Raw genomic sequence first — 114,026 nt, 5'->3', positions numbered from 1 at the left:
AAAAACTCCCAATAAACAAAAGACCAAATGGCTTCACAAGTGAATTCTACCAAAAGTTTAGAGAAGAGTTAACACCTACCCTTCTAACACTATTCTAAAAAATTGCAGAGGAACGAACACTTTTGAATTCATTCTATGAGAACACCATCTCCCTGATACCAAAGCCAGACAAAGATATCACAAAAAAGAAGATTACAGGCCAATATTACTGATGAACATAGAGGCAAATATCCTCACAATATCACTAGCAAACCAAATTCAACAATACATTAAAAGGATCATACACCATGATCAAGTGGGATTTATCCCAGGAATGCAAGGATTTTTCAGTATCCATAGATCAGTCAATGTGATATACCACATTAACAAATTGAAGAATAAAAGCCATGTGATCGTCTCATATGGAGATGATCATAGATGCAGAAAAAGCTTTGGATAAAATTCAACATCCATTTATGATAAAAACTCTCCAGAAAGTGGGCATACGGGGAACATACCTTGACATGATAAAGGCCATATATGACACACCCAGAGCTAACATCATATTCAGTGGTGAAAATCTGAAAGCATTTCCTCTAAGATCAGAACAAGACAAGAATGCCCAGTTTCACCACTTTTGTACTAGCCACAGCAATCAGAGAATAAAAAGAAATAAAAGGAACCCAAATTGGAAAAGAAGAAGTAAAACTGTCACTGTTTGCAGATGACATGATACTATACATAGAAAATCCTAAAGACGCTACCAGAAAACTACTAGAACGCATATCAATGAAATCAGTAGAGTTGAAGGATACAAAATTAATATACAGAAATCTGTTAATTTCTACACACTAACAACAAAATATCAGAGAGAGAAATTAAAGAAACAATCCCATTTACCACTGCATCAAAAAGAATAAAATACCTAGAAATAAACCTATCTACAGAGATACAAGAGTCATACTTGGAAAATTATAAGACACTGATGAGGGACTTCCCTGGTGGTCCAGTGGTTAAGACTCTGTGCTCCCAATGCAGGGGGCCTGGATTCGATCCCTGGTCAGGGAACTAGATCCCACATGCATGCTGTAACTAAGAGACTGCATGCTGCAACTAAAGAGTCCACATGCCGCAACAAAAATCCCACATGCTGCAACTAAGACCTGGTGCAGCCAAAAAAAAAAAAAAAGACACTGATGAAAGAAATTGAAGATGACACAAACAGATGGAAAGATATAGCATGTTCTTGGACTGGAAGATTCAACATTGTGAAAATGACTATACTACCCAAAGCAATCTACAGATTCAGTGCAATCCCTATCAAAATACTAATGGCATTTTTCACAGAACTAGAACAAATAATTTTAAAATTTGTATGGAAACACAGAAGACCCCCAATAGCCAAAACAATCTTGAGAAAGAAGAATGGAGCTGGAGGAACCACACTCCCTGACTTCAGACTATACTATAAATTACTGTAAAGCTATAGTAATCAAAACAGTATGGTACACAGGGAGATCAGCTCGGTGCTTTGTGACCACCAAGAGGGGTGGGATAGGGAGGGTGGGAGGGAGACACAAGAGGGAGGAGATATGGGGATGTATGTATATGTATAGCTGATTCACTTTGTTATACAGCAGAAACTAACACAGCATTGTAAAGCAATTATACTCCAATAAAGATGTTTAAAAAAAAAAAAACAGTATGGTATTGGCACAAAAACAGACACATAGATCAGTGGAACAGGATAGAGAGCCCAGAAATAAACCACGCACTTATGGTCAATTAATCTATGACAAAAGAGGCAAGAATATACAATGAAGAAAAGACAGTCTTTTCAATAATTTGTGCTGGGAAAACTGGACAGCTACATGTAAAAGAATGAAATTAGAACATTCTCTAACACCGTATACAAAAATTAACTCAAAATGGATTAAAGACCTAAATGTAAGACAGGATACTATAAAGCTCCTAGAGGAAAACATAGGCAGAACACGCTTTGAGATAAATTGCAGCAATATTTTTTTTGGATCTGTCTCCTAGATTAATGGAAACAAAAACAAAAATAAACAAGTGGGACCTAATTAAACTTAAAAGCTTTTGCATAGCAAAGGAAACCATACACAAAACAGAAAGACAACCTACAGAATGGGAGAAAATATTTGCAAATGATGTGACCAAAAAGGGGTTAATTTCCAAAATATATAAACAACTCATACAGCTTAATATCAAAAACAAAAAACAAAAAAACCAACCCAATCAAAAAAATGGGCAGAAGACCTAAATAGGCATTTCTCCAAAGAAGACATACAGATGGCCAACAGGCACGTGTAAAGATACTCAGTATCACTAATTATTAGAGAAATGCAAATCAAAACTGTAGTGAGGTACCGCCTCACACCAGTCAGAATGGCCATCATCAAAAAGTCTACAAACATTAAAAAAAAAAAAAAAAAAGTCTACAAACAACAAATGCTGGAGAGGGTGTGGAGAAAAGGGAACCCTCTTGTACTGTTGGTGGGAATGTAAGTTGATACAGGCACGGTGGAGAACAGGCACTTTTCAAACTGCTGCTTTTACACTGGTCCCCAGGGCAAGTGAGTCTGCACGTGAGCCCTTTAAGAGAAATGTCTCAGTTCCGTACAGCCCTTTCGGTCCCCTGGACGTGAGCCCTGTTGGTTTCCTAAGCCAGACCTTTTGGGGGCTCATCTCTCCACTGCAGGTCCCAAGGGTTGGGGCACCCAGTGTGGGGCACAAACCCCTCACTCCTCAGGGAGAAGCTCTGCATTTTTGACATCCCTCCTGACTGTGGGTTGCTGCACTGAGGAAGGGGTTTTAGTGAGATCACTTCTCTGCCTCTGCCGCCTGCCTCAATGTGGCCCTTTTATCATTTGTCGTGAAGGAGCTGGTCAACTAGTTTTCAGGTCTTTTCCAGAGGGAAATATTCCATATGTAGTTGTAGATTTGGTGTACCTGTGGGAGGAGGTGAGTTCAGGATCTTCGTACGCCACCATCCTGGACCACCTGTGGCCTGTAGTTTTCTTTTTTGTAGTGTCCGTATCTGTCTTTGGTATCAGGGTAATGCTGGGCTCATAAAATGAGCTTGGGAGTGTTCCCTCCTCTTCAGTTTTTTTGAAGAGTTTGAAAAGGATTGGCGTTAATTCTTTAAATGTTTGATGGAACTCACCAGCAAAACCATCTGGTCCTGGGCTTTTCTTTGTTGAGAGGTTTTTGTTTACTGATTCAGTTTCCTTATTTGTTATTGGTCTGTTCAGATTTTCTCTTTCTTCATGATTCAGTGTTGTTAGGGACATTGTATTCTGCCCTGATGCTGACATCACTCTCCCCTCATACGTTCTTATCTAGATAATGCAGTTGTCTTCGGACTTTCTTTCTGCCTCTGGTACCGCCCCTTTGATTCCTTGTTCAAGATACTGCTGGAGTGATCTTTATAAAATGCAAATATGGTTGTGCTACTCCCTGCCAAAGATTTTTCAATATTTCCCCATACCTCATTATTCCTCCTCCTTTTCTTTCTTTCCCTTTCATCCTAGTTACAACCCTCATCCTCTGAGTATGTCTACGTAGATGTTGTGAGATTTAATTAAGCAAATTGACTTTAAGGGAAAATAGCACTTAGTTATCTCAAAAATAAACTCCAATACGAATTTCAGCATTGTGGGAAAAGAACTTTGGGGCATGAAGACTTTGCCTCTTATGTCATCGGCTTAGCCTAGTTTTATCTCTACAGGTTTGGCAAAGCTATGAACTGAGGGCCATGGGGCATGGGCCACAGTAGTATCAGGTTGATTCCAAGTGATGAGACCGGCTTCAGTTGTGGATGAAGTTCTTTAGTCACAGATCATGCAGAGTACCTACTGTAAAATGAAACTCACAGACTAGCTATACCACTGTGATGGCATATTTGCTTGTTTTTTTAAGATTTTATTTGTTTTTGGTTGCGTTGGGTCTTAGTTGCAGCTTGCGGGATCTTCATTGAGGCATGCTGGATCTTTTGTTATAGTGTGCGGGCTCTTCCTTGCAGCACGCGGGCTTCTCTCTAGTTGTGGCGTGTGGGTTTTCTCTTTTCTAGCTGTGGCGTGCAGGTTCCAGAGCACGTGGGCTCTGTAGTTTGCGGCATGCAGGCTCTCTAGTTTAGGTACGTGGGCTCAGTAGTTGTGGCCCACGGGCTTAGTTGCCCCGCGGCATGTGGGATCTTAGTTCCCAGACCAGGGATCAAACCCATGTCCCCTACATTGTAAGGCGGATTCTTTACCAGTGGACCACCAGGGAAGTCCTGCATATTTGAATGCTATATACATAGTTTGCTACATAATAATTAGGCTTTAGCGGTAAGCATTTCACATTAGTGCATAAAATTAGACATTAATTTTCTCTTCATAGGTTAGTTCTCTAGCATCTATAATCAGCATCTCCATTTCCCCCTTATCTCATATATCTCAGAAGACAAAAGTCCTGGATCCAGTTTCCTAAAGCTGAGATTTCACTCTGATTTTCTACTTCATTTTTTGTTTTATAAGCCTGGACCCAGGTCAGAGGTCAAAAAGTAGCTAGTCACAGGCCAGATCAAGCATATGAGTTTTGTTTAGCCTACTGTTCCTTATAAAATTTAAAATTAGTTTCCAATGTGTAAACATCAAGAAATTGCATGTAAAATACAGATCTCTCCAGCTTCTTTTGAAAATTTAGAGGCTTTGGAAACACTGGACTTTTTTTTTTTCCTTCCAACATGGCAATCGTGGACCCCCTTGGACATGAATTTGGCATGAACTCTCAGGTCAGCCAAAAGCTCTGCTAAGGACACTTCTAGGCCCACAGGCATTTGAGTCTGTAAATTTTGGGTCACTCATTCATTCATAAAATACATATTGTGCATCCACTGTGCCTGGTACTGTTCTTAGCGATTTACATAGGTTCTCTTACTTCTCACAAAGCTGTTGGTTTCATTTTACAGATGCAGAAATGGAGGTTCAGAAAGTCAAACAGGGGTTACACGACTGGCAAGTGGCAGAGCCAGATTGGACCCAGGTGATGTCTCAGGCTCTGTGGTCACGAAGTGCATCATCATCACCTACTTTAAAAGACCCATCCTTTCCTCCCTTATGTCAATTCAACATGCGATTTTTGCTTATAGCAAAAATTTTAAAAATGACAAACCTAAAAATTGTCATGACATGGAAATATGGCAGTTTGCATACATTTGTCACTGTGTTCTCCAATGACTGCAGTATTTCATGCATTTTGTTTTATAACAAGTGAATTACTGTATCAGTTCACAAATGCATTCATTGGCATTTCCATGTGGGCATGATACCCCAACATTTTTCTAGATTCCATCTAACCTGCAGATTTGGTCATTTTGTAAAACTGTTAATATCACTGAAGTAAAATCAAGGAACAGTAGAATTTATTAATTCCTCTGAAACAGAAAGCTTTTCTCAAAGTTAATATTTTCCTGAAATGACTAAAGTGTGCCCTTTAGGGAAAATATCCAGAGCCTATTTAAAAGGTGTACATTTTAAATCACATTATACAGAAAGTTTAAAACAAATGTAGAGACACAAGATAGCTTCTGAACTCAGAGTTTTCAGTGACATTACCTATCTTGCAGGGTGATCATGTGAGAAACAACTACTGAGCAGAAATACGAAGGATGAAAGTAGAAAACAGTAACACACAACCACAAGGTACAATCTAAGACTAAAACTCTGGGGTAGGCCAAGTGAGTTCCCTAGTACAGCCTGAATTGCAGAATGATTGAAATTGCCTTATTTCCTCATTTGTGAAATGGAATATAATCACTGTGTTGTAAAGTATGCCTGACAAATAGTAGCTGTTGAATAAATCTTTATTCCTATTCCCAACAGTTTAACATAAGAGAATGGTTTTTATGCTTTTTTATGTCTGATATAAAAAGAGTTGTATGAACAGGATCAATTAAGTTTAATCTGTGCCGTCTGGGAACAGTAGTAGTATTTATGTGCAAGTATATAACATGTCAAACCACATAAGATTTTTTTTAAAAAGGTATAATTTTCAGTTAATTTTTTTTTTAAAAGAACAATTTTAAAAGAAAGCTTTCCTTTATTTTGTCAGAAAGCCCTTCAGTGTTGATAGTGGGGTAGGCCATGCAGTATGGGCGTCCAGGAGTTACGGGGGAAGTCCCTGAATCTTCTGCTCCATTTTCTTGTGAACCTAAAACTGCCCTAAAAAATAAAGTATACATACGTGTATGTATGGCTTTAGGTAAGCTGGAACAAGGGCAGTCCAGCAGGGGTTGGGGCCCTTGCAGAGAAGGCAGCCGACTGAGGTGGCAGCCTAACGGGGATCAGGAGATGGGTTACATGGGTGGGTGGAGAGCTTGAGCAAGTAAGTCAATATGTTGAGGCAAATGGGAGCCAGGTTTCTTACTGTCCAGAAAAGGAGTTACAAATATGGAAAGAGGGAAAGCTTGAATGAACCTGGGTGGTGGTAGATTGACATGGAAAGGTTGGTGTGAACTCATGGTTTATATGTGTGTATGGGTAGGTATATGTATATGTATTTTGCATATGTATGCAAAAAAACATATATTCTAGCTTTGTCTACCAAGAGGGCCTGGGAGCAGTGACACCCAGTAGTAATGAGTGTATCTAGCACCCAGTTTTTTTGTTTTTTTAAAATAAATTTCCATCTAGTATTTTATTTATTTATTTATTTTTGGCTGTGTTGGGTCTTCGTTTCTGTGAGAGGGCTTTCTTTAGTTGGGGCAAGCGGGGGCCACTCTTCATCGCGGTGCGCGGGCCTCTCACTATCGCGGCCTCTCTTGTTGCGGAGCACAGGCTCCAGACGCGCAGGCTCAGTAGTTGCGGCTCACGGGCCTAGTCGCTCCGCGGCATGTGGGATCTTCCCAGACCAGGGCTCGAACCCGTGTCCCCTGCATTAGCAGGCGGACTCTCAACCACTGCGCCACCAGGGAAGCCCCAGCACCCAGTTTTTAAATACCAGTCAGGGCTCTTTGGGAAAATGGCTGATCCCAGGGATGAACCAAACTCAGGAGATGGGTCTGAAAGTATAGAAGTGTTCAAAGAATAATGGTGGCTTGTCAGTCCATAGAGAAGCTAGCTCTGAGAGGCTCCCAATGGCTAAGTGTGACAATCTGAGCAAATATGTGATGACAGTAATGGATTTTATCTCACTGAGTAGGAATCCACAAACCCATTTTGATATATATAAATAATAAAGAAGGGAAAGCTTTTCCTTATAGCAAAATGCCCATTAACAGAATACAGGAGTGCAGGAATCAGAAAACCAGTATCTGGCAACCATCAGAGTAATAATTCAGGCAAGAAAGCTAAGAGCAGAGAGCTAAAGTTGGATGAATAACAAGCTATTTATGTAGCCTCGAAGTATCACCTCCACAAAATATTTAATATAAAGGTAGATATTAATTATAAAGGGAAAGAGTAACTTTACAGTGGCAAAGCCTTCTCAGATGATCACAGTTTATCACCAGCAGTGGGACAAACTGACCTTGTATACCTCCTGATAGGAGACACTGAAAAGAACACTGCCTGCACCATCATCTCTGAGATATTCCTGTCACAAATGCATACTCTGAATTGAATCATGAGCAATCACCAAATGCAAATTGAGGGACTTCTATAAAACAGTAAATTAAGGTCGTGAAGGTCAAGGAAGGAGTAAGGAATGGTTCTGGATTGAATGGGACTCAAGAAACATAGCCAAGAGCAAAGCTGATCTTGGTTTGGATCCTTTTGCTATAAAGGATGTAACTGGGCTGCTGGCAAAATCTGAATGGGGCTTTTGGGTGAATGGTATATATGGGAGCACTTTGTGGTGTTCTTAGGACTTTTCTGTCAGTATGAAATTATTTCAAAATAAATAAAAGTAACAACCTTTGTTCAAAAACTTTTATTTACTATAAAGACAAAACACCAAAATAGGTACAAATACTATAAAAGTGGTTCAATGGGGTAAAAATTTTAATTAAAATATCTTGATATATTTAAAATAACAAAGGATACATTTAAGCCAAATTATCTTAACCCAGAGATTTTTTTTTTGTAACATTTGCTTACACAGTAAGGTGCTAATAGAAGTTAGCCCTTAAGCCCTGGAAGTCTTAGGAATCATAGTCATACAGCAAATATAATTTCATTGTGAAAGTGAACTTTGGTAGAAGAAAAATCTATAGGACACCTGAGGTAGTAGAAACTGGAATAAACAGCAGTAGACGTTATTTACAACTTGAGTACCAAATAACATTAAGAACACAAAAATAATTACACATTACAATTTTCAGTCCAGCTTTGATCCAAAGAAAATAAGAATATTACATCACATTTGCATTGAAAACAAAACAAAAAACAAAACACCACAATTACCAGCAAGCTGAGGGAACTGCAAACAAACTCAAACAATGGATTTTTGACATCTAGAGGCAGTCTGAGTTTGAAATGTGGTGGGCATGGTGATCTACAAAGTAATACTGATTAGCTGAGGTTCCTCAGTTTATACAGTTTACATCTCTGTCAGACACAGTATTAATCTGACCAATGATCTTCCAGTACATAAAATGGCAAGAGTGCATCCTTTAAAGCTTGCACATGAGAGACTTGGAAACAATCATTAGAACTGTGAAAATTCTAAGTAGTCAAAAAAAAAAAAAAAGAAAGAAAATACAACACATTTAGAGCTACCAAACTTCACATTTCTGTACTATGTTTAACTCTTCAAATATTGCCAATCTTCCAACCAAAAGGAATGTAAAATTTCACTAAGAAACACATTCATATAAAAAAAACTGCCTTTTAAAAATTATATGCAATATATCCCTGTAAACTTATCTTGTAACTTATTTTACTTCCAATTTGTGTTGTACATTTAAAATGTACTCTATATAGCTTATTTAGCTTATCCTGAGTCTTTGAGAATAACCAATTTTATTTAACTCTGCAACAATTCAACTGGCTTCTGAAGAGTTAAAACTTAACATCTCAAAAAGCTGTATTAAATACTTAATCAGTACTTAATTTAAAAGACTCACAGAAAAAAGGGTAAAAGAGCTGCCATTTTCCTTCAGGATTTCCATGCATCTGAATTTAGTTTAGATAAAAACCATTAGATAACTGTGCAAAATCCAAGGAATTAGTGTGTAAATGAAATTCAATTTCACTTTTCTTTCTGAACACATTTTCCAAGTTCAGAGCAAATTTATTGTTTAGAAACACTCGTTCGTAGTTGAGTAAGTTAATTTTTCTTTATCTATCTATCTATCTATCAGCCAGGCCTACTGTAAAGAGATAATGCATGGTAGAAGGAAAATAGCAGTTAATGTTGTTATCAGTGGTGATGATGCATGATGGGTAATTACATACAGAGTAAGACTTAAATGGTGTGAAGTTTCCTACAAAAGAAACCGATACATTAAAAAAATTCAAATACATTTCAAGGTCATCTTGATCTTGGTTGTGAGCTGCATCACAGAGAACAGTTGATTTTCACTTAATTTATATTTAACCTGCATGAGAAGAGCAGTGACTGACTCAATGAAGGTAGTACTTTATCATATTCCAATTTTAAAAACAAACAAAATTAAATCTGTATTTTAAAAAACTCTTGCAGTAGCAAGATATTTAATAAACTCTGGTTCACATCTAGTTCTTTTTTTTTTTTCTTGTTTGAAAAGATCACCTTTCCCTGAATATTAAACATAAATGAAGGTGAAATGAAAATATAGAACCATAATTTCCAAAAACGAAATGAATGGGCCAACAGTAAAATGCACAATGAACCACAATTGCCCAGGCATTTAAAAAGATAAAGGTCAACTGTGGGTCATAAAGAAGTTATCAACTTTAAAAAATATATTTATTTACTGCTACTTATAGCATATTCTGACCTAAAAGAGGCAGATACTGATTTTTATAGCCAGTGACCAAAAAAAAAAAAAAAAAAAGGAACTGCAGAACCCCCTGCTTGTGATCACAATATGAAATGGAAGAATAACTGAAACATTAAAACAGATCCTGAGCCCCTCAGCTGCTAATATTGCTGAAAAAGTGCTCCAAAAAATTATGCTTCTGTTAATTAATCATGCAAACTTCATTGCTTTCCTGTTTACCTAGGGCCAGTTCTTTGAAAGGCACAGTTTACAGTTTCTGCACAAATTGTGGACTTTTGCATACTAAGCTTAGGTACAAATCATGATTTGTCAATCACATACTTAGGTAAGGGTTCCCCACTGATCTTGTTCATAGCTGTTCAGTGGCATGAAGGCCAGCAGATTATCAATGTGGTTCCCCACAAAAGTTTTTTCTCTTGTTGAGCATCCTGTCTCCATTACAGTTTATTTGTATAATTGGCTACCATGTAGTACGGAAGACTGGATGCTTCAGTAGCTCTCTTGATGGAGGTCTGTCCTGAGGTTGAAGTTCTAAACAGCGAAGAGCCACATCTCGTAAACCAGGAGACAAATGTGAAGGGATTGATGGAGCAGTAGTTGCACTGGCAATCTGTAAGAGAAAACACTAGGGTTAAAGTTCTCCACAACTGGAGCTTCTGATACACAAGTACATGGGCGTATATTTCATAACCTCTATATATGCATCCTATACATAGAGGAATTAAAAGTGAGTGGACTTTTTGCTAACAAGGTGTCTATGGAAAAACTCATGAATTTGACCAAATACATGCTGATCAGATGGAGCTAACAGTTCTCTTTACTGTCTCAAATGAACAAGGCTAAGTGCATCACAATGATTAGGCAGGTGAAATATTCACTCAAATCAATTCTGCTTTCCTCATACTCACTCTCCAAAATGGTTTGTCCTCTTTGCTTCATTGCACATTTTCTGTTTTTTTCAGCACAGAGAGCTATTCAGAGTAAGTAAGACTAAACCTGGCCAGTCAATTTAGTACATCAGAAACACAACTGCACTGATTTTTTATTTTCAGGTGACTGAGGAAGTTATATAAGCATGGGGAGACCTGGAGGAGATTATGGCAGGGGAGAGGTGCTGGGGATCAGCTCGGAGGACTAATACTACCCACTCTGCACAGAGGTGACTGTGTGTTTTAAGTGCTTTACTCAGGCCCAGAGGTAATTCTGTTTATCCTCATAATATATAATATAAATAATTCATCAAGGAGGTACTATTATTACACCCATATAACAAGAAAACAGAGGGTAGACAGAATAAGTAATTCTCTTAGTCACATGGCTGTTAAAGGATGGAACCAGGGTTTGGGACCAGGTCTGTATGACCACAAAGCCCAAGCTTTTAAATGAGCACATGTGCAACTCAAACGCTAAAAATCTCAAACATTACGTTATTCTCTGGTGGAAATGGAGAGAATGGATTTGAGAGTTGTCAGAAGGGTAGAACAGCCTTGGCCTCTGACTTAGGTGTGAATTTTTTAAATATAGGAAATAACAAATTAAAAAATTTGTGACAGTACAATACATAAAGAGCTTCAAGTATTTTAATTTAAAAGTTTGGTGTTCGGGTGTGTGTGTGTATATATATATATATATGTACATATTTCACCCAGGAGCAATGATTCAGTATTTGCTAATTCAGTGTTCGCAGTGACTTGATAGAGCATGACTACCGTGAATAACGAGAACTGACTGTTAATGCTGCCCACATTCCCCACACCGTATCAATTCCTGGAGATACATACACATGCATTTATTTCAAGGAAGATATGCCTTCACGTTAGATTGACAGTGAAGGAGAACCCATGAAAATTTGCCTTCTGCCAATTTTAGCAGAAAGAAGTAATTTTTATCTCATGATTACCTTAAATATCAAAGCAAGATGATTGGAGTGTTTTTCTGCATTCCAAGGTGGTTTAGCACAAGCCATTTCTATAATAGCACAGCCAACACTCCATACATCACAGCTCCTACCATACTGCTGACCTCTTAGGACCTAAAATAAAGCAGAGAGTTAATTTGGAAATATGACTCATTAGAAAAAGAGAAAGCTATTCTGTAGTTATGGATTCTGGTTTTTTTACTTCAGAGCAAAACAATGTACAAAGAACAGTTCCACAGACTACCTGATGTCTCATTTATTTCATCAACACGCTCAATCTCCTATGTGGGACAAAAATACTTTGGAGAATTGTGAGGTTCTGAAGGAGAGTCATATCATAGAATTTCAAAGCCGCCTCAGTACGCGTAGTAAACTACAGAGCAAGAGGACAACCAATTATCACTACGTATGAACGTGAAGAGTTCTGAACATAACAGAAGAGGCCAAGTTCAGAACAGCAATTATATGCACCTTGGGTTTACTAGAAAACAACTACTATAAATTACCGAATAATTCTTTGTTAGAAATAGGTTTTAATAGATTTGCTTAAAGGCTATGGAAACGCAGGGATTAAGGGTCTGAAATCAAGGATATCATTAAGACCTTAGTTTTAGGGCCGTGGACTTCTAATTAGTAAGCACATAGTGGATAACACTGCAAAATTATTTGGTGTAATGCTGTCACACAGAACTCTAAAATATTTTCTTTCATCACACTCAAAGCTGCTTCTCACCTCAGGTGCCATAAATGCAATTGTCCCCAATAATTGTCCCTGAAACTCTCCTGCACCAGTTCCTTTTGATGCCAACCTGGCTGCAGCTCCAAAATCAGCAATTCTCAGTCTCTGACCTGTGCTGTCAATTAGCAAATTGGCACCTGTCAACAAAAACAGCAAATGACCTTATTAAAAACAAAAGAACAGATTAAAAACTCAGTAAAATACTACTAATGAAATAGGACAATGACAAACGAAAGAAAGTAGACTGTGTGTCAGAGAAATCAACTCTTCCTCTCAATTCACTTCATTAGTAAAGGCACATAGGTCTCTGCAGTGTAAAAAAAATCCAAAGCCTCAGAGGGAAAATCAGACAAAGCATCAAGGCATAAGGAACAAAAGCAGAGATTTCATAAAACTTTAAATAGTTAAGTGTTAAACCTTTAATATAATGACCCTTAGCAAAATCTTTCCTCAAAGTTCCAATTTTAGTGTAGTTTACACTTTGAGACAAAGTTCTGTTGAAACATACTGACCTAGACCAATTCAGACTTTATACTATAATTTCATAATTATAGCTTAATAAAAAATTAATGTTATAAAATTACTTGAATGTGTTATATCAAATCCTAAAGGCATTCATGTCAGAAAACCAAAGTTGCTCTCTTTTTTTTTTGGCCGCACAGCTTGCAGGATCTTAGTTCCCTGACCAGGGATCGAACCTGCACCCCGGCAGTGAAAGCATGGAGTCCTAACCACTGGACCACCAGGGAATTCCCCGAAGTTGCTCTTAATAAACCAAACTGCCAAAGATTTGAGAGGATTTTTCTTAAAAGGAGTTTACAATATCCCAGTTATTTTAAATAAAGCCAGGAACAGGAACCTTTGGGGAGGCAGTTAAGTACATCATGAGACCAAGACAGGGGAATCAGAGACCTGGATTCGGTACTTGGTTTGCCATCAATTAGCAGTAAGACTGTGGAAAAGTCTCAGCCTAAGGAAGGCAGAATATATTACCCTGAAAGTTCCTTTCACTCCTTTCACTTCTGATAATTCTAGTGATCTTAGTTACTCAGGAGAAACAATCCCATAGTTGATTTCAAGTTAGAAACTATCAACAAAGGTCTAAGTTTTAAAATTACATTTGTTTTCTGCTTATTGATAATAAGAAGATAAGTAAAAGAATTCCTACCTTTGACATCTCTGTGAATGATCTGGTTTTCATGGAGATATGAAAGGCCACGAAGTAATTGTTCAGTATAGTTAATAACTACTGATTCCTTGAAGGCTCCATATTTACTGAGCAAATGAGCCACAGATCCCCCTAAACATGTAATAATAATAATTTGTCATAAACTTAAGCCAAAATTAAAGTTGTTTATTACACTTTGGTTACATAAGCTTGCACTGCATGAGCTCACATTTACATTTGAAATATTAAATTTATCATCTGCTTCAGAAGTGAAACTGGTTTAAAAACTAACACATTCCAGTAATCTTAAGACCTATCAATTAGGAGACATTTTCATGGAACCCTCAGGAACTGGTTTTCTGGAAAGTCAAGATTTCAGAAAGCTTTAAAAGTTAACAATTTTGGATGGAACTATTTCTCATATGTACAATTCACCTCTCTGTCTTTTTGACCAAGATATGCAAAATCTCTTTCTTAATGACGTAAGTGAACAGTGGTAACATGTTATTTAACAGAAGGTAAAAAGAATGGGAGGAGCCAGAAGACCCAGAGTTAGGCTTCATATCCTACTATTTACCAGCTCTGACCTAGGACAAGTCACAAACTCAGTAAGCCTCATCTAAAATTGTTTATAATAGTCAACCTATATACAACCATCAACCCAGGTAACAACCAACATCAGAGAATGTACTAAAGAACTGATTTGTAAATAGAAATACACTCTTCAAACACAAAAAAATCTAAGAAGTTAAACCAAGCGCTTATGTATTCATTACGTCCCAAGTCATTTATTTTACTGTATATACGGTATAATACAAAATAAAACTCAGTCTCTATTTGTTCAAGTAGATGACAAGGTTCAACTTTACGCTTCAGTGCTAGTTTACCTGTTAGTTTCTAAAGCTATATCTTAATTAATTTTATTTTTATAGTGTTATGTTAAAATATTTCCTAAATCTGTCCTATTAATGATGGCCAACTGGACAAATATGGATCTTACCACGGCAGGTTTAAAAAAATTATTCCTATAAAACAATGATACACAATCATTTTAAAAGACACACTGAAAAAGTTTAAAAGGTAGAGGTAATGAATATTTTATTTATATTTAAATGAAAAGAAACTATTTACAGTTCATACTACTATGTTGAGGCAATTTACTTTTAGGAATCTAAGCTATTTAATAAAAATAAGTGTTCATTAAACGGTTTCTCCTAAATTTAATATCAAGCAAAAGTTAAATCTATGTATTACTATTTGTAATTTAAAACATGAACATACCTGCCATCCATTCAATGAAGAGATTATAATTGCTCTTCTCACATGTGGCTCCCAACATCCTAATGATGTTTGGATGATTCAGATGGCTCATCATTCTTATCTCCTCCCTTAATGCTTCTACTACTTCTTCTTGCTCAGAAGATGTATTTCTGACATACGTCACCTATTTCAGTAAACATGTTTACAAAGTTTTGAATTCTGATGCGTTTCTATTTATAATTTTCACTAACAATCTAATCTAAAATGGACAAACCCAAATTAACTTATGTATCAATAGAAGGCATTTATGCTCATGAATGCAATGTAGATACTTTATTAAAAAACCAAGTCAAACTCTTTCAAATAATAAGAATCTAACAAGCAGCAGTAAAATATCAGGAGATGAAAAGAGACTGGGACATAACCAATCTTTCAAAACTGTCTGAAGACAGACTAAAAAATTGAGAAAAGCCCAATCATAAGAACCAACATGACTTAAACATGAAAACTTTACTATGGCCTCGCCATGAGGCTTGTGGGATCTTAGTTCCCCAACCAGGGATTGAACCCGGGCCCCAGCAGTGAGAGCGCCGGGTCCTAACCACTGGACCACCAGGGAGTTCCCAACTATTGTCATATCTTGATAAGCATGCTCATTATAAAAAGTAAACCAGGGGCTTCCCTGGTGGCGCAGTGGTTGAGAATCTGCCTGCCAATACAGGGGACATGGGTTCGAGCCCTGGTCTGGGAAGATCCCACATGCCGCGGAGCAGCTGGGCCCGTGAGCCACAATTACTGAGCCTGCGCGTCTGGAGCCTGTGCTCCGCAACAAGAGAGGCCACGATGGTGAGAGGCCCGTGCACCACGATGAAGAGTGGCCCCCGCTTGCCGCAACTATAGAGGGCCCTCGCACAGAAACAAGGACCCAACACAGCCAAAAAAATAAATAAATTAATTAATTAATTAATTAATTAAAAAAAAAAAAGTAAACCACAGAAATCCCAAGATGACACTGCACCAGTAACTTTGCTGAAGGGAGTATAAAACCATACCTCTAATAAATATAAAAAAGTGCAAACAAAAGCTGCAACCTTTATAGGGCCTATCCTGATGTTTCATCTTGATGAACCATGACAATAATCATGCTTCAACTTTCAAATAGAACTTATGATACTTCTGGTGCTGTGGCAACATCTACGTTAAAATTTAGGTTTCTCAGGACTTCCCTGGTGGTCCCAGTCGTAAGGAATCCGCCTTCCAATGCAGGGAACGTGGGTTTGATCTGTGGTCGGGGAACTAAAATCCCACATGCCACAGGGCAACTAAGCCCTTGCGCCACAACTACTGAGCCTGCACGCCTCAACAAGAGAGGCTGCATGCCGCAACTAGAGAGAGAAAACCTGCAAGCCACAACTAGAGAGAGGCCCACATGCTGCAATGAAGATCCTGCATGCCGCAACTAGGACCCAACGCAGCAAAAGAATAAATAAATAAATAGAATAAATAAATAAATATTTAAAAAAAAGAAATTTGGGTTTCTGAAAACTTTAAAAACTAAAATATATACATACGGGGATATATCCTTTATTTGCTCATTTTTCACTTTTATAATTTTAATCATTTATATGCTCACTAGATATTTACCTGTTTAACAGCCATTAAAGTTCCAGTTCCCACATCTTGAGCCTGATAACAAGAAGAAAACGCTCCAAGGCCTATCTGCTGACCTTTCAGCCATTCAGTGTCTTCTCTATAAGGTTGTTTTGCTTTGGTATGTCCTGGTAGAGTCTCTGGTGTCTGCATATTAAATGAGAGCAATCCTTTTACTGTTAAGTTAAAAGAGTAAGAGTTTGTGAAATCAGCCTGGCAAAATATTACTCTTGTTCAGTCTGGCTTCCCAAATCACCTATAAACTTGACCTCTGAAGGGACAGTGTTGGTGACCAATGTCAAATGCATAAGTGATCACCATTGTAGAATCAACCAAAAGCACCTCTGAAATAGGCAATGAGTATTTCTGTTCAAATAATGATACAAAAACTGTTGTATAATTAATTCTATGTGAAAAATCTGCTTCTAACAGTTAACGCATGTTAAAAGCTGTATTTCTGAATTAGTTTTATTTTAGCATGGCCCGAGGAAATTCTCTAACCTCTTAAAGACTATACTTACATCTTGTTGAATAATGATGATGTCTTCTCCATTTTCAATCTGTAGTTGAGGAACTATGGGGAGGGCATCCTGAGATGCTGACATTGCCATGGCAATCGCTAAAGCTTCTTCTTCTTCAGCTTCCATTTTTTCTTTGCACTTTTGATTATGATTCATATCATCTTTGTAGGTATCATCATTTTCATCCTTTTCAGGAGAGAGCACAGCAACTTCTGACTTAAAAGTTACTGTTGTGTCACTTGAAGGCATAGACGCTTCAAGAAGGTCCTCAATACTGGAGTTGAGCTCTGTATTGACATCTAATCTGCATTTCTCCTCTACTGGGGTGAACACTGTCTCATCACTAGGTATAACAGCATTACTGGTATTGCTGCTGCCGCCAAAGCCATCATCACATTTGGAACTACCGTTCAAATCAAGTGTCATGCTATTTTTTGAGACGTCTCCCTGTTTACTTGTATTACTTGGGGTAGGTCGAGATGGCTTTGGCCTGTGTATATTACTGGAGGGCAGGGGTCTTGACTGAGTAAAGATTGGGGAAAGTTTATCTGAGTCTTTGTTTTCAGAACAGTTTCTCTGGAACTGTAGAGAAAACTTGCGCTGTGTTTGAGGAGATGCAGAAGGTATTTTGCAGGGAACAAACCCCTGAGGTCTATGCTTAGAGACATCTGTTATGGTGCCAGGTGGTACAGATGGGGCAGATGAAGAAGGGCTTGACAAGGCTGGGAACATTAGTTGGGAATGATGAGATAAAGGAGAGGAGTTCAAACACTGACTGTGGGGTCTGCCTTTTGTTTGAACCATTGGCTTTGGCTGCTCCATTGTTGTTGAACTAGGAAGTCCTACTGAAATGCTGGCCAGTCGGTCAGAAATGTCCTCTGAACTGGCACTCAATTTTGTAGCACACAATCCTTTTCCAGTTTTCTCTAAATGGTCTGTGCGCTCAAAGGAACTGTTCTCTGTGGCTTCTGGACAGCTGTTAGGGACTGATGCCTTCAAAAAGCTGTCATGTCGACCATCCAAAGTGTCTTCCATGCCCAGCTGGATGGCCTCAGCAATTTCCACCTCATCTGCAATAGCCATCAAACGACGACGCATCCTGGTAAAATGAGTAGAACTGGAAACATTCAGCATTTCTAACAGTTTTGAAAATACATGGGGTACTGCAGTAACCATTCTTGCAGAACTCAAATATATCCTTCGGGAGAGTTTACCAACCATTGAGTGGGAATTATCAATGGACTGCAAAGCAAAGGTTAAGAGGGACAGCAGCTTCTTATACCTGAAAGAAAAAACACATTCAATTATGAAACAAGTTAAAATTACTGCAAAATATATACAAATAAAGAAAATGGTACTAATTCACAGCTTTTACATAAAAAAATCAGTAAAAAGGATGTATAAATTTTTAATTAAATAGCCTAGACTTCAGGTGTTTGCCAATCAAATATTAAGGTATCAGTAACCTACATGTGCGCTGTAATTTGAGTCTTTCATTCATCTAAAATGTGTCCTTCTTGGATGGGTGTGGCAGGGGGTGGTGGGATGGGGTAGGTAAGAGGAGGAAAAGAAATGTATTTTCAGAAGAAAAATTACCTGACTTCAACAGGCTCAGCTTGTGAAACATCAGTACTGACAGTATGAGGGTAAAATTCAGCAGGAAATTCCAACAGCAGTCTATCTATGAGACAAAGGCGGCCCAGGAGTTCTTGCCAGTTGTTTGATTCAGTTTGGTTTCCAAGAATACAATTTAAGACATAATCAACACCACCAATACCAATGGATCCTACAGAAAGGAAAGTAAAAATAACTGAAAAACAGTGATATTAAAATCTAAAACAAAACATGATCAAATGGTTTAAGGTTAACAAAAATACTTGAATTATATTAATTTCAAGAATCTCCCTTTTAGATTAATTCCATTTCTAATGTTAGCTGAGTCAATTTACAAAATTATTTCAAAATCCTGTAACTGCCCTATTAGAGATTATGAGATTAGACCGTCTAAGGAAAATGATAAAACATGCTATATTAATTTTAAGTAAAAAGTTATTACCAGCTTTAAGTATTTCTCTGCCAACGGCCAACTCTCCTGCTTGGCCTTTGCACAATTCCAATAGCGTTGATATAGACAGCTGACTTGTGCGACTAAAAATGAAAGGAAGCAACATCAGACTTGAATCTTGGATAAAATACATATTAAAAGGAGAGGAGTAATGTAATGCCTTGTGAAAAGGTGGGAAAAAATGTTTTTAGGAGTGTTTGCTTCTCAACCACTAAAACTGAATTAATGATGTCACTATAAGTAATAATATTTATTATTAGGTCTAATTTCATAAATTTTACCTTATCTTCTATGTTAAGCACAGAATCTTCACTACTGGCTCTTAAACAGCAAGTATTAATTTAAAAATGAAACCAGATAAAAGGCTTATTTTCATTATATCTTGTTAAAATAAGAAAGAAAAGACTCAGACATTTTGATTTCTGAATTTTCACTAAGTTCTCTTGAATTAAAAACAAAATCTTCCCATCCAAAACCTTTATATTCTCTTTATATAGCCAGAATGACTTCTAAATATCATAAAATCTCTTTACCATATTTCTTATGATGTTCATTCAAGTGACCAGGTAAACAACCTAACTTCAGAATTTCAGAAAGCGGACAACAAAACAAATGCCATAAAAGCATTGAAATTCTTAGGGAAAAAAACCCTATTATAATATTAAGAAATGAAATGATTTTTCTATGCATTTTGCAAATTACTTGTTAATTTTTTTCAGATATTTATAGTATTCTCTCTAAGCAACAAGAAAACCTCTAATACTTACAATCTGTAGGCTTGTGTAGAGAAACAATGGAGACAAAAGACAGACTTTATGAGATGAGAAACAAGTCAAAGTTAAGTGCTTAATTTCTGAGATCCTCTACAGACTACATCATGTGACTTAGGGAGGAAGACAAAGTTGGACTAGAAGAGCTCCAAAGGGAGGTAATGGCAGAGGCAAACCAAGGGAGAGTCAGTGCTTCTTATCACCTGAGATCTGCTGGGACACGAAGAGATGAGAACTGCCAAAAATGTGTTTACTGTAGCTATGCTCATTATATGAAAAGTGGTCTCCCACTTTATGGGAAGGGAAAAAATAAAAGAGAGAGAGAACCAGCGGTCTAATAAAAGCATAGCTTGTGCTCATTTTCCCTATCACCATACCCTCATTTCTCTACCTCCAGTTAGGGCTGTTCCTGTTCCTTGCTGATTTTTAAGGATATTGCAGGGATATATGGAATTGTTGTTGTTGTTATTTGACAAAACTATCACAGTTAGAGTAAAATTCCATCACAAAGAAAATAATGGAATGGGGTTTTTGGTTTTGGTTTTTTGGCCCTGATAATGCAAAGCATGTATAATGATTTTATTGGTTCCTATCCTGTGTAACTCATTCTCTAAAATGAGATAATATCTCACATATCAGCTGCTGTTCTTATCAACTGGACTTCAGTTTTAAGAATATTACTTTAAAATAAAAGAGAATCAATCACAATACAATAATGTGGAGGTCCATGCAGTTTGTTAGCCTGGTTTTTACTTGCCATTAGTTCTTCTTCCTAGTCCTTAAGAGCTTTAAATGTTGCATGTTAATTTCAAATCTCACATTAGAAAACAATATTCAAAGCCTCATTTAGTAAGTATGTATCAAATACTCACTAGGTGTGAGGCTCTGTGCTAGGCTTTCAGGACAAGACGGTTTGAAGCAGTTCATTTGTAGGGCCTTACCTATTGACGTCTGCACACTTGACTAGGATGGTGTCTACAACTGGCCGGAGAAGTCTCTGCAGTTTGATTCTTTCTGCCAAACTATGGCAAGGAGTATATACTAGCATGGCTCTCAACGTTTTCTGGGGGAAAAAAACTGAAGGTCAGTTTAACTACATTTAAAAAGCATCAGAGACAATGGCCTAATCTGAGACAATTTGAGAAATAAAATGATAGGAATAGATTATAACCCATAAATAAGAATCCATGAGTTGATACTGATACAAATAAAAAATTGGATAAATAAATAGATAAGGTAGAAAGGAACTCTCAACTATTTCTGTAATTTTTAAAAGTCTGAATTAATTTCAGAATAAAAAGTTATTTTAAAAAGAAAATGAGGAAAGGCGCCAACTTGAAAGAGCTCCCAATGGCTAAAGATGGAATAACTTGGGCAACAAAGTAAATGACAGTACTGAATTATAACCCATAGAATAAAATAAATAGCCATGAGTCTATGGTGATAGAAATAAAAAACTGAATAAATACATAAATGGGAGAGAAGAGACGGCTCTTCGTTATAGACAAATTCCAATTAACTAATAAAGGAGGAATATGGGAAATAGAAGATCACCATTAGAACACCACAGTAGTCATTGCTGTAGGCTAGATCCACTGACAAATGCTAAAATCTGTGAATAGAAACAGGATATTTGCATAGTCTCAAAGTATCTCCCCCAAGACATTTATTAATAGTAATTTTACAGTACCCAGTAGACAGCACCTTAAGCAAGTGACGAAGGATGGCATCACCAATAATAAGACACTCTGACATGATATACCCCCTAATAACAATGCACTGAGAAGGGCACATCACCTCTGGTGTTCTTGCGAAAAATGCACAATGTAATCCTGAGAAAATACCAGATAAACCCAAATTGAGGAACATTCTTCAAAATAACTGGCCAATACACTTCAAAAGTGTCAAGGTCTACAAAAGACAAGTAAAGACTGAGGGATTGTCACAGATGGGAAGATGAGTGGGGCATGATAACTAAATGCAATGTGAGATTCTGGATTGGATCCTAAAAGAGAAAAAAGACATTAATGGAAAAATGGGTGAAATATGAATAAAGTCTGTAGTTTAGCTGAAAAGGACACTGTTGGGACAATTTGGGGATATATGAATATGGACTTTATAGTCCATAATAATATTGTTATTAATGCTAAATTTTCAGAGTTTGCTGATTGCATGGTGATTATACAGAAGAATGTTATTTGTTCTTAAGAGATACATGCTAAAGTATTTGAAGTGAAATGTCATGATGCCTGCACATAACTTTCAAATGGTTCAGCAAAAAATTATATATGGGGAGGGAGGGGAAGGGAAAACAAAGAAGGGCAAGAGGGAGGGGAGAAAGGGAAGGGAGAGCTCTAAGGGCAGGAACCATGTCTGCCCTCACTGTGCCTGGCACACTAAATAACTGCAGAGGAATCAGAATACAGTATCATTCAGAGTCCCTGCACTCTAGGAGCTCATGAACGCATTGGGAAACCATGTGAAGTGATAATAAACAACCAGATAGTAAGGCATTATATTGAACAGTCAAATATGTCTGAAGGTTTGTGTTGGAAAGTAGTAAGAAGAAAGAGGTAAAAAGTTGAGCCAAGAACACTGGTCTTTATTCTACAGTATGCTGGTCTTTATTCTATAGTATTCTGTAGTATGTTGGTCCCTCAAGATGCTATATGAAAAAACAGACCACGGTTAAGATAAATTTGGGAAATAATGCATCATGCCATGATTAGATTCCCAATGTATGTTAACTTATGAAGGCTCCTAGAAGCCTTTCAGTGAACAGACCCATTTAACCTCATGTAATTTAGTATTCACCAATTTTAACTGAACACAGAGCTCTTTCTTCAGGGAAGAAAGGGAAGGAACTTTTCATAATCCAGCCAAACTTCCACAGAATATGCCTCAGGAAATACTGTTGAAGAAACAGAAACCTCTACAGGTTTCTGAGCTGGGGAATAAAGTGGCATGTAAGGAATAATGATGACTATTATATTCAGTGTTCTCACAATGTACTAGACATTACAGTTAGAGGTATCTACACAATCTCATTTCAAAACCAAGAGGTACATATTTTCATTATTTTATAGGTGAAAAGCTGAAGTTTAAGAGTCCTAAAAAGTTACACTGCTAGCAAACTGGAGAACCAGAATTCCAATCAAAGTCTCTCTGATTTTGACCATATATCCAGATTGCCTAGGCTAGTCCCAGTTTAGCAGATTATTCAAGTATCCCAGTTGGGATGATAAATTATGAGGTCACTCAATTTTGACTCCAAACTAATGTTCATAAACACTATACTATACTACATTTCAAAAAGAAGATTTGCTAGGCATAGTTGTTATAGGATGGATTATAAAAAGATTAAGAGTGGAGGCAGAGAAATGAAATGAGTTTTAAAAACAGACCAGGGACTTCCCTGGTGGCACAGTGGTTAAGAATCCTCCTGCCAACACAGGGGACACAGGTTTGATTCCTGGTCTGGGAAGATCCCACATGCCGTGGAGCAACTAATCCCGTGTGCCACAAGTACTGACTCTGCGCTCTAGAGCCCGCAAACCACAAATACTGAGCCTGCGTGCTGCAACTACTGAAGCCTGCACGCCTAGAGCCCGTGCTCTGCAACAAGAGAAGCCCGCACACTGCAACTAGAGAAAGGCTGTGCGTAGCAACGAAGACCCAACGCAGCCAAAAACAAATAAATTAATAAATTAATTAATTAAAAAAATGAAGTGGAAGAATTAAAAAAAAAAAAACCAGACCAGATAAGAATTATTCTAAAGCAGTGGTCCTAAGAAGAACTACAGTCCTGCAGCCTGTGGAACAAAAACCACATTCACAGAAAGATAGACAAGATGAAAAGGCAGAGGGCTATGTACCAGATGAAGGAACAAGATAAAACCCCAGAAAAACAACTACATGAAGTGGAGATAGGCAACCTTCCAAAAAAAGAATTCAGAATAATGATAGTGAAGATGATCCAGAACCTCAGCAAAAGAATGGAGGCAAAGATCAAGAAGATGCAAGAAATGTTTAACAAAGACCTAGAAGAATTAAAGAACAAACAGAGATGAACAATACAATAACTGAAATGAAAAATACAGTAGAAGGAATCAGTAGCAGGATAACTTAGGCAGAAGAACGGATAAGTGATCTGGAAGACAGAGTGATGGAATTCACTGCTGCAGAACAGAATAAAGAAAAAAGAATGAAAAGAAATGAAGACAGCCTAAGAGACCTCTGGGACAACATTAAACGTAATAACATTCACATTATAGGGGTCCCAGAAGGAGAAGAGAGAGATAAAGGACCCGAGAAAATATTTGAAGAGATTATAGTCGAAAACTCCCCTAACATGGGAAAGGAAATAGCCACCCAAGTCCAGGAAGCGCAGAGAGTCCCATACAGAATAAACCCAAGGAGAAACACGCCGAGACACATAGTAATCAAATTGGGAAAAATTAAAGACAAAGAAAAATTATTGAAAGCAGCAAGGGAAAAATGACAAATAACATACAAGGGAACTCCCATAAGGTTAACAGCTGATTTCTCAGCAGAAACTCTACAAGCCAGAAGGGAGTGGCATGACATATTTAAAGTGATGAAAGGGAAGAACCTACAACCAAGATTACTCTACCCGACAATATTCCATGGAGAAATCAAAAGCTTTACAGACAAGCAAAAGCTAAGAGAATTCAGCACCACCAAACCAGCTTTACAACAAATGCTAAAGGAACTTCTCTAAGTGGGAGACACAAGAGAAGAAAAGGACTTAAAAAACAAGCCCAAAACGATTAAGAAAATGGTAACAGGAACATACATATCAATAATTACCTTAAATGTGAATGAATTAAATGCTCCAACCAAAAGACACAGGCTCACTGAATGGATACAAAAACAAGACCCATATATATGCTGTCTACAAGAGACCCACTTCAGACCTAGGGACACATACAGACTCAAAGTGAGGGTATGGAAAAAGATATTCCATGCAAATGGAAATCAAAAGAAAGCTGGAGTAGCAATACTCGTATCAGATAAAATAGACTTTAAAGAATGTTACAAGAGACAAGGAAGGACATTACATAATGATCAAGGGATCAATCCAAGAAGAAGATATAACAATTATAAATATATATGCTCCCAACGTAGGAGCACCTCAATACATAAGGCAACTGCTAACAGCTATAGAAGAGGAAATCTATAGTAACACAATTATAGTGGGGGACTTTAACACCTCACTTACACCAATGGACAGATCATCCAAACAGAAAATTACTAAGGAAACACAAGCTTTAAATGACACAACAGACCAGATAGATTTAATTGATATTTATAGGACATTCCATCCAAACACAGCAGATTACACTTTCTTCTCAAGTGCACACAGAACATTCTCCAGGATAGATCACATCTTGCGTCACAAATCAGCCTCAGTAAATTTAAGAAAACTGAAATCATATCAAGCATCTTTTCTGACCACAACACTATGAGATTAGAAATCAATTACAGGGAAAAAAAACGTAAAAAAACACAAACACATGGAGGCTAAACAATACGTTCCTAAATAACCAAAAGATCACTGAAGAAATCAAAGTGGAAATCAAAAAATACCTAGAGACAAATGACAATGAAAACATGACGATCCAAAACCTATGGGATGCGGCAAAAGCTGTTCTAAGAGGGAAGTTTATAGCAATACAAGCCTACCTCAAGAAACAAGAAAAATCTCAAATAAACAATCTAACCTTAACACCTAAAGGAACTAGAGAAAGAAGAACAAACAAAACCCAAAGTGAGTAGAAGGAAAGAAATCATAAAGATCAGAGAAGAAATAAATGAAAAAGAAACAAAGAAAATAATAGCAAAGATCAATAAAATTAAAAGCTGGTTCTTTGAGAAGACAAACAAAATTGATAAACCATTAGCCAGACTCATTAAGAAAAAGAGGAAGAGGACTCAAATTAATAAAATTAGAAATGAAAAAGGAGAAGTACAACAGACGCTGCAGAAATACAAAGCATCCTAAGAGACTACTACAAGCAACTCCATGCCAATAAAATGGACAACCTGGAAGAAATGGACAAATTCTTAGAAAGGTATAACCTTCCAAGTACTGAACCAGGAAGAAATAGAAAATATGAACAGACCAATCACAAGTAATGAAATTGAAACTGTGATTAAAAATCTTCCAACAAACAAAAGTCCAGGACCAGATGGCTTCACAGGTGAGTTCTACCAAACATTTAGAGAAGAGCTAACACCCATCCTTCTCAAACTCTTCCAAAAAATTGCGGGGGAAGGAACACTCCCAAACTCATTCTATGAGACCACCATCACCCTGATACCAAAACCAGACAAAGATACTACAAAAAAAGAAAATTACAGACCAATATCACTGATGAATATAGATTCAAAAATCCTCAACAAAATACTAGCAAACAGAATCCAACAACACATTTAAAGGATCATACACCACGATCAAGTGGGATTTATCCCAGGGATGCAAGGATTCTTCAATATACACAAATCAATCAATGTGGTACACCATTAACAAATTGAAGAATAAAAACCATATGATCATCTCAATAGATGCAGAAAAAGCTTTTGACAAAGTTCAACGCCAATATATGATAAAAAAACTCTCCAGAAAGTGGGCATAGAGGAAACCTACCTCAATATAATAAAGGCCATATATGACAAACCCACAGCAAACATCATTCTCAATCGTGAAAAACTGAAAGCATTTCCCCTAAGATCAGGAACAAGACAAGAATGTCCACTCTCACCACTATTATTCAACATAGTTTTGAAAGTCCTAGTTGTGGCAATCAGAGAAGAAAAAGAAATAAAAGGAATACAAATTGGAAAAGAAGTAAAGCTGTCACTGTTTGCAGATGACATGATGCTATACATAGAGAATCCTAAAGATGCCACCAGAAAACTACTAGAGCTAATCAATGAATTTGGTGAAGTTGCAGGATACAAAATTAATGCACAGAAATCTCTTGCATTCCTATACACTAATGAGGAAAAATCTGAAACAGAAATTAAGGAAATACTCCCATCTACCACTGCAACAAAAAGAATAAAATACCTAGGAATAAACCTACCTAGGGAGACAAAAGGCCTGTATGCAGAAAACTGTAAGACACTGTTGAAAGAAATTAAAGATGATACAAACACATGGAGAGATATACCATGTTCTTCAATTGGAAGAATCAATATTGTGAGAAAGACTATACTACCCAAAGCAATCTACAGATTCAATGCAATCCCTATCAAATCACCAATGGCATTTTTTACAGAACTAGAACAAAAAATCTTAAAATTTGTATGGAGACACAAAAGACCCCGAATAGCCAAAGCAGTCTTGAGGGGAAAAAAAATGGAGCTGGAGGAATCAGATTCCCTGACTTCAGACTATACTACAAAGCTACAGTAATCAAGAAAATATGGTACTGGCACAAAAACAGAAACATAGATCAATGGAACAGGATAGAAAGCCCAGAGATAAACCCACACACCTGTGGTCAACTAATCTATGAGAAAGGAGGCAAGGATATACAATGGAGAAAAGACAGTCTCTTCAATAAGTGGTGCTGGGAAAACTGGACAGCTACATGTAAAAGAATGAAATTAGAACACTCCTTAACACCGTACACAAAAATAAACTCAAAATGGATTAGACACGTAAATGTAAGACTGGACACTATAAAACTCTTAGAGGAAAACATAGGAAGAACACTCTTTGACATAAATCACAGCAAGATCTTTTTTGATCCACCTCCTAGAGTAATGGAAATAAAAACAAAAATAAACAAATGGGACCTACTGAAACTTAAAAGCTTTTGCAAAGCAAAGGAAACTACAAACAAGACGAAAAGACGACCCTGAGAATGGGAGAAAATATTTGCAAACGAATCAACGGACAAAGGATTAATCTCCAAAATACATAAACAGCTCACGCAGCTCAATATTAAAAAAACAAACAACCCAATCCAAAAATGGGCAGAAGACCTAAATAGACATTTCTCCAAAGAAGACATACAGATGGCCAAGAGGCACATGAAAAGCTGCTCAACATCACTAATTATTAGAGAAATGCATATCAAAACTACAATGAGGTATCACCTCACACCAGTTAGAATGGGCATCATCAGAAAATCTACAAACAACAAATGCTGGAGAGGGTGTGGAGAAAAGGGAACCCTCTTGCACTGTTGGTGGGAATGTAAATTGATACAGCCACTATGGAGAACAGTATGGAGGTTCCTTAAAAAACTAAAAATAGAATTACCATATGATCCAGCAATCCCACTACTGGGCATATACCCAGAGAAAACCATTAATTCAAAAAGACACATGCACCCCAATGTCCATTGCAGCACTAGTTACAATAGCCAGGTCATGGAAGCAACGTAAATGCCCATCAACAGACGAATGGATAAAGAAGATGTGGTACATGTATACAATGGAATATTACTCAGCCATAAAAAGGAACAAAATTGGGTTATTTGCAGAGACGTGGATGAATCTAGAGACTGTCATACAGAGTGAAGTAAGTCAGAAAGAGAAAAACAAATATCATATATTATCGTATATATGTGGAACCTAGAAAAATGGTACAGATGAACCAGTTTGCAGGGCAGAAATTGAGACACAGATGTAGAGAACAAATGTATGGACACCAAGGGGGGAAAGTGGTGGGGGGGGCGGGGTTGTGGTGGTGGTGGGATGAATTGGGAGATTGGGATTGACATGAGTACACTAATATGTATAAAATAGATAATAAGAACATGCTGTATAAAAAAATAAAATAATAAATAAATAAAGCAGTGGTCCTCAACTGGGGGCAGTTTCGACCCTCAGGGGACACTCAGCAATGCCTGGAGACACTGTTGGTTGTCATGACTTAGGGGAGGACAGGGTGGCCATTGGTATCTAGTGGGTGTAGACCAGGGATGCTACTAAACATCCTATAGTGCATAAGACAGCACCCCTGCCCCCAACAAATAATTATGTCTCAATGTCAGTAAGTGCTGAGGTTGAGAAACCCTGTTCTAAAGATATATATACTCATAATGGAGAAAGTCAAATTTTATCCTACAAAATTACAAACAGAACAGCCTCCTTGTCATTCCATCTCACTCACGAAAGACAACTTCTAACAGTTTAAACTAGAAAAACTACTCAGTAATCTATGTCATGGAATCCTCTTTTGTGAAAAGGTTTCTGAATTTCCATACAACGTTCATTAAAAATCAGTTCTTTTTTTTTTATATTTATTTATTTTATTTATATTTTTGGCTGTGTCAGGTCTTAGTTGCGGCACGCGGGATCTTTCATTGAGGCACGTGGGATCTTTCGTTGCAGCGCTTGGGCTTCTCTCTAGTTGTGGCGTGTGGGTTTTCTCTCTCTAGCTGTGGTTCACGGGCTCCAGAGTGTGTCAGCTCTGTAGTTTGCAGCACATGGGCTCTCTTGTTGAGGCGTGTGAGCTCAGTAGTTGTGGCATGCAGGCTTAGTTGTCCCACAGCACATGGGATCGTAGTTCCCTGACCAGGGATCAAACCTGCGTCCCCTGCACTGCAAGGCGGATTCTTTACCACTGGACCACCAGGGAAGTCCCCAAAATCAGTTCTTCTTAATGTCTACTAATATCAAATTAAAAAAAAAAAAATCAAAGTAACTCTGGTTACTTTGCTATCCCATAAAGAATCTTTAATTTGGTCATGTATAATGTAAGGCAAACGTGAAGGTATGACTAGCAAGCTATTGCTTTTTTTTTGGCTGCGTTGGGTCTTCATTGCTGCGCGTGGGCTTTCTCTAGTTGCGGCGAGCAGGGGCTTCGTTGCAGTGGCTTCTCTTGTTGCAGAGCATGGGCTCTAGACACTCAGGCTCAGTAGTTGTGGCATGTAGGCTCAGCAGTTGTGGCTTGCGGGCTTAGCTGTTCTGCGGCATGTGGGATCTTCCCAGACCAGGGATCGAACCCGTGTCCCCTGCATTGGTAGGCGATTCTTAACCACTGCGCCATGAGGGAAGTCCTGCTATTGCTACTTTAGAGTAGAGAAAAGTAAACAGCATACAAGAAAAGTTGACCGGATTAAAACGAGTAAAATCCAAGTGAAGAGATTAAATGGAAGATTGCAATTTCCTGGGATTATGGAATAAAAAAAATTTTTGGATTTTCCAAAATTAAATTAGGTAAAGTAGTTTTACTGAATCTTAAAAATGATATCTGCAAACTGTCAAAAAAAAAAAAACCCAAGAAACCCATAACGCTATAGTTATAGAATAAAGCTACTTACTAAAGCAGCAACGTACACTTTGTAGACAGGGTCAGCACAGACCATTGACAAAACGTTGCAGCATGCCTCCACCACATCTCCTGAGACACTGGTCTGGGAAGACCCACTGGCAGCTCCAGCACTCGGGCTGCTCCCGCCGTTGCTCCCGGAATTTCCAGTGCTCTCCCCATTTGCCAACAGCAGAGCCCCGCTAACATCGTGGGAAAGACGTCTGAGAGCCATCTCTCTTACGTTCCAGTTTCTAGAAAATAAGCAGCCAACGAGTTCCATTCCAAATACCTATAATCAAACAAACAAAATGAATTCAACGTGAAGAAAAACTGAAGTGTTTTGAATTAAGTATGATTTTTGGTTACTAAAGGAAAACTGGACATTTCTTGACATACTCAAGTTTAACTGGTAATTAGCAAAAGTCCTTAACATTTATTAGCTCAAGTAAAACTAAGAGTGAACACCATTAAGTAATTAGATGGATATATATGCATTTCTGTACTCCGGCGCTTACCACAAAACAAAATAAACATATCTGTGAAGAACCTCAAATTTGTATTTGTGTTAAGGTAGTTTACAGAGAAAAAACTGAAGATTAAAAAAAGCCAGATCAAGAAAGGCACTGGGGCAGGTGTTCAAGAGATAAGAATATTTCTCCTACCAATGATAGTAGTTAAGTCAAAGGCTCTTATTCGGTTAACTAGAAAAAATATAATGAATGGAGTGGAAAAATCAAGACTAAACAAAAACACTGTGTTCAGATCAGCAAAGGCTAATGAAAGACTTATAGTTAAAGTGCATGTCATTATGGTCATCATTATCACATCTGCAAAGCCAGAGAATCCCTAAAGAAAAGAAAGGGTGCATGGTCTTGACATTATGGACCAGTTAGCTAAAAGTAAACTTAATATCTAAGATAATGTTTCATTTGAAAAAGTTCTAAATATTAGGGATGAATAAACACATTTTTGGGGAAAATAAATCATGACTTTTTTATGTGTTCTGTTTTAAAGTGATAGTAAAGGAGAATAAATCAATTAGAGTATAGTGAATTTGTTGTATGCCTGGCACTGTTAAACAGCATACCAATAAGTCTTAATTATGTCTTATATGATATTCCTAATTTAAAAAACTAGGAATATATAGCCTAGGCCAACCTAAAGCTTAAGCAAAACAAACCTGAACCACTGCCTTGAAAAAATGGCATCCAATAGCTCAGTATCAAATTGAGAGTTTTCTTGAGGACTCATGAAGGGGCAGGTGAGGGCCTATGTTAAATACCGTTAATGAACTAGATAAAATAAATAATACATTTATTAAGTTTGTAACTTTTATTAGATTCCTATTAGGCTGTTAACATGCTAAGAAAAGAGAATTCAAAAGCTGCAGGACTATAATGGTCACAAAAGAAAAAGGAGATAAATCCTTCTGATGTAATAAGCTTAATGAGTTACTGTGTCTGTTAACGAATTTAATAGAATTTACCAGATTATCAAAAACATTTTACTTCACTATAATCTACTGGAGATGTTGTCTGGTTTTGGATTCTACATTTTAAAAAATAATGGACTAAGCAGATAACAACAAAGAAAATCATTAGAATCCAACCAACCAACCGAAATTCCGATTTACTAAGGATGAAAAAGTATTTAAGCAGAAGAGAAAGTAAAGGAATGGAAACTGTCCTTACAAATAAAAATGACTAATACAAGGTAAATACCACATTCTTTTCTTATTCATCCCCTCAGCAATTATTGAGTACCTAACATATGCCATGAGAATATGAATAGGAGAAACTGAGTTTAAATGGCAACAAATAAGAAAAATGACAAATTCTTGGCAGGATTAAACACTGGAGAAACTTAGCATTAAATGGTTCTAGTGTCTATCCTTGAATAACCTTTTATGTCTGTTAGTTTAGAAAGATGTTTCTAGAGATGGGAGGTGAGATTACAAAGAAATTTTGAAGTTTAAGCTCTATAATAAGTGGCAGAGTATTAACATCAAAGGTAAAATTAAAATTTTCAATGGAATACGAGTCATGATGGAGGCAAGCAAAAGTACTTTCTTAAATTATAAACAACTGGGGAGACAACTACATTAATTAGTCTATAAATGTTCCTTTGAGAAATGAAGAACAAGAACTACTTACCTGAATCCATGGCTCAGCTAAATCTTTATAAGCAGGAGGGATCTGCTGAGTTCCATAATGAGTAAGATTATAATTGCTCTCTTGGTTCCTTCGTTGTGATCCAGCCAAGGGATGCTGCTGCGTGGTCTGCTGCTGGGCAGCTCGCGGGGAAGGAGGGGAATCCACAGGGCTTGGCAACTCGTGGCTAAATGAAAAAGTGACGAAGCTTGCTAAAGTAATTAACAGATTTAAACAACACTTCGGGAGCATTTTTATTCTTTATTAAACATACCCAAATCATTAGGTCATAATTGTTACCTGTAGAAATCATGGGATCTCCACTTAGACCTACAAAGGGGACATATTAAAGGTTCTCTATTTCTTCTACATTCTTCTGCCCCTGAAAAATTATGGAAAAAATACTTAGAAAAGTATAAATGTTTAACATTAAGCATTTATGTAATAATTGTTCATAATAGCTAGTATGGGATTTATATGGAAGGAACCTCAAAACATTATATGTTTACCTAAACGCAGGCAAACACGGAAGGTTAAATTATTCTGATGCTTGTAATTGTTGCAAATGCTATTTAATTAAACATGCTATATATATAACATGTACTTTGTTTACTGTTTTTCAAAACATTCTGCCCACTTGATAACCTGGTAATGTTATTCCAAAACTTGCTTTGGTGTTACCCTCTCTGGAAGGCCTGACCAGACCTTCTTCCACCTCCTTCCCTCCATGTGCACCTTCCAGATCAGAACTGTTTCTAATTCTGTGCACGCCTTCCATTACCACGTGTCACACTTTATAACATTTCTTTGCTCATCCCTAAGAGATCCTAAACTCCTACTTGTTGAAAACTTCTTACAGGGCCTAGGTATACTTCTTTTCTTCTCTCACCAGTCTCGCTGAAGGCCACGTTAAAATCCTAAATGATATAGTTAGCTGATAAGAGTAATAACCACGTTGAGTAAACACAGAGAGAAAAAGAGCCACATACAAATTGACATGCAATGGTGGTGCAGCTTGTTCCTGCAGCCATCTTCACACACTGTAAGACTTTCTTCATCAAGCATGCCCAACAAGCAAATAGGACACATCTGTTCCTCTTCATCTTTTATACTATAAAGAAGGGGAAACAAAAGCATTAACCACAAAAGAATGTAACAGAATTAAAGCCATATGCTAAAAACAATTGTGGCTTCTTTAGACTATGAAAAAATTAATTAGAAATTCTTGTTTAGGAGCGTGTTGTATATGAACTATTTGAGAAATATTTCTCTTATTAATATACAGTAATTTTGAATCAGACTCATACCACCATGTTATTTATAGGTTGTGGATATGGTTTAACCTTTCCTTGCTATGAATATAATTCAACCTATGAACTGCAATCTTAAAGAGATATGTATCCCCAAAATTCTGTTATTGTACCTTTTGAATAAACAAACTGCTATAAGATTTGACTATGTACAAACATACTACATGCCAACAGTTTCAAGATTTCAAGTATTAGAAGGACTGTAGAGCTCATCTATTCCACATCCTTAAGTATGAAGACACATCTCAGACAATTTTGGTGCGTGTGTAGTCCAACTTTCCTAGAAACGAGTATGTCACATTTTTAATGCACACAACCTTTCAACTAGACTTCTAGGAAATAAAGAGACAAATAATAAAGATGTATGTGTGAGAATGTTCACTGCAGAACTATTTAGCATAAGGAAAAAAATCAACCAAAGGAACATCAAAAGAAGGTTAAAAAAATGGTACACCCAGACACTATGAAGCCTTTGAAAAGGATCAGAGATCTATAAATGATGACAAAGAAAAATATCCATAATATACCATATGGTGAAAAAAAGCAGATAACATGACAGAATTCAAACTTGTATAGAATGGTTCCATTTATGGCAAAATTGTAACTTTATTATGTGTATCTGAATTATATTGTATATATTTGACTATTCCTATTATATACAAAGTGAATATAAAATCAGTAAGAAAAATATTAACAACTCAACAGTGAAACGAGCAAAGAAGATAAAAAGGCAGTTGAAATAAAAAAGACCAATAGCCAATAAATGTGAAAAGAGAAGTACAAAATACATGTTAAATTAATAAAGCTCTATCTTATTTTATTTGTCTTTGTGGGGGGAATGGGATAATCTGATTGACAAAAATTAAGTAGGTTGATAATGGCATAGGAAGACAGGCTCTCATATACACTACTGGTGGGAGTAATAAAACCCTGAAATTTTTAGAAAGGAATTTGCTAGTATTTCTTAAAATACTAAATGTATATATCCATGACCTAAAAAAACCTATTTTCTAGAATTCTATCCTTCAGAAATATTTTATGTAAACAAAAAAATATAAAATTTATTGCATTTAATAGGCCAACAAAAAATTAGAGGCGTACTAAATGTCCATTAATTATGGCAAGGGCAAAATATATTGTGTCATATCCATACAATCTTATATAGCTGAAGTAGTGTGTATTTTTTGTATTGAGGAAAATGTTCTTGATATATAAAGTAAAAATTGTTTTTAAATTTAAAAAGCAAGTTGCAGATCAAAATATATGTCATGACTATATTGCTTAACAGTAGGAAAGATGAGAGAAGTATTGGGGTGTGTGTGTGTCTGCATACCCATAGAATGCAGAGAAGAGTTTTATATTCCTTGCTTTATATAATTTTAAAAGATGTATTAAAAACTGTTAACAGTAGTCATTTTGTGTGCAGCCCAGACTGGAGGCGGTTGGGGGGGGGGGGGGGTTTTGTTTCTATTTTACAAATTTTTGTTTGAACCTTCATGATGTGATGAATAGCTTTTAAAATCAGTAACAATATTTCCATTACAACATAAAGACAAGATTCTGGGGTATTCTGGGGTATTATAAGTAAGCTGCCCAAGATCACAGAACAGTTCGTGGCAAATCTATCATTTGGCTTTAATTTGAGGAGAATATCCCATAACCTACTTATCCCTACAAATTCGTGTTTCTACAAAGCTCAGGCTTTCCCCTGGGCTCAATATTACACTTCTACTATCTTAAGCTATAATTCCTGAAAAACAGGTCTGAGTGACTGACAGCAAATAACAGTTCCCCAAAAACTTCCCTGAAAGCCGAACAAATATGTCATCAATGTCACAATGTGTGATTCCTGAGCTGAAGCACACTTACTAGTCTCTCTCCCTCCCAGTTATCTATCCTGTCTCTCTCTGTCTTTTCATAATTATGGAGCTATGAGGAGGGGGGGAAAGCTATTAAAATATGCATGTATTAATGACAAAAATTAACGAAAACACTGCAGAAATTATTTACACAACAATCTATAATAAAAATACTAATGGCAAAGATGACACAAGATCAAATAATTTTTCAAATAATTACACCAAAATTAGCTTATTCAAAAGACTTAAATACAGGAAAAATAAAGTTCCACAATTTAGTCAAATTGCAAGTGCAACTTATTTCTTAAAATGCTTTTCTGACTTAAAAATATTCCATTCTGGGGTATTTTCTGCCTTTTTTCCTTCCAAGTACATATTTTGTAAACATTATTCAGATCATTTATCTATATACATATACAATTTCATATTCTTAAGAGATTTATCGTAAAAATTCTTCTTCTTAAACTCTTCAAGTGGTGGCATAATTTTTCATTGATTAGACAGATCCTAACTTCTTAAGCACCCACTTATTGCTGGACATTTGAGTTGTTTCCACATTTTAAGAAACCGTCAGAAACATCTTTGTGCCCTCTTTTTTGACATTTCAGATTTTCTTTCTAGCAGTTTCTTCAGAAGTAAAATCACTTGAGTAGAGAGCAGGGATTAGCGAACTAAAGGGGGATCAAATTAGTCAAGCTTCTGTAAATAAAGTTTTATTGGAACACAGCCACACCAATTCATTCACATATTGTCTACGGCTACTTCAGCTACAAGGGCAGAGCTGAATAGTTGTGACAGAGACCCAATGACCCTCAAAGCCCAAAGTATTTAAAGTATAAAAATGTCACCTGTCATAACACCACCCATTAATAACCATTAAATTTTTTATTCATTTCAGTATTTATGCACCTACAATACCTTTTATATATAAAAAATGGGTTCATGCATGACAGTATTATAATCTGGATTTTATTTCATGCCACTCAGTATTCTTCAAAAGCATAATTCTAATGGCTGCATGAAATATTCATATTATGGGTATATTTTAACCATTTATTTGCTGGATATTTAAGTTGTTCCCAATTTTTCACCATAGTACTGTGAGAAACAGCCATATATGTTAAGTCTTGTACATTTCTCAAATTAAAATTTTTTTCTTAAAAAAAAAAATACATTTACTGGATCAATGACTATAAACATTTTAAAAAGTCACATTATTTTTTTCCAGAAAGGCTATACCACTTTACATACAGTAAAGCATCTTATAAGAACTGAATTGTCACATTACAAAGGATCTACTAATTCTGTAAATAAATCTGATATATATATATATGTATTTTTTTAAAATGAGCATTTCCTTAGTTATTAGGTTGCCTGAACAGTTTTCATATGTTTGTCAGCACCTTGAAATTCTTCTTTTGTGAAAATTCTCTTCATGTCCTTTGCCCATTTATGTACTGGACCACAGGTTTCTGTTGGCAGCTTTTATTTTGTTGGTAAGGTTTTGTTAATTATTTTTTATATGCATATTCAATCTGTCCCAATTCTGTTTTTCATTGTTTCTTATATACCATTTAAAATTAATATACTGCAATAAGCTCTCCAGATAAATTTTCTTTTTATTAATTTTAGTCTTAAAATATTTATTTTAGACATAAAAATTTGTGATTACATGAAACAACCTACTTACTACACAGTATAATCTTAGGAAGATTACAACTTCTTTGGTTTCCCCCCTTGGATACAAAAAATTCAAATGAATCAATAAAACCCCCAAATTATGGCCAGCCCATATTTAAAGGGTACTTTTTTTCATCTTAGAGAGAGACACTGTCTATTTTAACTTCGGCCACCTGGTTTTAAGCAGTTATTATTTTTATCCAAAATAAAAAGCTACAGGAATATCAATCAAAAGGAGAAAGGCTCTAGAAGTTTGGTTAAGGAAGCTTGAGAAGTAAAGCTAATTTTTTCATTTATTTAGAAGAGATAACAGGTAAGAGAAAGAGCCCTGAACTAGAAATCAGGATACTCAGGTTCCAGTTCTGCCTTTGTTCAAATGACCTCTTCTGGCTTTATTTATCACTGAATCATGTAAACTGGAAAATCTCTAATGTCCAAAAAAACTCATAAAACTCTCATTCTAAAATCAATTCATTTAATAAAAAATAATAAAATTCAAACATTTACTTTTTCCAAAGATGAAAAAACTTCTCTCTCAATTCTTTACCTCATCATGCCCTTGTCCTGATATCATCACTTTCTATTCCTCATGAATTCTGAAGTAGTTACAATACTTAAAAGATTGATGGGATGAGAATGAGACATAAAAGCACTCAGACCAGTGCTTCTCAGACTGAGGTTCCTGGGAACACATAGGGGGTGCCCTCCTAAGAGAAGCAGCACTCCTTTCTGGAGTAATTCTTAAGAACCTCATTTTTTCATTAAAGCAATAAAGAAATCTTGGAAAAGAAAGAAAACTGACATGACTTTTTATGATAATACTCTTAATTTTTTCACACCTGTCATATTGGGCTACATCTCAGATCCTTCAGGGTTATGAGTTTATTCTTATCAGCAACTAGGCAATGGAGAAGTTTGAGAAGCACTGCAGATTTTAATTAACAACTATGATTAACAGCTACTGTATCTCTTAATTGCAACTGATTAGTCTCTTTGTTCAGAAGAGCCTGCTTATGTTCTCACATGTAAAACAGGCTGTAATGAGGATTCCCTGAGAGTATCTGTGAGAGAAGTAGTGATGTCATGAAATTTAAACATCCTATATTTCAAAGTGATTCTGGATAACCACTTTGCCTTGTACATAATTTATTTATATCAAAAAATTATAGACATATTCTTTATATAATGCCTCAGGTTCATTATCTGCAGAAGTGATAAAACCTACCTAATGAGACCAACATATTAGGTGCTTGGCACAAAGTAATGATTGATAAACAGTAGCCACTTATTTTATACCTGCCACCTGATTTTTCTTGTGAAATGGACATTACATTCTGATATTTAAGGTGCCATTTTCAACACTGTAGTTTTCAGGACAAAATATCCAAATATATATACTTAGATGACCTTTATTATTTTTTACCCTTGATTTTACCTTGAAAGCCAAGATTCAATAATTAAATCATTTTAGAGCAACTTAACAAGTATATATATAAAAATTATCCCTAAAATTAAAAAGTAACACTGGATTAATGCTTTTAATTCCTTAAAAAGTACTAACCTGTTTTCTGAACTAGATGTAGAAGTGCTAGATGATGACAATGTATGAGAATTTGACATGCGTGAAACAAACTTCTGGATGGTGTTACGAGATGGAGCTTTGATCCTTGAGCTACGCCTACTGTGATATTTCTGGAACAAACTCTCAACCTAACATTGAAAAAAGACAGTAACAATGACATTTGTGCCATAATATACATATGAAGTGTTCTAGAGATTGAATTATTTGCCTTTTATTTTGTAAGTTTTTCACAAAGCCAATTTAAGGGCTTCAAAAATAAGAATACATATAGCTTACTAAGGATAGTATTTTTACAGCAGGTCAGTGTTGACTTTTTTTTAGTCTAGAAGAAAAAACTATTTTGTCAATAGATTATAAGAGAACTATTTACAAACATCAAGTAATCCTTACATACCTTCACACCTTTAAAATGACCACTATTTAAAGCTCATGGAAAAATGTCAGGAATATCATAAAAATCTGTTGACAATTTTACTGTAAAGCATTTATTAAAAAATTACCTCAAAATTCTTTAAAGTTTTTCTCCATAACATTGGGTCTGAAGGTTCTAGCTGAAACACTCGGAGCATAACAAATAGTAGATGAATACAAAATGTTCCACGCCCACAGCTGCAGTTCTAAAGAGTTTAAAAAAAACACAAACCTATAGTTTAATAAATCTGTGTTCTATTAAACTCCTAAGTTGATCACTTTTAAATATTTCCAAGCTTATTATACTAAACTTTCTATAATTTGCTTCATTATCCTTATATAATAAGATATATAAGGATATGCAAGAAAAGCCTACAGCTATCTCCATGAATTAATCTCTTATTTTTGGTTTATTAAAAAGACCAAATTTGTATTCTGAAGTATGTTAAATCATAGTAAAACCCTTCCTAAACACGTTAAATAAAAGTGTTTATTAGTTCCCAAAATATAATTTGAATTCTCTTTAGTTTACTAAAGAGAATTACACAACTGATCTAAATTTAAGAATGTTACAGTGCACAGAGTTAGTACCAGATCCTAATAAAATGTAAAATGGTGACAATTCCTACCTGAGGCCCAATAAACACCCGGTATTTATTGTCTGGGCTGTCTCCTCCAATCAGGAAGGAGTTGGGCCCTATTTGTTGCAGTAAGTACAGCCTGGCCCGCATCACTTTGTTTACACGGCGGTTTGTTTCCTCAGGGCTGTATGGTGAGAAGCCATCTGGTGAAGGGGCTCTTCGAGGTGGTGTGATTCTCCCGCTCTGAAACTTCACAACATTTAAAAATTAGGGGACTTCCCTGGTGGCACAGTGGTTAAGAATCCACCTGCCAATGCAGGGGACACGGGTTCGAGCTCTGGTCCGGGAAGATCCCCCATGCCGCAGAGCAACTAAGCCCGTGCACCACAACTACTGAGCCTGAGCTCTAGAGCTCGCGAGCCACAACTACTGAGCCCACGTGCCACAACTACTGAAGCCCGTGTGCCTAGAGCCTGTGCTTCGCAACAAGAGAAGCCACCGCAATGAGAGGCCTGCGCACCGCAAACAAGAGTAGCCCCCGCTGGCCGCAACTAGAGAAAACCCACACACAGCAACAAAGACCCAATGCAGCCAAAAATAAAATAAAATAAATAAATTTTTTTAAAAATTAAGAAATGCTTTAAAAAAATAAAAATTAGGTAAATTGCTCACTTCTCCATTAGAAAAAAGTTACCTAAAAAAGGTCATAACAGACACCATTTTCATATGCTGAAAAAATGCCTCAATATATAATATGATGGGACAAAATGTATTTTGCAAATGCATTTGTCTGACATACTCGTTATGAGTAAACTTCTAAAATCTGTCACCCCTATAACTAATAATAAATCTTTGGCCGAGAGAGACAACCATGTGGTAATTTTACAAATTACTGTCTAAGTATTTGACTTCTTTGAAAAGTATTATGTAAATCAAAATAAAAAGCACAGAAAATTTGTCTTATAAGCAGGTAAAATGATTTGTTTCTAGTGATAAAAATTAAGCATCCAATTTCCTGGCTTCCACTTAAGGGATTACTAAATGCTCTTTTGTGACTGGTAATTTACAAACAGCTCCATGGAATTCCCCCGATGGTACACTCTGTAGAGAACTAGTGGCAAGTGACTCTTCCCAGATTAAGACATCTCACTGGAGGCTGATAAAAACTCTCCTGTGGTGAGGGTGATATATGTTGCTCTCACTCCACTTCACTGATTCCCCTAGAACTTGGTCTTTCCATCAGTGCCCAGTGGAAATTCTAGTTCTTTTTGATGCCTAACTAAATAGTTAAAAGGTAATAGAAGTTGGCAAGAAAATGAAGCAATTAGAAGCCTCATACAGTGCTGGTGGGAATGTAAAATGGTGTAGCTGCTTTGTGAAACATATGATCCAGCAATCCCACTCCTAGGTATATACGCAAGAAAAATGAAAAGATATGTCCACACAAAAATGTGTACTGAAATGTTCACAGTAGCATTATTCATAACAGCCAGAAGTGGAAACAAAATGCCCATCAACTGGTAAGTGAATAAACAAAATATGTATATCCATATAATAGAATATTATTCTACAATTAAAAATGAATGGAGTTATACCATAAATGAACCTTGAAAACATGATGCTAAGTGCAAAAAACCAGTCACAAAAGACCATACATATTATATGATTCCATTTATATAAAATGTCCAGAATAGGCAAATTATATATAGTCAGAAAGTAGATTAGTGGTTGCCTAGGGCTGGGGAGAGACTGCTAATTAGCCTGGGGTTTCTTGTTGGGGTGGTGCAAGTGTTTTAAAATTTATTGTGGTGATGGCTACAACTATGTGAATATACCAAAACTCAATGAACGGTACAATTTAAACAGGTGAATTGTGCATTATATGAATTATATCTTAATAAAACCATAATTTTTTAATAGACAATTACTAAAAAGTAAAACAAAACCAAAAACAAGTACACATGCATCTGCTATTAGACTTGCTAAGTATTCAGACTATGGATATGCTCAAAGATGTGCAAAATGATGTATGCCTAAAAAATATTTTTGCAGCATTGTTTTTAGTAATGGAAGTTAAGAAGGAATATAAATGTCCATTAGTATGTAGTTCACCAAATAAGCCATGATTTATCCAGATAATGAAATGTTAGGTAGCTGTTATAAAGAATGAGGAAGTAACTTTGTCTAGCACATCCCAAAATAGGTGTAGGGGGAGGGGAGACACAATTCTGTATTTACTTGTGGTAGACTTTTTACTTTGATGGCCCCCATGAACCACACCTCCCAGTATTTACACCCTTCTGTAGTCCTCTACCACGTTGATTCTGGATTTGGGCATGTAACTGGCTTTGGGCAATAAGGCATTAGTAAACATGATGCAAGTGGTGGCTTGATAAGATTTGCCCTCTTGAATCACTTTTTTTTTTTTTTTGGACTTAGAAATTTATTGTCTCATAGTTCCAGAGGCTTGAAGTCCAAGATCAAGGTGCTGGCAGGGTTGGTTCCTTCTGAGGGCTGTGAGAGAGAATCTGTTCCAAGTGCTTTCCTAGCTTGAAACACTTGTTGCAACCCAATTTCCATACTGTAAGAAAGAGATGCCAACAGCCCCCAACTGTTCGAGGTGAAGCACCAGATATGTGAGTGAAGAAGCAGTCTTGGATATTCCAGCTTCTGCAGATGCCATGGGGAGCAGACATAAGTCACTCCTGCTGAGCCCTGCCCAATTTGTAGATTCATGAGCTAATAAATGATCCTGTTTTGAGCAGCTAATTTAAAGGTGTGTCCACATAAAGCCAATAAATACTATTGAGAATTTTGGGCTTTACTGTAAAAATTTTTACTTAAAATTTACTTTTTGAAGTATTTATATGCTTTAACAACCTCCGATGTGAGGAAAACCAAATCTCCCCTTGTGGTCACTATATCTCAGTCATTTTGCCATTCACTCATTTGTTCTTCAAGGTTAGAAAGTTTAACTTGCTTTCTGCCAGTGGAAGTCTGTCTGTCTCTCTCAGAGGGTTAGCACCTATCTTTTTATAAGTCCCTTTGATGTCTGGCTCAATACAGAAGACACCTACATTCTCATCTATGCTTCTGCATTCAATCTGCTGTGATACGGTGTTTTTGGTTAAAGTACATGAAGAAAATCTGGCCTCACACAGATACGTATTTGGAAAATCCTTTTCAAATAATGATGAATATTCTTCTTTGATACTACATCAAAGGAGTGGTTTCCTTAAAGGAGGCTGTAATGTGGAATCTGAAACCACATAAACAAATTTTTCCTACTGTTACATTAAAATCTAGATGGTTTATTTTATATACTTGGAATGGATCATTTACTAAAGAATGATTTCGTTTCATCATTCACTGGTCATATGGAAAATTCTGGTTCACTAAGTTATGCAGATCTTCTAAAAGTTCATACATTTCATTGTGCAATATACAAAAAAAAAAATCACATTTGATAATATCACTGGTCTATAGAAAAGTCTAAGTGTAGGAAGCTTTCAAGCTTACAGTGGTGGATATGAGTTTTCCAAAACTCTTAATTTTTGCTTGAAATCTCAAATTTTACCACTAGTGAAGAAACATATCAGTTGTTTTCCTTGAAGTGAGTCTTACTTAATTCTTCTTAAGGAAAATGTCTGCCATATACCCAAGTGAAGAATACAGTTTCTACAGTCATAGCTTTAATTCAGGCAAATTCACCAGCAGGTTTACCCACCACTGTAAATGTCAATGCAGTGAAAGAGGCAAATAACATCTCAGTTTTATTACAAAATTAGTTTTGACCTAATGGATCCACAGGAATCATCTCAGGGCAGGTTCCCCCAAGCAAGGGTCTGTGGGCCATACTTTGGGAATTGTTGCTCTAATAGACGGCTAGCCAATCTTTTCTGTGTTATAAATAAGTTTAAAGATTGTAGAAACTTAAAAGCATTAACTTACAGGCACTGGGGAAACTTTTTTTCTCCTTACTCCTGGAGATTCAGATTTCACTGTGCGGCCTGATGGGGAGCTGCCAGGGGAAGGACTGCGTCGGCCTTTGGGAGCTGAGGAAGCAGCGCTTGCCTGGCCCTCTCCTTGAGACTCAGCTGCCAAGGTATTAATTTCAGATCCATCTCCTTTAATAGGGATTGGTTTTACCACCTAAATTAAAATGCCAATATTTTTATTACTTAAAACATAAAAAAAATAAGTAAATTTGAACATCAGACTAAGGCATGAGCTCAGTGAGTTTTTTACTATGCAGTATTATACAAATACAACAGACAATATATCAACTTCTCTTTATTATTACCTTAAGCCATAAATGAAGACTATTTTTTACCCACACAGATTTTAGTCATTTAGGCTTTATCAACTAAATGTTGATAATACATAACACATTTTAAAATGTTGTCATACATGATTTTAGAAGATTTGGAATTAAGATCCTTAGATCCTACCTTAGAGATAAAACATCAAAATAAAATTGGAAAAATTGCTTTTCTTTTTTAAGTACAATGTAAATCTCTAATTAAAGGATTTTAGATACTGACATTAGAGGGCAGTGTTGCTTTAAGCATTACCTCTCCCACTCAATCAAAGGGATTAGTTCTTAGAACAGTTTAAGTTGCTTAATGAGAATAGTTTTAGCTGTTTTGTTCAAGTGTCTAGAAAATATCAAGGCAAATAAAACCACTGCATTTAAAAAATGAAGAAGGAAAAAAAAGCTTACAAGAGGATCTATTTATGCGTAATTTTTCATTTCCTCCTATGCTTTCTTCCTTATTAGCAGGTAACCCACAGTCACTCACCACAGGGCCTCTCCTGTTTCTCCTTTCCAGCCATTCGTGCTTCCAGGCTGGCATACAGGTTGCCTTCAGTTTCTCCCTAATCATTCGTTCTTCTGGGCGATCGTCCATCTTGTGCAACCCCTTGAGAGTTTCTTTATTCTCCATCTCACGCCTAAAATGGAAGGAGAATGAGATTTATATATGAAAAAAAATTTCGAAGAACAAACAGAACAATACAGTTCTACTTCATACTTTCAATGGACATGTAACTAAAAAGATAACTGCTAAAACCCCCAAATGATTTAAGCAAGATATGAAAATATCATTGTGAATCACACTCTATTGTTGAAATTATAACATGGATAGTGTTGAATGTTGCCTGATAACATGAGTTTAATAATATTAGCCTTTAACAAGAAAGGTTCTGGGCTTCCCTGGTGGCGCAGTGGTTAAGAATCCACCTGCCAAAGCAGGGGACACGGGTTCGAGCCCTGGTCCGGGAAGATCCCACATGCCGCAGAGCAACTAATCCCGTGCGCCACAACTACTGAGCCTGCACTCTAGAGCCCACGAGCCACAACTACTGAGCCTGCATGCTACAACTACTGAAGCCCGTGTGCCTAGAGCCTGTGCTCTGCAACAAGCACCACAATGAGAAGCCCACGCACCACAACGAAGAGTAGCCCCCGCTCACCACAACTAGAGAAAGCCTGCGTACAGCAACGAAGACCCAACACAGCCGTAAATAAATAAATAAATTTATAAAAAAAAAAAAAGAAAGGTTCTATTTAGAAGGTGCAGGCTTACTAGTAATATTAATGCAGACCTTTGTTTCTAGGTAGTTAATAAAAAGCATCCTAAGACATTAAGCACTGCATTAACAAATACATTCATGAAAACTGCACTGTTTCTAATTACAGCATTCTAACATACTCAAGTATATAACAGACAAATATTTAGAAGAGTATTTTACTACTATTTATCCCAGGAATTCCAACAATTTAAGTCAATATAGATAAAATCTGGTGGATATGCTCATTTGCTGAAATCAGCTAAATATTTAATAAGCTAAGTGAAACCTAACCACATCTTCTGTGATCCCACAATATTTTTTCAACACCTCAATGATTAGATTTGTTTTCTCAGAACATGATATAGTACTTGGGGTACTCCATATATAAATAGTAAAAATTATCTGGTACAAACATTTTGACCTTTACCCCATAATATATTGTGGGGTTACCATAATAAAATAACCTGCAAGCTGGTAACTTTTGAGAACTATTTCTACAAAGCCTAATAGGTAAAACATCCACTAACTTCAAAATACACTCATATCCATACATGGATATATGCAACACACAATATATACAGGCATGGGTTTTAAAACTGGTTCATAAGGAAAGAGTTAAAGCAACTGCATTCTGGGAGAAGTAACCATTTTAAAAATACTAAGCTAACTTCAGTAACTATTTTGGAAATTCTGTAAAGCTACAGAATAGTTATTTTTTTACACTGATAGGAAAAGGAAATACTCAAGGAAATACCAGAGATGATAACTGCAAGCTTACCAAAAAGTCCAATTGAAACTCCTCTAGGAATTTTCCAGCTAATCATAACTATAAAGGAGCAGTATTTGCAAAGAACCAGCCAAAAAAAAAAAACCAAAACAAAAAACCCCCCAAAAAACAAGACGAAAAAAACCTACTTAAAACTAAATATGCACTAGAAAGGAAATAACAGTTAACTGGTTTTACTTAAGCATCAACACTGTGAGGGGAGTGAAAACCAGTATGTTAAACACCTCTGTGCCAGAGACTGGCCTAGATATCTTTAGTAATGCAAAGAACACTAACATTTGAAACTTGCAAAAAGGGGCATTAAGACCGTATAGTAAAATATTTCCACCACGCAGGTACAAAAACTGTCACAAAGAAAGAGGCAATATGGGAGGGAGGGAGGGAGGGAAGAAGGAAGGGAGGGAACGAGGGAAGAAGTTGATTTTATCATTTACTTATAAGTATTTGGCTGTTTTTCCTTCCCTGAATATATCATGAAGTGTAAATGTTAGGGGTGGGTCAGAGGAAAAGGGAGGGATGAGAGGCTAAGGAAGGAAGGGAGGGAGGAAAGGGAAGGGAAAAAGTAAGGGAGAGGGAAAGAAGGCGGGGAAGGTAGAGAGAGAGAAATACTTTCTCAAAAATTCATCCTGCTCAGTCAATACTTACCCAGGGAAGCTCAGATTTATAGGCAATCAAATTCATGGGCTGATTGCATACTAAAAATTCACTTACAACTCTGGTTTGAAAAGCACTTTCCCCCCTGTAACAATGTTGCAAGGCATGGCTTAGGTTCCCAGGCTAGTAAGTCCCACTGTAGAACTGCAGTGCATTTTTACACCAGATGGTGCAGCACTCCCTGACAAAGATGCTTATCTTTCCCCTGGTCCTAGATGTCTCTCCTCCCCCAAATTTGTTTTATGAGCATCTCTTCTCAATTCTGTATTTTCAGTGTCTTTTCCCTAGTACCCGCTCAAACACACAGAGAACTCTCCTTATCTAAACAAATCTTCCTGGATGATGTGGCTTCCTTAAAGTCAGTACGATTTTCCTCTTTCCTTTCCACTTGTTTTCAAAATACTGTAATCTTTCAAACCAATTTCTTATTATAAATAATAGAGGATAAACATACTAGTAGCTCAACTTCTGCACACATCTAAGATTATTTCTTTAGAATAAATGCCCTGAAATGGAATTGCTGGGTCCAAATGTACACAAATTAAGACTTCAGATAATACTGACAAATTATTTTCAAGAAAACAGATCTTCCATTCAAAACGCCCAGGTCAAGTTGCCAACTTAGTTGGTCTGAACTAGCAACAGCTTCTTCACTTTGAATCTTACTCCAATCCAGGCTTCACAGAGCAGCCAAGGTCACCTCCCCCATTAAAACCCTCTGGTGGCTTCCCCCTGGGCTTAGACTAAAAACCAAAATGTTATGGCCTGTGAGGCCCCGCATCATCCAGTCTTACCTCAACTGAAGTCACCCAGACCGCCCACCCCCTTCTGTTGTTTCTTTCTCTGCCTGGCTCCAACATCTTTCCTGCTCGGGTTTTTTGCACAGGCCGTTTCTTACTTGTCTACTTCTTACCTTGTTCATTTCTACCCACTCTTTGGCTTTTCTTCAACTCAAATTAGGAATCTCGAGTTCCACTCTTTCACAGCTCCGTACTTTTGCTTTAAAGTACTCATTGCAATTTGCAAACCTGTAAACCACCGCACCCGCCCCCCCCAAAATGTAAGCTCCACAAAGGTAGGGAACAGTGAGTCTTCCATCCGCGGCTATACAACCAACATCTAACAATGTCTGGCTTACAATAGGTATTAAAACAAATATTAAATGAATGATCATTTACTAACATCTTTGGCAGCTCTAAGGATCTTCCTAGTTTTAAAATTTAATGATTACTCATGTTATTTAATCTTTTTACAGTTCTGTAATTAAGACTCAGTTTATAATTTAGATCTTATTCAGTAGAACAATTTTTGTTGTTCCTAAATTGATCTGCAAATATAAACCTAAGTGTTTTTTCTAATGTCTTCATAAGTAATAATTATACATCATTAATTCTAAAATGTGTATTTTTTCACATCAAAAAAAAAAAAAAATTCACCCCGCCTAAGGAAGGCAGCTAGGACCCTCAGCGTGTCCTCCTGGAGCCCCAGCTCTTCCGAGCCTGCCATGGGGGCCCCTGGTCCCGGGCCCCATTGCCACCTCCTCCACTAAACTTGTATAAACTTTCCTTTCTTAGTTCAACTTTCCCATGCCTGTGCCTCACATTTTAATATTGCTGAAATCTGAATGCCTCTTAGAATCAAATGCTGTTATAATTTAATGGACAGGGTTTTAAAAATTTCTTCATGGTATAGAAAATAATGGTACAATTTATAACCAATGGAATCTTAGATTCAATGACATATACAGTAAATTCTATTCTACTTGCCAGGAAAAAAAAAAAAATCATACCTACTTAGCTTCAAAACTGGGAAGAAAAACAAGTTTTTCTTACATACTTATCGTTTTGTTATAACCTTAACATATAGTCTTCACAGATCAGACATAAACAGGGTTTTTATTTTTACCAGCTATGTGTGTATGTCTGCATGTATATAGCAGTGATTAGTCATCTTATCCAATTAATATCATAGCTATAGCAGGAAAGTTTTTTTTTTTTTTTTAAAACACAAACTAATCTAAACAGATAGTTGCAAAATCACTGTGAGATTAGAGGGCCTCTAATCCATTTTGGTTAAACATGAATAAGAGAGTTATTCTTGCCCTATCTATTACCTAGAACCATACTTCTTATTTTAACTAAAATAGTAGCTTGTATATTTCTGTTTTTAGCAAAACATACATATTTTCAGAAACTACTTTGAAGAGCTAATAAAATTTTATTCAGATAACTATGAGAAACTTAACATTGTTACAGATTAATAAGCTTTATCCTCCTTTCCTATTTATTTAGAAAACATGAGGTTTCTTGCTTTTTTTGGTTTCTAAACATTCCTCAGAATGAATTTGTGATTGACCTAGAGCTTCAAAAAAACCTTTTTCCCCTGAGGTTAGGTTTCTAGTTTAGACTCTTTCTAGACTTACAGAATTTACCTGCTATAAAACGAGACGCTTCAATGGCCCCTTCTCAATGAAGCCACTCAGTCCTGCCTTTATCTGACCCACTGTGGTACCAGCCACTGTTGATTAGACTGCCACCCTTGTAGCTCTCCCCCACCTGTTTTCCAGGAGATGATTTTTCCCTAGTTCTGTTTCTAACACTCTGACTAACCTCACTGGTATCATATACTAGACCCTCTTCCTGGAACCCCTTAAATGCCAGCCATTGCCCTCTTCTCACAGCACTAAAATACTCTCTTCTTAAGCACACCAAGATATTTCACATCTCTCACTCTTTGCAGATGATTTATATCCTGAAAGGAATACGCCTTTTGTCATCTCATATGCCTTCAGTAAAGAATTTCCTACCACCATTCTACAGCAGTTAGCCATTCCCTCCCCGTATGCTAGTATTAATTATCATACAGCATAAACTCAAGTATTTGTTTAAATATCTGCTTCCCTCACTACACTGGGAGCTCTTCTGGGACAGGTTGCCACATCTTATTCATTCTTCTATCATCAGTGCCAAATGTCCTGGACAGGCCACAAACGGCACCCTACAAGAAGCCAGAGGGCCTATCCAGCCATAGCCAATTCCTCTTCCCAGGGTGGTGTCTGACACCCGGGGCACCACGCTTTATATGTTTGAACCCATCCTGCAGTCCACAGCTGGCTGGTGTAAGAATGTGCCCTGATCCAAACACCCTCTACACTGGATGGTGCTATACATCTTAACCAGACCTTCTCTCTATGGGAGTTTGAGTACAAGATACATGGAGAGTGTCATGGCAGGAAGAATGGCATCAAAATAGAGAAAAAGAGCAAAGTAGTAAATAGGAGCAATGAGACAGAAATAAGGCAGAAGAGAGAGAAATTAGTCAGAAGGAAGATGTAGTTAGAGACAGGGAGAAGGGAATAAGCAATAAAATAAACATAAGAGTTGTACCTGGGTCCCCTGTCCATGATGTCAACCAACTGGAGCTACTTTTATATATACCTCCCCAGGTGGTGAATCATCATGTTCTCCAGAGGCCACATGTATGCGGAGAAACTTCACGGGTCCTTTATTTTGCACTGAAATAAACCCTAACATGTCTCTCTTCCCTGCAACCCCGAAGAGCCGGATGAAAACACTAACTCAGCACATTCCCTGGCACACAGAGGACATTCGATAAACACTGAAAAACAGAATCCTACAAGTTTACTATAATTTCTTTAAGGTATTTCTTAAATGGTTCATCTTTAGCATGAAAATATAATACTAGTCAACAACTAGTGATCGGAGAAGTAACTGCCAGACTTATGTCATAACAGAAAAAGTGAATGTTATGTGTCAGGCAAGGTGTTAGGTGCTTCACGAGTATTAACTCACTTCATCTTCCCGACAGCCCTCTCAGGTCTTTACCATCTGAGGTCTGGAGAGGCTGGGTCACAAGCCCAGGCTCACACAGTTTTAAGTGGTAGGAACAGGCTTCAAACCCCACTCGATCTGACTCTGAAGCCTGTGCTCTTCACTGGTCTAGCAGGTCACTGTCAAATCTGATTTTGTTTTTACAGCGAGTCAGCATCAGATATCTAAGTTGATATCTACTTGATGAGGATTCAAAGAAGTTTAAACAAGTTTTTTAAATGATGACTTTAGTTATAAGAATTACAGAAGCACATTAATTTTATTCATTAGTAGAGTACGTCACTGTAATAGGAGTAACAAAGACTATAATGATTATATGAAACCTTTCTGGAAATTAATGGGGTTTAACCTTAGTATACATAGAGATTTCCAGAATAGTTTAGATTATGGATAACTTTATTTAGAGAGAATCTCAATTCTCTCAGTGTCCAAGCAATCTCAAAGAACCCTGGAAAATGCACTGAATTATTTGGGACAGGCACAGTTCAGAGCCACGCAACTGAGGTCTGCTTGTGAAGTTATCTTAGCAGCAGGAATTCACATACTAAAACCCACAAGCTTTGTTACCAAGAGGAGAGAGAGCAAGGGAGGAACTATCTCCCAAAAGAAAACTAGACCACTCTGGGAACCTTAAAATTTAAGTTGTCAGGCAAAAGGCAAAAGAAGGAATGACTTCGGAAAGGATGACGAGAATGTGGTGAAGCATAAAGGCTAACAACAGAGGCTAACCATCCCTTACCATCGACAGGGCACTGTCTAACAGTGGGTCAGCTCAGTCAATTCTCATGAGAATGGGACTCGTAACTATCCCACTGGCAGATAAGAAAAAAAGCAGGGAGGTTATGTGTCCAAGGTGATAAAGTCTGTATGTGAAAAATACCGGATTTAACTCGGATATGAATGATTTCCAGGGCAAAAGCAAACTTAGTATTTACAAGTGCCTAAAATTCATACACCTAGATCTGAGGCCAAAAAATCTGTATCTCAGTGATGGAACAACTCTGTTTTTCCTTAAGATAATTTCTCCAGAGATATACTGTCATTGGCAACTGTTGGCCTTTCCCCTCTTCTGAGCAAGAAGGATTAGATAAAATCATTGGTAAGGCCAACCCTTCCATCTTTATGTAATGCAACATTTACAACATGTCTAATTTTACATAAGAAATAATATATAAAAGTGGCTCACATTATGAAAATTAGTCCCCAGAACATTTCATTCCAGGTTGTGCTCGGTAATGTTTGGCCCTAAGAACTAAAGATGGCACAACTCCTATTTATTTATACCAAGAAACAGGCAACTACTTTTTTTTTTCCCCTCAGTACAGAGTAAATATCCTCTCTTTAGCACAACAAAGGACTGTTGATTTCTTAATATGGGTATGGTCATGGTAAAATCAGTTTTATAATATGTTGAATCTCTATCAGAAATCTTCATCAGGGTGAGAAAAACTATTTCTAGTATTGTGTGCAAACCTTCCTATTTAGTCCTTTGAAGGATACACGCACAGAATTTCATCCTCAAAAAGCTCATGTTCTGGTTAACTACATCAAAAGTTAAATAATATGGAGGTCAAATAACAAAGATGACAATATAGCTTACTATCAACAATGATTACAAGCAGCTTAATACCACCTTAGTTATTCTGATTGATTCATATTTATAAATTATTCTAAATTGTCTTGCACATACTAAAAATCAACTTATCTGATATCAAGGATTCCTTTCTATTAAAATATCACCCCATTTGAGTTTTAAGATTATAATTATTCTCCACTAAAAATTACAGGATTCTGAAAAGTAGAACATGGTATAGAATCGTGATAAGTATGTTTGAAATTAACCAAAATTAAACCAAAAAATTAGTGGATAATCATACTGCAAATACTCGCTCTCTAGCTGACCTAGGTCAGCCTAGACAAGGAAAGTGCAAGTTCTTTGAGGGCAGGTCCTTTCCCCTGGCATGCCCTGCAGCCACAAACAAAGCACCCAGAGCAACAGATGCCACGGACTTGATAAGCAACCAATGATTTGGAGTCAGAGCAGCTGGTTATCACTTCAAATCAACAAACATCTGGGAGGACTTCCCTGGTGGCGCAGTAGTTAAGAATCCGCCTGCCAATGCAGGGGACATGGGTTCAAGCCCTGGTCCGGGAAGATCCCACATGCCACGGAGCAACTAAGCCCATGCGTCACAACTACTGAGCCTGCGCTCTAGAGCCCGCAAGCCACAACTACTGAAGCCCGTGCGCCTAGAACCCATGCCCTGCAACAGGACAAGCCACCACAATGAGAGGCCCACGCACCGCAGCGAAGAGTAGACCCCGCTTGCTGCAACTAAAGAAAGCCTGCGTGCAGCAACGAAGACCCAACGCAGCCAAAAATAAAAATAAATTTAAAAAAAAATAAATTTATACATTAAAAAAAAAGGACCTGGGAAATAACACTGCAGATGTCATTCCAGCACATGTAATGGACACACACAGCCTGCTTAACCTGTAACTTCTACCACAAATGAGTGCCTTTGGGACATATAAACAATTTCAAAGAGAACAGGAAGAATAGTCGAAAGGTCTTCCTACTTCTAAATTAGTAATTCATAAAAGACTGGTTTAACAATCATTGTACAAATATAGTAACAGGGAATTTACAAAATGCAGAGAGCTACTAGACAGTATTAAACCATTCTTAAAAGCAGCAACTCTATGGAAGTATTTTTTGCAGTCAATTACCTTTGACCAAGTCTATGGAGTAAACTACATGCCTCAAAGTCTCCCTTTAAAGAAGACAAGTGAATCAAAAAGAAAACTGTATTTTAACTGTATAGTTCTTCTATACTGTATGTTTTTATATGTATGCTAGAAATGTATGAATATATTTAAAGCAACTGATATTCTACAGAATAATGAGTAAACTCTACAGATTGATACGTAAATTACTTCTGGTAATTACAACTCAGTGTGCTACAAATTCAGTCAGACACCATTAAAATATGTATTTTTTAATGTACATAAAATATTGATAACTACCAATTAGGACACTATTATGATTAAGAGGATATATTAAGTGAAGAAAGAAAAAAGATTCTAGTTTTTATTTTATGAATCATATTTGTTTAATTTTTTTGTTTAATTCGACTCAAGACTACTTAATGACTAAAAGACACCTTTCTTGATCACAAATATTCAAATGAATTTGATAAAACTGCCTTGCAGGAAAAGTAAATCTTGTAAAATTAACATATAAACATTTCGGATGGATTTCAACAGCCTTCAAAGTTATTGATACATTTAAGGTAAAACATCAAGGCTAGACTTTCAGGTAGACATGCTTATATATGAATAAATATTATTAAACTAAAAGGGCTATGTTTCTTGTGGCTGAGAACTCAGATAAACAAACAAAAACATACAATGCAAAACGATTTTCCAAATCATCTCAACACCTGCCTAGTCCCAGAAAGAATATAAAGCAGCAATGCAAAAACTTGGTTAAGATGTTTCCTTGGGACATCCGTGTCTCTCAGAAATGTAGCTAGAAGATTCCATTAAAAGTCACTATATTCAAGTTATTAATGTACCACAAACAAATCAGTTTAATATGCATTCCCAGTGATGTCACTCAATAATGGAACCAGGATGTTTTATCAAAATCTGAAAAAAAGAATCATTCTTCCTTCTGAATGTGTTAACAGATGAATATAAAAATCATCAAATTAATATAAGTATGAAACTAATTATGTATACTTTATCAAGCTGGGGGATATATAAGATAACAATCATATGTATTGACAAGTGTATAGGTGACCAGTCAAGAAAAATGTCAAACTGCAATAGAAGTTAAAACTCATCAGGAGGGGGGCTTCCCTGGTGGCGCAGTGGTTAAGAATCCGCCTGCCAATGCAGGGGACACGGGTTCAAGTCCTGGTCCGGGAAGATCCCACATGCCACAGGGCAACTAAGCCCGTGCGCCACAACTACTGAGCCTGCACTCTAGAGCCTATGAGCCACAACTACTGAAGCCCGTGCACCACAACTAGGCTCCGCGCGCCCAGAGCCTGTGCTCCACAACAAGAGAAGCCACCACAAAGAGAAGCCCGCGCACCGCAATGAAGAGTAGCCCCCGCTCGCCACAACTAGAGAAAGCCCGCGGGCAGCAACGGAGACCCAACCCAGACAAAAAATAAATTAAATAAATAAATTAATAAAAAAAAAAACAACTCGTCAGGAGGAAAAGATAATTCAGACAGCTCAAACATACAGCAAATTCAGGGGGGAAGTAGTTATGTAGAGACAATCAAGTATATGCAATGACTATTAAAATTGATAAGAATTATAAAGAAAATTAAAGGAAACAAGATGAATCAAGTCAGTAATCAAGTTAGGTTAGTAAGGAAATGAATATCCTAGAAGATTTAGCAATTTGAAATAAAAAAAAATTATTTTTAAAAAAGCAGTCAAGGAGAAAAACCAGAGAAGGTGAGGGCAGGTGTCTCTTCAAGTGAACACCCCTCATGTGTGGGCATAAAAGAAAACAAATCAGACTAAAGTGAAACCAACACGTTGTCAGTTCTATAATGTCTTATGATTCAAGTTCAATGAAATTCACTGACTTGTCACAAATTATGAGCTGAAATTTGATGGCAATATTTATGCAGACAAGTGAAAATTGTAAAAATAGTCAGAACTGGACAGAAATGAATTTTGTGATTTTGTCAGATTCATCATGTCACAAAATATATGAATATCTTAGTGACAGAAAAACTGAATGCAGTTCTGTTACCAATGATAAACAAAACAAATGGACTGAAAAGTTGCTAGGTGTCCCTGGAACGTTTATCACTTAAACTAAATATTTTGCAAAAATACTTTATTTACTCATCAAAGTAATCACTTCTGTAACAAAATTTCTAAGTACTACTGTTCTTCTACCCATCTTCCTATGGGATAAGATTCACACTATTCTTTTCTTCTCACTCATGAACTCAAGAAAATCTACAGGTTTAATGTAAACTATTTTTTAAGAGTCACTGTTTACAGGGGGAGTTTAAGACCAATATGGTTGCATTTCTCATTTGTTCCTTTCCAATAAAAACCCATGAAAGCTTCAAATACTTTTTACTCTGTAAGCCTGTATTCTTTTAGTATTCAGTGCTAAAAATTCCACTGTTTATTCCTTCCTTTGTTGTGTCCTTGATAACTGGCGAAGAACCTTTAGAAACCTTTGGGGAAAAAAATGGGACGTATGAACATCCTCTTCTTTTAATTGTTGAATATAGATCAGTAAGCAAGGAAAAGGATGCTAGTTTTTTACAGTATTTGGCTAAATGTGTATTTCCTTTCAAGAATTCCCCTTTCAGGCTACTTGACAAATCTAGGGTTGGGAATGTGTAAAAGACAACTGAAGCATAAATGTAAGTGAGCTTTTATACTACATTACAGAAGCGTATCGGAACTCCCTACACTACTACTATTGGGGCAGTTTTCAGAAAAGCAGTGTGTCCTGTCCTCCATCTAAGGGCACTGGTACATAATCTATGAGACAAAGCAGGTATTCCAGGGGGAACGATGGCTGCTCTTTCACCATTTCTGTTTTCATCAAAAAGCTCCCAAGTCAGTGTTATGGGGGGCTCTGATGTATGTTCTTCTTTGGAACCTTCTCCAATGGGTGTGTGATTACATTTTTACTACGTCAATTATCTTGAAAGAAATGTGGCAGCTTCAGTTTGAATATTCTAAAAGATCAAATGAACAAAACTAATAATTGCAAAAGTGGTATGTTACTGCACATTTTCCCTCCCACAGTTTAAGAGAAGTGGTTTAAAGTTTAAAATGTAATATTTTGAGTACCTTCTGTGTTAATAAAAACCCTTGGACTGTTTTTAACATTCCCAGATTAGTGGATGAGAAGGCATACAGTGCTGAAGTAGAGCACAAAGCCCTCTTACAGCCTTTTTGCTAGGAGAATGATTTCTTTCAAACCCCGTGGAACAGCTAGCGCTATTTCTACAGTACTTCCTCCTAGCTGGTGGAAAGGCATGTTAGCTGGGATGCTCAGACTGAGGAAGAATGACTTCCTGACAAATGTAGCTTTTCTTCTCTATGCTTTTAATGCTAGAAAACCACTCTGTTCAATGAATGTTGGCACGCCTACTACGTGTAAGCTCTGGGCTAGGCAACAGAGATACAAAGTGGGATAAAGAAAAGTAAGACAGGATCTCTATCCCTCTAGGCGCTTAGTCTAGCAGAACAGAGAAAACAGATGCCAACCCTGCTATAATAGAAGTATTTTAATATATCATAAATAGTTGCAAGGATGGAGTGGATCTCCATCTTAATTTTATCTAGGAGAGTCCTAGAAAGATCTACAGAGGAGGTGATGCCTGAATAATATTTAGCGAAAGAACAGGGCTGGCAGGCTTGGAGCCAATGAAGGCTGAAAGATTTTCCTGACAAAAGAAACAGCTCTGGTGAAAAATAATGTTCTATAGAATATTAAACAGTTCATGATTCTGCTGTTTAGGAAACACTAGATAAAATAAACACGTTCATTTAAAGACCTATGTGCATCATATTTTTCCAAGAGGGAAAAAAAAAGAAGGTAACGCAGTATTCCTTGCACTTATTTGGCACAGAAGTCCTTTAAGCAAAACACCTTTGACAGAGTAGTGGTCCTTAGAATATACTGTGAGAAATCTGTACGGGATCATCTCTATATCCCTTCTGGCTCAAATGAGTCAATAGGTCTAAGAAGAAAAATCCAGAGAAGAAACTAACACCAGCTGTTTTAATGTCTTAATATAAGGCTTCACGAGCTATCATAAAATTCAGCAATTGTCTTTAGTGCAACTAAGTCTCCAAGAATCAAAATATGTGGGAAAAAGATTATCTGACAGCCAGCTTGAGATGAGTAAATTCACCTGGTACAAACTCATCTTAAGAGAAGTGGATGTCAGACATACAAACGTGGCCCAATCTAACCACTAGCAGAGGCCAGAGTTTGTCATTAAGATTTGCCCCAGGCCCAGTCTGCTCACTGTCTGCCAAGGACTTAGGTCTGGGGTGAAGACGAAGAAGGTATCAGCCAAAAAAACAAAGCCAAAAACCCCTGATAAGCAATTTGCTCTAAATATCTCTATATGCCTAGAGGAAAGCCCCAGAATCTGAAATAAAAAAGGGGCCTGGGGCACGGTCCTCACTTCACTGCAAACCCCTGGAGCTCTGGCACAGTGGAAGCACTCGTGTGTCTTCAGCACTGATGACAGCACTCCTGGCAGTGACTGGTGGGAAGCAGATCAGGGCAGAAGCAGCATCAGTGCTCAGCAGAGGCAGTGAGACCAGTGTGGCTGAAAGAGGTGAGAGCGATGGCCGAGGAGGCAGAGCTGTCCAGAGATGGCTACAGGGAACTGACCAAATTCGTTCACTAGTCATGCCAGGCCCACACTGGGGAGTTTAGAAAGTACGGCGGGGGTGTTTGTTAGGGGCATTGATGGGGCAATAGCCACCCAAACCAGTAAAATCTTGGTTGTACACATAGCAAAATCAAAAGGGCTTCTTATTCAACAGAAATGACATAACTTGAAGGACATGTTCCTAGGATAGGGTAGATAAAGAAGTCATACCACAAACATCATCAAGACGTATGGCATGGTGATCAGTGGCATGAGCTCTGGAGCTAGAATGCCTGAGTTAAAATCCAAGGTCTGACACCTACTTGCCGTATGCCTTTGGCCCAAGTTATTTAACCTCTCTGTACCTCAATTCCTCACTGTAAAAAGGATAATAATACCTACCATATAGAGTGGCTACTAGGATTAAATAAGTTTATAGGTAAAGTGCTTAAAAGGAAGTTCACCTCCCTAATTTTCTTCCATTAATTTCTTTTTTCTGTAAAATGGAGATAATAGCCAATATTTATGATGTACTTCCTACGTGCCTTTCACTGTTTTAGGCCCTTAGCACACAGTTCTCATCTCACAGTTTTAAAATGAATGAACATGGATGAAGCACTTAAAATAGTGCCAAGTATATGGTAAGCACACAGTAAATGCAACTACTACAACTATTACTATGACCATTATTTATGATCTGCTACTCTTTACGGAGCACCTCCTCTGTACTGGGTATCATGCTAGGTGCTATCCTTACAGGGGCTCCAACTCTCACACGAGGCTACAATGTAAGACACATTGTCTCCCTTGTGCAGACAAAGAAACTCTTACAGAAAGATAAGTAACTTGACTAAGGATCCACAGTAAGTGGGAATTCTTTGTTTCAAAACCAGGTCTCTCTGGCTTCAAAGCCCTGTGCTCTTCCTTCTAGTCTATGTTACACATAATTTTTTTTAACAATATGTTAGTTGAAAAACAGACGAAAATAGCAAAATACAACTATTTTTTTCTAGTTTCAGGAGGTAACAATGTTGATTAGAGACATCTGGAATGTGAAGACTGCCAAACAAGGCTACTACATGGCCCACTACCCGTGGGGTGCAAGGAGGGAGGTAAGAAGACAAAGGAGGCTCCAACTGTGTCTTTAATATTCGTTTCTTTAAAGCACAGATACCCAATTGCAGCAAATATGATAAAATATTAACATTTATTAAATACAGGCAACGGTTTTATGGCTGTTCATTATATTATGCTCTAATATTTTCCCTCTGTATGGTTGATATATTTCCTTAAAAATAAACATGTGCTACTGAATTACTCTTCTCTACATTGTGGGAGGCTTCACAGAACCAAAGAAAAATAACAGGACTGGGGAGTCTTGAGATTAAGGGCCAAGTCATAACCAGGCCATTAGCCAGCTACATAGTCTTAAATAATTCACAACCTTTCTGTAATTCAACAATTTACCAAATCAGATCAGACTACAAGATTCAGGGCCATCCAGAATGAACATGATTCATTTATTAATGCCACTATGTAAATGCTATAGTTCTGTGAGGGAGAAATAATATCAAAAAATATAAAGCTCAGCAGGATCCACAAACTCCCTCTAATTGTTATATCTGGAGAATACCTCCCAATAGTTTATTTGCATAAAATATTCTTTGTACATCTATAATCCAGTGGCTCCTGGTGTTTTAAAATGTGAGAATCCTTTCTCAACATTACCAACACCATAGAACAAATACGGATCCACAGACCCTGTGAAAACTCAGGCTAGAAATTACTAAACTTTTAGACTCAGTACCCCTGATAGGCACTATGATAAAAGCAATTCAAATCTAATTACTAAAAAGGGTACGTATTATGTACAAGGGACTCTATCAAAGCTCTCTCAGAAAGATAAAACAACCGTTAGGAGAAACATTCAAGAAAGGAGAGACCACAAAACATGGATTTCAAGGGTTTTTTTTTAAACACTGAAAACATTAACTTTTCTAGTTTTTGGGTTTTTTTTTAAATGAAAGAACCACAAATTTCTCTTCCTTAAAAGACACATAACCATTTTGCATATTTAAGTGCTCTGAGTCAAAAAGATATGAAGTAGTAGCCTGAAATGAGAAATGAAGCATGGTGGCTTTCTGGCCAAGTCTCAGCTTCAGTTGTGGCAATGTTCCAATCCGAATTCTAACTCCCGAGTCCAGGGCTCTCTGCAGCCACAAAGCCTGCTTTTCCCATAATGTGGTATCATCATTTCAGAAATGCTTAATCTGTGTCAAGTCAGAGAGGTGAGAGTTTGCTTTTTTTAAATGGAGAAAAGCTGGGATACAGTGTTAACATTTAATGAGTCATTCTGACTGCTAATCTGAAAACACAATTACTGCTAAAATTTTTTTGCTTTTGTATTATTAAAAAACCATAATATTTTCAGAGAATGCTTGCCATTCAGCCAATTAATACTCCTTATTTAAGTAACATGAATAGATGTCACTGCAATTTATTTACTTATTTATTTTACTTTTAAGATCTACTCTCTCAGATGCAATTTATTCTTTAAACTGAAAAAAAAAGTGACTCATCTTTGGTTAATTACATCTGGTATTTAGGACATAAGCTTGACATATTTGGGTTAGACAACTTAAACATTTTATATGGAATGAATTTTAATACCTTACACAATATATTTTTTTTTTGTTTTTGACTTTAGGATTTTAATACAAAATATCATCCCTCAGTGGGTTGTACGATTAATCTGTCTACAACAGCAAGTATAAATCAATTTACCATACAGTTCACCTCCTTTAAAAAAAATCACTCCCTACTTGCACAGTCCAACAAACAAGTGGAAAAGCTGGAGACAACTGATGGCTAGCAATGTATTAAGCCAATACACCACAAACATGCCAATAAACTACAAATAATGGCCACGTAAATTCTCAAATGAAATCTTTTACTTCTGATACTGGTGTGTTTGCTAGTGTTCATGTTCTCAACCTTTCACAGATAAGAACTACCGAAAAGTACCACGTGGTTTATTTTGAAGTAGGTATTTGGATTTGAACCTCAGGAATCTCCCAGAGTGACCTATGGCCAAGTTGTGAGATCCAACAATCTCTCTACTAATACCCCTGGGAGACTGAGGTCTCCCCAGTAGATCTTGACCAATGTCATAAATTCCTCAATCCCTTTCAATTATTCCGGAATAATTCCTATTCACTGAGTGTCCATACACCCATCTTAAAACAAACAAAAAGCCCTTCAGCTAGAGAATACATTAAAATAATGGGAAGGTTTTGAAACTTGCAAAGTGCTGAATCATGCCTATATTTAGGTTTTGTTTCTACAGTTGGTTTTGGAGGCACAAACTCCCTCTAAGAATACTGGCCACCCTAGTTAATCCATTGGAAGATAGGATCAAGAGTGAATCTAACTTCTTTGTTCACTGTCTGGCATAAATTACCTATTGGAATTAATTATAGTACACAGTTGGAGAAACCAAGGATTCACAGTGAAACAACATTCTAGGAATGGAATGGGAGGAGAGAAAAAAAACCTTCATTCAATAGGTGGCACTCTTTCCTTAAAAATGTAACAGGCAATTATTAATATTAAAGATGTCATCTGCCCACAAATAACTTGAAAGAGAAGCCACATTAATTCCGATATCCTGTCCCAAATATAGTCTGAATCATTACATTCTGTCTACCTAAATAATGTCTTCTCATTTCAATGGAATTTTGTAGGTGTTCATAAATATGCTAATTTCTTTTCACTGTAGCAAAAGCTACAATTTAGGAGAACCAAAGAATTGCATTCATTTTAAACTGGCAGGTTTGGACTTATCATTTAGCCTGATATATGCTTCAAAAGCCATTCTTCCTAACCGTTTTCTAATTTTAAAGAATTCAATTATAAAAGAATAACCTGAATGGAAATGGGGCAAAGAACTATACTTGTACTTTATAAATTGTATTATTGTTTTTTGTTTTAAAACATGACAGCAACTCTTTCATAAGCATGCATATTAATATTCTTTTTAATTAAAATAACTGACTAAATTCATTATCATTCTGGCTGATACTCAAACTCAAAACTTTTAAGTTGAAAAACAGAAACAGTGTTGACAATTAATAAAATGTGAGTTTATCTAGTATACAGAAGAAGCAAAAAATAAAAATAAAATTTGTCTAATTTTCCTTAGGTATATCCTGTAGTTCCCACCTCATCACTCAAGTTCTAGGGTCCTCCTTTCCTTGGAGAAGCTATCCCAGAAGCTGCCTTCAGCCTTCCCCACTGGTCACAGCCCCTCTAACTCAGTTGGAGAGGGGGGGCAGTCCTTCCTCGGTCCCAACTCAGCAAATAGCACTCTGTTATAATGGTTTCTTACTTGTCTGTCTCCAACGTTTGACTGTGAGATCCTTGAGAGCAGAAATGAGTCTTAACTTTATGCTCCTTGCCCTAGCAGAAAGCTTGGCATATGGCAGACACTCGATAAATATGTGCTGAATAAAGGAATAGATTGATCTTTGCCCTCGGGCTGTGTTTTTTCTTGATGGCAAGGCCTATGTCCTACTCATCCACCACTCTAACAGTACTGACTCTCAAATGCCTGGTACTTGTACACAGCAGGCTATGAGGAAGTAACACCTTTCCAATACGAAAGATCTCTAAGATGTAAATAAGCTTCACTGAGGCCTTTGTGTAAACCAACTCCCCACCATTAGCTGTAGGAACACTGCAGAAAGAGAGAAGAGCTGGGAATACCAGTTGTAGTAAGAGTGACGGATTTCACCCCCAGTAAAACATTGAGATGGTCAGTAAAAGAAGCCCAAAACCATAAGCCTAGACACATGTATTTCAGTGGAAAAAACTTTTCCATAACTCTGGAACTTGTCCATATCTCTAATTTTGTTACTATCTGTTGATTTTCCTGTAGTTAACAGGAAGAAAGAATTCTGAAGAAAATCCCAAAAGATTTTGTGCCTGGGAGGGAAGAGGCAGAAGCCACAAGACTACATCCTATTAGGAAGAAACCTGAGTGGAAGAAAGGGAACTAGCTGAGGAGGTCAATGAATGGGGTGTCTCCAGGGAAGGGACAGCGCTAGAACCCCCAATCCAGACTCCTCAAACCTGGATTCTCCTAGTTTGGGGGGGATACGGCTAGCAGGATGCATTTGAAAGCACAGCATAAGCATGAAAAAATAGAGCATCTACTTCTAGAATGTCAATTTTATTCCAAGATTTGGGAGAGGGGTGCAGTGACAGTTTTGTGTTAAAAATACAAATATGACTAAAACATAAAATTCAAATGAATTAAGGTAAACAATGAGACTAGGGACTTGAATCAGTTCTGTTCAGGGTTCCAAGTAAGCACTCCCAGAATGGCAGGCTGCAGAGCACGCTCCCAGGTCCTTTCTCTTCAACAGAAGTTTGCCGAATGGATGTTCACCAATAAGCTAAAGCAGCTGTTCTCAACAACTTTCCCACAATTTGACAATCACATATATATGACAAAACTTCACAGATCTGTTTACGGGACATAAACAAATGTTTATCAATGGCACAACCACTAGCGACATATAAGTAACAAGTCACCCTCTACCTGAAGCAAAGATAAACTGCCTAAGTGCCAAAGTATCAGCCATATCTCTACCACTCTCCATCCAAGAAAGTCTATCAGTTATGCAAGATAATAAGCAATATTTACAAGGATATTTCTAAATATGTCCTAAATTATTTTTCTAAAAAGAAATCATTTTAAAACTTTGATATTTTATTATTACTAAGAAAGTATTCTTGGGTTACCTCCCCAGACTATCGCCACACCCACACCTTCGACATCAAAATCTGACTGGCTACCTACCAGTCAGGTACACATGCTGCCCAAGTTAAAATGGGACAGTACACTGCTCGGAGGAATCTGAGCTAGAATTCCCCACTATCCTGGACAGTATTTCTGTAAGGTAACTACTAACAGCAATTAGGAAGAGGGTAGAAAAATGCAAGAGCCACCAGGAAGGCTTGGACAGAAAGCAATCCTCTGAACATCTGGGGCAGGAAGGTCACTTTAGTGTTCACGTCATTCTAAGGGAAGGCCACAAAACATGAAAAAAAGTGCAAGTAGAAACCATGAAATGGATTCCAAGAATACTTACAACCATGTTTTTGTAAAGACATAATCTCTATGGGGGGCAGGGATTTTTGTCTTGTTTCATCACTGCTGTAGTCCTAGTGCCTGGCACGTAGCCAATTCTTAATAAATTTGTCAGGTGGATGAAATGTTTTGTTACACCATGAGCAATAATAATTTAAACACAGAGAAAACTCCTACCAACATATTTCATAACCATGGCAAACTTAATCACAGACTGGCTTCCTATTCACTATGCAGTCAAGTGCCCTCCAAGCCCCTTCCTTAAGGAAATGTCAGTGTTTGTGGAAAGCACACTCACTACTTTAACAACAAACCTCCCCTCTTTGCTCCGTCTCTTCAGCCTATAAGCATTCTCCCTTCTTCTTGCCTTAAAACAAAACCCAACCCAACCAACCCCAAAATGCTTCCCCGCTTTTGCAAATCTTTAGGCTTCTGCCTCTCTCCCACTCCGTCCTCCTCCAGCTTCTCAAGAGGAGCCTGGGCTTCCTCACTGCCCTGTCATCCCTTAAGGAAGCTCAGTGGCTCCAAAGCTCAATACTCCACTAAATTCTGGCCTTGAGACAGTCACAGCTACCCTTGCATCCTGCCCAGTGGCATTACTACTGCTGACCACTTTCTCCTTGGATAAAATCATCTCCTCTGCCTCTCAGGTATCATTTTCCTGCAGGTTCTTCTCTGCTCTCTTCCAGGAAATCCTGGCAGTGCTCGGAGGAATCTGAGCTAGAATTCCCCACTATCCTTTCAGAGGTATGGATATAAGCCGGGGCGCCTACTTATCAAGAAATCAAAATTGCCCATAGGAAGTCCCCATTCATTCCTCAATCCTTGGCCATTGTGAGAGATTCTGAGAAACCCAAGACTGAACTGAGCAAAGGTACCATTAAAGAGAAGCGTCTCAGCCAGGAAACTTCAATCCCAGAGGTGGAATTACTATCAATGTAATAAGATATAAAGCTAAGCATATTTTACTTTCTACAAGTTGTTTTCTTAAAAGCTGTATATAAATACAATACACATAATAAAATCATTTTCAGGAGTCTGACACAATCATTCTTGATTTTTTTTTTGGGGGGGGTGTCAACTCACGTTTTTATTAAGAGGGCTTTCTTAAAGCGCAACAGTATTTCTTTCTTCATCTTTTTTCTTCATTGCCTACATCATTTGTACCCTAAAAGGACAATCAACAGGCAGCATTCATGAAGTTGTCTCGTATCCAGTGTGTACATGAAAATGGTCAAACCCAGGTAGAACCTACAACTACTCCTCAGTTTTCTCCAAGAGCTTCTCATGAAACTAGCTACTGGTAATCAGTAACTAGCTAGAGAACACAAGAACTGAATTATCTTGTTACCTACCAGCTCTTATCTGGGGATAACTCAGTTCCTAGAACAGTAGTAGCCACATGGTATATGAGTAAACATTACTGAGTTTGGAATGATAGTGAAAGTTTCCAGAAGCAGCACATATATAAGATTTCTGGGACTGCAAACACATTACTACTGTTATTTAAGAAACAAAATAATGGAATATTAGAGACCCAGTTAAGGGCAAAGATATTTATCTTGCCTTAAAGGAGATTTCAGTTTTACCTGAGTGACCTTTCTCTAGTTAAACTCAAAGATAATCTCCTTTGTTTGTTGTGGAGGCATAGGGTCAGGGAGATTACTGAATTCTCTCAGAGCCACTAAGCTCTTTTAATTATAGAAGATGCCTGCTGAAGAGAAAATACTTGATAGGCAGGCATTCGTTAACTTATATTACTAGTAGAGTACAAGTAACAGTAAGAGAATAAATGAACTGAAGCCCATTTAGGCATAACTCTATATTGGATGTGTGCCTTAGAAATTAGTATCTTTACTCAAATGAGTAAACAGGCACAACCGACATTCAAAACGCACCAATTAAAAGAATGCCGAAGTCTAAATTGAGCTTTAATTTAAAGCCACTGGAAATGAAAACTAGCTATTATTTTCATGACCCATTTATAAAGAGCTCTAACAGCTATGTTTAGTTGTGAACAAATACATTTTAAATACCTGAGCTACCCAAGGCAGCTACCTCAGAGCATGCACTAGGACACGCAGGTGTGAGCCTAGGAGAAGCCCAGAGGAGGGAGCGTGTGTATATACAGAGCAGAGGGTCAGGAGTTTTCACTCTGCCTCTTGCCCCCTAACTTTTCTGAGGTATTCCCACCAGCTGTAAAGTAGGAAGATGCCTGTGTCGCAGGGCGAGGATGAGACAGTCTGGGCAAGCACTCTGTAAAGGGTGAAGGCTCCCGAGTGTTAACATGGGCCACGCGCTCCAAGCACATCTCCCATTCTGCTGGCAAAGGTGTGCGCGTGAAGGAAGTTCAGCCACATCTGCACCCTGAGCCTACTCTCTTTTCTGGTACAGTAAACACACTGAGGTATAAATGTGTGTTTACAACTGGTCTTATTTTAGAAGAACTTCACATAACAACGAAAAATGTTAAAACATTTCACTGATGCTTCATGTATATTTCGGAGGACCTAAACAGCCAAGACAGGGAAATGAGTAATAGACAATGAAATGTGTTCTCTGATGTAACTCAAACCCATCTCCTGATTTTAAAAAAAATATTAAAATATGCATAAAAGATTACCATAAGGTTAAAGAGCACAGTCTTGGAGTCACACTGCCAGGGTTCACACCCAGGCTTCACCCACCCACTAGGTGCCAGGTTACCTCACCTCTCAGGGTCTCTGTTTTCTCATCTGTAAAATAGGAATAAAAACCGCACTTACTTCACAAGGATAGTACAAGGCTTAAAATGAGACAAGCTATATAATGTACCAGTGTACCAGGCACAGAGGAAATTAACTACTATTGATATTTCCAATAAGACAAGCACAGCAGGAGAATGCAGCTCAACTAGGATGGACTAAGGTGAGCTAGGAAGGGGGGCACCCTAGCCCCGCACTGCACTTCACCGCTCAACCTCCTGACAATGACGGAACCTCTCTAATGCCACTCTAAGAGTCAGGAGGTTGTACTTTTGAATTCTAAAATACTGTGACCATAAATCCTAGGGCTTTTTTTGTTTTTAAATTTAATTTTTTGGCCGTGCCACGTGGCATGTGGGATCTTAGTTCCCCGACCAGGGATCGAACCTGTACCCCCTGCACTGGAAGCGTGGAGTCTTAACCTCTGGACCACCAGGGAAGTCCCTTAGGGCTTTATTTTCACCCTTTTAAAGTAATTTCATATCCACCATCTCATTCGATCTTTTCAAATTCTGGTAGTAGGAAAAGTATCATTATTTCTAATTCACAGATGAGGACAGTCAGATTCAAAGCAGTTCAATAACTTTACTCAATGTCCCGCAGAAGTGGTAAGACAATACTGGAGACGGGCCTGATGGGCCTGAGCCAATGCCAACACTTAGTCCACCACAATAAGCAGTTGGAAAGCAGGTTAAGTACCTTTCAACTAAAGACACCTGGCAATTCCCTATCCAATAGTTACAAGGGAGAAAGAAGGAATCAGATATGTCCATAAGGAACTCTTGAATTTGAACTGCGATTTGAGTAGGCTTTTCATTTTACCTGAGACAGTAAAGACAGAAGTTTTGCATCAGAATAATTTTGGTTTTTAAAGTATTATCCACATGGTTACTAAAAAAAAAAAGAATTATCGTGGAATTCATTTGTTTCTAATTTTTTTATTAGTCCTACATAAGCAATCATAGATATTTTGAATAGACTAGAATGTTCAAAAGGTTTTTTTTTAAAGTTCTAAGGGAAACAAACGGTCAATGATTCTAAATATTTAATAAGTGTGGAAGTTAGCATGCTACCAATTTTTTGAAACGGCAGTCTAAAGGCCCACTTGGCGGTTAGTCGGATTAAACTTGAATTACAAAATGAACAATTAGGAAAACTTGTTACAAATCAGGGGTTAAAGCTCATTTAGGCCTAGGTCTTTGTGGCCCACCTTCCTCTCTCAGAGTCTAACTACCTTGGAAGCAGCCTGATGAGGTTTCGGAGCTCACTGCTGCTAGAGACTGATCCCTAGCCGCCGCCACAACCTGCCCTTGCTGCTCTCCATCCCATTCCTGACCTGTCTCCTAAAAAACGTCCCCGTGGCTGCTTCTACGCTCCAGCAGGCAAGAACAGCTCGGCATCCTGTTGAGCCAGCCTGGTTCAGGAGGTGCAGCTCTCAGAGACATCTGAAATGAGCCCTGCCAAGGAATTCACCCTGGCTTCAGCTGCACCACGGCAGCTGATTCCTCTGCTGCCCAGGATCCAACGTGAGACTAGTGCTGTTTCACTGCCCAGACCTATAGGAGAGACTCCAAAATAGTTACTGGGCTGTGAGGCAGATTCTGAAATTATAGCAGCTACGAGTGCCGATGTCACCATTTCCCCCATGACAATTACAGGTGACATACTCCTGGAGGAGAGCTGGTGATGGCTGTCAGATCACCATAGTGACCACAGTCTCTGAACCTCAAATTCACACACATAATCCTAACAAACCAAAATTTTATCCTATTTTCATGGGTAAAAGAGCTGTGGAAGACAGAGCTGGAATGCTGAAGTTTTAATGGTTTATGGAAAGAAGACAGTATTGTATTTAAAAAGATTTGACACATGGCTGCCTAAGCATATGGTAAAGAATGAATCAACATTTTAAATATGTTATTCCTTAAGTAAAAACTTTTTACAAAACTTGTGTGTTATTATCAATGTTTTTAACATAGGCAATATCCACAGCACACTGAAAAAAAAAATCCTAGATTAGGTATCTAAAAAATGAATAATTAATAGCATGCAATATTCTATGTCTTTGGGCTAACCTTTGCCACAGATTTAAAAACTCTCTGGCTTTTAAATAAAATGTATTTTTTAAAATGTACCTTTACTGGAGTATAATTGCTTCACAATACTGTGTTAGTTCCTGTTGTACACCAAAGTGAATCAGCCTTATGCATACATATGTCCCCATATCCCGTCCCTCTTGAGTCTCCCTCCCCTCCTCCTCCCTATCCCACCCCTCTAGGTCATTGCAAAGCACCAAGCTGATCTCCCTGTGCTATGCGGCTGCTTCCCACTAGCTATTTTACATTCGGTAGTGTATATATGTCGACGCTACTCTCACTTTGCCCCAGCTTTCCCCTCCCACCCATGTCCTCAAGTCCATTCTCTATGTCTACATCTTTATTCCAGCCCTGCAACTAGGTTCATCAGTACCATTTTTTTGTTGTTGTTGTTTTAGATTCTATATATATGCATTAGCATACAGTATTTGTTTTTCTCTTTCTGACTTACTTCACTCTGTATGACAGACCCTAAGTCCATCTACCTCACTACAAATAACTCAATTTTGTTTCTTTTTATGGCCGACTAATATTCCATTGTATATATGTGTGACATTTTCTTTATCCATTCATCTGTTGATGGACATTTAGGTTGGTTCCATGTCCTGGCTATTGTAAATTGGCTGCAATGAACATTGTGGTACATGTCTCTTTTTGAATTATGGTTTTCTCAGGGTATGTGCCCTACATTCACACAAAATGATATACTAGGGCAGGGGTAACCCAATAGTATAAGGACAGGAAGTCAGCCTAGGAGTAAAAGTATGGTATAGGTCATCTAAAGCGTAAAGCAGATTTGATAAAAAATGCAAACCCTATAAATGTTCAATACATAATTTATAAAATGAGATTTTTTTTAATAAAGAACAAAGAAATACAAGGAAAAGTGTGAATGCACTGGCACTACACGAGCCTTGCTACAGCACAGAATTCAGTGTAAGTTGCTCACTGAAGACCCTGTAATGGCAAGTTCTAGCACAACTTGTCAGCATGGAATGAAAAGTCAGTACTTTAGCAAGACGCGCGCGTGCGCGCGCACGTGTGTGTGTGTGTGTGTGTGTGTGTATGGGAGAGGTGGCAAGTCTATGTGTCGGGGACTGGGGGAATAAGAAACAAAGACACAACTCAGAAAAAACAATTTCATCTTGGCTCAGTGCATGGCTGACCATATTTTCTACTTAGATAAGAAATTTCTACTAATTTGTTTTTAGTAATTAAAATACATTCAGTATTTTGGTGAATCTTCAACAAAAGTAAAGCATTATATTATACAATGTAATTCTGAACACATTTCTTTTTCAAGTTGCTGTATTTAGAGATAAGCTGACTTTACACACTAATGGTTTTATATGTTATCACCAAAAACTTGGCCTAGGAAGTAAGAGGGAGAATAGAAATCAAGAAGTTCTTGAACATAAACCTTTTCTCTTTGATGCCAAAACTGCCTTTATGGACCTAAGTGCCAAAATGGAAGGTTTTGTTCTCATGTGTTTTGGGCATTATTTAAGACTCTCCTAGCAAATCTTGCAGTGGAGGGAATGTTTACTATCTACTTATAAAACTGCAGGATGATTTCAGTTTGCATTGTGCGAATGACAGTCTAGCTGCCTTATTTATTGGTGACAAAACCTATAGCCAGTTACCATCATCAGTCACAATAGGCTGGAAGAATGGTGCTAAGGCAACCAAGGCTCAAAAGGACTTTGCTCTATTTCTTATCACAGCCTTGTCTGGAAATCATGTGCTGGTAGCATACAGTAAGTGCTCCCAAATATCTGAATAACTGATCACAACAATCAGAATTAGAGAGCTGTGTGGGTTTTAATGGAAGGAGGAAGGGTCAAGTGTTCTTCACTACCAGGAATCTAAGACAAACAGTAATTACTGTTGGATGTCCGGGTGCTCTGCAATGAATTACAAGCAGCTTCAGTTCTATATATGAAGAACAGTGACGGGCAAGAGAGTTTTGTGTGAATATGCTTCAAATCGGTGTAACCACAATGATTAAATCAGTTAAAAAGTTCAATTCGAAAACTATTTGAAACTCAAGATTTTCTACCACTTGAGCCCCAAATTACTAGATTAAAACGAAAAAAAAAACATAGTGAAATTCATACTTTCCAGCAACTGCCAACTCTATACAAATCATGTGAAAAGAACTCCTGAAACAGAATGAAATCTGAATTTTCACAATTAGGAAACAATACAACTGTCTTTTAAAAGTTTTAGTTAAACAAAAGAGTATGTATACATATGCATGTTTACAAAAAGGTCTTTATAAACATAGGAAAAAGTCAAAGGATTGCTTTGCTTATTACAGGTTATCCCTAGGGAATGTCCCTTCCTTATATAATTAAAGTTGAGGAAAAAAAGATAGCTTTTAACAGCAGTAATGTTACTAAAAATTAGGTGTAAAAAGTTATTTTCAAAACTACTACTCTCTAAGCATATTTGCTAAACACAAACATGCAAACGACCTTGCCCTAATTTATTTTCTCCATTTTGCAAAATACTGTTCTCCCAACAGTTATATGCTTTTAAAAAAATAAATACTTCTCATCATATAATGTCAGGTAATAAATATGATTATCTCTTTTCTATCTGCTTTTCATTTGCATTTCTTTTTATAGTTGGTACCCAGCTTTAAAATTTCAAGAGTTTATAAGTTCAAAAATCTACTTGTTTCAATAATTAGAACTAAATTTAGCCACAAGAAATAATTTTCAAATTAAAATTTTGTAATATAATTTGCTAGAGCTTGAAGGAAATAAAAAAATTATGTAAGCCAACCTCTTCTTTTCACAGATGAGAAAGAGACCCAGGGGACCAGCCTTAGGTCCTCACAAAGTGATGAGAACCCTCATTACGTCCTACCGATGACATGCTTTATCCCACATCACATAATATTGAAAGTTGCATTTTCCATTATTCTTGTTAATAATTTCAAAATAAGGAAAATATACTGCTCCCAAGATGATGCATAATCTATACAAACTGCCTTTGTTAAATTAATGGTAACTAGTAAGGGAACCGTGAGTCTCTACCTCATCCTCATCTGTACAGTCAAGGTTTAAGCAGTGAGTCTTCACAGTTACTTGCAGTTATATTATAGACAGTCAATTTTTACTGAGTGCTTTTCTGGGTTAAGAACCGCACTTCATTATCCTGTCTAATCACCCCCACTCACCCCATTTTCAAGATGAGAAATTTGAGGTTCAGAGAAGTTAAGTGACTTCTTTGGAGTCCAGCGATTGTGACTAAGAGGATCTGACTCCTCGGGTAACGCACCCTCATCACTACCCTGTGCTGCCCCTGAAACGTAATCGTGCAGTTCCAAAACCACATTCATGACCAGCGTGGATGGAATTCATTTGCCTGAGTACATTTCCCAATCTGTGAGCCTCTGAAACTACGGGGAGCTATTGGAAATGCAAGAGCCACACAGCTCCCAGACTGTGATCTCAGACTCAGACTGTCTTGCACCAGCTTTGATGTAACTCCCCCTTTGGGCCTCCTGACCGACTTCCTAGGGCACTGTAGTTACTTACCAAACTACAAAGGCTTTTTATTTTGTCCCAAGCATGGCGATCTAAGGATTGCCCAGTGGCAGCAATAAGGAGGCAGAGAGCTCTGCACGGTTCTCTGGCCAGAGCCAGGAATCTTGTCGCAGGCTTGGCTGCTGAGCCTTGTCTGCACCCTGCTCCCACGCAGACAGGGCTACCTGAACGATACTCACAGTTCTCCATATCAGCGCACAGGCCTACCATGGACTTCCGGGCCTGTGTGTGTTCTCCACACAACCCCACCCGCAGGCCACAGTCTCCCTCCAAGTCCCTTTCACTTGTTTAACTCCTCGGCATTCTTCACGACTTGGTGGACCTCCCATTTCCCAGAAAACCCTCCCTGTACCCTCCTCATTCCCAGCTGACTGAGGTCAGCACCACCCTTGTCACCAGGCAGTCTGCTACCTTGTTAAACTCCTTCATGGGCTTCCCCACTGCTGGGTCCCCAGCGCCTTGGTGCCTGGCTCACAGCAGTCACCCCACGAGTGTTCATGAAGGCATGACCCCGCCCGTGTCCGGGGCGATGACAGCACTGACCATGGGCATTCATCCTGGGGTGTTTACTACTCTGCCCTTTCGTTTTTCTAGAAAGAGCACCCACAGACCAGACAAAAAGATTTGGAATGACCCTACATCTGATGTGCTTGTTTTCCTATAACCTATCAGCTCCCCGGCACCTTGCCCATGGAGGCTGGGCAGCTGATATAAACCTTGTGATGGATGTGCCTAGGCCACAATCAAGCTCCGTGCTTGAAGCATTTGAGCATATTTGTTCTCTGACTTGAGAGGGTCTTGGATTATTCTGGATGACAGCAATACAGTCGTCCCCTAGTAGCCACGGAACACTGGTTCCAGGACCCCCTGCGGATACCAAAATCCACAGATGCTCAAGCCCTTATACTATAAAACTGTTTAGTACAGTCGGCTCTCGGTACCTGCGAGTTCTGCAACCTCAGATATGGAGGGCTGACTGTACACTGCTTGGCACCAAAATATTTTCCTGAGACTGTACCTCTGAAATTTTAACACAAATTAACAGAAAAATCTGATTCACTTTACAACAATGTATAATTTAAAAAAAACTTTTCGTAAACACTTGTTCAGTCAGACATGACGATGTATGCAATGCCAGAGGAAACACTAAAAAGTTTTAAAAGTGGCAAATCTAACTCAGATACCAAGGAACTTTAAATCAAAGAGTTCAGCAAAATTCACAATACAGTACTGACTTCTGTAAATAGACACATTTATATTTAGTAGGATACCAATAATTCTTTATTGCAGAGGGAATAAAAACATATTAAAAAGTATCTCACAGCAGAGACAAAATGAGTGTTCCAGACAGAAGAAACAACATTTAGCACATTGAGAGAAAAGAAGAGTTAGCCGGGGAAACAAAAATGTGAACATAGCACTGAATGACTGGAGCAGGGTGTTCTGGAAGGGGGAGCTGAGAGGGGAGCAGAGCCAATTACCAGAGCTTCTGAACTACATTAAGGAGTCTGGACTTTATTCTCAGGACGAAGAAAAGTTGCTTTTTTTTTTTTTTTCCTCTGAATTCATTTATCTAAAGATAGAACACAGCCATTCGAAAGTGTGGAACACAATATCAACACAGAATAAAGCTGGGGAATTAAATTGAATTGTTACATTTCCTTTACATGAATAAGTATCTTAAGAGAAACAACTGTAGATTTTAAGATTTATTAAGACACTAATGACACAAGTAACTAACAGTATCTAAGTTGAGTGATACTGCTTGATTTTCAGGTTGAAAGATTATAATAAACTATATATTTCAATTAGATGGCAGCAAATACAAAAGCATCTTTTGAACTGTATAGTATACTGTAAGCAGGAGTTCATTCTACAGCATTTCATCATTCTCCTGGCCTCAGTTTGTGTGTAGAAGGCATGCTGAACAGCAGCAATTCAAATCACATAAATTATCCACCACTCACAAGGTGCAAAATCTATTATGCATATATTTGAATAGAAATTATTTTTGAATGCCAGAAAAAGTGCCAATTATTTTTGACAGACTTGGGATTTCCCAGCTTTACCACTGATTAGCTATCTGAACTGTTCAAGCCTGTGTTTCAGTTTCCTCATTTTTAAAATGAGAAGACTAGATTAGATTTTTGTCTACTGAAGTGTCAAGATCAGACTTGCATCATAGAAGCCTCACTCTAACTGCAGTGTAGAGAAACGACTGAGGAGAACATGTCCAAAAGCCAGAGGCTGGTTAGGAAGAAGGTTTGCAAGAACTGGGACGAGGTGACAGAGGCCTGACCCTGGGTTAGCAGCTGCGCGGGTGGATTCCAGGGCTAGCAGACAGCTGGCAACAACGGAACTGGACACTGGCCGGAAGCTGAGGGTGAGAAAGCCAGTGGAGTAAGAGCCCGGCGATGAGGGAGACGGTGACAGGCATTACCAACGGCACCCCAAAGGACCAGGAGGTCCGAAGGGGAAGACAGACAGGCTGCGGAAGACAGGGATTCAATTCGGACACTGCGCTGGCTGCAGTGCCTGGCAGAGCTGTACCTCCTGGGGAAGCTATCCCAGAGGCTCTGTCAGTGAAGCCACGATATTTTAGGCACCAAAATATTAATAAGAACGATTCAGCAAAGATACACAGCTAATAGTCTTCTGATAGATCTTCTTCTCTCTAGTCAATGACATTCTTTTAGAATCTTTGTACAAAACTTGAAATGTGGTTATATAGGAATTTAGGCCCTTGGTGCAAGAATAAGATCTTAAACTAAAGAAATGTATTTGGGAACTTCAAAATATTTGAAAATTTAGTATATGATAAAGGGGAAACTTTTAATCAATAAGCAGTGCTGGGACACCCAGCCAATCATTTGGAGAAAATAAAGTTAGGGCCCTGTGTCACCCCTTAAACTTCATACAGATCAGAGATTTTTTTTTAAAAAAACCTAGAAAAATAGTATTAGAAAAGACTGGTGAATTTTTAAAATCTTGCAGTAGGGAATAATAATAGCTATTACCTATACAGTGTTTGCCATGCACCAAGCACTGTTTTAAGAACTACAGAAACACTTTGTCCTCACAACAACTCTGAAGTAGTATCTTCATTTTATAGTTGAGGAAACTTAAGTGCAAAGAAGTTAAGTAACTTCCCAGGTACACTACTTGATAGTGGTGAAACTCTGACTAGAACTCAGGCATCTGTACTCTGAACCACTACACAGCCTACCCTCTCTAGAAGGCAAGGAAGGGAGGGAGGGAGGGAGGAAGGAAGGGAGGGAGGAAGGAAGGAAGGGAGGGAGGGGGGGAGGGAGGGAGGGGGGGAGGGGGGAGGGAGGAGGGGGGGGGAGGGAGGAGAGGAGGGGGAGGGAGGAGAGGAGGGGGAGGGAGGAGAGGAGGGGGAGGGAGGAGAGGAGGGGGAGGGAGGAAAGGAGGGGGGAGGGAGGAAGGAAGGAAGGGATTGAAATTTGAAGGAATATTTAAAGCTTCTTTATGGAAAAATGCTATAATTGAAATTCGTAACACAAAAGTAGAAGAAAACAATTCCAATAAATGTCAGAGCTAATAATTCTAATATACAAAGGATGCTTAAAAATCAATAAGAAAAAACAAACCATTCTCTCCCATGTGTGAAAGGAAATACACAAAAGAAGTAGGAAATTGTTAATAAACACAAGTTGTACTATGATGCTAAAAAGCTAAGAAATGCAAATTAAAATAAAAAAAATCTTTCATCCACCACATTGGCAAAAATGAAAGACTAATAACATCCAACGCTGGCAAGAATGTGGGGCAATGCGCACTCTCACCATGAGAAAAATGTAAACTGGCACAGTGTTTTACAGGGCAATTTGGCTATATGATAAAATTTTTAAATATACATGTCCTTTGACTCAGCAATTTCACTTCTGAATATTTATTTTACAAAACCAAATGCACAAACATATGAAAATGTAGGCACAATGGTAGTCACTACAGCTTGATATAACAACAAAACAATATAAATGTCTAAAATTAGGAAACTGGTTAATGAGACAGCCAAATGATAGAATGCTATGCAGTCATGGAAAATGACAGCTCTACGTTCATCATTAAGATAACGAACGAAATACTATTAAGAAAAAAGCAAACTGTATAGCGGTCTACATAGTACTGTTCTTTTGTTAAAAGATAAATAAATTAAAAAAATAAATTTTTCTGCTGCTTTCAAAAGGACTGTCTAATCATTTTATTAATGAAGTTTAATTCTATAAATTCTGAATCCCAGAGAAATCATAAGGACCTTGTATAACAGTGTGGAGGTGCCAGTGTACCAGAATAATTGAAATATATTTTCAAAATTCAAAATAAATTTATATTAAGACACTAAACCTTCTCCAGGAATATTAATATCTACATTAGTATGTCACATCTTTTTTAAAATCTAAGGTTCAGTGAAAATAATTTGATTTATTACCCAAGAAGAATTTAAGAATACCAATAAAATCCAGACAATAAATAACAGGTAGAGCCAATTAATTATTTTGAAAGAGAAAAAAAGAATTGTGAAATGTCTTTTTCAAAACACTAAGCATCTTAAGAGCACGTGAACATCAAGAATCCTTTCACAAGTAGCCATCTTATTAAACCAAAGTCCTTGCAGTAATTAAATAACTTGGTCAACATTGCAAAGCTGGCGCTTACTGCCTGACTTCTCAAAGTCTAGCTAGGAGAAAGGGCAGTACATACTGGTGGTGGTGATTAACTATCAAGCATTTTTTAAAAATTGCAGGATATAAAATGACTCAGGCCAACAAATAAAGCAAAACGATTTTCCCACAAAACCAATCCACAAGACATTTGTAATGAGCAGCATCCAATTTTATGTAATTCCAAACAGCACTGTATTTACTCAGCATCATCAAGGCTACAGGACCACCCCTTACAGATAATTTAGATGTTTACCACTCAGGATCAAAATACTCTCTACAACTATAAACACAACAACCTTGCAATAATGAGCCACAGTAATCATCATTACAAAAAACAAAACCAATCATATAACCTTGATCGCTCTCATTTTACAAATAAGGAAGCTGATGCCCAAAAAGTAATGTTGCAAAGTGCTGTGATTTAATAAATTTAAAATCTTAGAGGCAATCCAGGTATGTGGAACCTAACGTTCGAACACCAGGTGGCCCCAACTGCAATGTTTTAATGTCCTCTTATCTCTCCCTTTCTCCTCCCTTCTCTCTCCTCCTCACCTGTCAGGTCTTTGCTTATATGCTGCCTTCAGGGAACCTGTCTCTTGCTCACACGACTCGCCTTCTAATTGGCTGCTTTTAATTGCTGCATGTTAGGGACACCAAATGGACAAGACTGCAAGAATAATAACTTAAATAAATGTCAGCGAATTCTGAGTGAATGCCCTTGGAACTCTTCTAAGTGTAAAATCAAAGAACTTCAAAGCGCAGATTTTGTTACAGGCCCTTTGGCAGGTCCGAGCCTTTTTTACTTACTTCTTAGTGCTAAACCATGTTCTAGATAAGGGAGGCTGCCAGGTTTAGTTACCACCGGTAAATGGTTTTCTGTTACATGGGTTCTTGGCTCCTGAAATCTCATATAGTACTTGTCTAGCAAACCTCCTCTTTAATGCAAATGTGAACTACTTATCCCAAGTTGAATTCTTATCAATAACAAATTAAATTTTGGATGAAGCAGGGTTATTGTGACAAAAATCCCAAAAGTGGTATCCTAAGTTTAGATAACACTGAGAACTCGGAAAAAGGAATCATTATATTAACGCATAACACCTTCAGGTGTATATTTATTCATATATATGCACACACACATGAGTCCACACACATACTCTCTCTCTACTCCCTGGTAAGAGCAGGAGAACTAAATACACATAGCAAACACTTCTTCCTACGGCATATAATCATGCAATATAGCTATTTCCTCTGTACCACGCTAAGCTGTCCTACTCCACCTGAGGCACTTGGTGTGTTTAATAGTCCAGATACGGCCTAATGAATCTATCACAAACCGACAAGGCTTTTGCCATTTAACCCCGTCTTAGCTAGGTCCCAGACTACATCTGACAAAGGGGAAGAACAGATAATCCACTAGGTTGAACTTGCCATGTCATTATTACCCTCATCCATTTATTCAAGAAATATTTATCGACGGTCTACTCTGTGCCAGGTTGCTACCCAGCCAAAGGCTCTGCCCACTCAGCTTTTACAGTCTTCCAGGGAAGGCAGCCATTCACCAAATGACATAACAAATATAAAATCACAACGTTGACAGTAGGGACACTGAGCTACAAAGCCAGTCTGGGAGATCAGGGAAGGAAGGCTTCCCTGAGGAAGCATCAGTGAGCTACGATCTGAACACTCAGGAGCTGACTCGGGACTGGGGAAAGTGCTCCTGGCAGAGGGCGTGTGCGGTGCGTGCAAAGGCCCTACGGCAGGAGGTGGTGTGCTGAGTCTGAGGAAGTGAAGGCCATCCTGCAGAGAACAAGGGCGCGCGTGATCAGAGACGGGCCTGGAGAGGCAGGCAGGGGCTAAGCCAGGCAGGGACTCCGTGGGGCATGTTAAGGATTCTGTGGTCTTTATCCAAATGGAAAGCATTTGAAAGTTTTAAAATTCAATTTAATTTACTTTTCTAGAGGAAAATTGTTATAATAAGATTTACATTGTAAAATGATCACTCTGGCCACATAATATGGAGAACCAACTGGAAGGGAGAAAGGAGGAGAGAGTGAGCAAGTTTTAGAAGGCTACTTACTATTACATTAGTCCAAATGAGAGATCACGGAAGCTTGGACTAGGGATGTGATAACAGATGAAATCACCTGAAGACTAGGAGTTGTCAAGGATAACTCCTAGGTTCTGGTTCTGCCATTTCATGAGCAGGGAATGTATTACTAGGGCAAGGTACAGGGAAAATCCTAAATTTGGTTTTAGATATCTGAGTATGAACGTGTCATGTAGACAGGTGTGGCATTTAGGAGAGATCATGGCTAGGAAAATAAACTCTGCAATCATTCATGAATGGCCAAAAATTGATCTAAATGCATTAATGAGCCTGCGGTGGGGGTGGAAGAGTGCAAATGACAGAAGGCCTGGGCCTGAGTATGTTCTAATATTAATGTTCAAAAAGATGAGGAGGAGCCATTCAGGAAGGGTTGCCACAGGGCTAAGAAGAAAATCAGGAGGGCTTACCTATCAGCCCAAATAACTAGACACTCAAATACCAGAAACTCAATTTTCTCAATATTTGACAGTTTATACATGGCTCCAATTATTTTATAACTACACTTAGTTATTAAACTAATTATTGTTTGGTTTACATTCTATAAAATTGGTCATTATTATTAACTACTGCTTGCTAAATACCAACTACTGCTACAAAATACCAAGCAATGCACAAAAACTCATAAGAAATAGTTCCTGCCTTCAAAACTTGCCTCAAGCTAGATTATGATTAAAATCACATCACAGTAAGTCATGAGTTAGTGTATCTTCTTATACACTTATTTAAAAATAACCACTTCGGGAAAATGAATTCATCCTAACACTCATGTGCATCCAATATTCATGGGTGCCAGACATTAGCCTAGGTGCTGAGCAATGACAAAGAATAAGACAGAGTTCCTTGTCTGTTAGCAGTTCATATTTAGTATTCAGAATGCTGTAAGACCAGTTTGAAGATTATTTGATGCTACATCAGTCGAATGGCTATTTAGCAATGAAGAAAGGTAATAATCACATCTTATCTGTCAAGAGTACAACCTCCACCCACCGTCCAGTATCCACCCTCTCCTTACTCCACATATACTCATCACCGTCATGCTTACATGTGATAAACTTAGTAAACACACTAACTACAGCACTGTGTGAGCGCCAGGCACTTCCTCCAGTCTTCAAGAAGTCTGACTGTCTCATTAATAATTCCCAGGTGACAGACTGTACTTACAGAAATACACGCTTGGTGGGTCTTAAGAACTTGAACAGTTCTTGGCACTCTACAACATCTCAATCTATTAAACCAAAACTAACCAGACTAGTATTTCAAAGGATTCAATCACTAACAGTACAGAGCTCCTCTCCATACCAAACATACCTAAACCAACCATGACATGTCACAGAGTAAATGAAGACAAGGATATCTTCTTGATTATCTTACATCCTAGAGCATATTTTACATTTCCCAATGTTGTTTTCTTAACTAGCAGAGTCGCCATTACTAATAATAAAGTCTGAATTTTAAAGCCAGCAAGGTAGATACTCGGTTTCTTGCTCCTATACCCCCATTTTAATTTTCTCTTTCAAGAAAGAAAAAAAAATCATGTCTGAACTTGCAGTTCCATACATATACCTCTTAAGAGTAGGCAGAAATAGTTTGAAACTAATCTGTATCTAAATTCCTTTTGCCATTACTGTGGAAATGGAAAAGCTACAGCATATATCTATCCTAAGAAAAGGGAAAGAGACCAAAGGGAAAGAGCAAAAACTAGCAGACCTAATGTACAAGCAGAAAGCAGAACAAAGCTACCACCCTTAACTACAAACCTAGAAGATCAATTAATTCCTCAGAAAGTCAGTGAGGTGCTACTGTATTCACTGCAGGAATACAGTGTGGAATGTCGTGGGTGAGATTCATAGCACTACTCTTTAATCTGGATGCCCCTCTCTATTCCTATCTCTCTTACCAACGCTTAACATGGTAGCGTGAAACATGTTCATACTACAATCTGCCAACAGAAACACAGGCTGTGCACTGATGATATTTTTCTCTACTACCCAGAACATCACCTTGCAGAGGTTCATAAATGTTGGATGCATGAAATCTAAAACAAGTACAAAGGGATAGGGTCTAGCTATACTGGAACAGTTTCTCTCCATGTGTGATGATTAAAAATAAATATGTGGGGCTTCCCTGGTGGCGCAGTGGTTGAGAATCTGCCTGCCAATGCAGGGGACACGGGTTCGAGCCCTGGTCTGGGAAGATCCCACATGCCACGGAGCAACTGGGCCCGTGAGCCACAATTACTGAGCCTGCGCGTCTGGAGCCTGTGCTCCGCAACAAGAGAGGCCGCGATGGTGAGAGGCCCGCGCACCGCGATGAAGAGTGGTCCCCACTTGCCGCAACTAGAGAAAGCCCTCGCACAGAAACGAAGACTCAACACAATCATAAATAAATAAATAAATAAATAAAAGAACGTGAATTTCTAAAAAAAAAAATTTATTTATAAAAAAAAAAAAAAAAAAAAAAAAAATATGTGATATTATTTCAGCTTCTTTATTTCCTTCCACTTACGATGTAAACAGCACAAATCAAGAAACCTAAAAAACACTCAACACTAATCAATTATTCTCCCTAACATGATAAGGTGATCTAAGCACAGCTTACTTGTATTACATGGATGAGGCCAGGTTACAGAAAGCTATGCATTATATACACATCAGGAGACAAATGTATTGGCAATGGCACTGGGTAGAAACCTATCAATCGCTTATTGACTCTTGAAGAACAACTTTCTCCTTCAAAATCATTAGTTAATCTGATTATTAACTTTAAAAAGAAAATGGAGACAGCAGAGAGTGGTGAAAAGAAATGGACTGTGGAGTGGGACTAACTTGGGTTTGAATCCTAGCCTGTCTTCTAGTTGTGTGATAATGGGGCTTTGGCATTGCACATGAGTTTCCACCTCTTGAAAACAGAAATTACAATGCACTGCAAGGCTGCAGCGATGATGAAATGAGATAATATATATAACTTGCCTGACACACAGAAGGCAAGAAAAGTGACTATATAAAAGGTATCTAAACATATCTCTATGCTCAATGAACGTGTTTAGCCACAGCAAAAAACCTCTTATATTCTTGCAATAAGAACACCTGACTCGGGCTTCCCTGGTGGCTCAGTGGTTGAGAGTCTGCCTGCCAATGCAGGGGACACGGGTTCGAGCCCTGGTCTGGGAAGATCCCATATGCCGCGGAGCAGCTGGGCCCGTGAGCCACAGCTACTGAGCCTGCGCGTCTGGAGCCTGTGCTCCGCAACAAGAGAGGCCGCGATAGTGAGAGGCCCGCGCACAGCGATGAAGAGTGGCCCCCGCTTGCCGCAACTAGAGAAAGCCCTAGCACAGAAACGAAGACCCAACATAGCAATCAATCAATCAATAAATAAATCTTTAAAAATAAAAAAAGAACCCCCGACTCATCTCACTGCTTTGCAATGAGCATTTGTAAATGAACATTTAATTCTCTTCCTGATTATTTCTTTCGCGTTTAAAAATGTTCTTAATTTATTTCTTAAAAACAACTTGGGTTGATTCCTAATACTGCACATTTCCTCACATTAATCTTTTACCCGTTTACATTTTAAAGTAGCTCTAATTTTTGACTTAGGATATAAAAAGAGGCCAAGACTGAGGAAAACAACCAAGTCTAAGGAATATACTTGGTATATCTGATATAGCAAGGCATTTCAAGGTTAGAAGTGCAATATACTGCAGCTCTTAAGTAGCCTCTGGAGACTATTACTTTTCCATGCCACGTTCTTCTATTGCCTTCTTCATACAGAAATAACTCTCAACCCAAGAAAATTGGGTACAAAATGCAAAAGTTGTGCCTTCTAACTCAGAGCACTTCTGAATGCCCTACATTTTTCCTCAGGGGAATCCACTCCCCATTAACTGCCTTGCCACCCCATCATTTCTTCTTCTGGAATGCTCACAGCAACTGTCAAGGGCTGATCAGCAGACAGCCAAGGCAAGCTGTAGGTGGTTCTTCTGTTCTTGTTGAAAGCAAAGAACACTCCTTTCATTCCATATTTTGGAATCTTTATGTCAATAAGTCAGCGACCATTTCTAAAACATGCAACATATGCTTGAGGTGCTATAGGAGATGTGAAAGAATATAAATGAACAGAGCTACTTCCTGTTTTTTGTATCTAACAAAATGGAGTTATTATAGTGTATTGGGGATAATATATTAAGGAATGTTGGTTAACCAGTCACCCTTGCCAAAATCAGATATGAAAAGACAACAAAAGCTGGCAACAATTCTAGTTCTGATATTTCTTTTTCAGAATTATATTTAATAAGGTTAGTCTTTGAAGAATGCATTAATTTTCTTACCTAATTTAAAACAGAACTTGGAGACAATTCATAACTACAAAACTTACAAATTCATGTAAGACTAACTTATGTAACTACCTCTATTGTTTTATAAAATCACCAACTTAATTTTTTTTTAAACTTATTTTTGGGTAATAATGTTCCTATACCTCCTCTAGTAAAAATTCACTAGATTATATTTATAGTCTAGCAGCTTCTAAAAGGAACTGAAAGCTGAGGGCTCTATGAGGATATAAAAGCAGCCTATGAAATAGCTTTAGTTTTAAACAAAAACTAACATTAACAAGTACAGCATATCTTGTTCTTTCATGGGGCCAGCAAATTGATAGTTGGGTTTTTTTAAGTTACAAAAATAGAATGGAGTAATTATATCTACCAAACTCACAATAGCCTGTTCAATGGAGAGTAACACTGTAATTTCTCTTCAAAGACAGTAGATAGGAAGAAAAAGCCCCTAATTCTGTAATATAAGGAAAAATCCCAAACCCTTGGGCGCCACTTACAGGCAAAAAACTTCCACTGATTTCAGTTACTAACCTGAAAAAGAGAGATGGACTTAAAATCTTCTGTTTTAATATGTGTATTCTTTATATAATTTATACTACAAAAGTATATTTTTTACAATTTAAATTTCTACATCCAAAGATCAAAAACTGGAGGAAATTATGAAATTAAAAAACTCACAGAATTCTCTTTAAAAGAATACAGTAAGTCTTTAAACAGAAAGGGTCTCCAGACCTATAGTACCACTGAAACAAAAATATTTCAAAATCTCAATGTTAGATTTTCCTCCTGAAAGTATGAATATAACTACTGTCAAAAAAGTAAAGTTCAATTGAGATTTTACTAACTGCTTACAAAGTGTTTATACCAATAGAATCAAATGAATTTCAACCCCATTAACAAGGAAATTGTAAAAAAAAAAAAAATCACTATTTCAAAAGGAAAGGGACTCAACATTTTACTATAAATGAAATGCTTAGGTATAAGATTTGGGATAAACAAACAGCATTCTGGCTAGTGAAATTCATTTTAAAAAATGATTATGCTGATTAGCCCATTATTTCATATACTGTGCAATTATTATCCACCCCTTAAACAAAGAGGGGGGGGAAACCTAGGTTACAAAATGCAAAAATTAAGCATGGATTACTCAGCCCCTGAATTCTATCTGCTTACACCTTCGTCCTCTTATTTTGTGTGGAGACAACACTAAACAACATCTATATGTTAATTTTACAGTAGTTCCTCTTCTGCTATATTCAGTAGCTCGTTAAGATGACTAGAATGCTGACACTTGCTAAACTATTTACTGCATCCAAAAATTCGGTCTCATGAGAACAGACAAAATTAATCTCTCAAATTTAGGGTTTAATATTTTTATCTGGAGCTCACTTGTAGTAACAATTGCCTACAACGAATTATTCTAGTCAAGTTTTAATCCAATCTGCCCAGGACCAGTAGTGTAGGGGAACATAACCCTGTAAGACTAAGTTACATGGACAAGAGCACACAGAAAGCTACCACAGTCACAAATCTTTCCTCTCAATATTGCCATGGCACAGTGCTGACCATATTTTTAGTTGTTTTTTTTGGGGGGGGGGGATTTGAGGCGGGGAGAGGGAAAGGGGCAACTTCCAAGGAATCAACGAACTGTGGTTTTAAACAAACAACCAAGTTCCCCCCAAAATCACTTTAGATAATTAACCAAAGCCAATGAGTCCTACTGTCAAATTCGTTTCACAAGGGAAACAAACCTAAGGCAGTCTTTAGAATAAAGGTCAGGAAACCCTATAGGGAAACGGGTGACTATCACAAAAACATTTCCAGCAACTCAAAATACCTCTCAAGCCTGTGCTTTGCATACACTAGTCAGATTCTTTTAAAAACAAGGATGATGGCTGTCACACTCAAAAGAATTTCCTTAAACATAAAAATTTCCAGTTGCCAAAAAGCGTCAGGCCAGGAACGGTTGGTCTGAGTTACCTTACACACACCGTAGCGCACAAGCAATACGGTTCTATAGGAGCCGGAGCCACAGCACTGCGTCCCCTGGAAGCCGGCAGTCGGCGGCGGCCCGCGCAGCTGCACGGAGCAGGAAGTACCGCACCCGCGCCGCGGTCCCCAACCACGCCGGAGAGGCTGCGGGGAGCAGTCACCACCGCTTTGAAACTGAATGGCTGACACATCCGGTCCTGGCTCTTACACCACTCCGCCAAATGCAAACCTCAAAGGCCAAATTCAAACTCCAAACAGAAGAAGTCACTCAAGTCCTAGTGGTGCAGTCTTCATTCCCAAGGACACTGGGGGACGCAATCAGAAAACCCCACGTCCTAAAAGACCGCAAGCCCCCGTGCATTTGCAGCCGGTCAGCCCACACCGCTTTGACAGGCGTTACGGAGCCGTCCACCCGGAGCCCCCTGCGGCCGCGCTCCGGGCGCGCCGCCTTCGTCCCGGCCCGGCCCCCGGTACCTGCCGAGAGACTCTGCCTGTCACAGCCGCGGGGACCCTACCGCTTTCTCCGCCGCGCTCCGGCCCCCCCACCCCGGCCTCGGGCAGGGCTCCCCACCTACCCCGCCCACCTACACCGCCCGCCCGCAGGCTCGGGCCTCACCCCGGCGCCCCCGGCGACTCTCGTCCGGGGTCGCCGCCGCTGCACTGCTGCCCGCCTCCCAGCCCGGCCCGGAGGGCAACGCCAGAGTCCCGCTCCGGGGCTCCTGGGAGAGCTCCGATTCCGGGAGCCCCCAAAAGCCAGCCCGGGCCCCCACACCTTATCTCAACCGGTCCCCGCAGCGCGGCTCGCACGCCTGTCACATGTCTGCAAACAATAACAAACTCTCCCGCATGTCCCCGCCCCGGGCCCCCGTCCCGTCCCGTACCCCAGGCCAGGTCCGGGGCGCCGCCCGACGCCGGAAGGGTCAAAGGGGGTGCCCGAGGGCTCCCAGGGAGCGGCGTGCAGCCTCGCTGCGCGGAGCCCCGGGACGCCCTGCGCGGTGCCCGGGGTTCATTCATTGCCCTCGCCCGCCCGCCCCCCAAGTCCCCGCCGCGCCCCCGGCCGCGCTGCTCACCCGGCTGGGGCCGCCGCAAGAGGCGGCTCGGCGGCGAGCGTCCGCTTCTCCCCGGGCTCGGCCCCCGCGGGGCTCGGGGCGCCGCTGTCCGGTGCGGCCGCCGGTTCTGCAGGGTGGACGCCGCTGCGGCTCGCGGCTCCGTGGGGCGGCGGTACAGCCACAGGCTGGAAACCGCTCCCGCCAGCGGCCGCGTCCGCGGGCTCCGGCGACGGGGAAGTGGAGGAGGACGGCGGCGAGGCGGTGAGGAAAAGCGGCGGCTCGGGCAGCTGGTCCAGCTCCACACTCCGCACTTTGCGCAGCTGCCGCCGCCGCCAGTCCGCCCGCTCGCGGCCCCCACTGCCCGCCTCCCGCAGCAGCCCCGCGGCTGCCGCGGGCGTGCTGCTCGCCTTGAGGGCCCCTCCGCCGCCGCCCGCTTCGGGGCTCGCCGCCCCGGCGCCCGGGAATCCCGAGGACGAGGCGCGATTCCCCGCCGCCGCCGCCATTTTCTCTCGCGGGCTACATTCGCTCGGCCCCTGCGAGGGAGGGAGAGGGCGGGGAGAGTGCAGGGGGCGGGCGGACGGGCGGGCACTGCGCCTCTAGCGTAAGGCCGCCTGCGCCAACTGCGTGAGCGCGGCCCTCTGGGCTCCCGGCAGGGACTGACGCGCGGGCGCGCGGGGTTCGGTAGAGGAAGGACAGCTGGCCGCAGGTTGGTGGAGAGCCGGTTGTGCGCTCCGTCCCGCGCGCCGGCCGGCAAGGTGGGCTCCGAGGTGGCCGCCGCGGGGGGCGCGCTGCGGTTTGCGCGCCTCACCCGCCGCGCCGCCAGGTAGTCCCGTCCCGGTCTACACCGGCGAGAGGAGGAGCTTCGGCGGAGGAGCGCCGCTTCCTCTCCGCCGCAATCTCGACCCGGCTCGGCCGGGGCTCGCCTCACGGGAGCTGCAGTTCGAACTTCGATGTATGGGGTGTTGAAGGGGACGCAGGCGAGAGGGTCTGCAGTCTGTCATTCGCATTGCCCGTTGCAGTGGGCATCAGGGAACCCGGGCGCGGACCAACCCACCCTCCGACCCCGCCTCCACGCCGCACGGGGCGCGCAGGTGGCGCCCAGGGCTGTCGCCTGCTGCAAAGCGAAAGAAAACCAACGTTCAGGGGCCGTGGTGCCGCGCACCAAAAAAATCAAGTTTTATAAAAGCTTTCCTCATCTTTTGCCCACCCCCCCCACCCCCAAAAATCATGCTACAAATAAAAGTTTCCTGGAATATCTTGTTCAAAACCTGAAGTCACCGATTTGGGACACTCTTCTCACCCTCTATCCCGCCCCCGGCTAGAGGGAGACAGGAGCGGGCGGCGGGGTCCGGGGTATCTCTATAGGTTTCTATTTTTTCCTCCGCTGTGTTTGGGGAAGGCAGCGATATACAGGACCACAGAGAGCACGTTTGGGGAAGGAACCAGGAAGTGCTTGATATTGTCATCCTCGGCCAGGTTCTGGCCCTCCCCGAATCCTATGCCTCTAGCTGCACGTCCCTCTTCCCAGCAGGGTCGGGCCACCGTCCGGTTTCCCTCCGCCCCCGCCCCTGCAGTGCCCGAGCTGCTTAACGCGGAGTTCCGAACCCTTCCAGTCCCGGGGGACGTCTGGCGATAAGGTGCTTTGGAATGGAAAAAGCACCATTTACATGTTAATGATTTTCGACCTTTCTTCAGGCTTCCGTGTCGCGTTTTATTTCTCCCCTCCCTTCTCTTCCTCCAGCCGGTTTGTCTGTGATGAGAAATCTCCCACAACCAGGGAGCAGAGTCCCTAGATTTATTTTGTGAAACAGGAATTAAGGCGGGGGCTGGGCGGGGGCGGGGAGACAGAGGGCTCCTCAGGAACAGAAAGGAGAGCGCTATCCTGTCAGTATTCAGTATTTCGACAGGAGTCTAAACTGTCTACAAAATAATTACTTTGATTTTTTTTGGAAATAGATAAAATGAAAACCTCCTTCCTGGCTATAAATGGTAACTGAGGAGGATGGTGATATCCGAGGGATTTTTAAAGCGGGTTCAGATTTCATATTAGCTCAGTGTTTTGAGTACTGCAACATCTGCCATAAGATAGTTTTAGATAATTACATCCAACGGTACAAATTTTGAAACTTTAGATAAATCTGTTAAAAGTTTAAGTCTACATTTAGGCTGTAATTATACACTCTGTTAACGGTAGCCAAGTGTATCATCCAAAGAAAACAGTAGTTATTTCCCAGGTCTTCCCGGATTGCCACACCCACCAAATCCTACATTGGAAAGGATAAACTTTTTTCTTTCCTATTTAGATCAGAAAACCTTTAAATTTACACACACATACTTAGGTAACTGTAAATGAGAAAAGTAAGTAGACGCCTTCAGCTTTTCAAAATTGTTCCAGTTTTGAAGTTTGGCCAGGGTAGAAAAGTGGAATGGGATTCCAGCAAAACATTTACTTTTGCCTCTTCATTCGTACAGTGATGAAAATGGAACCAAGTGAGAGGAGCACCAAATACAACACTATCAACGACCCACAGTTCTCTGACCTCCATCCATCACACCACCATGGAGAAACCTTACGTGCTGGTCTTTCACCTAGTTTTTGGTACTTTGAGTCATTTTCCCCTTAATCTTTTTTGTAATTAATTTATGTATTTATTAATTTATTTCTGGCTGCGTTGGGTCTTCGTTGCTGCGAGCGGGCTTTCCCTAGCTGTGGCGAGCGGGGTCTACTCTTCATTGTGGTGCGTGGGCTTCTCATTGCGGCGGCTTCTCCTTGTTGCGGAGCACGGGCTCTAGGCGCGAGGGCTTCAGTAGTTGTGGCTCGCGGGCTCTAGAGCGCTGGCTCAGTAGTTGCTCCGCGGCATGTGGGACCTTCCCCGACCAGGGCTGGAGCCCGTGTCCCTTGCATTGGCAGGCAGGTTCTTAACCACTGGGCCACCAGGGAAGCCCTTCCCCTTAATCTTTTAGGTAAATATTCGTGTTGTCATCATGCATCTATACACGGACAAACATTTTTTTAAGGTAGAAAAATAATCAAAGGACATGCTTGACTGAAAAGGGTGTTCTTCCTCTGCCATATGTTGATACAAAGTCTTTTTGAAGAGATTTTAACCCATGGAATTGCTACCATAGTTTTTGCAGCTTAAGCATGGTTAAGATTCTAGTTCTAGTTTGGTGCTGTAGGAGCCTGCTTTATATTACTGCATAAAGGCATATGTCAAATTGCCTTAATTTGATTTCTTTAATGACATAATGGAGACTTGTGTCTCTTCCAAGGTTGCTCGTACACTGAAAATTCCAGTTCCTATGTCCAAGCTCTTTATTTCTATCCTCACTCAGGTACACATGTTGCAGTGATTTCATTTATGCCATGACAACTATGGTAACCTTTACGCCAGTGCTTTACAGATCACTGCTTCCACATGGTGCTTCTGGGGATCCCTAAGTCACACTTCAGTTCCTACATCACATTCATTTGGAGGATCCAGTTTAATATTGGTGCATTTCCTCATGGTGCATAAACATCACTGATATTAGAATGAACGGAGTTAATATGCACTGGCAGAAATATTTCAGCCCATGTATCATTCATCATGTGTTTATTAAACACCCACTATGCACACGCAAGAAGTTTTCTTCTTCTCTGGGGATATTGTTGGTTGTTTTTCATATTTATAAAAGTAAATAAATAAAACATTCCCGTCTGCAAATATTTTTATTGGTGGGTATTTATCAGGCTGACTGATAGAATTTCAGATCCATCGATGTGTGTGGTATCACTCCTCTGTGAGATCTATGTCTTAGGTAGACATAGAGAGTAAGAAGATAACCTTGAGAATAGAGTAAAAGCTGGTGTCCTATCAGAGTTATCAATATTATTATGGAATACTTGCAGGAGAATTGGGGCTGGAACTTGGTTTCTCTGTGCTCTTTCCAGACACCATAATTCCCAGGTATTTCCAGATGTCCTAAGTCAGGAAATCTTGTCATTTATGGGATAGTTGGCCCTCTACAAGTACACTGTAGGTGACATTATAGTAAAAAGTTTCTTAACAAACCTCCACTTAGCTGACTCATCCAGTAACAGATACCTGTCATTCCTGGTGTGGTGTGCAGCAGGCAGAGGGATGCCACAGCGCAATGAATGCTCATGACACCTGCACACTTTTGCTCCCACCAGGTGAGTTATGGACCCCAAGAGAATCCATCATATTTGTTCCCAAATCTGACTATACCTGTTATAACTATCCTTATGGAATTTAATTAAATACTATTAAACATGAGTATGTAAGTGCAAAATGAAAGTTGTTCCAATGAAAACTAAGTTAAATGCTTTGAAAGAATGAATGAAGGTGAGATACAGAAGAATCTCTGTCAAATTAGTTGTGGGTATGATGATTGGGGAAAAAAGCATTCAAATCTGTAAGAACTTTGCACGTATCTATCAGTTTTCACTTTGCTTGAAAGAGATAAAAAGTGAAAATTGTCGACAATGAGATATGGGAGAAAGATACATAAGGCTCTGAATAGTGGACCCACACTCAAAAGACCTAGGCCCTACAGCCAAATACTGGTTAAAACCCCCCAACTATACAAAACAAAACCCTGTTATTTATGTTTTAAGCTAAAAGAAAATATTTTATTATTATATATACATATATGCATATATATGAGATTCCTTTTTATTAACCAGCCATCTAAACATTTTGCATGTATTTACATGTATTTAAAATCAGAAACTAATTATACGGTAAATAATGAAAGCCAGTTGAATTGGGATTTTTATATTTAAAATACAACTACAACTAATGAAATTTGATTTATCTCACAGTTAGCAAAATTCTGCTTACCTTTACAGCTCTGCACTGATTCTTTGAATTCTTTGCATGAGCCCTGTTGCTTGCTTTTTTTTTGATGTATGATGAGATATTCTTTTTCCATTTAACTTTTGTGGCTTAATCATGACTATCATTTTTGCAAAAAAATATTTGAAGACTTCCTGTGTTTCCCCAAGGTCCTCCTGTAATATTCAATTTCTTTCTTTGAATCAGTGTCCTTGTTGGTTTTCTTTTCCTTTGTGGTCCACTGATCCAACTCTGCTAAATCCTACGCTGACAAGACTTTACATGTAATCTGGGAAGTTTAGTACCACTTCCAGTGGCTTAGTCAACTTCTGCATCCTTTGCAACATTTGCGCCTTCACTTTGCAATCGACTTGCATTGTTTTGGGGTCCAAACTGCTAAAGATGTATACAAAATTGGCATCCACTAGAGCAGTGCCGCCTGATAAAATATAACGCAAGCTACAAATGCAAGGCACATGTGTAATTTAAAATTTTCTAGTAGCCACATTAAAAAAAACTAAAAAGAAACAAGTGAAATTAATTTCAATAATATATTTTATTTTACGCAATATATCTAAAATATTACTATTTCAATATGTAATCAACATTGTAAAATATTACTAATGAGATCTTTTACCATTTCTTTTTGTACTAGATCTTTGAAATCTGGTGTGTTTTTTACTCTTCAGAACATCTTGAACATCATTTGAGCCACATTTCAGGTGCTCAAAAGGGCACATGTAGATAGTGACCAGTGTTATCAGACAGCACAGCCCAAGAGCCGTTGTACCTAAGACTTAGGAGTTTTATGGACCATTAAATGTCTGGTTAGGCCAGATTAGTGTATAATTTTAAATATCCACATTTGTATGTTCAGGAAATAAGGAATCACAATAGATATAAATTGGTAACATATAACTAAGTATATTAGTCTTTCTACTTCCAGCAGCTAAACTTTCAAACAAATTTCAGGCACCATTGTTGGCTATCTTTCTAAACTACGGTTCTGATTCTGTCCCATCTCCTCAAACTCTTTAGTGGTTCTACATTACATAGAGTATAGGGTCCAAATTCCTTCTTTCATTCATTCAGTGAGTATTAAATGCATTAGCTCCTATGTGCTGGGCACCATGCAAGGCCAAGGGATGTCACAGAGATCAGAGTAGACCTACCATCTGCCCTCATCACACTCCCAGTCTACCACGTCCCTCTGCCTCCACCACTGACTGTTCAGTTCTCAACACAGCTCACCATGTCCTGCGCCTGGGCTCCAGCCACAGATTGGGAACAGATCATGCTCTCTTTCCTCCATGCTTTCACCCATGAGCCCTCTTCTTCTGAAAACACTTCCTTAAATCCACCCCACCCCCAAAGTCTGGACACCACTACCCCTGGGCCTGGCCCATTCCTAACATTTGGAGGGCCAGGGTGAGTACACATGAAGGCCCCATACAACATTTTAAATTAGTTAAAAGTCAAATTGTAAACCAACAGCAAATAAAATATGTTCTAGGCTTCCACCTGGATATATATAAAGACAACTTTGAATGTTACATGTAAAGTTGTGATATTTATATGACTGGCAACAAAATATTAAAAACAATTGTATTTATATCTGGTGTTCCATTGATGGGCCGAGAGTGTTTGGATGAGGACTGAAATAAAGACATACATTAACTTCCTACTTTTATTTCAAGAAAATTACTAATTATGTTGTTATAATTGGGATTTTCACGTAATTGGCATTTGATCACTTGAGACAATCCAATTATCTGTTATTATTAAAAGGCAAAATTCTATTTTAAACTACAAATTTGATGAATATCAAAATTTTAAATAAAAATTATTCAAATAAAGTTGAATCTTTAACTCTTTGAAAATTGAATTAAATGTCATCAAATATTTTATCAGGATAAAACTGTTTGCAATCCTAGCATTCAACATCCATACAGTTGCCAATGTAAGGAATAGCAACATATTTCACATGTTTTGTTTATACCTCCATAAATACAAATCTAAGTCATACATATTGCTTAATACTGCAAAATTTTTCTCAGCGTTTGTGAGCAACTGTTGTGAATACTGGCCTAATGGGTGAGTAGCTCAGGACCTATGAAATAGGTCAAAAAGAGAAGAAAGAACATGAGCACTCAAAGAGGATATGACACGTTGTTGTTCAGGAATCCATTGCATTCCTGTTATCAGAGGGGCAGATTTGACAAGTTAGCTTATTTATCTCTTCTCTTACTGAACACTTCAACTAGTGAAATTCTCCCCGACTGCAAATTAATGTTGATGTCCAACATCGGCAGGAGCACAGCCACAGACCTTCTTGACATGTCAAGGTCATGGGACAAGACATGTGAAGCAGTGTTTCCCTGGGGCCTGAAAGGCACTGGTCTCTAGAGCAGATGTTTAGGGTTATGGGTCGTGCTAAGCCAGCACTGCACACCAGACCTGATTGACCAGGGCAGCTGTGTGTTCTTTAATAAATTTGTTTTTCCAGATTTGTGATGCATGGTGCACTGTATCCTCCTGCCCAGGTCTGAGGGAGGTACTGCTAAGCACCTGCTAATGAGCAGGCCCTGTTCCAGGTGCTGGGAGTAGAGAAAGTGAGACGATGCCATTTCCCTCAGAGAACTTCCAGAGCCTGCCCTTGTGGGAGAGCCACTTTTGTCCGTGTCTGCATTTTCCACCAGCTCATGAGACCCTGGAGAGAGGAACCATCTCCTCTTCATCATCCTTGTCTCCCCAGAGCCCCTAGCGCAGTGCCTTTCATGTAGTAGATGCTCAATTAAAAGGAGTTGACTCCAGTTGTTACAAAACACCAACTGTCCAAGACTCCTTAGGATTTGAGCTTCAATCACAACATTCCATCCCTAATGGGGGAGAAGTTCTCTTTCCTTAAAGGGATACGGATGCATCTGCAAATATAATTTTGCACTTTCTTTAGAAGAAGGTGAGAATTTATTTCTATATGCATTCTAATTGTCTCTTATTGGGGATAATTGAGAGGGAGGGAGGGAGAGAGAGAAGGAGGGACATAAGGAGAGAAGGGAGAAACAGAGAGAAAATGAGAGAGAACTGAGGAGTGGGAATCTAAAATGCAGAAGAAGAGAATGGCAGAAAAGGAGCCATATCTGTAACACATGAAACAAATCTGAAAGTTTGTAGTAACAGGATCCTAGAAAGTTTATAGTTATAAATGATTTATTGAGCATTTACTATATGCCAGTATGGTGATAAGTGCTTCAAATATGTTAACTTATTTAATCTACACAATAACCCTATGAAGTAGGCACTATCATCATTTCCATTTTACAGATGAAACTGAAGCACGGAGAGGTTAAGTAACTTAACCAAGGTTACTCAGCCAGGAAGTGGTGGAGGTGGGGTTTGAACTTACATGCTCTGGCTGCACAGCCTGTTCTTCAAATCTTAAAAATGCAATATATATCCATTATAGATATTGGATATATATACTAATATAACCTATTAAATATATTTGTTGATTTTCACTGGTTAGATATCATTCTCTTAGTGACCATAAAAATATTTATGAGATCTTGCAGAGTTCTTGCCTCAGTGAGAATGGGGAAGTTTTATTCCCCAATAATTTAAGCATCTCAAGTGAAAATTTTACCATGAGGATCTTTACTAACACATCCCTTTGAATGGGAAAAAGGATATTATACTCTGTATTATTTTTTAACCCAAAGTTCCAAGCTGTTTCAAATCTTATATTTGAAAAAAAATCATTGTCTATCAAACATAAAAATTACCTTTGAATTACTATAGATCTTTAAATTTATTATACAAAGAAATGGAAATTAATATCTAGCCTAAATATTCTCTGGAAAGATGTGTTAGAGACAGTTAGCTGCCCACCAAATTCCCTCTCTCCATCCATTAGCGTATAGTTGTAGTTGGGAAGCAGCTGCCCAGCCAGGGACTATGTTTCCCAGCCTGCCTTGCAGCTAGGTATGACCATGCAACTGGTTCTCACCAATAGGATATGCGCCATGGCACTATCTGGATACAGATGACAATAATGCCCCATGGGATGGCAGAGCAACAGAATAAAAGGGTCCCCAAATGATTAGGTAGAGGACAGCCCCATTAGACAACCTCCTGAACTCCTTCCCAGGAAAAAAAATCTATTTTGCTGACCAAGGAATAGAATTCTAGTGTCTTGTACCATTACTTGTTTAGATCTATTTGTTATAGCAGTTTAATCTACCCTAAGTAACACAGTATAATTTTCATCGTTCACTAATACATTGTAATACTTACAGCTTTCTATAGGAGAAGCAGCATGACATAGAGACAAGAGGGCTCTGGTATTAGCCAGGTCTCTGCTTGAATCTCAGCTCTTCCATTATTAGCTGTGTGACCTTTGGCAAGCTGTACACACTTTAGTCATCATTAATATGGGGCTATACTGTTGGAACCTCGCCCTTTTCCTCTCACCCTTACCACTACTTTGGTACACATCAGCCAGATTTCCATGCTGGCAACTGCATCTCTCTGGCCTCTGAAACTCACTTTGCTGACCATGTGGCCAGCGGAAAGTGGGCCCCAATTATCAATCCTGAGCGGTCCTTAACCAATGTTGGTAGTTGCAGTGGTATACTACAGGTGGTTTGCACCAACTTATGAGAACCTGGAATGCACATCTCTTCCCAACTCCAAGTTCAGTGATGTCACATTGACAGCTTAAAATTGACCATGATGGGAGTATTTACACCACTGGAATAAACAAATACTACGAATCAAAACTCTCCCACCCTCTCCCAGAGCTGTTTGTTAAACATTGACCGACGTACCAGCTTTCTTACCCTCGATGTGGGATAACCCAGGAGTGTGTTCTACAATGATTTCTAGATATTTTCCCAGCAAGACTAAGCTCCAGTTACCCATAGTAGTAGCCAGCATGGAAATAAACCTTTATTAGCTGCCTTCCCTGTATCACTTCTTCACTACTCTGCCTTCACCTCCCAAACAACTATTTGCATTAGAATCCTGTCTCAAGGTCTGCTTTTATGGGAACTCAAACTAGGACAGGGGCTAGTAATGAAGTTGAAATCATTCAAAGTACGTAGCACTTAGTAGGTGCACCGCAAATATTAGCTCTTCCTTGTGCTGAAATACTATATGGCTAAAGCAAACTCAGCAGAGTTATTATAGGTTAGTTAACCATAATAGAAATTGAGAGTATGCATTAAAAACTCAATTGCCCAAATACATGAATCACTTCCAATGACTTTTTAAAACTTTCATTATTTTAAATTGAGTTTTATCATAATAAATAAAAACTACACATATGAAAATTCAAGGTAAATCTCTAATATATCCAAAGAGACAAAGTTAACTCTGGAATCTAGTCTTGTGAGATACAGATCTCCAGTTTCCCTTTACATTGCTGGTAGCTATAGGCTTCTAATAAATTTAAGGCCTCTGACCTCTTACTGATCTTGATGTTTCCTTAGCAATTGTCAGCTTCATTTTATTTTGGTTTTTATTTTAGATATTTGTGTTGACCTCGTATTTTTATGTCAACTTGGAACAGTGATGTATGCCAGGATCCCAGTATCCTAGTAATAAATCACAATTTTGGAGCCACCAGAAAGCTCTTTCAGGAGGTCACTGTTACAAAGTTGCTTACAAAGATATAACCTCTCTGGATTTTTTTCTTTAAAAATAGTCCTTTGTGATGTCTTTATGGTGAAATTATGAATAACATTTTTTTTCTTATTTCAAAGTAAATGGGGTCTTGGGACTTCCCTGGTGGCACAGTGGTTAAGAATCCACCTGCCAATGCAGAGGACACGGTTTCGAGACCTGGTCCAGGAAGATCCCACATGCCACGCAGCAACTAAGCCCGTGCGCCACAACTACTGAGCCTGCACTATAGAGCCTGCGAGCCACAACTACTGAGCCTGCGTGCTGCAAGTACTGAAGCCCGCGCGCCTATAGCCCGTGCTCCACAACAAGAGAAGCCACCGCAATGAGAAGCCCACGCACCGCAATGAAGAGTAGCCCCGCTCACCTCAACTAGAGAAAGCCCGCATGCAGCAACGAAGACCCAACACAGCCAAATAAATAAATAAATAAATAAATGCTAGAATGCCAGGTTCTCTTCTGGAAGTATAAAACTTTATAACTGATTTTATTTACTTATTTTCCCCAAACTTTAGTGGTGAACATTTGAATTGGTTATGAAGACTTTGCATTTCAGTCTGAAATTACAACACGGAGGGACTGATCCTTGCTATATATTCAGTATACGCTGTGGACACAGTATGCTTTTCAGTACATTAAGTAATTAAAGTGGTTTTGCCAAGTTAAAAAAAAAAAAACCAAAGTAAAAAAGAAATACAACTCATGAGGTGGGGGAAATAGTCTTGATCTGGGGACTTGGTTTAGTACCGCTCTGCATTTCCTAAGAGGACACCTATCATTGACTTCCATCTCTAATTAAATTATAAAGAAAAATAATTTCTAAGATGAAAAAGTAAAAGTGTCAATGTAGTAATGGCTCTAAACCACAGGAAAAGCCTGCAGAGAGCCCTCCCCTCACACATATTTACTGGCAATTGCAGAATGCATCTGTTGCTTCAGATGATTTAGTGGGCAGAGAGCCTGCAGGACCGGTTGTAGGAGAATATGGCAAGATGTGGAAGCTTAAAAAGGAGCATTTACTCTCCTCAACTTTGTAGTCTACAAAGCAAGTTGTATCCTATCCCAGTCTGAGAGAGGAGGCAAAGGTAAACTAAGAACGGCTTTTCTTTGGGAAGTGCTCCTAATGGTGGGGAAACCACAAGACTATCTTCTTTATTACTAAATACATTCATTTAAGTGGGTGGACATTGTTGTTATAGCTCATTAGTACATATGAAAACACTGGAATGCCAACTCCTTTTAAGATAAGAAAACAGTGGACTAGGCAGAATGAGACCATGTAAATAAACACTTCCTCTTATTCAAATCACTTGATATCTCAGAAGGTCTCAAAATTTTGTTTTAAAAGAGTCATCTCCTTCTTTAGAAATAGATACTGACAAAGTAAATTGAACTAATTCCAAGAAGATTTAGGTTTTTTAATTTTTCAAACACTAAAATTTGCAGGGATGAAAATTATATGGGACTATCGTTGGAAATCAAAAGCTTCTGAAATTAAGGACATTTCAAAGCCTATTTTAAATTGCCACCTTTTCCTAAAAGTAATTCTTTCTTTTCTTTTTTTAAAATAAATTTATTTATTTATTTATTTTTGGCTGTGTTGGGTCTTCATTCCTGTGAGCAGGCTTTCTCTAGTTGAGGCGAGCTGGGGCTACTCCTCGTTGTGGTGCGTGGGCTTCTCACTGCGGTGGCTTTTCTCGTTGCAGAACATGAGCTCTAGGCACGCGGGCTCAGTAGTTGTGGCTCACAGGCTCTAGAGCGCAGGCTCAGTAGTTGTGCGCACACGCTTAGTTGCTTCATGGCATGTGGGATCTTCCTGCACCAGGGCTCGAACCCGTGTCCCCTGCATTGGCAGGCGGATTCTTAACCACTGCGCCACCAGGGAAGTCCCTAAAAGTAATTCTTTATGTTCCTGAAACAGCTGACTGTATGTTGGGTGGTACTTAGATTCTGCGTTGAAGGCTGAGGAGACCCAGGACATTTGCATTTTCCTATTTCCCAACTGCTTTGCAGGCTTGTTGGCTGGAACTGGTGTTCCTCACTGCAGTTTCAGGCCCAGGCCCAGCTCTGCCTATTCATGTGACAGTTACTGATTATCATCTGGTCTGGCCTGGAAGAGAAGAGGCAGCTCCCAAACAGTCTGGCCTGTCACAGACTGGAGCTGTCAGTCTCCTATTAGGCCGAGCATATCTTCAGAGTGGCCCCTTTCTAACTCAGCTGATTTTTGGCCCCTTCACTTGTATCTCTTTCTTCTTCCTTGGATGCTATTTTCATTTTATTTGAAGGGAAGTATCTCAGCATCTGTCATAACTTTTCATATTAACCTAATAATAATGCCAGCTTAGGTAACTGCCAAGAGGCCATCCTTGATGAGAGGATGGCATAAAATTACAATCAGTTGGGTTCTCCGTGAAGAGCACAGTTTTTTTTTTTTTTTTTTTTTTAGCACAGTTGTTTTTATCCAGGGAATTTACCATTGGATTCATTGCTTCCCTTACTAATGTACACTTAGGAGCCTGCCCTGTGAGCTTACTAATATCTCAAAGAAGGTCTTAATCCATTTTTATTGACATTGTAATATTTAATATTCTTATTATTTTTGCCTGCATCTGTACTTTGCCAAAAATGAGTTGATTATTTTTAAGGGAGGAGGAATACTAAATAATGCAGAGAACAAAATAAATATATAGATGAAAATTATTGGTGGAAAGACTAAAATTAGGGACAAACTCATTCATGAGAACGAGTAATTTTGGATTTGATTCAACCAGCATTTACTGAGGTTCCCCCCTGTGTGTCAGGTGTTTTTGCATTCTGTCACCCCATTTAATTCTCCCACAACTGTTTTTCGAGACAGAGTTTTTCCTCCCATTTTACAGGCTTGGAAATGGAGCTTCAGGGAGATATTTTTTTTATGCTGCCCCAAATCACTTAGCTGGCTAATTGGCAGGATAGGCTGCTAACCCTAAATTTGGTATTCTTCCCACTCTACGTCACTGCTTCCAGGAAGAATAAATGTATTCTTCGTATAACAATCAAGCGCCACATAATCAGTCAACAAATATTTATCGAGCGCCTATGAGGTACCAGGCGCTTGAAGATTTCTTGAGTATCGATAGTGTTATCACTCACAGTCCTCGGCCAGTGCTATTGTGAGCGGTAGCACAAAATGTCCCAGCAGTTCACTGGAGTTAGAAGTTTAGCTGGTGGTAAAAGTAATAAAATTTCTCTGAATGATGCTGAGTAACTCAAACACGGACCATGCCTGCCATCTCACCTCATTAGCATTATACTTTAATTCACAGAGGTAGCAGGGCCACACCAGAGAACGTGGGACCGGAGTTGCACAACAGAGTCATATGCATTCACTAGGATCATCCAACACGCACAGTAGGCATTCAAGATACTCAAAGGCCGATGTAATACTCTCAGTTTTGTATTTTCTCAGTTTTGCAAATTGAGTACTTCACATGCCCCTTATTTATTTATATTATTTATTTATTTATTTTGGCTGTGCCGGGTCTTTCTTGCGGCATGTGGGATCTTTTTTTTAGTTGCAGCGTGCGGGCTTCTTAGTTGGGGCATGTGGACTCTTAGTTGCGACATGTGGACTCTTAGTTGCGGCATGCAAAGTCTTAGTTGCGGCATGCGTGTGGGATCTAGTTTCCCGACCAGGGATCAAACCCAGGCCCCCTGCATTGGGAGCATGGAGTCTTATCCACTGGACCACCAGGGGGTCCCCACGTTCATCTTCTTAAGTGAAGTCTGTTTCAAAGAGCAGCTCTTTTTTCTCCTTCTTCTTCTAAAGATACTCACATGGATGAGGAAGGAAAAAAATCTAACAAAGATGGCAAGAAAACATTTTGCTTTATAAAGTCCTCATAACTGAAGGAATGCTAATCAAACTTTCTCTCTAAATTAAGTTTGGGTTGATGCCAATATGGAAAGTTCCAGCTGCAAAGGATATAATCCCAGAGATTTGCAAATCCCAGATATTTTCCTGATTCTTTGTCTTTGACTCGAATCTTTTCTATTAGCATTCAGTAGCTTGATACAAATCCATTGGAGATGAACAAATGGAGATAGTTAAAATTGAACAAAATGAGCTCATAAAAAAAGCACTGGTTGGTCATCAGTGAACAATAGCACATAAAAATATTGTTTTTCAACCCTTAACTTTAGAAAAATCTTTGGGTGAAATGTCACCTCTCCTTCCTGAAGTGCTTCACTTTACCAAGTAATTAAAATTTTAATTGGACTCAAAAGAGCAGAATAGGCCTTCAGCATTTTACACTTGAAGTATAATCAGCATCTAACTTGTTTAAATGCATGGCTAAATGAAGGGACATTATATAATAGCACATGGCATACTTATTAAAATTATTGTTCCCTCTAATATATGTCACTGAATTAGAAATAATATCATAAAATAGTGATTTTAGCCAGACGACCTGAAAGCCCAGTCAGACCCGCCCAAGTCTGGTTTTTCTTGAAATGATGACGAATCAATGTTACTGTACTTGACAACCCACCACAAGAATCTATGTGCAATTCTGTCGTTCCTACATGGCCCAAGGGAAAAAGAAAAGGATGAGGCAAACACAGCAGAAAACTTCCATCCCATCTACACTTTCTTATCACCAGCACTCTATCCCCCTAGAAAATCTCGAAGGATTGATGACTTGATTCCAAGACTTGAAAGATGCTCTTTGGTTTATTAGTGGAACAAGGGAAAGAGCAATTTCTATGGGCACCAGATAGCAAGTTCTAGCAGTGGAAAGTGAAACTTGCACATTTGGTAGAGGGAAAAAAATGGCCCCACTAGTGAGGCATCTGGTGGTCAAGGCATATCCCCCCCACCCCAGCCCCTTAACTAGCTCTACATCTACCCACCAGGCCATGGCAGCCATATAAGCAATTTGGATCTGCAAGATCTCCCTACAGCCCCACAGCAGGATTTAGAGTAGACAGAATGTTCCCGGTGTCATTGTAAGTGGAGAACTGTATCCTGAAACACTGAGTTGGAATTATATCCATTATTATCTCCAAAATAGTATTACACATGTTAGTTTGGTGCTATAGGACTATTAGCCTTGTACTGTATATTCAAAGTTACAACAGGTTTTCTGTTAGGAGGTTTTCTAAACTGCAGGTCATAACCAATTGAGTGATGATGAAATCGTGTTATTGGGTTGTAATCAGTATTGGAAAAAAAAAGAAATAGAATAGAATAGAAAATACCAGAGTGCGTTGCCTGAGGTAAGGGCAATGTGAATCTTGTGTGTGTGTGTGTGTGTGGTCACACTGTAAAGTGAAAAGTGTATTCCTTACTGTAGGTTACAGTAAAAAAGTATTCAAGGTCATTGGGTTGGGGATTGTAGGATCAAACCAACGTTTATGCATTCCAGTTCTAGATGTTGAATCAGGCACATGCAGCAAAAATCAACTCATTGACAGTGAATTTGCCACAAACCAGTTCACCAAAATTCAGTTCCACAAATGATTAATGTGCTGAATCATCAATTCATTGCCTTAATGGGGACTTTTCCCACATTTCAGTTTCCTTAAAGCTTTGCTATAATTCTGTAGCTAGAGACTTGTTAGACTTGTCAAACGACTATCAATTTTGGCTATCAATCTTGCAACTTAGATAGCTCTGTCCCTTTCTGCTCTTGGCCATGTGGATGGCTCTTGTAGTAACATAGCTGCAATGAATTTTCTGACAAATTTTAGCTAATTTGTCATTTGGCAAATTGATCATTTGGTAAATTGACTTAGATCAGACGGACCTAAGGCCTGCTCATGTCTTCTCTACTTAGGAAATTCTTTTCCAGTCATTTCTATTCATAAGGACCTCTCTCTTCTCTGAACCCCTTTACATTCTCTCTCTGAACCACACTGTATATTATGGTATGGCATGCTATTCTCTAATTACCTCTATCACATAATGGTATCATACCATGTTGATATAAACAGGCGACTGACACACACACACACACACAAACTTTGGAGCAAGACTGTCCAGGTTGGAACTTGACTCTGCAATTTAATCGTCATGTAACCTTGAACAAATTACTTAATCTCCATGTGCATTGTTTCCCTCATCTGTAAGATGGGACTAATAGTAGTACCAAACTTGTGGTGTCAGTGAGAGGAGTGAATGAGTTAAAATAGGAAAAGCACTTAAATAGTGCCTGGAACACAGAGAGTACTACATAAGTGTTAATTATTATACTTCTATATAAAACAACATATATGAAGTACTTACAGGTAAAGTAACTTTAGAAATTATAGATTTGGATTTCTTTTCACTAACTGCTATCAACACTTAAAGCTGGCTTTTTTTCGCCTAACGTCGTCAATTAACCATGGATTATTTGGATTGTTTATAGAGAATCTATTATGTCCTTAGCTATGTGGAACCAAGAGGGCATTTGAAAGAGGTATAAAGCAAAGAAGTTTATAGTGTAGTTAAAAAGCCTATTATTAAGGCATTCACTCACTCAGTTTCAGTTTGGGCAGTTCAACTGGAATTATCAGAGATAGAACAATTGTCCTGAAGGTCTCAAGAGTTTAAAGAAACAATGCAAAGAGACAAGATCTGGTTTAAGAAGGAACTTTGAGGAAGAAGGAAGAACTGCCACCTTCACAGAAGGCTTTTGTTCGGGAGCTTTGCCTCAGTCAGTTCCAGCAAGAGGAGCCTTGATGTTTAACATCAACCCAAAGAAGAGAATGACAGGACACCTCCACAAAGAGGAAAAGACAGATTTTATGTAAAATTATCACTAGCACTTTGTTTCAAAATCAACTATAAAAGGGATATGTGGATAAAAAATGAAATATGTTATAAATAAAAAAAATATGCAGTCTTGAAAAATAACAAAATTGGAAGAGTCAAACATTTCAAAACAGTTTAAAAAGCTACAGTAATCAAAACATTGAGGTACTAGCATAAGGACAGGCATCTAGATCAATAGAATGAATTGAGAATCCAGAAATAAACCCTCACATTTAGAGTCAGTTGATTTTTGACAAGAGTGCTAAGAGAATTAAATGGGGAAAGAAGAGTATTTTCAACAAATGATTCTGGGATGAGATAACCATATGCAAAATAATGAAGTGGAATCCCTACCTCATAGCATATACAAAAATTAACTCAAATTGGATCAAAGGGCTAAATGTAAGAGCTAAACTTATAAACCTCTTGGAAGAAAACATAGAGGTAAATCTTTGTGACCTGTGTTTCATAATCATTTCTTAGATGTGACACCAAAAGCACAAGAGACAAAAGAAAAATAGACAAAGTGGACTTCATCAAAATGAAAAACTTTTGTGTTTCGTAGGACACTATTAAGAAATTGAAAACACAACCCTGATAAAGCACTTGTATCTAGAATACATATGAAGAATTATTCCAACTCAATAATAAAAAGACAGATAACCTGATTTAAAAAGGGGCAGGACTTCCCTGGTGACTCAGTAGTTAAGAATCTGCCTGCCAATGCAGGGGACACAGCTTTGAACCCTGGTCTGGGAAGATCTCACATGCTGTGAAGCAACTAAGCCCGTGCACCACAACTACTGAGCCTGTGCTCTAGAGCCCGCGTGCCACAACTGCTGAAGCCTGTGCGCCTAGAGCCCATGATCTGCAACAAGAAAAGCCACCTTAATGAGAAGCCTGCGCACCGCAATGAAGAGTAGCCCCCGCTCACCGCAACTAGAGAAAGCCCATGAGCAGCAACGAACACCCAATGCAGCCAAAAATAAAAATTAATTAATTAATTATTTTAAAAAGGGGGAAAAAGATTGAAATAGACATTTCTCCAAGGAGGATATACAAGTGGTCAGTGTGCACATGAAAAGATGCCTAACATCATTAACTATCAGGGAAATGCAAATCAGAAGCACACTGAAATACCACTTTACACCCACTATGATGGTTATAATAAAAAAAGACAAATAATAACAAGTGTTGGTGAGATTGTGGAGAAATTGCCTATGGGAATGTAAAATCGTGCTGCTACTTGGAAAAAGTTTGGTGGCTCCTCAAAATGCTAAAGATAGACATACCATATGATGCAGCAATTCCATTCTTGGGTTTATACCCAAGAGAATTGAAAACATATGTTCACACAAAAACTTGTGCATGAATGTTCATAGCAGCATTATTCATAATAGCCCAAATGTTATCCATTCAACTGATGAGTGGATAAAACAAAGTATGGTAAAGTCATAGAGTTAAATATTATATAGCCATAAAAAGGAATGAAGTATGTACTGATGTGTGCTGCAACATGGATAAACCTTGTTATGCTAAGTGGAAGAAGTGAGACACAAAAGGCCATATATTGTATGATTCCACGTATGCAAGATATCCTGAAGAGGCAAATCCATAGCAACAGAAAGCAGATTCATGGTTGCCAAGGGCTGGTCAGAGGGAAGATGGGTAGTGACTCATCAGTGGGTACAGAGTTTCTTTGTGGGAAGATAATATAGTAAAATTTATTGTGGTGATGGTTGCACAACTTTGTGAATGTACTAAAAACCAATGAATTGTCCACTTTAAATGAGTGAACTGTATGGTATGTGAACTATATCTCATTAAGGTTGAGATATAGTTAACTGCAGTTAAAACAATACTATCTGTTTTGTGAGAACACATGCAAATGTAACCATCCACGTTAAGCACGTCAAATGTGTCAGAATTGCTGACCAGAAGGGTTCCCAGGAGGTGTGCAAGGAGCTCTCAGCATTTTGGTTCTCCAACCTCAGCTTGCTATGCTAATCTTTCCCCTGTTTACAATCTCAGTTCACAACCTAAAGACATGTAAATACCCAAATAGTTTTGACCTAGTTTGGTCTTAACATTGGAGCAAGGGAGCCCTCTTGTTCAATTGGTCTGTGACTGGCCTGTCCTTCAGCGTTTCTTGGTTAAATAGTGAAATTTTCACATACCAAATTTTGTTCCACAATGATTTCTTCCTTTTATAAAAGAATCACATTTATTTAGATCGGACAACAGATCATACGTTGCCTTTGTCTGCTTTTGTGTTGTTTTCTTATGTGGCAATTTATGTTTTAATGTACTTAAGCCTTTTCTTCCTGACCAAATTATGAATCTCTTAAGGGCAAAACCTTTATACTTTAAAAAAAAATTCCACATAGCAACTGTTATGATTCTTTTCATATAACAAGGACTCAAGAACACTGATTAATTGACAGATTGATTGGTGGTGTTCTTGGATTTGCTAAACTGATTTGGAGACTCACACAAAAAAAGGACTTTTTACAAAAAGGTCTCAGGTGGTATTTCCTACTATAGTTCCACGAATGTGTTTTAAAAAATCAGTTTTTTAGATTAATGTGAATTTTAACTCATGTACTTTTTAAAAAAAATTTAAATTTTATTTATTTATTTTAAAAAGATTATTTATTTATTTGGTTGTGCTGGGTCTTAGTTGTGGCAGGCGGGCCCCTTAGTTGCAGCGCGCCAGCTCCTTAGCTGTGACATGTGAACTCTTAGTTGCAGCACACACGTGGGATCTAGTACCCTGACTGGGGATCGAACCCAGGCCCCCAGCATTGGGAGTGTGGAGTCTTATCCACTGTGCCACCAGAGAAGTCCCTAACTCATATACTTTTTAATGTCTTTACATAACTTGAAAAACAGGTGACTTATGATTTGTAATGTAACAACGAGACATTTTACCCATCGCCTCACTGGGTACTGAGCAGAATGTCACAGATAGATAGTCCCTGCTCTCAATAAGTTCGCTGAAACAAGTTTATAAAAATATAAAACTCTTTGGTAAGATTGCATGGGCTTAAAATTAATTGGTTTAAAGCCATACCTACTGTTACAATTAACCTTATTTTTGAAACCTAAAAGAGCATATGTCTACATGACCTTTATTTGCAGAAGTCTGTAGCGTTGGTTGGGAAAGGCATTTTGGCAGTCTTATTCCAGTAATTGCACTCTATCAAACACAACAAAAGAAGTCCTGAAGCTAAAGCGTATACCTTTTTCAAAAAGCGTTCATGCAGCATATTCATGAGGTCGTAGGTCCAAATTCCACTGATGTCTTACATTCTCGTTTTGTGGCAGAGGGCGGGAGAGTGTAAATGAACATCTCAACATTAGGCTTCAGCCCTGTGGTACTTACTCATTCAACTACTTGAGTGTTCGCTTTTTCAGACTAGAATCTGAGTCCTGAAACCAGTGAGAAAACTTAGAGCTTCTAGTAGCTTTTTCTAGTCACTTCTAAGTTTTAAAATAATGGGTGGCCTTAAAGAGCCCTTCAGCTTTACAGATAGCTGAGGCAGTGCAGGACTACCCCATAGATTATGATGTGTTCAGAGCACCAGAAAAGCAAGGGCATCCTTCCTCTACAAATAAACAAGTTAACTTTGACATAGTTTTCTAGAATTTCACACTCAAAAATGTAGAGAGGGATTCTTTTAATTTCAGCGTGCATGAAAGTCCTGTGTTAAAATAGAACTTTGAATCACCAGTTGGGTGAGAGGACTGCATAATCTTTTCAGTGTTTGTGGTCTCCAAAGGGCCCTGGCTGGGAGAAGCCACACCCTCTACGTACAAAGTCAAGTGACAATTCTCTAACTCCCCACACATAAATTGGATAATCTAATTTTTGCAGGTGAAATTGAGATAACATTTTAGAAGCTGGGCATGTGGAAACTTTGTCCTACCAGAAGGAAACCAACTGGAATTAAAGGCCCACGTGTGCCTGAAAGCTGGTCATCCTGTTTCAAATATCTAAGCATCTAATAAGTCCCTTAAGTCCTCTAAAAAAGCTCCCAAGCACTAAACAGCCACTTTTTTTTTTTAACACCTTTATTGGAATATAATTGCTTTACATTGTTGTGTTAGTTGCTGCTGTATAACAAAGTGAATCAGCTATACATATACATATATCCCCATATCTCCTCCCTCTTGCGTCTCCCTCCCACCCTCCCTATCCCACCCCTCTAGGTGGTCACAAAGCACCGAGCTGATCTCCCTGTGCTATGTGGCTGCTTCCCACTAGCTATCTATTTTACGTTTGGTAGTGTATATATGTCCATGCCACTCTCTCACTTCGTTCCAGCTTATCCTTCCCCCTCCCCGTGTCCTCAAGTCCATTCTCTGCATCTGCGTCTTTATTCCTATCCTGCCCCTAGGTTCTTCAGAGCGATTTTTTTTTTTTTTTTTAGATTCCATATATATGTTTTAGCATATGGTATTTGTTTTTCTCTTTCTGACTTACTTCACTCTGTATGACAGACTCTAGGTCCATCCACCTCGCTACAAATAACTCAATTTCGTTTCCTTTTATGGCTGAGTAATATTCCATTGTATATGTGTGCCACATCTTCTTTATCCATTCATCTGTTGATGGACACTTAGGTTGCTTCCATGTCCTGGCTATTGTAAATAGAGCTGCAATGAACATTGTGGTACATGACTCTTTTTGAATTATGGTTTTCTCAGGGTATATGCCCAGTAGTGGGATTTCTGGGTCGTATGGTAGTTCTATTTTTAGTTTTTTAAGGAACCTCTTCTCCATAGTGTTCTCCATAGTGGCTGTATCAATTTACATTCCCACCAACAGTGCAAGAGAGTTCCCTTTTCTCCACACCCTCTCCAGCATTTATTGTTTGTAGATTTTTTGATGATGGTCATTCTGACTGGTGTGAGGTGATACGTCATTGTAGTTTTGATTTGCATTTCTCTAATGATTAGTGATGTTGAGCATCCTTTCATGTGTTTGTTGGCAATCTGTATATCTTCTTTGGAGAAATGTCTATTTAGGTCTTCTGCCCATTTTTGGATTGGTAAACAGCTACTTCTTCCTTCATTCAAGCAGTGCATTCTAGATGGACTCATGGGAATAAATTATGGTCTTCTTTTTTTCCTTATAGCTTTCAAGTCCATTTCTACACCACATAAAGATGCAGAAAATTCTCTACTTTGGCATTTTCCCTACTCCAAAACCAACTAAAACGGTTTTATTTGTATATATATTTTTGTTTTCTTCACAATTTTATAGATATTTGATATCATAGTGACAGTTGATAAAAATGAAGTTTGTTACTTTATTTATTAGTTTTTAAAGCATATGTTTCTCATATGTAGTTAAGGAGATGTAAAGGTAGCTGATGACAGAAAAAATTTGAGGAACACAGAAATAAATGAAGTTTATATTTTGTTTCTTAAATTACTAAACCATATAAAATTACAAAAATTGATGGCAATAGTAAAGAGTTAGATACTCACTAACCAGTTTTAATATGTGTGGATATTTCACTGCTCTTGCTTCAAATATTGTTTTGCAGAAATAAAACAGTATGACAGATAAGGGTGAAATCTTCCTTTTCCTATTCCCTTCCCTGAACCCCAAAAGTAATCACCATCCTGAAGTTGTTCCATATTTTCATGCTCTTACTATGTGTGTTTGTATCCATAAACAAAATATAATATTGTTTCATGGTTTGTAAAAATTTATATGAATCTATCTTGAAATGTTGTTTTTGAGATTTAATCACCTTCATGCATGTAGAACTATCTTATGTATTTTAAGACTCTATAGTGTTCCACTGTGTAAATATTCTTCAATTTTATTTTAATCTATTGGCCTATCATTGAACATTTAGATTACTTCCAATTTTTCCCTAAGATAAAGGATGCTACCTGGAATATCCTTGTATAGCTTTCCAGTGCAAATGTGAGGGAGAGCCTCTAGGTCAGTTCCTAGAAGTAGAATTGCTAGTTTGTAGGATATGTACATTTTCAGTTTTACTAGATATTGCCAAATTTTATAATTTACACTTAGGGTGCTTGCTTCCCCACATACTCCTCAATGTTTATATTATTAGACCTTTGATTTTCTGCCAGCTCCTCAATGTTTATATTATTAGGCTTTTGATCTTCTGTCAATCCTTTGTGTAAGAAATAGCATTCCATATTGTTTTCCTTTGTGTTTCCTTGATTGCTGATGAGAATCTTTTCACATATTTATTGATCATCCTTATGTGAACTAGCTGTTATCTTTTGCCCATTTGAAAAAAAAAATGGATAGTCTTTTTCAAGTTGATTTGTAAAGTTCTAAGAAATTTATACTAGGGCTATTGGATTTTAAGAACTTTACATTGTATGTATCTTCTCTTAGTATGTAATTTGTCTTAATTTTGTATGTTGTGTCTCTTGTTGCCTAGACACTTAATTTTTTTTTTTTTTAATTATTTATTTATTTATTATTTTTTATTTTTGGCTGTGTTGGGTCTTCGTTTCTGTGCAAGGGCTTTCTCTAGTTGTGGCAAGTGGGGGCCACTCTTCATCGCGGTGCACGGGCCTCTCACTGTCATGGCTTCTCCCGTTGCGGAGCACAGGCTCCAGGCACGCAGGCTCAGTAGTTGTGGCTCACGGGCCCAGTTGCTCAGCGGTATGTGGGATCTTCCCAGACCAGGGCTCGAACCCGTGTCCCCTGCATTGGCAGGCAGATTCTCAACCACTGCGCCACCAGGGAAGCCCAACACTTAATTTTAATGTAGTAAATTTTTAAAAAAAGTTTTAAATGTTTTATTTTTCATACATATACCTTTAATAAGTGTTGATTTAAATCTATGTTCTTGTGAGGTGAGGCCTAATTTATTGATCTATATGGACATCTAATTAGACAAGCACACCCTTTTCTCCACTGATTTGTGAAGCTTCTTCTGTCACACGCCAAGTTCTCGTGGACGCTGGCTCTGTTTCTGGACTTGTTAATCTCCATTGATTGATCTATTTATCTACCAACCACATTGATTTATCTAAGTTTAATATCTGGAAGGATTAACCTCCCTCTTCCCACTCTTCTTCAAAATCTTGAATATTCTTGCTTTTTATTCTTGTTTCTCCTCTTCTATGTGTATTTGAGGATCCACTTTCAAGTTCAGTGAAAATACCTGTTGCAATTTTGATTGCAGTTTGCACTGAATTTATAGGATCATTTGGGAGAGAACTGACCTCTTTATTTGATTGGATCTTTCCATTCATGAGGTGATACATCCTTTCATCTACTCAGTGTGCCCCACTCTCCTCATATGCAAAATGAAGACTAACAATAGTGTTTACTTCAGAGTTTTGTGGGGCTTAAAAATGCTAATTCACAAGGCACACTTAGAATCGGGTACAGCACATAGTAAGCCTTCAATGTGATGATGTCGTGTTGGGGTTTTAGGAGATCATTAAATAATTCCCCCCTTTCCCTCCCAAATTGCTCTAGCAGAGATGGATAAATGGTGATCAAAGTATCGCTTTTATTGTTGATAAAAGTGGTTAGGGAATGTGCTTTAGATCTGTGAAGACATGGTTTCCTCTACTCTCTTCCCCAGTCAGTCTTGGAGACCTTGGGATTTAGGGAAAGTTTGGGCTTGCAAAGTAGACACTCCAACCAGCTTTGTTACTTAAGGTCAGATAGAGTGAAGAGGGACAACAGAGAGGGAGAATCTGCACTGCTTGGAGCAATTTAATAGATTAGTTTCATCCAGTAGAGAAAATGGGACCCATGGAGGTCAGACAAACTCTCTACTAAAAACTCACTTAAGGAGTGGGAAGAAAGGCCTAAAGTGTTACTACAGGGAAAGTTACTACTGGAAAATATGGTGGGAGAGTTCCACCAAATATTTAAGTCTTCCTTTTTGTCTGGAATAAATGTTTATAATTTCCTCCATAAAGATTTTAGACATTTTCCCAAGTTTTGGGATGGCCTTCTTTCACTTACTGTAATGTTTTCAAGGTTTATCCATGTTGTAGCACGTAGCAGTACTTCATTCCTTTTTTATTATTAAATAATATTTCATTGTATAGATGCATCACACTTTATCCATTCCCCAGTTGATGAACATTTGAGTTGTTCCACCTTTAGCTATTATGAATAGTGTTGTTATGAATATTCATGTACAAGTTTTTATGTGAACTTGTTTCAGTTCTCATAGGTAGATACCTGGGAATGGAGTTGTGAGGTCACATGACAACTATACGTTTAGCATTTTGAGGAACTGCCAAACTATTTTCCAAAATGGTTGCATTATTTTACATTCACACTTGAAATGTACAAGGGGTCTAATTTTCCACACCTTTGCCAACATTTACTGCTATCAGTTTTTAAAATTGTAGCTGTCCTAGTGAGCATGAATTGGTATTTCATTGTGATTTTGGTTTGCATTTCTCTAATGGCTAATGATGTTGAGCATCTTTTCTTATGCTTATTGGTCACTCATTTATCTTCTTTGAAGAAATGTCTATTCCAATTCTTTACTCATTTTTAAACTGGGTTGTCTTTTTATTGTGGAATTGTAAGAAATTCTCTTTGGGTTCATTTTTCTTTGTACTGAAGTACAATCTTTAGTGGCTCCTTTGGCCAAGGTCTTTTGGATGGTAGATTTTCCTTGTTTGAAAATGTCTTTTTTTTTTACACTTACCTTTTCTCTCTCTGTCTTCTCGTGACAGTCTGCTATCCTGGGCTGTGGAAACATTCTTGCAAGGAGGTTTCATTTTTGCTTCCGCTGGTCTCGGGAATTTCAGGTATTTCACTTTGGGATTTCCACATCCTGCAGTGTTAAATCAGTCTCCACATTCACACATGGCCCATTGGGGATTGAAATCTCCCACATAATCTTTCTTTTTTCTCCTTAGAGCCTGAGGAAAAGACCAGCTTCCTTGGGCAGAGAGCAGAGTTTTTCTAATCCTCCTTTCACTATGGGAGGGGGCGGGGGATCTCAGCTTTCTGAAGGAGTCTTAATTTTAGGTCCCTGACTTCATTGGGCCCAGGCCACATCTCTGTTCCCTTGTGGGTAATAAACCCCACCCCCTGGGACACTCTGTCGTCCTTGCTTACTGTTCTGCCTGTGGGTTCCCACATCACTTTTTGCATCTTGAGATTTCCTATTATTTATTTGGAGCTTAGTTTTGTATTATACATTTCTATATGCTGTGATATGAGAGATTCTCCAGTACCCCAGTCTTCCATGTTCTTGGAACCAGTTTACATTGCTTTTATACCGTTAAAACAAAAACTCTGGGGACTTCCCTGGTGATGCAGTGGTTAAGAATCCACCTGCCAATGCAGGGGACACGGGTTCGAGCCCTGGTCTGGGAAGATCCCACATGCCACGGAGCAGCTAAGCCCGCGAGCTACAACTACTGAAGCCCACGCGCCTAGAGCCCATGCTCTGCAACAAGAGAAGCCACCGTAATGAGAAGCCTGCGCACCACAATGAAGAGTAGCCCCCGCTCGCCGCAACGCTAGAGAAAGCCCGTGTGCAGCAACGAAGACCCAATGCAGCCAAAAATAAATAAATTAATTAAAAAAAGAAAAAAAAATCTTTGTACCATGCAACCCTACGAAGTTATGTAACTAAATATAATAGTCCTTTAAAAATTGGGAAAATCTGACTAAGAATGATCATTGTTACACTTTATAGAGAGAGCAGGGGTTCTAAAAATTTTAGCATATATCAGATTCACCCAAGGGCTTGTTAAAATCATAGATTCCCAGGCCCCGTCCCCAGAGTTTTTGATTCAGGAGGTCTTGGGTGGGTTCTGAGAATTTGTTTCTCAAATAAGTTCTCAGGTGATGCTGGGGTCGCTGACCTTGGAGTCATAACTAGCTGTGTAGGCA

The 114,026-nt window shown here is 38.6% G+C and overlaps 1 protein-coding gene across 5 annotated transcripts; it reads right to left on the bottom strand.

Annotated features, from left to right (window-relative positions):
* Nucleotides 1–9,682: 9,682 nt before the first annotated feature.
* Nucleotides 9,683–88,068, bottom strand: MAP3K1 (mitogen-activated protein kinase kinase kinase 1). 5 transcript variants are annotated; one of them, XM_036846222.1, is made up of 21 exons: nucleotides 86,864–86,980; nucleotides 65,360–65,441; nucleotides 44,668–44,818; nucleotides 43,817–44,017; nucleotides 39,914–40,114; nucleotides 39,374–39,490; nucleotides 38,853–39,001; nucleotides 33,432–33,553; nucleotides 32,743–32,824; nucleotides 32,446–32,629; nucleotides 30,303–30,581; nucleotides 20,940–21,061; nucleotides 19,220–19,311; nucleotides 18,760–18,949; nucleotides 17,164–18,445; nucleotides 16,637–16,789; nucleotides 15,014–15,176; nucleotides 13,733–13,864; nucleotides 12,559–12,701; nucleotides 11,808–11,939; nucleotides 9,683–10,517 (listed from the first exon to the last, which is right to left on the bottom strand). In XM_036846222.1, exons 2-21 carry the CDS (start codon nucleotides 65,407–65,409, stop codon nucleotides 10,368–10,370), a joined length of 4,095 nt encoding a protein of 1,364 aa, XP_036702117.1. In that variant the 5' UTR covers nucleotides 65,410–65,441; nucleotides 86,864–86,980; the 3' UTR covers nucleotides 9,683–10,367. The 5 variants fall into 5 exon arrangements, with proteins under 5 accessions (XP_036702117.1, XP_036702115.1, XP_036702113.1 ...); XM_036846220.1 differs by lacking the exon at nucleotides 86,864–86,980 and adding an exon at nucleotides 66,897–67,065; XM_036846218.1 differs by lacking the exon at nucleotides 65,360–65,441 and having other exon boundaries at nucleotides 86,864–88,066.
* Nucleotides 88,069–114,026: the final 25,958 nt, after the last annotated feature.

Source organism: Balaenoptera musculus, chromosome 3, assembly GCF_009873245.2.
Source record: "Balaenoptera musculus isolate JJ_BM4_2016_0621 chromosome 3, mBalMus1.pri.v3, whole genome shotgun sequence".
Classification (NCBI taxonomy): Eukaryota; Metazoa; Chordata; class Mammalia; order Artiodactyla; family Balaenopteridae; genus Balaenoptera; species Balaenoptera musculus.
The sequence above is the reverse complement of the archived record's forward strand: the minus strand, read 5'-3'. Positions and strand labels throughout refer to the sequence as shown.

Coding starts and splice junctions, on each gene's coding strand:
- MAP3K1 (XM_036846218.1), bottom strand. CDS start 87,345: ATGGCGGCGGCGGCGGGGAATCGCGCCTCGTCCTCGGGATTCCCGGGC. Junction 30,582..32,445: donor TAGCTGAGCCATGGATTCAG/GTAAGTAGTTCT, acceptor GTTTGATTATAG/GTATTTGGAATGGAACTCGT. Junction 19,312..20,939: donor AAGTGTGCAGACGTCAATAG/GTAAGGCCCTAC, acceptor TTTCATTTTTAG/TCGCACAAGTCAGCTGTCTA.